Genomic DNA, 142,789 nt, shown 5'->3' with positions numbered 1-142,789 from the left:
CCACTGGAAGTAATGTCTGGAAACAAAACAGATAGCTTACCAGCTAACGTTACCTTTATGTCTGCTACATTTAGCGCCTGCTTCAACCATTTAACAACTTACTATGCTTCCATGCAGATCCATTTCTGGCTGTCCGAAACGTTATATATTTTCTTTATAGATCTTATAACTCCAATTAAATCAGATTAGTATAAAGACGCTGGCTCGTGCATGATGCACATTCACAACACATGGTAGAGGAAGGAACGGGGTAGGTCATGACACCGGAAGAAAATCACAAATGGAGGCGTGTCTGGTGTGACGTCATTCTTAAGCAACCAATTGACACACACACACACACACACACACACACACACACACACACACACACACACACACACACACACACACACACACACACACACACACACACACACACACACACACACACACACACACACACACACACACACACACACACACACACACACACACACACACACACACACACACACACACACGGCTGAAGGTTGCTTTTCGGAGAGACAGTCACAGGACAATGAAACAATGTAGAAAAACATAGCTTTATTGATTTTCATACTTTTTGGAGCTAGAAAAAAACAAATACAAAACAATTTTGCAGTGAAGGTGCTTACATTTTATGCTTAACACATTTTATATTTAGGATAAACCAATTCACTGGATTGAAGGTAATATGAAATCAATTAAACATCATTCAATGATTAACTAATTTTTCACTTTCAACCCCCCTTCCCCCACCAGTGTAATTTTAGGCTTAACCCTAGAGCACAAATGATTAAGGCTTAGTGAAAACATTCACAGAAACATTGGTGAGCAAAAGAACAAGTACAGTAAACATTTTAACACATTAAATACATGAATCCATCTTAATATAGTCCACAGAAAAAGTAACAAAACTGCATATGGTATGCATCTACCACAGAAAACTGATAAACATCAGGTTGACAATAAACACCATTAACCAGAGGTAACTGTTTTTTCATACATTCCAAGGCCTATTACTTGCCTCCTTAAAAGCCAGCTCTTCTTTTTTAAGGTCCCAAAACATTACTCGCTCAGAGTAAATTACAGTAAAAGTAATGAATATAACCATACACAAAAAAAGTGTGGATTGAAGGAAAAACACAATTATATAGTTTCATGTTCACTCATTACAGGAACATGCCTGAAAATGATCCCAGTTCCTGGCTAGAATTGAGGGTTTAATGAATGAATAAGAATGTTGGTGGGTATATTAAGTATCAGCAGGTCATAAGGCTACAGCGTAACATCCATGAGGAGGTACACCGCACCGGACCCCAGATGACCAAGAAAAACAATAGCATAAACCCAATAGCCTTATAATATAAATTCAAGGTTCAATTCAGTTTGTTTCTGCTCTGTTCTCTTTAAGGCATATTTGCACGTATATTTGTAAAATCTTCTTTAGGTAATGTAAAACACGTTGGTGACATGCTTTAATGTCTTTCATTCCAAATACTTGCATTCCTCTGAGCATGTTAGCGCTGTTTGCCATGGCAATTTTACTTGCTTTATTGTTTGCTTTACATTCAAGTGTAAAATTTTACTCTGGAAACTCTAAAACATATTATAATTGATCCATATAAAAGTATATCACGAATAATAGCATTTTTCTGTGAGGAACCTTAAAGTAAAGTGTCTGAATTGTATCAAGCATCACACATGTATAATCAAAAAGTATCTCCATACTTTTTTTACTCAGGTTCTATGACTGGAAGACAGCTTATGCTGTGTCATCTCCAGTCACATTTTGATGACACTGTTTGGCTTCTTTCCTGTCTTCCCACTCATGGAATCCCTGTAAAGCAAAAGCCTTTCTGTGGTGTGAGGGGGCAGATGGCTCTTCTTGGCCTTGACGATGCATGTGGCCATCGGGTAGAGCCGCTCAAAACCCCCCGAGGTCGCCGGTATGGCTAGCAGCCTCCTGGCCATGTCCTGAAGCTTGGGGAAACTGTGAGCGCAACTCCAATACAACAAGCTGGAGCTGTCATTGGCCAACTCTGGCTCTGCCAGATACTGCTCCAGTTCAGTCGAGGTCTTCATCATCTTGGCAGGTGGCTGGAGGCCAATTTGTAGCAAAAACATTGACTTGCGCTTGATGTCTTTGCTGTCGCAGGATTCATTGCCATTGCCTGAGCTGGTGCCAGGGGCTTTTTTGTTTTCCTGCTTGTTGTTCACAACGACAACCACCTGCTCCTTGATGGTCTCCACAGCCACCTGCTCCTTGATGGTCTCCACTACTGTCTGCTCCTTGATGGTCTCCACAACTGCCTGCTCCTCCATTGTCTCCACAACTGCCTGCTCCTCCATTGTCTCCACAACTGCCTGCTTGTCCATTGTCTCCACAACTGCCTGCTCCTCCATAGTCTCCACAACTGCCTGCTCCTCCATTGTCTCCACAACTGCCTGATCCTTGATGGTCTCCACAACTGCCTGCTCCTCCATAGTCTCCACAACAGCCTGCTCCTCGATAGCCTCCACAACAGCCTGCTCCTCGATAGCCTCCACAACTGCCTGGTTCTTGATGGTCTCCACAACTGTCTGCTCTTTGATGGTCTCCACCACTGCCTGCTTCTCCATTGTCTCCGCAACTGCCTGGTCCTTGATTGTCTCCACAACCACCTGCTCCTTGATGGTCTCCGCAACTGCCTGTGCCTCGATTGTCTCCCCAACTGCCTGCTCCTTGATGGTCTCCGCAACTGCCTGCTCCTCCATTGTCTTCACAACTGCCTGCTCCTTGATGGTCTCCACAATAGAAGCTGAGGCTCCCAGGCTTCTCAATGCGGCCTCCGCCATCGAGCGGGCCTGGAACTTGGATGGAGCTTTTAGGAATAATGTCTCTCCTTCCTCTTTGGCGTCAGAGAAAGGCTGAAAAGAAATTAAATCCCATATCATTAGTGTGTCTTTGCCATTTTCCCCAGATGGAAAAAGAAACAATTAAGAGGTTTTAAATATAATTCCCAGTTTAAAAGACCACAGAGAGTAAATGTCACAGTTACAAAAACTATTTTATTTAAGCCATCTCACATTTACACCACAGAAAAGGCATTCACGGATGAACAAAAAGTGGATTTAACCAACAGTGGGTAGTACCTGGAGTTTGATCCTGGGGTCAAGCAGAGTGGCTAGAATTAGATCCCTCTGGGTGATCAGGGCCTGGAAGTGGGTGTGGAGGCCTGTGCGCAGGGCCTTGGAGAAGTGGGTGTAGGTAGTGGTACGGTTCTCCAGGATCTTATCCAGGCCAATAAGAGAGGGAATGATGACGGAGAAGGTGACACCATTTCCTTGGAGGACCTGGGTCAAGAGGAAATGTACACAATGTTTCCACAGTGTACATATACAGGGCTCGAAATTGAGGCCGTTTTGGTCACAAATGCGCCTGAATTTGAATCTGTGCAACCTAAAAATATAATTGGGAGCACCTGTGCGACTGCAAATAATTGCTGTGGTGCGACCAAAACGGTCAAGTGAACCAAAACGGGCGACTACTTTCATAATTTTATGTTATTTGTAAACCGCACTATATTATTGTTATTGTTTTTATTAATTTCAAAAATCAACATATTGGTGCTCCTTAAATTATGGTGGGTGCTCCTAAATGTTTTACGGTGCTCCTTAATTTTTTAATTAGTAGCACCAGTGCTACCAAGTATAAAAAAGGTAAATTCGAGTAGAAATAGCACTGATACAAAAATGTTTACCTTGATTGCTTCTTCAAATGGAATTAGGAGACCCAGAATGTCGACCACCCGTTCGCGCTTGACCATCACCACGGGCGGGGCGGGGATTGAGTCCCTGGCCTCAATACGTGCCTGTGCCAGCAGGGTTATGATGGCTTTCCAGTTTGACTCCGGCGCCATCCGCCTCATGGACAACATCATGGAGTTCCAACGACAGTTTTGGGTAGGTGGGCACAGCGCCAAGCCGCACTCCTTCAGCAGTATCTGGATGACATAAAAAAGTTACAGTTAAGCTTGTAGTGCAAAGACTCGAAGCATTTATAATTGCAGAAAATTTGAAGACAATGTTTTGTCTTCAACACCAAAATAACCTCATGAACAAAAGATGGTCAACTCTCTTGCCTCTTCTTTAAATATGAAATCTATATTAATCTGTCAACAAGATTACATTTTGTTCAATGTCCCAAGTTTGGACGGCATGTCCTTTCTCACCTCACTCCAGTAAGCGCTATTCCTGAAGAAGGCCACTACATTGTGGACCTGAGAGAGCAAGTTCTCCACCACCCGAGAGTTCTTCAGTGCCTCGTTGATGACCAGCTGTAGCCTGTTCGCCACGCAGTGGGCGCTGGTACCGATCTGCAGCTCTGAGAATGGCGACAGCTCTGTCTGCTCATCGCCGGAGGCCTGCACCTGATCCTCCAAGAACGCCCCCATCTCCTCTCCGCCTGGGTCCCCCCTCTGAGACGAGGAGCACATGATCTTATAGTTGCAGAATATGTTGTTGGCCACCACGGCCTCCTTAGCCCAGCTTGTAAGAATGTAGCCTACGTTGTGTGGAAAGAGGCCGTAGCTCAGCAGTGCACCCTCCAGCTCCTGAGCCACGCCGGTGCTCAGGGTCTTGTGGGTGATGTGGCGGTATGCCACAGTGGGCCGGCGGATTTGCCACTTGTCATCCACAAAGTGGAGCTGCACGGAGACAATGGGGTCTTCCATCTTACGGGAGAGAACACCTGTGCTGCCCCCTGCCCAAAAGTCATAGGTGACGTGGATGACAGCCTGCCCTCTGTCTGTGGCTGCCAGACAGGCTTTGAGGTCACGGATGAGCTGGGGCTTGACGTTCTTCTCCACATCATCATAGAGACGTAGGCCCACAGTGCGCTGAGACAGCTTGTTGTACTGGGGGCAGATGGTGGACATGAAGGACCTGAAGCCCACACCTTCCACAATGCTGTGGACAACGAAATAAGTCGATTGGCATAGTTAGTCAGATTAGCATAGTCAGATGTAGTTCATCAAGTTTCCACTCTCCGTGTGCATTGTTGATGAAAGTTGAGTCTAATATATAGTTTTTGTTTTTGTTACAAAATGTGTGATTATGGTTGGCTTTGATGCAAACCTACTGTTTTGAAAACACCCCACCGTGTCTTGACAATTTGTGTAAGCCACAAGCACTATGCTACAACATATCTGATAATTCTGTATTCCCATTCAGTTTGGCATTGTGCCTTCATATCTGTCCCGATCGAATGAAGCATAATAAATTATACGTCGTTACCCAAAGTTTTAAGAAATATCAGAAAAAATCTTTTTGATATGAGTGTCCTTTTTAATTGAACTTTGCCCCCTGTTCTCTGCGTTTGGGGTGTTCTTTGTATTTCTTTCTGTTTTTTTCTGATCCTGTTTTTCTGGTATTCTGTTGTACTGTCCTTTTCTACTTAAATTTTGTGAAAATAAATAAAACTTTGATTAAAAAAACAAAACAAATATTATATACCTGTCCTGTATCTGAAATATCTTGTTTCAAAGGTCTTGCTCAGACATAAACTTGAGTTATACTCAGTTTAGCGCCATATCGTGCACCAAAAATATCAGATCTATGTATATTTGTTCCTTTTCAGTGCACAACACCATGTACACGCAAGTATAACTCAGGCTTAACTGTTACCTGAGGGGCATCATGTCCTCAGCTATCATTCTCAGGGCTGCATCAGTCAGCTTCATCTGGAGCTCTGTCTGAGTTCCCGGTGTAATAATGCCAGGGCTGGTGCTGGAGGTAGGACTGTGATAGGTGTTCTCTATCGTCGACGTCAAGGTCTGAGGATGAGTGATGGCCGCCTTCAGTTTGATTCTTTTCTGTGGCTCCTTTTTGCTCTTCTCCTTCTTGATCTATGGAAAATAAAATAAAAGCAGTAAGATCATGTTTGTTTTTGGCTGTGGGATGAGGGAGGTATGAGAGAGAGACAGAGCACCCGAGAGATATGCCTATTTTGATTTAATTAAATGGGATTTGAAAAAAGACTTGTCATTGTGTTATCTTACCACTAATGGAGATTCTGGCTTATTGTCAACAACAATATCACACCTGAAGTCCACCTGTAAAAACAGACCAGCTCAACAAAGCATTGTAAACATCACAATGCAACATTATGGTTGTGTCAAATAAATCCGGCAGAGTGGCACCACGTTGGCCTGGGCCGCGGTGTGCGGTCCAGGCACCCTAGGCTGCAATGCCAGCCTGACAGCGTGTTGCGGATTCGAAACCCGATCCCCACGACCTTTGCTGCGTGTCACTCCCCATCTCTCTTCCCATTTCCTGTCAGTGTACCATCCTATCATTAAAGGCATAAAAGCCCAAAAACAAATGTTTGAAGGCACTGTCAAAGCGATGTATTGATACCTAAGTCAAACAGCAGTTGTGGTGTAATTATAGTGTAGAGTGTAATTCCCATCACTTGTTGGAGGACTAGAATGGTGGAGCTTAAGATGTGTGCATTGAGTGTTGTCTCTAGTGAAAATGCTCCCAATACTGGACTGTTCTTGTGCTTTAACAATGTGTTTTTCTGGTTTACCTTTGGCTGCAGTGTTGTGGCTGTCCTCTCCATCACAGCTGAACCTTGGCTCTCAGTTGGACTTTTACTGTCGATGGTCCAAATGTGTGGTTATAATACATTAACATTAATATTCAAACATTAACATAAATGTTAGGATCTCAGAGGTGAAGTTTGCTTGGAGAGGTCCAAATGTATTTTGTTAAGTTCTATTATCAGTCTGTTGTCAAAAAGCCAATCGGCAAACCTTTCAAAGAGCCCAAAATTGTCTGATCCAATCGGCATCGTCCTCAGAAACATAGGCAGTTATGGGTAGGTATGACGACATGATGAACCAACAATGGAAAAGGTGAAGGAATTTTCTCATTCCTGGCAATTATCATCTCACCTCAATTATGTCAGACTAGTACTAAATATTTGTGTATAAACCGTCTATCTATCAGCACTTTGGATGACACCAAACCCTAATGCAGAGGACAGTGCTAGGTTTATTCATATATAATTTAGATTACAGACACTCATATTTGATGCTGTTAAAATGTTTGACTTAGCTCAAAAACACCAGACAATTTGTGTCCAGGCAAGAGGGGAGGTGACTTACGTGACACTTGAGACTGGAGAGCTGCCCGTACATATGTGTCTATGTGCTGTCCAGTCTTGGGTCTGACAGTGAACGGAGCAGTAGAAAGCATCCTTGCAGCGCACGCATCGTTTATTCGCTGTTGGATGACATTGACAGTAGATCAATGTCATTCTTTGGGAGTGTGCTCTCCCAAAGAGTTGTATGAAGCACAACATAACACCACACAGACAGACATGCAACTTTTAAAATGTACTGCTGTACAATACAATAATCTAGGTGTAGAGCCTTTACCTTTAGGTACTACAGTGAGGGGCAACTGGGTTGACTTTTTTGTTTGACGCGTGCAATTCATTCAATATCCAGAGAGTGCTTTTATCTTTGGATATGTCAATCCATTTATTAACACAATTAAATCCATAGCGATGACAAACTCAAACAGACATGAACGGCGGCCTGGTACGGTGCGAACACGGTAGAAAACTGTGTGGCTTCTCCCGTTGCACACCTGCCCACAATCACCCACTGACAGGTATATCATGGTTCCCATAGCAACCACGTAACCATGTCAATCACTGACTGTGATTGACATGACATCAAAGTCATTACCAAGGCCACACCATTCAATTAAATAAACAAAATACACAGAAATTGTATTTTGGCTCCAACACTAGGGGTTATTCTCGTTACATACAGATATTTTTATCCAATTCTGAGACTTGTCTATGCTATGGTGATATAAAGCTTATGTATTAGCATTCTGTAGCTAAAACTCATATGTTTGAACACATTTTAACCAAAAATTAATACTCTGCCATACAGATTGATTTAAATAATGTATTCATTCAAGTAAGTGGAGGATTGTAGTAGTAGTAGCACATACCTGGTAGAATTCAGTTTCACTAAAAAGATATTTGAAAATATATAGCTTCAGTGTCAAAAGCTTCTTTTGAAAGTATAGGCTTAAGCCATGTCATAACTTTGGGATGCCCGTACTTACCTTGCTGACTGCAATAGTTGCACAAAGATACCAAGGTCATTTCTGTAAGCTGTAAATGTGAGAGAATTCATAATAAGAATAATGATGTCAAGAAGAGACCACACCGATTAACCCATTAAGACCGGGAAAGCCTCCGTGTCATTTTAGATGTCTTTCTATCTATGTTGTAGATCTGTAAATCTTGAAAATGTGTGCTAATCTTTGAATATATATATTATTTTAAAGCAAACATTTGAACTCAAATGTTTGCTTCTGAGGGTCCCTCTCCCTCGAACAAAATATGGGTGGAGGGTGGTTGGTGGCCATATACATTTTGGGGGTCCTTGACATGAAAAAGTTTGAGAACCACTGATATAGCAACACAAGTTTTTCTGAAAACTGTTTAGGATTCAGAAGACATTTGTAGAATCGGCCTCAGGTCTAATGGGTTAAAGGGTAATTTCGGCCTACGTTATTCTTACCTTTATTATGACGTTATGATATCCTAGGACGAGTGGTACAGTACAGAAATTCCATAACTCCATAACGGATCCGCCACAGTTAAAAACATGGGTTCTTGCTTTAAATGGTGTATTTTAATAGCTTTTCTTTTTTGTTGCAGAGATCCGATGTTTACAGTGAGAGAACACTATGCAACTTGTTGTTATTGAACGCGCTCGACCGTAAGCCGAGCTTTCACAACGTCATAATAAAAGGTAAGAATAACGTGGGTCAAAATTCCCCTTTAAGGTGCGTTCACAGTTCACACCAGATGTGATGAAGACAATAGCGCCGTTGATTTAATTAAGGAGCCATGTCACTCTATTCAAGTGACATATTGTGAATTTGGTCACCAGTAGGGGTGCAACAGTTAATTGGACTAATCAGTTTAATGGATAATAAAACAAATACATTATAATAATCTATAATTGAATAAAACAATTGATTAATAATCAATCTCTATTTTGGGCATGTCAATATAGTCAATGTAAAAAAAAGATATATATAAAAAATGTAGCCCATCAAGCAAGCTCACTAGATGTGCTATTTTCACAGTTTTGAAACAACACCGTTGTGCGACGGAATATAAAATAGGGCTGAAAAAATAACTTATTTTCTATCAATTACACCACGTACCTTGCTCTGTCCCCTCGATGTCAAGGTCTGAGGATAAGCGATCGCCGCCTTCTGTTTGATTCTTTTCTGTGGCTCCTTTTTGCTCTTCTCCTTCTTGATCTATGGGAAATAAAATAAAAGCAGTTTGTTTTTGGCTGTGGGATGAGGGAGACAGAAAAATGGGAATGAGAGAGACAGAGAGACTGAATGATAGAGGGATATGCCTATTTTAATTTAATGAAATGTGATTTGAAAAAAGAATTGTCATTATGTTATCCTTACCACTACTGGAGCTTCTGGCTTATTGTCAACAACAATATCAACAACAAAGTCCACCTGAAAAAACAGACCAGCTCAACAAAGCATAATATAGCATCGTAAACATCACAATGCATGTTGTATTAAGGCACTGTCAAAGCGATTTATTGATATCTCTATTTTGGGCATGTCAATATAGTCAATGTAAAAAGAAAATATATATATAAAAAATCACACCCAGTGTGAAGTGGGCGGTGTGTGGTCGTCACAACATGACTCACTTAAAAAAAAGTGCCTTTTTTTTAAGTCCATACTGCTATTCATAGGGCTGCACAAGTGTCATGTGTTTCGCTAGCCAATCACAGTCCTGAATTTGCAAAGTCAGCCAATCACATTACAGCTAGTGGTGATGACACTAGCTGTAATGTGATTGGCTGACTTTGCAAAAGTATAGATTTGCATTGACTGTGGAAGGGTTAGGGGTGTAGACTGCGTTGTAGACTATTGGCCAATCACGGTGCAGGATTGGTCAGTGTCCAAAACTCACTTATAGGGGGCGGTTACACCGCCCCAAAAATCACACCCAGTGTGAAGTGGGCGGTGTGTGGTCATCACAACATGACTCACTTAAAAAAACATATATGTGTTTTTTTAAGTCCATACTGCTATTCATAGGGCTGCACATGTGTCATGTGTTTCGCTAGCCAATCACAGTCCTGAATTTGCAAAGTCAGCCAATCACATTACAGCTAGTGGTGATGACACTAGCTGTAATGTGATTGGCTGACAAAAGTATAGATTTGCATTGACTGTGGAAGAGTTAGGGTTGTAGACTGCGTTGTAGACTATTGGCCAATCACGGTGCAGGATTGGTCAGTGTCCAAACCTCACTTATAGGGGGCGGTTACACCGCCCCAAAAATGTAGCCAATCAAGCAAGCTAGCTTGTAGGTGTGCTATTTTCACTGTTTTTAAACAACACCGTTGTGCGACAAGATATAAAATAGGGCTTAAAGGAGTAGTTCACCCCAAAAAATGACTTATTTTCTATCAATTACACACTCCATGAAGCCTTGAATTAATGGAGATTGTTTTGTTTTTGTCACATTCCTAAGCCAATCATTTGATGACCGGTGGAGTCTCCGGTAGGAGACTCAATGGAGACTCTTTGAGTCTCCTACCGAAGACTCCACCGGTTATCTTAATGAATATATAAAGATTGTCCAAACTTTCTGGGATTCGGATCCACTCACATAACATATGCAATATGCATGCATCTCACTAATGTAGATTAAAATAAACCATAAAATGCTATTTATCCAAATCCAGAGAGCTAGCCAAAGCTAATCTTGGTTGTCTCTGGATAGCATACCTCTCCCTGCCCAGACTGATCAGGATCCAGAGACATTGCCTCGTCCTTGTAGGCTCCCAACTCAGCCTTACGTCTGATGGTACAGTTCCAGTGGTTCTTTATAGAATTATCTGACCTGCACAGGGGATTGAGAATGACCATTATTAGCAAATGTCTTCATATAAATCAAGCATCATCCTCGGTCACTTTTTCCTTCTCGGACCAACCCTGCCCTTTAAACGAGTGCAAATTGACCCGAGACCATGTTTTGCCCCGTCCGTCCGCCTGTGTGTGTAGGAGCAGAACCTCTGACCCAATCGGCCTGTTATAGCGCCAACAGTAGGCCGATCTTTCCTTAACACATTTTTTTTATATTACTCCAACAGATTTTGTTCAAACATCATGCAAATCGGTACACATTATCTCTATAGTCATGTGATCAAGACGGATCTGTCACCAGGTGGCCAATTTTTGCAAAACACACAACACACATAGCCCTCCTGATCCCTGCCTGACGAAAAACCTAATAACGTGTGTTATACACATAAAACAATATCTTCCAGGATAACAACTTATTTTCCAGGACATTTAAAATATTTTAACATTTTACATGACTTGAGAATTGCATAGGACCTCAATGGAAACAAGACCGCAAGGACTTTTTTGGACAGACCTTTTAGACAAAGTATTATAAATGTAATTGTGATGTTTTACATTTTTTTGCCTAATAAAAATGTCAATCAATCAAAGCATTAAAATCCCAGGTGTTGATTGTTTACCTGTGCAAACCAACCCACCTTCCAGGAAGCAGCTTGGCGATCTCAGCCCACCGGTTGCCCAGGATGGCATGGGCCTTGTAGATGATCAAATCTTCTTCCTCAGTCCAGGGTGCTTTTCTGAGGAGCGGATCTAGGTTGTTGTGCCAGCGTTCACGACATTGTTTCGCCGCCCTGCCCTTGAAGTGAGCTGCGATAATTTGCCATTGCTTGCCATATTTGCAAACCAGTTCAATCAACTGTGTAGCAAACATATGGACAGAAACACATAATATGTTAGAACAAAAAAGGGTTTTCAAAGAAGTACTGCTTGATTCCAAAAAGGTGTGGACTGCAGACTTGCAAAGAAATAATATATTAGATGAGATTTAATCATTTTCAAAAGTGCCTCTACTATGGGATGCTATGTCAAATGTTGCCTCTGTCACTATTTCTCCTGGTTGTGGAGCAGACCAGAGTCCAGAACTAATACTCATTGTTTATTTTAACCCATTTTGGGCGGGAACCCCTATTTGTAACTATACCTTTCTGGACGGGAAACCCTTTTGGGGTTCTTGTTGCTATGTATAGTATATAGCAACATACATTTGTTGTAATTTTTGAATAAATATTTGAAGTTTTTCAGAAAACTTATAGTAGGTCAGGATTTAGAAGGCGTTTTTAGAATCGGCCTCTGGTCTAAATGGGTTAATCTGCAATGGATACCAGGTGAGCACAGAAGTATGCCCAATTGAATCTCAATAGCTTTCCTCTGATAGTGGAATCTAGAGGTTCTTAACGCCAGGAGTACTGCTAGTACATCTGGCTAATTAGACACACACACACACACACACACACACACACACACACACACACACACACACACACACACACACACACACACACACACACACACACACACACACACACACACACACACACACACAGCTACTTCTACAATCACCTCCAGTCTTGCAACTGTTCTGTTGTGGCCACTATTACCAAATACAATACAAGTGCAATGCAGAATGCTACTGCGGTCTGTGTACACAATACAACAAGTGCAATGATTCATATTTATTGCACTTTTATTCATCATTATTAGCCTGTACAGTATAATGAACACATATTCTACTTTTTAACTTTACTTTTATCGATAATTTAAAACATTTACAGTATAAATATTTCATAACACAAGTCTGTCATTATTCAGTGTAATGCACCTGACCTCACCAAGATTTTTTTTTTTTTGTGCAAACATACCTTGCTAATTCTGATAATGTTTAAGACTATCACTAGGATATATTTGTAAATAGTATTTGTCCCTTCTTTCTATTTTTTCTCTCATTAGTTTGTTTCATGCTTCACCTCATCATCTTTCTCCTTCGTCCAGAACCACTTCACCATGTCATGGTCCAGATGCTTCTTCCATCGGTGTATACACTGCATGTTTGTTTTCCCCTGTAGCAGCAAAAACAATTAGTCATTGCAACATTATCTTTTGTCCATTTTTAATTGGTGTATTCCTCTCAAGATTAGATATTTGCTACTTTATTGCCCACTATATTTGCATGAAACAGAAATTATTCTTTAGTTAAATGCACTTTGCCCACTGCTGGTTCAAATAATTATGAATCAATGGACTAATCCATTTTAGTGGATAGTGTGCTGCAGTCTCCCCTCCTCTTCCAGTTTCTTTGGCCTCCCTTTTGAAGTTCCATCACTTTTTTATTTCTTCCTCAAAGCTAGACCAAAATATAAATTGGGCTGATATATCGGCCATTATTTGACTTTTTTTGGTATCTGCATTTATCCAGCCGATGTTTAACCGCTTTCAACCTGGCGTCTCTATTGGGGGCATTTCATTAAAGGCTAAAACTTTCAAACTTTTTCGAAAGAAACAAGAAATCGGTTCTACAACTCATCACAACGTGTCACAATACGACACATTGTGAGCTTGTAGATGTTTTTTGTTTTTTTTTCAATTTTTGGAAAACTTTAAATCACATCAAGTTTTTTATATTGATTAAAATTGATTTAGCACTTTTTGACATACGGTACCATCAGTCAAAACATCGGTAATCGGTGGGCTAGGACTCTCCAAAATCGGGATCGGCATCAGACCCAAAAATCTGGCATTGGTTGACTCAGGCTCTACCCTCTAAACGTAAATATATTTACGTTTAGAGGGTAGAGCCTGAGTCAACCGAGACTATGTTTTGCCCCCTGTCCGTCCATCCATTTTTTTATAATAAATTAATAATAATACATTTTATTTGTAACGCACTTTATATTTGAACCAAATCTCAAAGTGCTACATATTCAAATAATAATAATAATAAAAACAGTGAAATTAATACAATTCAGATCAAAGGTCAGCTATACACAGTTAAGGAAAAAAACACACATGGCATCACTGAGTCCATCTAGGCAAATGCCTTGTTAAAAAGAAAGGTTTTTAGTCCCCTTTTAAAAGCGTCAACGGACTGTGGTGCTCTCAGATGGTCAGGGAGGGCAATCCACAGCCGAGGAGCAGCTGAGCAGAAGGCCCGGTCCCCCATGGTGAAGAGCTTTGTCTTGTGGGGTTTGAGTGTGATAAATAAGTGTGATATTAGTCCTACAGATTCAAACATCACGCAAATCGGTACACATTATCTCTATAGTCATGTGATCAAGATGGATCTGTCTGATTTTTCATATTACATCCTGACTGTCTAAGATTGGCATCTAAAGTTTGCAGGAGTGATTCCACAAAACTATATCCTACACTCCCACAAATCAACATATTGTGTCTGACTGTGCAATAACATCATCAGCATTAATAATGCTGGCCCATAATAATAAATAACCTACTTGACCTGGCAGAGACCTTTTCCTAGTTCTTTTCCCAGCCATTGTCTTCAACATTTTACATACCGGTACATTATATGAACTTAGACATGGAAATGCATTGGGTATTGATGGGGTAAAATGTCACCATTTTACACTGAATGATCTGCCATGTTGTGATTTATGATGAAAAACTGGTGAACTGTTAGTAATTTTTCGTACATCTGACAAAAAACGTGTGTATCAAGAAATTCAGAACAATGTGTACACACGTCTATTTAGTGTAGAAGCTGTACAAACGTTCATACATACAGTATGGCCCCTGGTCTTCTCCTTCATACGTCACCAACAATACTCAGTTATGAGTATTTTGAGTTTTTTCCCCCCGTACTTGCATGGCAATCACAACACTACGTGTGAACATCATGAACATCATGTCATTAAAAACAACCATGCATTCAAAGTGTAGTAATGCCCACATATTGTATTGTCTAACCATGGATAACAAAAATCAAAGAAGAAATGCACACACAAACATAGTAAGAGATGTACAGTGTATGTACAGATGTACAGTACCCCCCCCCCCCCTCCTCAGTACTTACTGGTAGTGAGAAACTGGAAATAGTTTTCCAATCTTCGAATTTTCTTCCGAGTTGGTGGACCAAGATCTTGAGATTTTCATCCTGCAAATTGGAAGACAACAATAGCGCACAGTCTAATCATTAATAACACTATGTACTGATGGGTGTGAAGTGTCCAGGTCAAGTACATTTTAGGGGAGGGATAAGTATTTGTTAGTTTATGAGCCAACTCGAATTTCACAGCTAGTCTCGGGACTTAAATGAGCAATGCTACTTTGAGGCCGTAATATATTGTGATTATATCATGGCTACGGGCCAGGGGTTGTTGGTGTGATGCAAAGCAGACTGCCTTCAACACTAACATGATATATCATGTCCTCAGGTGTATTCATGCTTTTATGACGCAGTTAGCAGTGATTAGAAACAGGATCCAATCAAGTTTAACCAAAACCTCTGAGGTGTAGCATAGCAGTGGCTATACAACATAATGCTTTCCCATGGGGAGTTCCAATTTGACTGTTATGTAGCAACGTAGAACACACCGGTCCATTCGCTACTTCATAGCATTTATATTGATCATTTGTCCTAGTTCATTTCTCAAATCACTGAAATCAGCTTAAGGGTGAAGTAAGTGATACTTACAGTATTTTTTTGTTTTGTTTAAATAAGTGTTAACTAGCTCTACATTCTGTTAGCAATACTTGCTATAGTGTTTGTTCAGTAACAGGGGTCTCCCCGTATCTCCAGCTAGTACAGAAAATACAATTTCAGGTCAGGATACCAATTTCACCCAATCAGGAGACAGACCTTGTACAGGACACAGAATAAAGAAGTGAAATTGGAAGTCATGACTCATGACACGAAGAAATGAAAAGACACATTTTTAACTGGAACACTATAAATTGAAGCTCATAAATGAGTACTCTCTCATCATAGCACCACAAAGGCCTTAAAACCCAGACATCCCAAAACAAACTGGTAAGGCTACTTCTTGGCCTTACATCTACAGTACAACTCATTTAACCCCTGCTCACTTTGCTAGGGTCGGATGGCTCAGGGTAGAGGACAGAGTACAGCAACTTGCAATGGGCCTGGTCTACAAGATACGCTACACCACAAATACACCCATGTACCTGTCAAAGTACTTCACAAACGTCAATGAAGTCCACAATCACAACACCAGAGGGAGCACCACTAATCACGCTCAACACAGATTTGGCTCAAACAAGGGGTTAAATTTGTTCTCCGGCTCTGCCACAAAAATGTGGAACGCCCTACCAACAGTCGTAAAGGAGTGTAAATCCCTACTCTTCTTCAAAACCGCTCTAAAAGAGCACTTACAGGTGCCTGCAATTCGAAACTGGCCCCTGTAAAAGTCAAGGCCTAGCCCTAATAGTTTATATGATGTTTTGTATAGTAGTGTATATGTGTCTGTCATTAAATGTTTAAATGAATTGAGTACAAAGGACCCCAATGGAAACAATCCATAGGCTTTCTTGGGTTTAAAATCCTCTTAGCAGAAATTGTATTGAACTCTACTTTCTTGTGCTTTGTTTTGCTGCCGTGTTCGCAGCATTCGAAATAAAGTATTCAATCAATCAATCAATCTCCTGATTGGATGAAAGTGACAACCCACCTGACAATGTATTTTCTGTTTATTAAAGAACTGAAGGGACAGTGAGACCCCTGTTATTGCACAACACTCGATAGCAATGATTTACTGAATGTACTGTAGAGCTTTAAACATTTTTAATAAAAAAACGTTTGTCACCAGAAAATATCACTTACAATACAAACTTTAAAATGTAAATATCAATGTGTTGGTTATGTGGTAAAGATTCTAATTAGACCTCACCTCTTCTGGTGTCCATTTAACTTTCATGTCTGCTGAATCTGAATCTGCGTCACTGTCACTGTGCAGGTTGTCATCTCCATCCTCTTCCATACTGCAAACAGACAAAAGGGTGTAAGTTCAAACATGTTTTAATATATTGACTTATTAAACAAAGACAGAGCATAAAGAAGAAAACTGCAAAAGCAATACAAATTATAATTTCAGAATAGATTTATAAACGGTATAAACAATAACAACATCAACCAGCAACAATTATAATTTAGATGGTAGAGCAGTTGTATCAGTTGTCTCCACAAAACAATGAACGATACAGTAAAGGTATTTTTACTGTGTGTGTGTGTGTGTGTGTGTGTGTGTGTGTGTGTGTGTGTGTGTGTGTGTGTGTGTGTGTGTGTGTGTGTATGGGGGGGTCAACACTGAGTCCATAGTTTGCAGACTATGCTAGCTAACTAACTGCACAAAAGAGAGGCAAACAAAACAAAAACATTTGAGACATGAAAACTAACAGCACTATACAACGCTTAACATGTCTATCTAATAAAAACAGACAATATGACTTGTCTTACACAGTTACACATCATTTGTGGCTAGAAAGCTAAGCTAACTAGTCTGTGCTGTCAGCTCCACTCACTGACACGCTCTCAAGTGAAACGTTTTCTGACTGTTGTTGAATTGTTACAGCACCCCCTAGCGGTGGGTTTAAGCCAATGTCATCGAGTGAGCGCCCAACGTCCGATCACACAACCATTCTTCTTCCAACCTGCTTCTAATCTCCACCAACACGAAATGTAGAAGTATGTATCTCATCGTAATTGTAGAGTCCAAATGTACTTGTCCAGGCGTAGACTACTACAATAGCAACCACTCAGGAAAAGTACGGGTCAGGTGGTCAAGAAAGATGGAACGTCTGAAGTCCAGACTTTTTAACACATTTCTCAGGATACAGCGTGGTCAGCTCACTCTCTGACAAGAGAACGGCGCTGCTTTTAAATGGACAGTGGACAGACAGTGGTGTAAAGTAACTAAGTACATGTACTCAAGTACTGTACTTACATTGCACTATTGATACTTTTACTTAAGTAAAACATTTGAGTACTTTTTCCACCCCTGACAGTGGACACCATGGGGGGGGGGGGAATACTAACCGTTTTTACTCACATCCTCGTTCAATAGAAACATGCACCACGTAGGCTAGTGTGCTAGTGTAAGGTTGGTTATGGGATGGGAATGTAACTATTCATTGCATAATTCAGACATTTTGCACAGGTTGTAGGACTTGATACAGCAATGTGACGGTCCCTCTCCCTACTTACCCGCCCGACATCCTTCTTTCCTCTGCCAAGCAAATGGTTTAATATGAGAAACTGAGAAAGGCTCACGTGTCGTGAATGATATATTATGGACCCTCTCTTTATCTGGAATAAGCGCTTGTGTAAAGGGGTATGTTAACAACTTATAACGTTACATATCGATATGCAGAAGCGTTGGTGCTTTTACTGTGCTTAGCGCACGGTGGGAAGGTATCATAGAGTTAAAAAATAAGGGAAGGTATCCTACAGTTTGCATAACTGAGGTGTGTTCAAGAACACCCACTGTTGGAGAAGTTTCCCCGGAAATACCAGTATTTGCCACCGAAAAGTGTGACCTATCCATTGCTGTGATGCTAGATGTTCGTCCATTGGATCTGCCTACACGTGACCCGTGCAGTCACAGTATTCGATGGTTCAACAATGTCCGTGTAACGCATCTGAAAGCTCAAACGCTCGCCAACGGGTTCTATGAAGAATTGTCTCTCTATCCAGACAACTATTCCAAATTTAACTTAACAGCCTGTCGCGAGAGAAAGAAACTTGTTGTATACTGCAAAAATGTTCTGAAATAATGTATGTAGGCCTAAATGTAAAATCACTATAAATATCAGGAGGGGTGGTGAATTAAATTGTTTTCCATTTTCCTTTTCCTTTTTTTATAAGTATATATATATATATATATATATATATATATATATATATATATATGTGTGTGTGTGTGTGTGTGTGTGTGTGTGTGTGTTTCTTGAGCCACATCCACCAGCCAGTTAGTGCATAATCCTAACCACTAGATACATTTAGATTGGGTCACTCAGGGTTAATGGCTCAGGGGTTAAGGTTAGGGGGATAACCGTTAGCCAGACTGTCTGTCTGTCTGTCTGTCCTGGCACTGCATGCATGTGAGAGCCTCCACCTCTGTTAGAACGCAGGTCAAATGTGTTTTTGTGTGTGTGTGTGTGTGTGTGTGTGTGTGTGTGTGCGTGTGTGTGTGCCCAGAGGTCTCAGGTGCCCATGGTACCGATTAGCTACTACCCTCTGTTTTCTGCCCTCTCCTGGTCAACAATAAGATCTCTGGATCACTCTGTAGCAGTTGGGACTGGGAGCCACACCATTGAGCTAATATTACAGAATGATGACTGAGGCAGGAGTTATTTCTTTCTCACGGTGCTCATAGCCCTGTAGATTTAGTTACTGTAGAAATCTCACTTTTTATACATAATAAAAATAAATAGGTGTCATTTTACCTCACTTGCTGCACCTACTTGGTAGTTCTCATGTATTGTCTCTGCACATCTGACTGTAGCTGGAATAATCAGGCTACCATACACAGTTCTATTCCACCATTATCCTTTTGGGGCAGTTCCTACTCACTACAGTATTCACCACATTCATTTATAGCAAGTGGCTTCGTCCAGACATCCAAGCAGGCCAACAATCAGTCCCAGCCGAACCCTGCATACCCCACTTGGAACAGGTACTGAATCTACAGGAATAATTCTGATGGAGGTCAACTTTTACAAATTAATTGACCCATCGAGAGAGAGAGAGCTAGAGCTAGAGCGCGAGAGAGAGAGAGAGAGAGAGAGAGAGAGAGAGAGAGAGAAAAGGGGGAACAAAGGAAGACAAACAATACCAACTGAGATTTGGTGAAATGATTCATTCAGTCATCTATTAATCTGACCATGAGTACACAATTATTATTATCAAAACCTTTTTTGGGGGTTAAGTGATTATACTGTATTGATCCATCTTCTCTCTCTTATAGTATCTGAGGACAGGCATGAGAATGTTCCTGGTCTGCATTGTAATGTTGTTTATGTAATGTTGAACATGAAATTGTAAAATTAAGATGTAAAAAACAAGTAAACCATTAAGATGTAAAAAACAAGTACACTATTAAAATGTAAATTGCATTTAAACTCACATACTGAACACCAAGGGATGATGTAAATGTGCAAATGCAGTATGTAACACACACACACACACACACACACACACACACACACACACACACACACACACACACACACACACACACACACACACACACACACACACACACACACACACACACACACACACACACACACACACACACACACACACACACACATAGCTTTCCACTATGTTTTGTACATAGCTGGATGTGGCATTTAAGTATCATATTCCTAGTTTACATAAAAGCACAAGGCTTGACACTGAAGTATTTTACTGTTTGTTATTAGGTACAGTAATTCCATTACTGTAGCATTTTCTTTTTACACTGTTGTTGGATGAGTACAGCCCACTTTGTTGACACATTAAACATGGTTTCGCAATCAGGTCCTTATGACTCAGGAGCATAATGGTCTAGTGGTGATTTGTTGATAGTGCATTAAGTTCAGCAGTTCACAGTCACACTAATAGGTTAATTACAACACGTGTGTGAAAAAAACATTGTTTCTATTTCACACATAATTAACCTTTCATCAAAAAGAACATGTAAATGTTTTGAGAACTGTTTGATTTATTGACAAGTTTCCTATGTACACACAACCTTACATCTTTGCTTCAGTGGATGTCAGTGACCTGTGCCACTGTGCTGGCAGCGTGACTGTGTTTTTAATGTCACCCTCTCTCCCTTTACTGTAGGATTTCATCACACTCTAGACTGAGGACATTATTATTTTGTCGTGGAAATTTAATGGACCTGCACCATCTGTTTTATAGTGTTGCGTTTGTATTTACTTTAATGTACATACTTTCTTCTGCCTTCTTACAATGTTATCATCCATATTCACATAATCTATCATATCAGCATTTCATAACTGTTATTTAAAAAAAAGGCTACATTTTCATGCAAGCCAAGCCATGGGGGGAATTACAGCAAGGCAGGCATGCTTACAGGGCTATTATAGTGGTTGAACCTGAAGGATTATGCTTAATAGGCTTTACAATGGTGGGATTATATTTCACCAAAAGTTATATCCATAAATACTACTACACGATGCACAATCCACTTCTGTGGAGAGGCAGAAGGCGGCATAGATAACTTTCAGTTATAGAGAGTGTTATTTTATTGTTGTTTTTTATTGTTGCATCATTATTTTGTAAAGTCAATCTAGATGTGATTTTACTAATAGTCCTAGGGTTATTATAGTGCATTTATTTTCCTTTGCAGTAGTTTAGATGTTGTGACATACACTGTTGAAATGACCACACTTTAACATGGTGTGGTAGCTCCTATTGTAATAGAGCCCCATCCTTTTTTCCACTGATAAGAGAAACTGACATAATGTAACCTAATGATTATAGCATATTTTCTAAGACAAGAATAATGCATATACTGTAGACCTAACACTTCTTGACAGTTTTAACATAACAACCTAAACATGAAATGGGACTTGTTTAAGTAAGACAGACAATTGAGTTTCACATGCCCATTATACATGTTGTATTTCATACTCTGTATGTAGCTACAATGATCAGCTCCTAAACATACTGCTCTTGTAATCATAATTTCCCCAAAACTACATTACAATAAGGAAAAGTATCAAACACAGAAAGGCACTTTATTGTATACATGGATATTGTTACATCACTACATCATCTCAACCTCAAGTATTTACAGAACATACACGTTTCCTTTACAACTTTAGACGTTTGCTTTAGAATATTACAGTTAAATAAACAAAATTAACATTAGCCTATTGACTAATATCTATAGGCTAAAGAAATGTCAAGCTAAAGAGAGAACATTACTAGATTACTGATTATGGACACTGGCTGGAATGTGGATTTGGGTAAATTCTACTACCAATAACCCCCAAAAATGAACAAAGAAAAAGATAACTGTACTGTATGTAGGATGAGTGATAGCTGATACATACTGAGTCAAACTAATTACACTTTGTCTATGAATTGAATACCAAGGCCCTCATTGGAAACAAGTCCGCAAGGACTTTTATGAACGGACCTGTTAGACAAAGTATTTTAAATGTAAATGTGTTGTTTTACATTCTTTTGCCTAATAAAATATTCAATCAAAAAAACTCTGGCCAGGATGTGTCTACGCACCATATTGTTACGTCTGCTTTTCTCTCTACCATCTTATTTCTGTGTGATATTACTGTGAGATTGCATATATCTAATGCATGGCAAGCAACACCATGAAAATAAAGTGATTGAAATGGAAAAATCCTGCTGTCATCTGCTCCCCCCCTACTGTACTAAAGACAAGGACCACACAAAAAATCTGCCCAACAAAGAAAACAGCTTAAAACAAGTGTTACTACTATGCATGCACCTCGTGGTACTTTAGCACCTCAAAGGCATTAAAACCAAAACAGCAGACATCTAAAAAAAAACTGGTCACCCAGAACTCACCTAACCCCTGCTCATTAAGCTAGGGTGGGATGGCTCAGGGTATAGGACAGAGTAAAGCAACTTGCAATGGGCCTGGTCTTCAAGATACGCAAGAAAACAGGGATACCCATGTACCTGTCAGACTACTTCAATAGCGTAAAAGACACACAGAGGCACAACACCAGAAGGAGCTCCACTGATGTCACTGAACCCGGTTTCGGCAAAAAAATGGGGCCAATTTCGTTCCACTGCTATGCCACCATGGAATGTGGAATGCCCTACCAACAGTCATAAAAGGTGTGACTCTTTACCCTCCTTCAAAACCGCTCTAAAAGAGCCTGTAAAAAGTATAAGCTTATCACCGTTTTAACCAAAAAATATCAATTACCCCCTCCGTTTAAAGCTTTAATCTAAAACTTATTTTTGATAATAAATTGTTATATTACCCAATCAATCTGTTTGGCAGAATATGTTAATACACTGTAACTACTGCATTGGTTGGTTTGCGGTGCTCTACCTACTATGAAAAACCTGGGGAAACTCTGGTGCTGGGTAGGACACTTACTTGGGTTCCCACTTGGATGAGCCGTAGATATTTTGAGATCTTGGCTCAAATCACAGGTGTTAGAGTTGCACAGGAAGAGGACATAATAAAACCTATGAGTTGCAGCTTTACGGTAAATGGCACAGTTAAAGTTATTAGGGTTTAGATTTCACAAAGTTTCATAAGGCTAAGCCTAACCCAGGCAGGAAGGGAGACAATATTCAATCTAATTATGCTTGGCTTGACTACTCATGCTATTGACCATATTCACTCACCGGCCATGTTGCTCTTAAATTATACCAGTGTGAATAATACTGGTCTTTGGCTTTGTAGGGCAGATATTTAAGCAGTGTTTCTTTCATTCTGGGTCGGGATTCAAAGTGGGTCAAGCACCTGCTTATGGTGTGTCTCTACATTACCTGTGGACCCAGCATGTTAAAGCTGAATCCTAGAATGAAACCCCTTAATTTGAACCCAAATCAAGATTCTGCATGATTTTCCCAGGTGAAAAGATAAAGAAAAAACCCTGTGCCTTGAGACTGGTCCACTTAGTTTTGTTTTCTTATATATACAGTGTTGACAGTAACTTCCTGCTTCACAGGAAGCTGTCCTCGGTGGAGACATAGGAGAAACCGTTGAAAGCATTGTTAGAGCTGGTGCTGGCATTGAACTCGGGGGTACGGCTTACAGAGTTTGGAACCATCTCTCTGGTGAACTCTGGATCGATGTGCTGAGTGTCTGCTGGACCTTTCTGGAAGACAGGAGAGAGAGAGACAGAAAGAGAGATTGAGATTCGGGGGGCGGGGGGGGTTCTGAATATTTATGAAATAATTATGAATAAAAATGAGGACTTGTTGGAAATCAACAGTATTGAAAGAAAGACACAGACCAGTGTGTGTGCAGTAGATAGAATATAGAGTTCATGCATGCAGGGGTATTTACACAAGCAGATTAGGTTAGGTTAAAAGAGTGTTAGGAAAGAAAGTTCAATACTCAAGACGTTTATAAAAGGAGCAATCAGTCATTCAGGTAGACAGACAGGCAGATATGTTGATAGATAAAGACAGAGTCAAGTTGGGAATACACATACACAGAAAAGACAATATGAGGGATTCATTTAGGAGCAGTGATACAAACTGGTAGACAGTGGACACACTGAGACACCAGAAAAATCCAACTTACCACATTCGGGTTGTAAGGAGGAGTGACTCTTTTGTGATAAAGATCGTCCCAATTGATTGGAGAGAAAAAGACGTGGTTCTTTATTTCTAACTGAAAACAAAAGAGCAAAACATGATCATGTCTTATGCCACATCCACATCACATCCAGTTTCTATATTGTCTAGTTCCAGCCTGCAATAGAGCACCGAAGTCTGACATCACTGCCAGTAGAGGGCCAGTAGAGGGCGCTGTTCCAGGGTTCGTGGCTTTATTTTTTGTGTTGAAATCCCCATTTGGAAATCTTAGATCACGTCATATAAGAACTGTGTTCCAAACATAAACACACCACCCTGGCGTTTTTGTCAGGGGGGTGGCTCTGCATCGTTTATGATATTCATTCATATTTGATACAGCCTGTTTCTGCCGAAAAGGGAATTAATTCTGCCTTAAAAGTCTTAGGAACTACTACGTCTGGGTCTGAAATCACTGTCCCCACAGCAGCCTGGGCCATGGGAAATGTAGTCTTTGGGTTGTTTGACTCGTTTCTAGTGTTTATATTGTGTTACTCTTTGGGTAAATATGTACATTTACACCTTCAGTCGATGCTTCATATCCATATGAGTAAAAACGCCAGGGTGGTGTGTTTATTTTTGGAACACAATTCTTATATGAAGCGATCTAAGATTCCCCAATGAGGATATCAATACAAAAAGTAAAGCCATGAACCTGCGGAATGCGCTCTCTACTGGCGGTGACGTCAGGACTTCCGTGCTCTATACTATGACTATAATAAAAAATTCAGTAAAAATATAACAAATAGACATTGTGAGTGCAGTTATGACATTGTCACTGTTGGGCAGAAACTTTGCATCTTCATATGTCATCTTTTTGTTTTTTTCTTAAATTAATGCCCTATTTTAGGCGCATGAGATTGCTGTGCAAAAATAACTACATCTATAAGCTCACAACGCCATGTGACGCGTTGTGAGCGTGTAGATCTTGTGGATCCTTTTAGGGGGAGGAGGATTTTCGAAAATCTTTGCCAAAATAGAGACGCAAGATTGAAAGTGGTTAAGTCTTGTATGTGGGTTTTAAATATTTAACCAATGAAAAGCAATAAAAAGAGCTTGTGACTAAATAATAACTACATTGGATCCATGTAGTTATTTTTTCCTGGAAAGAAAAAGGGTTTGGACATAAAAGCTTTCCGTGCGACAGCAATAATATGCCATATATGAGACACTCACAAAGTCAGCGATGGCCCCGAGGCGTCTGTGCTGGTCCTTCTGAAGGAGGCCCACAAGAAGAGAACACACAGCATCAGACTTCCCAGGAGGAATCGGCAGAGGCTTGTGGAGGATGCCATCATACATTTCACCAACATCACGGCTGTAGAATGGAGGCTGGAGAAGGGAGGAGAAACCATATTATTTAACACCCTGAGGAAGGTGCAATGCATTACAACTTACGTACTTATTCCCCATATACAGAAGATCTACATTACATGTAAACGTTACAGAAGTAAAAGAGTCACAACAATATAGCCTACATATTGAATCTTATTTAATTTCTATAAGATATAACATACCAGACTGCATATCATTTCATAGAGCACAGCTCCCAGACACCACCAGTCTACTGTCCTGTCATACGGTTCCTTACGCAGGACCTCTGGAGCCAGGTACTATGGAGAAAGACAGAGAGAAAGAGAGAGGCAAACTTAATTACTGTTAAGTATTTCAGTACACACGGTTTCTCATAATGGAGACAGGTGCTACGAGTATCCTTAAATAGAATGAATATAAAAATCAAACTAGCAAAGTGCGCTCCGTGGAGCGCAAGTCTCCAACAGGCCGGGCTACCTACCCAGGGCCCGCACATTTTGGAAGTCAGTCATAGCCAATCGGAATGGAATATGAAAAATCTTGACACATCTGATACATCCTGATCACATGACTTCAACATTTTATTTAAATTTGTAGGAGTAGTAGCAAAAAGTGTGTTTATATATGGAGATCCATATGTCTCAATATGACTGGCCTCCAATTACTATGATAATGGGTACTGCACTAAGTACTCTGACAATAGGTATTATTAATATTAATACACTTTATTTGTATAAAACCCTAACCCTAACCTACAAAACATGCAGCTCAAAGTGCTTTACATTAAAGCGATAATGAAAAAGAAGAAAAAACTAAATAGAAAAACTGGAAACAAATGCCATGCCTCCCAGGTGTTATTCAGGGCACCTTCCTCCCTTGTGACCTTTTTCCATTCTTTCTTACTTATGCTTAATTTATACTCTGTCATACGACAAAGGGTATGGTCAGACATGCGCATATTGTATATTTGTGTCCTGTTCACTTCCATTCTATGCGAGCAAAGGGGGGGGAACTTCCACACACAATTGTGTGCCTCATGTGGAGTAAAAGTTTGGTGAACTTTGATGTGAATTTCACCTCGGCAGTCGTTGGCCTCTCCCCCGCATGTGTGACCGTATCCTCAATCAGACTTCAATCTCCAGGTGACCCTAGTGACCTACCACCCGACTGGCAATTAAATACATCATGAAATGGCTTTATTGCTTTCCTTTTTGCTAAGTTTAGCTCAGAAACAGGGGTGTGTTTTTGTGTAACGAATCACAGTGTCAGCCAACGGCCCCATACCCTCCGGGCTATGGGATCTCTGGACTCTACACACTGTACTGATCCGAGCGTACAGCGCAGCTGATATGAGGCAGGCAGAGAACGAGAGGGACAGGGGAGCAATTTCGCGCCACTTTTATGTAGTGCATTGCTTATTTCTCACCTCCAATGTTTTCAGATACATATTTTAATGTACTGTTTGAGTTTAAAACGAGTAATGCACTGTCTGGCCGTCATCTTGAGTTGGATAAAGAACGTAGCAGCCCAAGAGTGTCTCCCTAATTAAAATCAGGTGCGAGTGGTGGGACGTGAGCTATGGGAATCAAACAGGTGAATGAAATCAAGATTCATTTATATTTGTAAGAGTCTATGTATGTCATCACGCAGTACGTTTGCGTTTACAGCAAGGAAAATTTGACTTTTAGGGACTTTATCAAAAAAAAAGTTTTTTGGCATCTAATTGTGTCCTCATTATGACCGCAGCGGGTATGTGGTGTGAAAGTGTGAAAAACATATTTTTTATTTCACCACGTCTTTCTTAAGAAGCAGAGTCACCACTAAATATACATGTATATGTTTGGTGAAGCCAAAGAAATTATTATATTATGTTTGTGTTATGTGCAGTGTCATTTCCTCACCTCTGGGGTCCCACAGAAAGTTGAGGTTGTGGTCTCTGGTTCCACACCTTCTTTGCAAAGTCCAAAGTCTGTCAAAACAACATGGCCCTGCAAAATATATAAATTCAAGCGCTTTCACATATGCAGACATACACAACAGTATGCTCATGTTCCATATAAACAGATTTGTCCAAATTTGTTTTTAGCAAAATATTTTATCTCCCCTCAGCTATGGCAAACTTACTTGTGAGTCTAAGAGAATATTCTCTGGTTTCAGATCTCTGCAATAGACAAAATAAAATAATTATCAAGCCAGAAAAGTATCATTTTGTTTTACAATAACAATTGTGAAATCTTTGTTTCTTCTATTTGGTTGTATATTGCTCCAAATGTTGCTGGTAATGCATGCCAGCCCAGCATAGCATGTACTTTATGAGACGTGTGTCTGTGTGCATGTCTGACCTGTAAACGATGTTAAGCGAATGGAGGTAGCCGATGGCGCTGGCTACCTCAGCAGCGTAGAACCTCGCTCTGGGCTCTGAGAAACACCTCTCTCTTTGGAGGTGGAAGAACAACTGGAAGATATAAGGAGTGAGAGAGAGAAAGAAAGAGAGTAGATAGGAAGGAGGGAAAAAGAAGCCAGTGATGGAGAGACAGGGCAAAGTGACAGCATGATGATGACCAAAGAGACATTGAGAAGGAAAGAAGAGCAAGAGGGAATTAAAATAGTTATAGCACAAGGATGACATAGTTTTTAAGGCCAACCACAGATTTAAAATCGATGTCTTGCATTGGATTTTGGATAAATTAAGAAAAACTAAGGTTTGCATATATGATGTTGACACATTAGGTTCAACAAGATCATCTCCACAAATCAACACACTTTTTAGGAATTTGAACCACACAGGTAATTACTAAAGTTTAAAGATGCACTACTTCAGAATTCATGGTTGAAGTATTAGTGGGTGTAGAAAATGTTAAAATCTGGCAAGAGAACCCATTGCGGACTCATTACACACTGTAGTACTCTATTACTCCAAAGCTTCCTGTTACATACGGTTGAATGTAAGAGCCACATTAGGAAGATTATTTTTTTAAAGTATAAAATTAAACAATTCAAAGCCTTGGGTATGGTGGTGGGGCTAGAAGATTGTCATTAGCACACAGTAGTACAACAGGGCCTCTCTGGTTGGAAACAAGCCACTAGTGGGGCAATATTGGTAACAAGCCATTGCAGCTTGGCTGATTTGACATAAAGGATTACTTATTAGGAACATTGTTTCAGTCCAGCATGCTGTGTCCTACCATAGCCGAACCACAGGAAAGCACATTGCATGTGAATACATAACAGAAACCAACTGAGAGAGCCAAATCAGGACTCTGAGCCATAGTTCACTTCAAACTAGACCAGGATGAAACTACATTTGAATATGGTTTATGCAAATAATTTAAAGTACACTGCATGTCACAGTACACTGGCACACACTTCGAGAGACACACTGACAAGACATCTAAAATGAAGGCCTCTCCTGTACTATCAATTATCAGGTCTGATTAAATGTATTAACTCAGTTGGGGAAGTTACATAATCGAAGACAACTAAAAGAATCAATACATTTTAACAAAAATAACTATCTGATCTGGCTTCTCCTAATCAACTGCTTCCTTCTCTAACAGTGTGTGGCTGCTGTTTTCTGTCCCTACTGCTAAGCATTTGTTTTAATTTAGTTGAGGAATGAAATGGGGTGAGTGAATGTGTTTTGGGATTAAGATCATTTATTGCTTAGAGATTATCCCAGACGTGTTAGTTTTGGAAGGACACACTGTTCCACTCAGCAACAACTTAATTACCTTGATAGTATAGTAATATAAAAGTTAATAATTTAGATAGATCATAAGATTAATAAGTCCCCCCAAGGCCAACGTTCTAACCTTCAATGGACCCTTCAATATTACATGTTTTTCTATTCAATTCTGTTCTATTATATCTTGTTTGATCTGACAAAATCCAACTCTCCAAGTTTTGCGTGCGTGCGTGCGTGCGTGCGTGTGTGCGTGCACTTGCGCGCTTGTTCGGTGTTTGCTCAGATCTATTGAACTCTACTGCTATATTATCTTCCTGTGTCAGATTCAGGCACAGATGATGTGTGTGCAGTACCTCTCCCCCGTTAACGTAGTCGAGGACAAAGTAAAGCTTCTCTGGGGTCTGGAATGAGTAATGGAGTCCCACCAGGAACGGGTGCTTCAGACTCTTCAACAGCACGTTCCTCTCTGCCATTATGTTCTTTTGCTACAGGGGGAGAGAAGGAGTAGGTGATCAGCACAAAGTAATATTCAGAGTGCTAATTTAAATCTGAACGTGTAGGGTAATTCAACTAACCACTTTAAGACCTATTCAAAAATAGAAGATTTACAAGCTCACAACACAGCAGAGCTTGTAGGCCTGCTATTCTTGAAAATGTAAAGAAAAAAATGTTTTAACATTCTGAAATTGTTCTCCTATAAGCTTCAGAAAGATAGTAAGTCCTTCAGAAAGATAGTAAAAAAAAAAGAAAGAAAGATAGTAAGTCCTGTACTAGCAAAGGTGGGCGGGGGGGGGGAGGGGTGGCTGGGGTGTCAGTCATACAGTAGTTAATGAGATGAGCACAATTCTTTTTTCTGGAATCAAACCGATTAGATACACAAGTGAATTCTCCTAGACAGGTCATCCACTGCAGGAGCTTGTCCTCAATTCCTCTCTTTTCACTTTGAATGCCAAAGTAGAGAGGCAGCGGTAGTATGGCTTGGCCAGGCACCAAATCCCAAAGTCCACCGTTATCATAGAGTATACTCTTTGACCTTTAGAGAACTAATCACAGATGATGTAGAACCCGAAGAAAGAAAGGCAGGAAAAGAGTGAGAGGGAGGGTGTTACAGGGAGAAAGAGTCGTGTTAAGAGAAGGAGACAAGGAGGGAGGAGGAGTGCTACAGTATGATGAAGGTGCTGCAACAGGAGTCACAGCAGAGTAAGAACAGTGGAAAGACAAGACAAGGAGAACATTGAAGAGAATAAGGATCATAAGGGAGCTGAGGAGGAGAAGGGAGATTTGGGGGCATCACAAGGGTAGGGAGTACGATTGAGAGGACAGTGGGATGATGAAGAAGGAGCAGACAAAGCATTATTAAACCAGAGGATATATAGTACGGTGAAAGAAAAGGAACCACATCTGTTTCTCCCTGTGTCATCACATGATTACCAGCATCAGCTTAGGACGAGCAGACAAAGAACAATAACAAAGAGTAAAAGTAAAAGAACAGAGAGTGATGATAGTCAAATAACACTTCAACTTGAGTCGACCCATGATCCAACACCACCTCTCTCTCTCTACACTGTTGGCATACTGCCTCTCAAACAGGAGAAAGCACTTCCAATTAGATGCCTGATTTGACAGCAGATTAGAGGTTTTGGTTACAAGTGTTTGTGGTTCAGTCAGATACTCCACAATGGAAGGTGTTAAATGTATATTTTATGGAGATAAATTGCTGGTTTCTACATACAGTACATATGAATGTTGTAGCTTATTTTCATGGAGTTGTAAAGGCCAGTTTGAGTACAAAGGACAGAACAAGCTGTAGATTAGATAAGATTTAGATCATAACCATATCTGTCACTTTCTCTACAGACAGTGCTATTGCTTTACTGCAGTATTGACACAAAGGAATATTGTACACAAATCAAATGAGTTATTCATTTCAGTGTATTGTACTACTTAACTAGTCTAAACTAACTAAATCCACAGATTTACTGTCATTCATCTCTTACTTCGCCTAGAAGACTTGTCATATCCGTGCCATTTTTAATATCCACATAACTATTCTATAACATTTGAATTATTCAGCAACTTGAGTCTATGCACATCCAATGATGACCACATCCTGTTGCAGTAGTATTAACTTTGTGCTCATTAATTTATTCATTCCCATTCCCATTATTCAAGGAACCTAACCTTTCAAGACAAACACGTCTTGTGGACCTGAAAAGAACTTTGTATTTTGCACCTATGAGTGTTTTTTTAATGCACTCTATCAAGTTACTGACTCTATGAAGTTACTGACCCTAACCCTAACAGTTCACACAGAGTCAGTAACTTGATAGATTGCATAAAAAAGGTTCTCTATAGGGTTATGGTTATAATTAGGTGGGATTTATAATTGAAAGCCCTGTCTACAAGCATGATGAGTACACTTTGCTTAAAAAAGAAATGCTGATTGGAGAGAAGAGAAGAGAAGAGAAGAGAAGAGAAGAGAAGAGAAGAGAAGAGAAGAGAAGAGAAGAGAAGAGAAGAGAAGAGAAGAGAAGAGAAGAGAAGAGAAGAGAAGAGAAGAGAAGAGACGAGAAGAGAAGAGAAGAGAAGAGAAGAGAAGAGAAGAGAAGAGAAGAGAAGAGAAGAGAAGAGAAGAGAAGAGAAGAGAAGAGAAGAATGTTGAACTCATACCTAAATTGATTTGAATTTAAATTAATTACATTTTAAGGGGCGGAAATGGGATTGTATTTGAAAATGGAGCAGCATAACCCACCTCTTTTTTTTTCAGGATGACTTTCTTCTGCAGGACTTTCACGGCATAGAATGTTTTGTCTGCTTTATGTTTGGCAAGCAGGACCTGCATGGAAGCATGTTTGTTAGCCGTTTGTTTACTACACACTCAGAACCACCACTTTGCCACACCATTATCTAGATGTTACATCAAATCCCTGTGTGAACATGCACGCACGCACGCACGCACGCACGCACGCACGCACGCACGCACGCACACACACACACACACACACACACACACACACACACACACACACACACACACACACACACACAAACAGCTATGCGATCTGTGGAAAAGGATGATACTGAGAAATCTGAGAGGTTTGTTGATAGAAATAAATAAAAAAAAGCAGGCATCTCTTGATGCTAAATGACACTTCTTATTTAGAGATACAAATCTGCATAGTGGACCAAGTGATGTTATGGGAAGTTTAACATGAGTTGTCAGGATTGTCTTGGTGCCAGCCCACTGTTATTTCATTGCCTAATATTTTGCCATTGCATCCACTGACGTCAAGGTAACCCAAGCAGATCTGAGTAGACTCTAAAGTTAATGATTTATGAAGTAGCATGGCTCATTTGGACCAGACAGTCGTCAGCAGATGCTCTCTCCCTCTGACCCTGTCTACAGTGTCTACACTGTGCACCCTGTCCAGTGTTAAGCCTGATTTATACTTTGTCGTATGATGGTGTCATTCACCAGAAATAGGTGATCTACAAGCTTGTAGATTGGCTATTTTCAGCAAGTGACACCGTCGTAAAACAGAGTATAAATTAAGCATTAGCAACAGCTCGGCTATCGCTTTCCCTTTCTCCGCACATCCGTCCATTTGTGTTTCCATTTCTGACATAATCTACCTGCCACATCTGCACACACATAGCCGAAGAGGGTGAGGAGGAAGAGGATGAAGATGAGGAGGAGGAAGACGAAGAGGAGGAGCCTGCAGAAACTGGAGAAGAAGATCTCTTTTCTCTGTCTCTCTTTCCATTTGTCTATCTCGCTCTGCAATTCTGTCAGGATCTCTGTGACCCTGTAGACAACGTGAGCAACGCAGACTGCTCTTTCTCAGTCTGTCTGTGCCTGTCGTTCTCTCTGTCTGTTTCTCTCTCTCTGACCTGCTACCCCTTCACTTCAGGAGCAGCTCATTATCCCTTCTTCTTTCTCTAACATTTTGTCTTGTTCTCGTTCGAAATGTTCCTACATGCATGTACTGTATGTCTAGCTGTTATTTGTACTGTGTGTCTCTCTCCTTACCTTCCCAAATGTCCCTTTTCCAATGACAGCTAAGAAGTCAAAGTCAGTGGGCCTGGCACTGAAAAGAGAGATATGCGTTACACATCATTCCTCAACTAAATTAAACACTGGTAACGTTTCGAGCAACCAGGCTCTTCCTCAGACCTCATCAAGGTCCTCAAATGCATTGTTATCCCCATTGTTCCCTCCCCATGGAACCATCCCCCGTTAAGTGTGAACTAGTCTCGCGTAGCCAGACCCCACAGAAAATGAAAAACAGCGACCTCTGCTTTTCTGATATTCTGTGGAGTCTGGCAGGAGTATAATGTTAGACTAGAGCGCAGGGAAACACCGGTTTCATGTCTGCCTATAGCGCATCACTTCCGGTTGGTGCGACCATGTTTTCATTCCCACTAACAATATTTCTACACGGAACACTAACACCACTTCTCCCAGAGAGCATGGATGGTTTTGGTTATAAGCCCACTTGTTTCTATGATGAAAGAGTAATTTAAAATGTGAATATCTTTCCGTGGTTTTGTCCGCTCCGAGGACGCTATTGTTAAATTAGTTTCGGCTAGTTTCTAGGGGGGGAGGGTGGATCATGGTGGATGGACACGTGAATCCCGCCCACTACATTTGATTGGGTAAAGCGCGGCCCACTTCCTGATCTGAAGGCACGCCCACTTTTAGCCAATGCGCACTGGTTAGGACGAACCGCTCCGACAGATTCCACCGCAGGTCGGAATCTGTTCTTGAGAGATTAAGTGTGAACAAATCAACCTCTGGTTACGATTGGATACTAAAGTGATACGAGATACAGTATGTACAGTATTTGTTAAATAAACAGCAGAGTTACTGACTGTGGATTGGCTGAAGGTCCCAGGTTGACCTCATCACCAGAGGTAGAGGATGACGAACGCTGAAGCTGAGGATAAACATACAACTATCAACCACCGGTGAAACAAGGAAGCATTCATTCATTAAAGGACGACTTCACCCATTTTCAACGTATATTCATATAATTGGTCCTCACTAATAAAATGGTATGATGACACAGACCAAGTAGAAAAAATGGTACCATCTTATAATGAGCATTAGTGAGGACCAATTATATGAAGATAAGTTAAAAATGGGTGAAGTCATCCTTTAACTGAAACTGACATTAATAACATCATTAACATTGGGACATTATAACAATGACATATAAACAATATATTTTTTTTTTAACATGATGTATTCTGTATACTTTTAACTGTTCACATTAGAATCCTCAGTGCTAATGTAAGAGGTATCAGAGTTAAATTACGACAGAATATTTTACTTTGTATAACTGCATACAGCATATACTATTCTATGACTTTTATACTATGCATGCTTGTGATTATCCCATTTAGCATCCCCAGTTGAATTGAACAATGCCATTACTGTAGGAAAAAGATACAAATACTCAGCATTAATTTACCCTTTTGTAACAGACAGTGACAAATGTCACGAAATGGACACGTTGGGTCCATTTGCTTACATATTATTTTATGCACGCTCAGAGTTAGTTGAACACTCAGGATTTTTATTGTGTATAAGTAGGCCTCATATCATGGCACATAGACCAGGAATTACAGCCTGGAATTACGCTCTTATCCAGAACGACTTACAGGTGCGAGATCTGAGTAAGCAGGATAAGCATGAACCTTAGTCAACAAACACAAATATAAATGCACCAATTACCAAATACAAAAAAAATCTTAAGAGATGATAGTTTAAGAGATACTGTAGTTGTGCAGCCTGCCACTCACATTACTGTGTGCCATGGTTATGGTCCATACCGTGCCCACTACGAACACTACATCAGTGTCACCACAGATCTGTCAGAGAAGAGAAGAGAAAATCATCCACAATGTATCAACACAACAAAATGATTTCCCTCTGTGAGAACTAGTTAGAAAGAAAATGTAACACTACAACTGTTACTGTCTTTCTATCTGTGTGTGTGTGTGTGTGTGTGTGTGTGTGTGTGTGTGTGTGTGTGTGTGTGTGTGTGTGTGTGTGTGTGTGTGTGTGTGTGTGTGTGTGTGTGTGTGTGTGTGTGTGTGTGTGTGTGTGTGTGTGTGTGTGTGTGTGTGTGTGTGTGTGTGTGCGATTCAAAATATGCTGCTGGCCCCCCTATGTCAACATGATCTAGAGTAACTGGTACTTCTGGTTTGGAACACTTAACGGGAACATTAAAGGTGCAGTGAAGGACATTGTGTGTGTGTGTGTGTGTGCGTGTGCGTGTGCACATGCACGTGTGTGTGTGTGTGTTTTGGGGTGAGGGTCCTGTATCAGTGGACAGGTTTACATTGTAAATATTCTTTTGCCATTCTGCATCCGTCAACATGTGTGGGAAGTCACAAAACACACACACACACACACACACACACACACACACACACACACACACACACACACACACACACACACACACACACACACACACACACACACGCAAAAGAAGATCCGGTAACACTTTACTTAAAGGTCGGGTCTATAATGCATTATAATCACATTTATAATGCATTATAATACGCTTATAAGGCATTATAAGGCACTCGGCTGTCACTCTCTAAAGGTTTAATTATAAACCTTTATAACGAGTGTTATTATATTATGCATTATAATGCATTATGATGCATTATAAATGGGATTATAATGCATGATAGACCTGACCTTTAAATAAAGTGTTACCTGGTAGTTATAATGTGCTGTGCCAGTTTTTCTGTGACCAGCACTTATAAATGATATAATCATAAGTTATAATACTTCATAAACATTATAATAAGTTGTTATGCATAATTATAAACAGTTATAACAAGCGTTATAATGCACTTTTAAGTGCATTATAAATGTGGTTATAACGCATTATAGACCCAACCTTAATATAAAACCTTACCGAATATCCTTTTATTTTTAATTCAATCAAATTCTATTCTATTCTATTATGAATTAATAGTGTTTTCATCTACAAGGAGCCATTAGTTGTTGGGTATACATCATAAACAACAGTACACAACATGACACATATGTGGCAACACATGAGGGGTACAGCACAAGAGAGTGACACATGACATAAGGGTTACAGCACTAGAGAGTGACATTTGACATGAGGGTTACAGCACTAGAGAGTGACACTTGACATGAGGGTTACAGCACTAGAGAGTGACATATGACATGAGGGTTACAGCACTAGAGAGTGTCACATGAGGGTTACAGCACTAGAGAGTGACACATGACATGAGGGTTACAGCACTAGAGAGTGACACATGAGGGTTACAGCAGAAGAGAGTGACACATGACATGAGGGGTACAGCACTAGAGAGTGACACATGACATGAGGGTTACAGCACTAGAGAGTGACACATGAGGGTTACAGCAGAAGAGAGTGACACAATAGGGTTACAGCAGAAGAGACTAGGGTTATAGCAGCCTATTATGACATACAAATCAATTGCGTCCATTTCACAACCAATAGGCTTAATATTCCTGTCCAAAATTATGAACATACCAAACCATGGAATAATCCCCCTTCAAACTAAGATAGATAGATAGATAATTAGATAGATAGATAGATAGATAGATAGATAGATAGATAGATAGATAGATCGATAGATAGATAGATAGATAGATAGATAGATAGATAGATAGATAGATAGATAGATAGAACTTTATTGATTGATTCCACGAAGTGAATTAATTTGCCATATAGTACTGCAGTTAGAAACACAGGACAGCTACAGATGAAAGAGAAAGATGAGAGTAAAATAAAAATAAAAGGATACAAAAAGAGTTAACAGGTTTTACTCCAATTGCAAGCCTTTTTCACTCTACCAGCTATGATCTCTGTCATATGTGTTTTCATAAGTAGGCTGCACCCCCCACAATTTATGGTGTGCAACATCACTGCTTAGATTATACAAGGAAATATCTCCTTGACTTAATGAGTCTGGTTCACAGACAGACAGACAGACAGACAGACAGACAGACAGACAGACAGACAGACACACACGCACACAAGCACACAACACACACACACACACACACACACACACACACACACACACACACACACACACACACACACACACACACACACACACACACACACACACACACACACACACACACACACACACACACACACACACACACAAGTAGAGTATCTATAGGCCGATATACTGTATATGGGTACAGTATGTACAGGTACAGTAGACCGTAGTACCTGTACAGTAGGCTACCTGTACCATAGGTCGACAGGCACTCTGATTCATAACTAAATGATGTTGTTGTCACACAATGGATAATAACAATTATCAATTAAAATGTGTCTCAGCATCAGAATTTTGAGTCATAGACTCATGGTCATTGCCCGACTAAATTGGATTAATATTTAATCAATCAATCAATCAATCAATCAAACTTTATTTATATAGCACATTTTTTACACAAGGTTAGTTGACCAAAGTGCTGCACAGGTAAAAAGCAGAAAAAGAAGAAAAGCAACGATACATTTACATTTAATGGCACTCAGCAGCCCTGCATCAGTCTCTTTTGAAGATATTTTCACACCTTTTCACATCAAAATGAAATAAAGAACTGTCATTGGCAACTAGTGACAACTATGCCGATGAATCTAGCAAAACGTTGTATTAAACAGCTGTTCTGTCAGAGTGACGATTTACCAAGAACAAAAAAAACAGTCAAACTGCTACCTAGTCTCCAGTGACTAAACATGCATGCACTGTATCGGCACTTTTCCTCCTACCAATTTAGAAATACATTTTCTTTGGGTATAAAGCCAACACACGCATGCAGATCTTCTATTTCGCTCAACAAAACCAATAAAAGTCATCTCACCTGTCGCAAGTTCAATGGGTTCGAACAAACCGAACCCCTTTCAGTTCAAAGCAGCTCAGAGTTCATTCAATTCAGTATGAATGAGAATATATTCAATTGACTCTCCTGTATCGTAGTGAGTGGACGTCGCTGATTTGTGGTCAGTTACTATGAATGACACCACCAATCACTCTAGTTAGAAAAGTGTGAAGAGAAGGCTGACTCTGGCCGCTTGGACTCTATTGGTAGGAGGGTCTCCTACGTCAGGAGCGGTGAATCATTGATGACACATGTAACACCACAAGGGGCGGTGACGCAGCTTAATTAACACAAACATTTGCCAATCCTAATACTTCCGCTTGCCTTCACAATAAAAGTAAAGGTACATTTAATTTAAAACAAGAATCTATAACAATCTTATTTGATTTCAGCCTGAAAGTCCACTTGTCAGGAGACAAAAGGGGGAGGTAAATTATCACTTCTCTCTTAGAAAGGTGCTCACACCCCCTCCCCTCCCCTTTCCCTAATCTGTAAATATAGTGTTCTATATTAGTGATGATAAAGATTGTTGGTGTTATTTTTATATTATGATGATGAATTGAATACATAGGATAGGACCTCAATGGAAACAAGTCCATTAGGACTTTTTTTGTGTAAATCCTTTTAGACCCAAGTGTATGAATGTACTCGTGCCGTTTGCATTTCTGTCTAATAAAGTATTCAATCAATCAATCAAACCTGAAGTGTAGCCTCTATTTTTGGCAGCTTCTCAAGGGGATGAACAGGCAGAACCACTAAGCTGCTGCTTCCTGTTATTTCTTGTGTAAAAGTAAAACATTTACTAACTCCCATACCAAACAACCAAGAGGACACTTTAGTTTTCGATGGGCTTGGGGCTGGGTCTGTAGGTTATCAGTGGAGTGTGTTGCTACAGCGTGTGAAGTGGAATAACAAGATAAGCAGTCAATGGAGAAGGGCGTGCAGAAGTTGTCACCACTACAGTTAACTGTTGACGACAATATAGGCGATAGGGGGATGTGATATAAGCAGAGTAAACCAACGTGGTTTATAGTCAATATTACAATATACATCATGGGGTGATGCTGCACGTGCATGAACACGCCACACGCCCACGTACAGTACGCGCACGCACAGGCGCGCACACACACACACACACACACACACACACACACACACACACACACACACAAAAGAGGCCCTGAATCAGACAAAACATCTTTGGACATTTATTAATATGGATGAATGAAGTTTATGAGCAAAAATTATTCAGACACATTCTTACACACAAATCCCACCAGAGACACAAAAAAAGTGATAATCAAGATTCCAAGAGCCCTTAAAACATTCCATTAAAAACAGCTTTCATCTTTTATCAAACATGTACAATATTTCTGAACTTTGTAAACTTTCTGAAACTTTAAATATAGTTTTGAAACAGTATTTCTCTGACAATGTTTAACCAATGTTTATAGTGCTAAGATGTGGCCATTTGCACTCTAGTGACCATCTATGGGAAACTTTAGCGTGTAAAATCCACCTGGTTCTCACAATTGTGCTGAAACATTAATGCAACATGTTCTTTTCTCCTATTATGAATAACGAATTACAAAATAGTAATAATTTAAGAACATTTGCATTTAGAGACATATAAACTCAAAAGATTGTGTCACTTTAATGCTATTCTCTCACTTAGACTTAAACACAGGATAAGCCTTACCATTTCAGCTCCTCCATCTCTGCACTTGTAGTTTAATTACACAGTAACAAAATATAATATCTGGAAAACTATGGGTTGTTAGTTAGACCAAATTTCCAACAAATAATTCTGTACTGAACAAAAGAGGCTGGGTATTGGCTTTCTCTCCACTTCAGTGGTTTTCAACCAGTGGATAGAAAATAAATAAAAAATAATTCTGAACCAGTGTTCATATTATTTTTCAAGGTGTAGCCAGTTCCAACAATCTCACCAGTCAAAGGTGACTGTTAGGCCTGTTGGTATCAACAGAGCCAGCTGTATCAACGAATCTGATACATTGTATTGTGTTGCTGGGTAACAACTTACAGTACTTTGATAAGAAAAATAGGAGCTGTAACATAGTAACACGTGTTAAACAGAACCTCTTTTTCAACTTTTCTTATTGCACAAACTGTGAAGCTGTACTGAGCTCCACCAGCTGATTTATACTTGATTGTACGATCGTGTCGCTTGCCAAATAGCAGATATTAGTGAGCCACATAGTCGTACAACCAAGTATAAATTAGACCTAATCTCCTCCTAGTCTTTTTTCAAACACTTTTTTTTCTGTCCTCACATCTCTCCCCTCCATTTAATGCACATTTTCTCAAGCTCTTCCCTTTGAAACACCTCACTCACCCCCCCCCCCCCCCCCCCCCCGTCTATGCTCACATCTCTCCAGATATTCCTTTCCATAGTCACTTAAGCACTATATGCAAAAATAGTCGCTCTACAAACTCAACACGTTGCAATGCGACACATTGTGAGCTTGTACGCTGGCTATTTTCAAAAATAGGAATGCCAGGCTGAAAGTTAAAACTCTCCCTCTTGCTGTCTATCAAATTCCTTACCCGCCTACTCTGTCCAATATTTACCTGGTCCTAACACATAGCTCCATCTTTCATCATAATATCCCCATCTCTATCATCATCCCTTCTTCATGAAATTGATCATACCCTTAATTTCTCTCTACCTTTCTGTCTTGCCTTCACCTTTCTAGTCCCTCCCCCATCTCCCCCCTACACACCCTGTAACCTATCCACAACCCTCTCCCTCCCTCCTCCCCTTGATCTCTGATGAGTACAGGACATCAAAACACATGAAAAGGGTTGGCGAGGTTCCCGAACAGAATGGAATTTGGCACATGATGATTGGCCAGAGGGCCAGGTGAGTAGCTGACATCACTTGAGCCCCTCGTCGGTGCTCTTGAACATCAGAATGGCATTGGAGATCTTGAGGGCAGGACCTAGTTTGATGCTCATGATCTTTACAATGTCTGTCTGGGTTAGCAATAGGAAGGCCTCCCCGTCAATCATCTGGAGTGAAATCAGAACCCGAAAAACACTGCATTGACTTAATCGCCAAACATACTACAAGGACAAACAGGGTACAAATATCAGGTATCAGACATGCATTGTTTGTTCAGACAGTACAATAGACTATGCTTTTTTGTCAGTTTAGACACTGATGTGAAAGTAATTAGATTTTTACTTGGATTATAGTGTGCATTGTAATCTCACTTCTTCTTTGAAGAGACGTGCCTGATCTTCACAACCTGTTAGATTCAGGACAAACCCAAAGACCTGGAAAACACATGCACGCGCACACACACACACACACACACACACACACACACACACACACACACACACACACACACACACACACACACACACACACACACACACACACACACACACACACACACACACACACACACACACACACACACACACACCACCACCACCACCAACAGCACCAAATTAACCTCTAAATTAAATGAAATATAACGTACATGCCATATTAAAAACCTAGAGCTATAAAGATCCATCCAGAAGATTGTCTCACCTCCTCAATGCTCCACGCTGCCACCTGGCTGGCATGAATGCCCTGCACCCCGGGCAGAAGCTTACAGTGCTGTTCCCAGCATAGGGACAGAGTCCTTTCCGACTGACCGCTCAGAGCAGACATAAACAGTGATGGATACACACCTTCAGATGACATATCTGCAGGGGAAGATGTACAAACACACATATACCCATGCATACATATGTACACATACACACGCTCGCACGTAGACAGACAGACAGACAGACCGACAGACAGACAGACAGACAGACAGACAGACAGACAGACAGACAGACAGACAGACAGACAGACAGACAGACAGACAGACACACAAACACATACACACGTGTTAGTGCTTCTGTCGCGAGTATGGGAATGGCTGACATGATCATCATTGGCAGCAGATACACACCCTCAGAAGAAATACCTGTAGGGAGACACACACACACACACACACACACACACACACACACACACACACACACACACACACACACACACACACAGGGTCAGTGAAGGAACAGTTCTATGTCACAATATACACCAGGCCCTCAGTACTTATTTAGGATTAAACAATGGGTATTTATTATAGATTTATGGGAACTTTAAACTGTAGAAGCTTTGTGGACCCATGTTATTCCAGGGCCCTTTTTTCAGTTTCCAAGCAGTATGGTGTTCCTGTTCATATCCTACATCTTAATTTAGCCATTTATAACTGGCTAAATTAACATTTCTACAAGAGAGTGTAGAAATGTAACAAAATGTAATAATATAACTTGTGTACATTCAGAGTTACATTAACACTAAGGATTTTGCTATGTGACCCCTGCTTTATGTTGATACAATGGTAGTGCAGAGAAGTATTCTTACTCTGATAGCTTCTCTGCTGGTTCTTCCTGTGTTTGGGAGGACGGCCAATCCTGAAGAAAGAGGGATAAAAAATGACTGGAAAGCAAGGAAGAAGGGAAATGAGAAAGCAGAGGAAATGAGAAATGGGTGAATGAGGCTGAGCAATGAATCAAAGTATTCCCACACATACTGTAGTACCGTTAAAGATTGATTATCTTGCTGATTATCTATATCCTTACCAATAGCAATAGGAAGTGTGTAGAAAGGGTCTCCTAACTGGCAAATGTCTCTTAACTGCCCGTTACTGGCAGCATTTGTATATTGTTTATTGACGGGAACATTGGTATTCTGCTGCCATTATTTGTATAAATATGCCCTGTATATACATACATTTATTTATTCATTTATTAATGTATTTTTCTCCACCAGGCCGGACACTCAGTTTTAGCTCCTGACCGTCCGTCAGTGTGGCCGTCCATGTGTTTGTCTGTGAGCAGCGAATTTCCGGCACCGTTGGACCGATCGGCATGAAACTTTGCACGTACACTCCCGAGAGACCCAGGAAGAACCTCTGCCCCCTCCACACACACACACACACACACACACACACACACACACACACACACACACACACACACACACACACACACACACACACACACACACACACACACACACACACACACACACACACACACACACACACACACACACACACACACACACACACACACACACAAAAGTACAGCTGTACCTGCCACGGTAATGAGTCTTTTTAGTCCTCTGGCCAAAGAAGAGGCTTCTTTTGGACTCAGTGTCTGATAGGTCAGCTTTCAACCTTCCCTGGTTACGCTCAGCCAATGGACAGCCTGATAGGCAATGATGGGCAGTGAACCGACCAGTTACGTGGCCAGAACCGTCACATCCTGTGGTTGGACATTTCCTGTTAGAATGAGAGAGGTCAGCTACATAACCAAAGAGAAATGTGTACTCAACTCAGTGTTATCAAGAAATCAAGAAAGTATGCACTGATTGATGATTATGGTATGTAAGTACTGTACAGTACAAGGCTATATAATGGATGAATAATAACAATAAAAGGCAATTTCTGTCTGACCGACTTAAATTTGCACTAAAGGCTCCAGTGCTGACCTGTGATGGAAAGTGTACTTGTTGGTCCTGGAGTGGCTGATTGGTTTACAGGGAATAGATGAGGAGTAGTTGGACTGGCCTATGGTGAGAGGCTCTCTGGGACCTACACATCAACAATGATAAATAAAATAAGTGATGCATTTATATTGTGCATTTCTCCAAAGCGCTTTACATCCGCCATCCAAACACATTCAAACACCGCAGTTACTTCGTGACTTCTGTGGGGAGAAATATTGTTTTGCTCATTGATAGCATGACTTTCTTCGAGATCTCAACTCCCTGGAATCGCCACTCTTTGTTTAGAAATTATTTAGGATAAATGCCAAGTGTGTGATCCTGGTTTACTGAATCGTCTGACGTGTGCATTCTTATGACTAAAATATTTTTAAAAATCAGTTAAAACTGTGGTCTCCCACATTTTTTAAATAGGTAAAATTGTCAAAATCGTCTAGTGTACAGTACACCAAGCATAAGGGACAGCAAAATACATACAATACAATTAATATGAGAGTGTATGTTGACTGTTACCGTGTGGATGCAGTATTTTGCAGTCTTGAGGGGGAACTTTGAGGGGGTGGCCGGTAGCCTCACACCAGCCTACTGGGTGGATGTCAGGGTGGTCCGAATCCATCCATTCATCATAAACATTGCTCCAACCATCGTAATGTACCTGGAGGAGGCATATATATATATATATATATTTATTGATTCGTTGATCTTTATAAAAACAATATGATAATAAAAAAAATCACAATTATTCAATTAAAGCCTCACTATGTAACTTTTTTTTAATTAATACAATTTAATTTTGTCCAATCTGTATGGTAGAGTATGTTAATACATTATAACTTATACGATTGGGGTGGTTGTATTTTGTCTCCCTGCTCTTCTACTGAGACATTTAGATCCTGTCAAAGGTCATGTCTCACCTAGACACGGGATGTGACATGAATCATTAAATTTATCCTCTGAGCAAGCAGGCAGGCTCCATTAGCTCAATGGTAAAAATGTCAGCACTTGCGCAGGAAACCAGGTTAAAATCCAGGGTAGAAGAGGAAAGTTACGTAGTGCTGCTTTAATCACAAAAGTAAATATTTAAAAAAATAGAAAAATCATAATAATTTATAAGAAAATAATTGAGAGTTGCAGCTCTACACACATGCATATACAGACACACAGCACAGCCTTAAGGTGACTCTCCGCTAAACAGACAACTTCAGACCAGACCCACAGAGAGAGAGAGTTATGACACACTTTGATCTCACCGCAAAGTGGGCTGCTATGGGAGATAGTTCCAAACATTGGAACTTCTTCATTGAGATGAGCATTTACGCATTCCATTCTTATGATGGGAGTCAACGCTAGTGTCATCACTCTCATATTAGATCACGCTCTTCAGACTACAACAGACTACAACAGACAGGCAGTCAGTCTGTTGGCAAAAGTTGGCAAAAGTTCTGCACAAACTGTCGGCCGACGGCACATTGTTGTGCGCATGCGTTAGAGGAAATCAGATCACATAACTCTCCACACCAGGAGGCAGCAGGAGTCTGCAGCACTGGTCTGCAGTGGCCTGCCAGTGTTGCCAGGTCTGCTTCATAGTTGCTTTTGTTTGGGCTTGTTTCTGAAGTGTAGTTGCTTATTTGGGCATGCTTTCAAGATTCTTTTTGAAAATAGCTGAGGTAATAGGGCATCTACAACAATTTGTCGGCGTCAGATGCTATCCAACGCCTTCCGCGGTCGACGTTGGTGCGGTGGAGAGCTAGCTTACCTTAATTCGATGAGTCTCCACCTCTTCCACTGTAGCAACTCTGATCAGACCAGGACTCCTCTTATCCACCGCCTCCAGTTTCATCTGGGGCTGAAACCCATGTGGTGCACGCTGGAGCACAAGTTATAGGGGATGGTAGAAAACACAGAGGTATGGGTTAAGAGCATTTCCACTTCACTATATTTACCCTGGGTGAGGGGGTGACAAAAGGACTGAGACCAAGCCGTATCAGTCCAGCTGACCAGGTGCAGTCAGCTCAAAAAACGCTTTGTGTGGACACGATACTTTAAAGCAGGGGTCCTCCAGAAATGATTCCCCCTTGTTTAAAATTTGTTTCGTTTAGTAATATCGTTTTGTTTCTTTTGGTATAATAATCGTTTGGTATGTCCATCTTTTATTCTACCTCGTAGCGCGACTAGCGAGACTAAACTAATTGATTCGCATTATGTGGGGAACAAAAACAATGTGGCACGAGGCTTTCTCCGTGGTGGAAAGCCTGGTGACGCGAGGTTAGCTCAGACGTAATACGCCATTATGCTTGAAGCTGGTTACAAAGATACTATGGATTTGTCAGTGATGTTACTGTCATGTGACCGACTCAACATTTCTCTGCTGTGTGTGAAATCCTGGTGACGCAAGGTTATAGATTCAACGTTGCCTGCACAGATTTTTGTACAATCCATAAACTTGGAATTCCCGGCCACCTTCTCGCGGACCGGTGGTACATGTGTGCCAGTCCGCGGACCGGTGGTTGGGAACCTCTGCTTTAAAGTGAGTACTCTTACCACTTTGAAGGCTTCAGCAGCCACAGCAGTGGAACCGGTCTCATCCAGGTACCGAGACCAGGAGAATAGACCTGCCTCTGGGTAATCTAGTAGAACAAAACATATATACACATAAATCAGTATTCATAGATTTATATTTTAAAGATTATTTCATAGGCATTTCTTCTTTTTCAGACAGAGAGAGACAGCCTAGAGAAGAATATGCTCTGGCCCAGGAGGTAGGGCGGCCGCTTGGAAATCAGAATGTTCTCGGTTCGATCCCCGTCTCCCCCTGGGTTAGTATCAAAGTGTCCTTGAGCAAGACAGTGAACCTCTAATTGCTCCCGATAAATTGATAGGGTGCCTTGCATGGTTTCCTCTGCGTGTGAATATGTGTGTGAATGGGTGAATGTAATGCATATTGCAAAGCACTTCAGATAAATGTACCATTTACCTTTTACATACTGTACCATGACGACAATCTGCATTGTTTTTGTACCTTCCTTTTCCATTTGCTTTACTACAGTTTCACCTCAACCCCTTTCTGCATGGATGATGACCTGTTATACAGTATGTAAGTGCCCGATGGATAAGGAATCAAACCCATCACCTTGGGGTGGTGTAAGGGGGAGGTTCCTCTCCTGGCACCAGCCAATGGGGTGAATGTATGGACTGGTTGCATCACACCTGAATAGAATGGACAATTAATTTTGCATGAAGTATAGATGGTATTCTTAGAAACTAAACTAAACCAAACCAAACATCTACTTTAAAAAACTATGTGACGCCTGACCCCAAATGTGACCCCAATTCAATATTAAATAATATTATAATTTTTTTATTATAACTATCTACTTGAGCGTTTACTGTCACTGATTTTTTTTTCTCTCAAGTCTCTCTTGACTGTAGCTGCATTAAGCCTATCAGCAGCTGCATAAAACTATGTACAGCTATAAAACTGTAAAACATCCATCCTACTTATTTGTCTATACATTTTTCTCTTTTGTGATGACCATATAGTAACAACCACCCAGTGTCACCGCTCTCACCAGTAGTCATATGTGTCATCCCAGTTGTCAAAGTGAACTAGGAAGCGATTATCCACCACGTCGGTAACAGTTGCTACACAAATGAGGGAGGGGTTCATGCGGTCGACAGCCTCCAGCTTCATCCCAACCTCAAAGCCACACTGCATGTCTATCTAAGGAAACACACAGATTTGAAGAAGCATTTCTTAAATACACTCACAGAAACACACATACAGTACACACACATGCAAGGATGCAATCATCTAACCCACTGGTTCCCCTAACTGTATACCTTGTTGGCCAAATAAAATGTATTGTATAATCTTGAAAATGTTGTACAAAGAATAATTTTGTGACAATACAATTGAAGTTGAAGTTATGTTGTGGTGCTACAGTTCGTGAACAAAAATGTGTCTATTTACCGTGGTCAGTTTTATATATTGAGGATATTCTATATTTATAAGATCAGGTGATGTAATATAGTGCAATTGATTTGTGTACCATCAAAGAGAATGATGTGGGCGCTCCTTCCTGAAGTGCTAATCAGTACTGTAGTTGTATGGTGAGATGTTGTGCTGTGTTTATTGATAAGACTTACTCTTCCGGGGCTGGCAAACATCTCTTTAGGAGCCACTTGTGCTTTAGTCATTTTCAGATAGTTGGTCCAGGTAAATTCATCTTCTTTACAGCCTGAAGAACAGAAATACATACAGAGACAACATGTTGAGGCAAGCCAATGAGAGTCAAGTCAATACAATGTTCATCCACTTCTCTTGTTAGCACTCACCTCACCTATTTATTTTCCCTACATGTTTTTCATGCCAAAGACCTCTTAGCTGAGAGAGACACAAAGCAGGGACCCACTACATATATTGTATAAAATATTTCAAAGCTAGCTGATTGTGTCATCAATGTCTGTTGACTATTAAGAGATTTGAGACTAGCCTGGAAGTATACCACAGGTTTTTCTTGTAAGAAGAACCTAACCGATCTACAAGCTCACATAATCATGTAGAGCAGAAACCCCTGAAAGACCCCTGGGGGTCCCCATACCCCACTTTGAGAACCAGTGATGTACCTTTAGGAGTGTAGAGTTTGTGCCCTGTGCTCTCACACCAGCCTGCAGGATGAATATCAGAAGAGTTGGCATTCACCCAGAAGTCATGGCAATCAGAGTAGCCATCAAAATGGAGCCGCAGTCGGTAGCCACACACCTACAGTAAATTAGACATTATTTTATTTTTATTTTATCTTTATTTAAACAGGGAAACCTCATTGAAACCAAGGTCATCCAATCATACACACATAAAAACATAATCATTATCAATATAAACTATAAAACCATCATACATCAATACATTTTATGTACAACTAATAATGATTATGATAACGAACATTACATGGACAAATTATTTAAATTAAAACACAAAAAGGCCTAACCTTCAAATTCCTTTATCACATTTTTTTATTTACAGAAATGGATTAAGGCATCCAATTTCAAGTCTCTTAGAAACTCATTCCATGCTCTAGGAGCACAATAACTAAAAAGCAGTTTTTCCCAGTTTGGTGTTGACTTGAGGGACCTCAAGAATGAACCTAACCATGTAATGAGAGATGTCAGGTAGTTAGTTTGCATATTTATGATTGCTTTATAAAGATACAGGAGCCAGTGCTGCGTTCTCCTAGTGGCCAGAGACAGCCAGCCCACTGCCTGATACAGAGTACAATGATGTGTTCATCCCCAGTAATAAAACAAAGTGCTGAGTGATCGACCTTGTCAAGCTGTTTCAAGGTGGTACACATTATGCATACATGGACTACTTAGGTGAACAGAGTGCATCGAGTGTAGTCCCTGCTCCGTGGCCAGCAGCAGTAAACTCAGCACATGCGCAGTATGGCAGTGTTTGGCTCCAGATGATCATGCCATAGCTTGCGGTGTAACCATGGCGACAAAGATCCCATAGCCCGAACTGCAAATCTCCGGTGTTTACATTAAAACGCTAATAAACAGCTTACATTTTGGGAAAGTGAAAAACGTTGTAATTTTGTGCATATGCTAATGGTCAATGCCCGAGTGCAAATTCAGATCAATTGCTCCAGCCACTGAGGAGAACCGGGCAGAACAGACAGATTTTGATGACAGAGGTTTGCTATATATATATCCTACTATAAATGTGAAATTTCTGCAAGTCTGTGCGTCTGTAGTTCACATATCTCGAGAACCGTCCAACCGACCGACTTCAAACTTGGCGCACATCTATTAATTAAAAAAACCTGTGTCTGGCTGGGAGAAGGAAGTTGCAGAGAATGAAAGCGGTGCCGCTAAGCGATGCACGTGGAGCAGACAACGGGTACAACTAGTACATCAGATAACAGGAGTATTGCACAATGGATGGGGTGTGTATTCCTGACTTGCATCGTTCCCAACTTGCATGCCCCCTGAGCAGGCCGGTGCCTACTGTATATATTGCAATAATGTGTGGTGGTTACAAAATCCCTAGGCACACCTGGACTTGTCTCAAGGCACACCAGTGTGCCTCAGCACACTGTTTGGGAACCACAGGTTTAAAGGATTGGGAGCTGTGCACGCTTCTACTCTTTATCCAGTCTACAAGCAAGGCCTGTCTTACCTCAGCCACAGTGAGGACAAAGTACATGGAAGGATGCTGGGGGTCAATGCCTTCCAGCTTCATCCCCTGTTTGAAGGTACTCTTCACCATGGGCACTCTCTGGGACTGAACACATAAGTTCAAAATTTACTTGCTGATTGTTGTACTGTGGACAATAAAAATTACAATTATACATGCTTAATTATACAGCCCTAACACCTCAGTACAGCCTTAATTACTTGGTGCCAACTTGTAGATGATCAGTCATATTATTAAACAGTGCACAAACCTCTTGGAAGAGCTTAGTGAGAGCAGCTACAGCTTTCTGCTCGTCCAGATACTGGGCCCATGTCCACTGCTCTGTCTTACTGTCTGCACAATAACACACAGTAAAGCCTGATTTATACTATACTTACGCTGGTGTTGCACGCTGTCATTCCGCGCTGAAAATGGGCGATCTACAAGCTCACAATGCGTTGCATGCTTAACGACTTACAATGAAAACAGGAAGGAAGGAAAAAAGTAAGGAATGAAGGAAATGAAAGATAGCCAAATGCAAAGAAGCATGGAAGTTGCGAATGAAAATGATGGAGAGATGTGTAAAACATTAAATGTACAAAGAATGAAAGGAGATGAAAACAATTAAAGGAATGTTCTTACCTCCCCTGATATGTCTACTGTCTGTCTTACAGTCATCCATTTTCTCATCCTGAAACCATCAAATAAAAACCAACAATACTTCTATGTCAACTGCTGACACATTCAATCACATCACACTTTGACATTTGATTATCTCAGAGTTGTTTGCATGTGCATGTATTACTGGGGCTAAATCCCTTCCTTCTGCCGTCTGTCCTCACCATTCCATCCATGTCTGAGTCTTCCTCTGAGGGACTGAGGTACTCCTTCCTCTTCCTCTTCCTCATGGGTTTTAGGTGATCGGGGTTGAGGGTCGACACCCTGCCACCTGCTGGAATCTTCTCGACCCCAACACTCCTCCTGAGGTGAAGACAGGACAAGACAAGTGACCATGTATTAAATGCCCACTCCTTTTGAGATGTTAGTAACACGGAATTAAGTTCAATTGAGTTAATTCATGCATGAGCCAATGCTCCACCTCTCCTTCAGTGCGTGGGCGGGGTTTAGCAGTAGAGTTGTTGAGGTTTGTTTATGTTGCTTATCATCCTCTCTGCCTCAGAAGTGTGTCTGAATAAAAGGAAAACCACTCCCCAATTGGGGACCACAAGGTTCACAAACTCAGCATATGAGTAGTGCGGCTTGGGTAACTAAGTTGTGCGATAAGTACTGGGAGCTGAATGGTAGGTGTCAGCTGCACACCACCTCAGAAATCAATCTCCCAGGGGTGTAGCGCATTTAAAAGAGGATAGACACCCTCATTCTCGGCCGATACAGACTATAAGCCACTTCGACTTACTTATCGTCGCATAAGCATAAGCATAGAATATCCAATTTCCTGCTGCACATATCCCTAAATAAGTGTTTCAAATGACGGTCAACTGATAAATAACTTTTGCATAATCAGCGTACGTTGTCACCACCTCTTTTGTGAGCATACTTTTCAGTAATAGGCTCTCTGCGGAGCTCCTCCATGTAGGTCCTTTGAGCTCTGGGTTCATGGTTCTGTAGTCCCAGTCCCACCTGAACCGTCTGAACCGGCCTCTCTGGCTCCAAGTTCGAGCCCTTCACAGGGACTGCTGGAGCTGGCACATCTGGAATAAAGTGATTGTGAAGTTATACAGCATACCTAAGAGTTCATAAAGTGCTACACGAGAACGAAGAAGAAAACTTGGGCTACACGTGAACGAGGAAGAAATCTCAGGCCAAATCTATTAGGCTAATCTATCTATCTATTAGGCTAATTATATTTGTTGTACACACTTCCACCAGGGAAAGGACCCACATTTTTGTACAAGTTTAATTTTGTGTTTGTGGTCTTTTCATCAAGCAATTGAGTGTAAAATAAACGGGTAAGATACTGTATATTGAAGCTATTTTCTATTTGCTTTACCTGACTTATCTGGGAGTGTGGTTTCTGACTCAGCAGATTTACCAGAAGTCCCTGCAGCATTCTCAGCGGTGCTACTGCTTCCCGGTGTGATCAGTGTGCTCAGAGTTCCTACATCACTCACACAAAACTACACACACACACACACACACACACACACACACACACACACAGTGCAAGAACCTATATGCTTATTAATTTCTTATCAGTACAGTGAGCTCAGTAGTACACTAAAAGTTACAAGGGAATATCAAAATGGAAAATGATTGTGATGGACCTGCCGTCTTCCATTTCAGAGTTGTTTTACAGTCTGAAAAGATCCTGTGATATAATTGAAAACTTAACATGTTTATTATTGTGCTTTTCACCCTATGTTTGCTTTTTGGATCATGTTTAGTGATAATCCCCTGATGTGTACTGCGCTTCCTGTCACTGCCAACTTGTACGATTAGCTTTTGCACAGCTTTCATAACAGTCACTTACCTTGAGGTTGCTGCTGGGTAGAATGGCCATCCCCTCCTTCCACTCCAGCACATGGACGATGCTACAAGCCCCACCCACCTGTGCTGTTAGGGTGGGTGTGGCGGTCTCATTAGTCCCGCCTCCTTTACAGGGCTCTGCCACTGCAGCCCCTGCAGTCACCTCCACCTTATGGTGGCCGGGGAGTGGAGCTGAGGAGGGAGAAACTCTCCTTCAATTGTCCTTCTCATATTTAGTTGTACAAGTACAAGACAGAAATCTGACACAGAGACCAAGAAGGCAGTTGCATTGCATGAGCTTGTAGATCTGCTATTTTCAAAGCATCTTGAAAAAAGTTCAGACAATTTAGAATATTTTGGAAACACAAAATTCAATCAAATCTTGTATGGGGGTCCCTGGCACAAAATATTTTCAGATGGGGGTCAGCAGCCAAATACATATTTATTTGGGGGTACTTGACATGAAAAAGTTTGAGAAGCACAGAGACACAATTAATGGTGGAGGGATTAAGTGTACTACATCAGTGTAGTAGGATAAAATACCTATACCTAATAGTAAAATGGATCCAGTGAATTGTTATACTCTCTGAGTAAAATGAACACTGATGATTTCATTGTGCTTCGGCTTTGCTTATGGAAAAAAAACAGAGTATGAGCGCACGCACGCACGCACGCACGCACGCACGCACGCACACTTTCTCACCTGGTATAATGAGAGCTGTGGTAGCCTGAGGCTGGGTGAGCACCTTCTTAGCTATACTATCAGTAGTGCACACCAGGACAGCTTCACTGGGGGAGGAAGAGGAGGAGGATGCTGAAGGGTCCGAGGGAGTACGCTCTGGTTCTTTGGCTGGGCCTTCTATGTCCCCTTTGGCACTCATACTGGTGTCCCTGTCCCTCCCTCAGGAGTGCTGAAAAAGATTTAGATGCAATATACGGTAGGAAAGGGAAAAACATTTAACTTATTTACTTTTATGAAGCTCCGCCGCCTGGCTCCAAGTAATCTTCATAGGTGGGTCACAATACAGCTTTAGCCAATATCGCCCAGGCCAACTGTGGTCACTGCATTCTATGCCTATACAAATTCCTTGTATGAGCCTCATATTAGGGAAGCAAATGCTTCTGATTCTGAGGAGACAGTTACAGGTCAATCCTACCCGCTGACAGTAGCTCAAAATACCATACCACCTTTACAGTGGTGTAAAGTAACTAAGTACATTTGCTCAAGTACTGTACTTAAGTAAAATTTTGAGGTACTTTTACTTTACTGGAGTATTTCCAATTGTCTATACTTTAATTCTAGTACTCCACTATCTCTGAGGCAAATGTTGTACTTTCACTCCACCACAATTATTTGAAAACTTTAGTTACTAGTTACTTTGCAGATATAAATAATTACATTATAAAACATACATTAACCACATTAGCCCTATTTTATACCTAGGCTATTTGAGAATAGCCGATCTACAAGCTCACAACGCGTTGCATCGCAATGTTGTGAGCTTGTAGATCTGATATTTTCAAACATTTTAGTACTTTTACTTTTGGTACTTTAAGTACATTTTGATACCAATACTTTTGTACTTTACTCAAGTAAATTTTGAATTCCAGACTTTTACTTAACAGAGTACTTCTACATTGCAGTATTGATACTTTTACGTAAAACATTTACATTTTAAGTAAAACATTTGAGTACTTTTTCCACCACTGCACCGTTACAATCTATTGAACCAGACTTATATGTCTCAAAGACCCCCATGCTCCTGTGGTAGGCTACTTAATTGTCCCAACGCGTTTCTAAAACAAACATTGTTGTTGTCCTTTCAAGTTGGAAATATTGATTATTATTATATCAAACTCAAAATATGACACAAATATCAGTGTTATTCAATCAAGTAACCCAGGGGTCTTCAACAGGGGGTCCGGGACCCCTAGGGGGTCCTCAGAGTTACTACAGGGGGTCCTTCAAATGTTTGTGTGATATGATTTTTCTTTTTTACCTTATCCACTTGAACCCTAGCATCCCTTTTCTGAGGAGAACTTTAGCCAAAAAATAGCAGATCTACAAGCTCACAACGCCTCGTAGATCGGCTATTTTTTGGCAAAGAGGTGTTTGGTGTAGAGGGAAAAAAACAGCAGACCAAGTAAACAAAAAAAGTTAAATCTGAAACACAATTTTATACTATATAGAGGGGGTCCCTGCTTCATCTCTCTCAGCTAGGGGGTCCTTGGGCTGAAAACGTTGAAGACCCCTGAAGTAACCTATCATTAAAAGGGAAAACGGAATCCTACTGACTACTGACCCTGGGTGACTTTTCGAAAACCTTCGATGCTGTTTTTTAATAAATGGCTAGTGGTGACACAGCCTTTGCAATGCTTACATATGCTATCAATTCCACCAAAAGCCAACCAATTCCGTTAAAATGGCGGAGGATCAGAAAACCTTGAAGCAAAAATGAGTAAAAGCACAGGGTCTCAATTCCTGTGAAAATCCCATTTACCAAAAAAAAAAAGAGAAAAAAAGAACCCTGCAATCCATTCTGGCAACATCACGAATGAATGAACCCAAAACATCGCAGACATTCAGGGTATCATAATCAAACCGACGACGTAAGTCATTATTGTCAACTATTTATTAAACCATGTCAATTAAAAGCGCCAACATTTGATATTTATTAAACCGACATAGGGTAGCCTACTGCTGTTATCATATTCACAAGTGCATGCCATGCGCTATAGCCTAATTTGCGAACCAAAAGAAAAACTGTGACACCATACCATGGGAAATTCTCACACTTGACGGATGTCTGTACCGATAAGCGGATGATAATTATACAAAAGAAATACATGCATTATTGCTTATACTGATCAATTCAGGAACTGAATTTGGCTTACCAGCTCTGTCTCCTGCGGCTCCGGATCTCCAACAGCGCATGCGTCTACACACCACAGCCTATGCTCAAACAATATAACATTCAAAGACTTGCATTCGCACCACAATGGTCGATTAAGACCATAAAAATACAGAGGGTGTCGATTCATATTGCATACAGTCAAGGGGGTTCTTGGGAGTCTATATGCTAAAAATAAAAGCAATGTTTTCATTTGGAACCCCCCCCCCCCCCACACACACACACACACACACACACACTATATTGCTGCTGTTCATTTCTCCAGAAATGCCCAGCCCTTAATGTTAAACCATTTATTATATAATTAGAAAGATATAGGTCGCGGTGTTACTGCAGTCTAGAAGTGTCAATCGTTGAGTAAGGAAGGCAACACCACAAAGTTAATGTTTTCATTAAGAACTTTAATTAAATGTACAATAAAAATGGACACGTTTCTTTGACCACAGAAAGATCAAATTTATAGAGAAATCACGTAACACGGTGGTGGTTGTCATATTTGCCAATAATATCCTAACATGGCCACATACCTGGGCAACTATCATCGAGCTGGGAGGAGGCCAGGGGGCAGACCAAGGAACAGATGGGGTGGGGGGTTAGATCGACATGCTGGCCTTCAAACACCTCGGGATCCCCCAGTTAGAAGAGGTAATGTGGCCTGGGATTCTCTGCTTTAACTGTTACCTCAGTGACCCAAAAAGTGGATGAAGATGGATGGCAACTATTGAACAGCATCTGGGGTTCAAGTGTCTTGCTCAGGACACTAAGCCAGGAGGAGCAGAGGATCGATCTGGGAACCTTCGGCTTCCTTAGCAGCCACTCTATATACTGAGCCACTGTCGCACTTGGAACATAATTCTTTGCACATTATGCCTATTGATTTGAACATATTTCTGATTCACATGATTTATTAGCTGTACACCAAAAAATGAAAACAAAGAGGGGGGGGGGGGGGCTATGGATTGTCAAACCCTCGCTATCAGAAGATAATACACATCACTGAAAAATCAGACACTGAAGATAGTTTAAATGGCATGAAACGAGGCATCTCTAGAAAATTTAAATCCTGCAAGAAATTATGAAATAGTGGGGACATTTTTAAATAGACCACTCACTGCAGGCACCTGACAAAACAAGACTCAGGCGGAGCAAAGGAGGAAATGGACAAAGCCATCACGTAAGCTCTATGTACAAGATAAAAAAAAAGAAATTGGGATCTTTGCACCACTTGTTGACCAACGAAAATGAAGCTCCAACCTTCCTTGTGCCTTCTAGTATGCAGTTTAGTATGTTATTTAGCATTCAGGTTATGCAGTTTAGAGTGACAAGACGAATGGTACAACAGGAATGCACCCATTAAGGCATGGAGAAAAAAAGAAAAAAACTGGTAAAAACAAAACCCAATTCCATATCTATTTTTTCCTACAAGCATGCACTTGAGCCTGAATCAAAAACACAATGACTACAAATCCTAGGAAATACTAATGGACAGGAGAAAAATAAATGATAGCTAACCCATACATACTCGCTAGCATATTCCAATCATTGGTATTATATAATCTAGGAAATGCAAATCTTAACATGAAGCAAGTGCACACTTGTGGGAGGAACAGATAAGACAACTCAGGAAGCATGAGCAATTCATCAAAACACTGCCTGTTACAAATAAGCATAGTAATCAAGGAAAAACTAAACAATTATCAGCAGCTGAAACAGCCTAATCCTGAGAGGCTGATCTAGACCGTGAACGAGACCGGGAGCGGGACTTGGAGCGCGAGGCAGAACGTTTCTCAACAGATGTGGCGTGTTGGTCCTTAGCTTCCTGAGGGGAAGGGGAGCGGGAAGCGGACCTGGCTTCACGCTCGTCCTTGCCGTTCTCCACCGGAGACGGTGAGCGGCTACGTGACTTCTTTGGCGAGCGGCTACGTGACTTCTTTGGCGAGCGGCTACCTGACTTCTTTGGCGAGCGGCTACGTGACTTCTTATCAGCCGACTTCTCCTTGGAACGGCTGCGGGAATCACGCTCAGACTTCACCTTGGAGCGGCTGCGGGAATCACGCTCAGACTTCACCTTGGAGCGGCTCTTTGAGCGAGACTTTGACTTGCGCTCTCCAGAGCGGGAACGGGATTTGTGGCTGCGGGAACGAGAATGAGACTTGCGGTTGCGGGAGCGAGACTTGCTTTCGGGGGACTTGGAGTGAGACTTCCTTCCAGACCTGGAGCGGGAACGACGACTCCTCTTGTTGCTACGGGAACGAGATCTGCAAGGAATAGTTGTATAAATATGCAATTAAAACCATGGCTTTAGGAGAACAATGTTCAAATAATTCAACTTCAAACTTCTTTATTATTATGTATATTGACATTACTATGAACGTTTAAATAAACTGCACAACAAAGCCTGTAGGCTGACCAAACTCCCAGAGACTTATGAAATGTCTTACCTAAAAAGCCTCTAAAATTCAGTACTTTACTCAATTTCTTTTACTGTAACATTGTATTCCAAATTCCATATTGGAATATGGAATTATTTTCTCAAACTAAAATGATTCTTTACGTTTACTGCATATACAAATCAATCCTAATCTCACCTGGAGCGGGATCTGGAACGGCTCCTGGAGCTCCTGCTCCGACGGCTCCTGCTGCGGGAGTGACGGCGGCTTCGAGACCTGCGGAGGACAGATGGGGAAAAGGGAAACAATGAGCAAGGAAATTAATAAAAACATTTTCAGGTGTTTACTTTGCTGACAAGGGTTAAGAATAGAGCAGTATATGACTTTTGGAGGCCTTGAGCAATTATAAGTGTTCTTTATGTCTGTTATCTCAATTTTAAGTAGATTTATTTATCAGCCACCCACTGATTTTATACTACTCTTAAGGTTGTTACACACCGGGGCGATTTTTTTCGTGCGAATAATGCGTTTTTTTTTAAAAACCTTATAAAGTCAATGGCTCCGTACATGGAGCGAAAAAGCGAAGCGAAAAAGCGTCTTTTAATTATTCGGAACGAGTCCGAATTTTGCGTATATTCGCTATTTTCGTCGGTGTGTAAGGACCTTTACCGTTAGACTCGCATTATTGTTGCGTGTGTTCTTATATTTAGCTGTTTATGACCAGCACACAGAAACTATGTTTGTTTAACATGAAGAGGGGAATCTTCCACTGGAGGCCTTCAACTCACCTGGATCGGCTGCCGGAGTATGATCTCCGTCGGCGAGACCGGTCCTCCACCAGACGTATCTTTCTACCATTGATGTCTGTGCCGTCCAGCTTGTCAATGGCCCGCTTCAAGTCCGATTGGGAGCGGAACTCGATAACGCCCTCGTTGGTGCGCTCCTTGTGGGCGTCTGCGTAAGTCACCTCTCCTGCCTGGCGCATGAAGTCCTGGAATGGCACAAGATTTGGTTGGTTTACATGCCAACATGATCAAAATAAAAAATATGACCGCCCCGAAAACTAAATAAAGTTAAATATGATAACTCGGATTTGAAAACAAAAAACAATATCTACCACCTCTATTGTGTTCTCACCGTGGTGTAAATGGTCTGAATAAATAAAGAATAATGAAGAAAAGTACCTCTGCTAAACAATCTATCAGCAGATTAGTGTTGCTCAATTTACCACTTGCTACCCTATCTCTGGTACATACGACGTATCTGACACCATCCATAAATATACTGCCCCCGCCCCCCACACACACATTCCCGCAGTTCTAATTTACAAAGGTCATGGTGCAGCAAAGCGAGCAGCTACATTGGCACAAATTGACAATTCAGGCATGCAAACTGGGTAGGGATGAGAAAGGTGACAAGATTTTTCACATTTGAAATGACAAAATGGAAGACTAAATAAAAAAAACACTTTAGAGCAGAATTATTTTGTTCCGGCCATGGTAATGCATTAGATTAAACTTGAGGCAAAAGTTGCATCGGTGTCATTACACCAAATGCAAAAGTGAAAATATTGACACTCTAGTGAGTATTACTTTTGTAGAACACCAAATTGTATCCTTTAAGAATGTAACAATTCAAATGCATTCCTCCTTACTCTCAATTTATATACTAACATCTATTGGTGTAATGGCAGACCTGAATAGCGCTGTTAACCTATTAAAAACGGGAAAGCATCAGTTATTTTAGATTTTTGCATTGGCTATTCAAAAAATAGCGCGTCACTTCGTGCCACACTGCGAGCTTGTACATCTGCTATTTCTGAACATTTTTGAAAAATCTTGCGAGAACTACCGATTTAGAAAGCATTCGCAGAATCGGCCTCAGGTCTTAATGGGTAAAATGTCTTATCACATTATGCATATCTTCATTGTATCAAACAGTACAATAGACAGTTGTCTGTCTATTTGACAGTCTCATCGTACCATAATGTTGTAAAGTGTGTTCCCAACTTCCCATGTTACAGAATGTGGTTATGCACTGCACCTAACTCTCAGAGACTTATTATAATGGTGTCCAATCATGTGCATTGGAGCTAAGTATGCAGGTTTTCATTCCAGCCCAACACTACACCAGCCCATTTCATTAATTAGCCCCCCTTCTCTCTGGTTGAAGGTATGCCAATTAGTGAGGCAAGCTGTAGAGTTGATGGCTGAACGAAAACATACATCCAAGGCCCACCACTGCTGTATAAGCTACTGTACATGGTAATTCAAATGACTCTTGTCCAACATGCTCACCTTCAGGTCCTGCCAGCTGCAGCGGCTTGATAGGTTCTCCACAATGAGCCGGTACTCTGTACGAACCGGAGGCCCGTACTTATCCCTGCCAGTGCGGCTTCGGCTACTGTAACCACCGCTACCTTTAAACACAACAGGAAATGGAGACTGTCAGAGAGGAAACAAAGACAAAAATGCTGTTTCTCTCTCAAACTGACACAAAAAGATCAGCCTGATTGATTAATCGTGAGCCAGTGACTAGCCAGATAGAGTCCAAGTTGACCAATAAGATTGGATCTTGAGAAAAAAAAAAGACCTTTTGTTTCCAGTTTCAACAATAAGACAAACCTTCAGTAAAGTGATCTACCAAAGCTGCTGCTTGGGCTCTTAAAAGTTTGTACAGGTCAGCGTTTGGAAGTTGTTCACTGCTGCAAAGAACACCACTGCATCTGTTTCCAGCAACGCAAAGCCTTGTCTGACTCGAGCATAACACACCGGTGATGCTTTTAGCTGCATTAACAAATGGACAGTGATGTTCTTGCAAGACCTTTGAACCCTGAAAAACAGATGAAAAAGGTGGGGCATCCACATATGTTGCTGTCAACAACAACGTTCAGTCAAATTAAAGAAAAACGAGTCAACCGCAATAGATAAAATCTTTTGTACCATCTGTCCAGATGTCATTCAAGTTCAATTTCTTTTCCCCCCCATGTGTTCACTTACTTACAAAATCCACTAACATTTCTTGCGTGAGAAAAGATGTTTTACTATTGTTGCGGCACTTTTTTGCTGTCAACATAGAAACCAATGGCAATCCTCACCATCACCCCTGGTCTATTGGCAAAAGGCTGCTGTCATCATGGCTTCCGGTTAGGTCAGCCAAGGATCAAGAGGGGGCAAAGGTAGGTGACACACACATTGTAAGGTGAAAGCCAAGGCCAAACGGGACAGGCAGTCATCTTTAGCCAGTCATCTTTAGCCTCTATGGACTCTCAGCCTCAGCCCGCAACTGGACTCTTTCAAATTGAAACATCAAGGACTTTTGTTAATGTTGAATATATATAGATGTAAAATAATTATCATAACTTAAGTAAAACATGTACATTTGACAAAAAAATATTCTAGACTAGAAACTGCAAGCTACATGAGATGACAGAGTAGTGTTTGCAATAAACATACTCAAGGGCAAACACGCAAAGAGATGAGGCCATGAAAACTTAACCTTCCAAAAAAAAAGGAGGAAAAACAAAAAGGAAATGGATACAGCATTGACCAAGTATCGAATATCACATAAGGCTTTGTAGTCCATGACATAAAACAAAGTCTACTAGTGTTTAGGCCTGTCACAAGAATTACATAATCGCCTAGTGTAATTATTTGAGATATTCGCAATTATTTTGCATAAACGGCAGTTTCCATGTTGAAAGATTCTCATAAAATATTTTAATATTTTCCAGAAATAGCAGATCTACAAGTTTACAACGTGTCAATTTGAGACGTAAGCTTGTAGATCAGCTATTTATTTTTTTTGGATTAATATCATTTCCTACGTATACTATTATGGCAGTAATTTCTTTGTATATTTAAGTTATTTGTCATATCTGCCCTGTGGAATGTTTGATTACAAGGCCTAAAGGGCAAAGTGAAATAAAAAATGTATTCCTTTGTTCCAATGTTTAATGCCAAAAACACAATTAAATCGTTAATCGCAATCATTTGAATGACAACTAATCGGTGACAGTTCCACTAGAGTTCACTTATTATAGAGGCTGGACCTCAGACAAGGGCTTTTGTTAGGTCAGACCTAAAAAATTAAATAAATACAAAAGTCAAGTCTTGACTTTGCTAAACCACAGGTGAACTTCACTCTGTTAGAATCATTACATAACATAAAATATAGAGTACTGCCTGTACTAAAGGTTATTACGCAACGGGCCTTGCATAACTACTGATATTTGCATGCACTGCAGGTCTTGTCAAGTGAAAAAACTTGGCATGTTTTAAGAGCTAATCCACTACTGGCATAAAATTAACATTTGATGCCGTACCTGCGAATTTAAGAATCAACAGAATGGTTTCTCCACAGCGTCTCTAAAGAAATAATTGAGAGTTGTGTTGTGTGTCGAGAACGTATCTGTCTCCAATGGGAAGGGGGAGAGGGAGTGTGAAGGAATTGACTGCACTTACTGCGACCACCACCTCCTCCTCCTCCACCACCACCGTAGCCCCCACCGCCGCCGTCCCGTCCTCCACCACCACCACCACCACCTCCTCCTCCGTAGCTATCCCGGTCTCGTCGCGGTCCACGGGCATGCTCCACGATCACCCGCTCCCCGCACAGCTCCTTCCCGTTCAACTCATACACAGCGTCGTCGGCATCTCGGTTATCCTCGAACTCCACGAATCCGTACCTACAGATGAGCAGAAACAAATACAACTATTAGTGATTAACTAAAACTGGCGTTCGTAGTTTAACTACCAGGGAGGACAGGTTTGAAAGTGCTTAAAACCACCGTCGTGAGTTGTTGTTGCAGGTAGGCCTCACAATTATTTTGGCGTAATCGTTATAATTGTGTCCACGTTGAAAAATGTTAGTACATTTTCCCAAAACAGCAGATGAACGCGTCACGAGCTTGTAGATCAGCGATTTTTACATTTAAAAAAGTTATAAGATGATTAAATATTATGTATTTGTATAGTCAAGTTATTTGTCATATCTGCCGTGTGCATTTTTTTTATTACGAAGCCTAAAAGGCAAACATACATTAAGGATTTACTCATACGTTTCACTGTATTTTTTTTCTTTTTAAACACATTTAAATCGTTCATCGCAGTTACGTCTTTCACATAATTTGTCAACTTAAATTTGAGACAGCCCTAGGAAAGCTAGCAACAACTCCCCGTCGTGAGTTGTTGCAGGGAGCACAGTAATGTTATGTATGCCTGCATGGCTCAGCTCAACACGACGCCATTGGAACACAAAGCGCCATATTGGCCATGCACATTGTCCAGCCACACTGGCATGGGAAAGTTGATATCGCTATATATATCGCTGAATGATAATATAGTTCGTTTTCAACAATGATGGGTGTTCAAAAACTACAACATATATTCCGAGGTTCTGATGAACTAATAGTTTAACGCGTAGATACCGAGTCTTCCGGGGAGTTAGCACTGTTAGCATGCTAACAGCTAGCACTGTTAGCATGGCCGGGCTAACGTTAAGCTAACCCGCGTTTTCCAAAAATTGCACAAACGAAGAAAAACTCACCCATTTTTTAAATCAATTTCCGCGACCTTCCCATATCCGCCGAAAAATCTCTGGATGTCTTTTTCACGAACATGGTAGCTCAGTCGTCCGATGTAAATACGAGGCATGGTTATAATTAGTTGTCGTCTCCTCCAGCACAACTTGTTCGCACGAGCGACCTGCTGCTGCCTGTTGTAAAGAGTGTAGATGAAGAGGAAGTCAGTACCCCCACTCACTCGCTCACTGGCATCGTTGCCATGTCTGCTTATTATAAGCGACGTTGGGCTTGTTTCTAAAGTGTAGTTGCTTATTTTGGGCGTTGTTGTGTAATATAATATTGTTTAAAAGAGTGTTTTTTTTTTCACATTTCCTTCAATATTTCTAAATAGTCACCGTTTAAAGTGCTCATGTGACCTGAAGTCGCTTCTACTGGGCTTGTTTTCATATATATGGTTGCTTGTTTCTCTCGCAAAATCTGGCAACTCTGCTCACTGGCCCAGGGTGCACTTCCGCTCTCTTTAAAAAATAAAAGCGCATATTTTATGACAAAGGAATAAAATGTGACCTGCAATTTTTTTATGTGACTAAATAAATATAAATGTATTTAAATGTAAACATGTGTAACATATAATTATGTTAAAATGTATTTAAATACATTTAATAAAAAAAGTTCCACTACCAACCAGCTGTAATGAAAATGTTTCACTTCTATAAAATGAATTGTTGCATATTTACAGCTAACATGGTTGAGTACTGATGACACTACAATATCTTTAAAGGTAGTGTAATGTTTTGTTAAGATAAGTGTTAAATAGCTCTATATTCTGATTGTAATCATTGCTATAGAATCAATGTGTGTTCAATAACAGGGGTCTCCTTGTCTCTCTAGCTCTTTAGTAAACAACAAAAAACTAATTTTCAGGTCAGGATATTAATTTCATCCAATCTGGAGAGAGAACTCATCCAGGATTAAGGATAAACAAGTGGAACCCAAAAAAATTGTAGACAAAACAGGAATAGGAAAACTATAAAATATAGGTTGATAAATGGGTACTCTCTCCTGGCTGGGTGAAATTGGCAACCTACCTTTGCCTTAACAAAAAACTATTAGTTTCAACCAAAAATATATCACTTACACACCCTTTAATGGTACAACAGCTACCATGATGGAATACGCCAGGCTAGGCAGTGATCATGACAAGTCAGTCAAAAATATATTTGAATTACATTTTGAATACAAAAGCGTCATTATCAGTTAGTTTGAATCCAGCAATTGTTTTCATTTTGATCTTTCTTGGCCACCATAACAACATGTATGGGGCACTGACGCATAGGGGTATGGAGCCATGAAATTGTAAGCCGCCACACACAAAATGGATGACTGTCAATAACTGGGAATGAACACAAGCTGCTCCTATGTCAGATCCTTCCCTAAGTGGTAACATTTCAAGCTACCATGTTCATTACACATGAATGACACTGTACCACTGTACAACTCAATTAAAGGGTTTTGTTTTGCCATTACATACGAGGTAATAAATCTGAAACAAGGAAGCAGCTAGATGATGTTCTCATTCCCTCTCTATTTTAATCTCTCACGCCTAATACATTATTGCATCATTTATAACCAATTCAGAGTTGTACATAAATACATTTGAAATAAAGAGAACAGTGATAGGGAGCAAGTTGAGTATTTTATTTTTGTAAAAACCAGGTTTAAAATGATTTCTATCAAGATCTTTTCAACCATATGCATCACCAATTCAACAAGACCCAGTTAAATTTAGAGTTCCACTCAAACAAATATGCATCCATTTCAGATTAGAAAAGGTCTTAGGATATTTTCAATAGTACACAACAGTGTTATTTTCATGATAGTAATGAATTTTTGGCAAAGTATTCAATTTATTCAAATTATGGATATTTAATTTCAAAATGTAACTCTTCATTTCCTGCCTTGCTTGTGGTGTATCTTTTCTGGATCCCAGTTGACATAAATGACCCAATACGGACATCTGCTTTGAGGTGCCAGTTCACAATAAGGTGATATCTAAGGGCAGCGTGTCGCTTAAGATGTGTATTTCAGTGAGAGAATTCCCAGTCAACGTTAGCTAGGCAACCTGTTTCACATGACAAAACCTTGTATTGGGCACTTGATTTTCAGTCTCGCATCCGAATCTCTCCACCTAGGTAGAATGTGTTGATCTAAACTGCAGGAACCAAAGAAAAAGAACAATTGCTCATCAATGCCATTAAAGAACTCTTAACACGCAGCAGATTTCCTATCTATTTCTCACACACAAGCTCACTGTCAGAGTCCATGTTTGGATAGTTCTTATTCTTAATCAGTTAGATGAAAATAAACCCCTTGTAAAGACTCTCTTGGGCAACTAGCAACAGTTGACAACTCTCCCCACCATGTACACTGTAACCTTGTGTCTTTCTGATGTATCTCGTTATGAGCTAGGGTAGAGGGCCGCTTCATGGGACCTAGGGTCATTAACCTACCAGAGAACAGGCAGCATGGATTCATTATCAGGAGAAAACAGTGATAATGACACATGACTCATTAAAGCCTAAGGTATACAGAGTTGCCCACTGTGTCTCGCCTCGAAAATAGCACATCTACAAGCTCACCACGTGTGCGACACATTGCGAGCTTGTAGATAGGCAATTTTCGGTGTGAGATATCAGTGCGCAACACAGTATATATCAGGCGTTTAAGGCCAAGATGTTATGGAGCAAATAAACTCTCTGGTTGTAGTTCACCTGAGCAAGAGTACACTTTTGTTTTCAGAGGGTTCTCCTTTTAAAGCTACAATCCGCAAATTATTTTAATGAACAAAATAGGATTTTAACCAATCTATATGGTATAGCATGTTAATACAATATAACTAGCACATCTGCAGTGGTTGTTATTTTAACCAATTCAAATCCTGGTGTTACAGTTGCAATTACATCTCTCTGTTGGGATGACAAAACTTACAGATTGCGGCTTTAAATTACTTATTCAAAACACATCCAAATGGTTTGATATGTGGTGCTTGTACAACAGAGAGGGGGGAAATGAAGGAATCAAGTAATGTTAATTCAGGATTCCCAGGTGGGAGAATAAAGGATAACAGCAAATGGAAAAAAAAAAAGAAAAAAAAAAAACCTAGCGACTGGGAGAGAGCTGGGTTTGTAAGCGAGACCACAGAATGCACCAATGTGAATTGTACATAAAACACATCATCTGTTTGTGGGCCTGCCTGTGAACACCCCTAACCCCTTCATATATTCTCCAAACCACTCAACTTTAGCCTCTCTCACACTCCTTTGCATGGTTGGGCTGAATCATAGCCTATCAACAGCCAAACCTCCACCTGTCCAATACAGAAAGTCCAGTTATAAATCACAAGGGGGCGTCTAGCCACCCCGCCCCAAGTCATCCTCCCCAAGCAGAGAGAGAGGGGGGAGCCAGAGAGGGAGGGCAGCCCCGGGTAGGTGACCTCTTAGTTGGCTTTGGCGCGGAGCTGTGCCCTCTTGCCCGTGACAGCCTGGAATCCGGTCTTGATGCTAGCGACCGAGCAGCGGGAGTGGCAGGTCTCACATTGTAGGAAGTAAAGACGAGTGTCCTTTTGGAGGATGGTGTCTGGAGAGCGGCAAGTGTGACACGTCACATATTCCTCTGTTGGGGGGTGTGATGGGAAAATTAATGTCAGAATAAGATCAATGGAAATCTTCTTTCTTATCCACATGTGGAAACTTGTCTTTTATTTCACAGTAGTAGTTATAAGTTGAGACCGTACACAATACATTTGAGAACAAACACTGCAAGATATATACGGGCAACAAGCTTCCGCTACATATTACTTGAATTTACAACTCCACTTAAAAACTCAATTTATTATTTCTGGCCGAGACAACATATTACAAAGAATTATATACCAAAATGTGAAAATGTAATAAACTAGAACTGAGAAACCCGATTTGTTTTTGACACCTAACGTCTTTGAATAAATGGTGAAAAATAGGTCTCACTTACTGATATATCTTCTCAATACATTTTCTATCTGTTTCTGCTGAAATCTGCCTTTAATCACAAGCTGGTTATTTCCATCTATGGAACCACTGGTGAAGGGAAAAAAATGTTAAGCAAACTTATCAACAGTTAAAAAAGAAAATCATTGGCAAAGTCAAAGAACTTAAACCAGATATCAATTTGAACTTGTATTGGTACGATTAATAGATTTATAAGTTCCACACACAAAGAAACATGATTAAAGAACATGTGGCAAGACAAATGAGTAGAAATACATTTTATCTGATCTATATTGTTACAAAAAGATGGTCAAAAGTGCTGAAGAGCAATAGAATAAAAGTGAACAGATGTTCATTTCCTGTTCCTCCCAGCACTGTAAATATGAATTGACTTTACTATATAGTTAAATGGATAAATTATCCTATTAAATTAAAGATAGATGGTAAATAACATGTATTACCTTGTACCCAACTCAGCCAAGAGGAAAGCCAGGAGATGCTTTGGCTGACGATGCAAACTGTAATAAACCACACAAAATGCCAGTTTTTAAAATGACAACCAGGAGGATATTTCATTTATGTTTTCCAAGAAGTCAATCTATGAAAAAGCTTTCTTATAAAAAAAAAAGATGGTGTAACGTTTGAGAGCCATCACTGGATTGGAGACGGATTTGGTTGGCAGCATATATATATATTTATATTGAAATGGTTATGATCAGAATGCCATATTGGCTCTTTCCCAGTAACCACCCAGTACGCAACTGTTATTTGTTTTAGTAGTGTACATATATTTACTTGAATAGGCTATTTACAGTACACTTTCCACTCAATATTCACCAACTACAGGAGATAATCTACTGTAGCAGGGTACTTTTACAATACAGATTTTTTTCCCTTTTTCGTAATAGATTAGACATCATAGGCAAGTTTGAAAACTAAAAAGTTATTAATAAATAAACACCAAATATATGCAGATACAGAAGCTGAAGCTCAATGGCTTTACAGGAGAAGGGGGGTGACTTACAGTTTGCAGATGTCTGTGAAGTTTACAAAGGACGTTTTCTTGGTACCCACTCGCACCACCTGAGGAGGCTTCATCACAAACTTCCTCTTCTCTCCAGCCACCATGTCTGGGTTCTTCTCCCTCATGATGTTGAAGACTCGGTTGAGCAGCTGAGTGGAGGAATAGCAGAGTCATCATCATAATAAATATAGATTCACAATTCAGTAGTTTATTGACATATTGATCAGGATAGCTACAGTATGTATTGCCTCAGTGTACTCTCAATGAAAACAAGAGAGGACATTAGACACTTGAAGGTGAGAGCTTGTGTGTTTGTGCAGGTGTGTACGTTTATGTTATGTCTCCTACCTCATCATACGAGTAGTCTCTCTCTGTACCAGCCCAGGCTGGGCCTGTGGAGGAGCTAAATGAGATTCCATCATTGTTTTTCCCCTCGTCATCCTCAAGAGCTGCCAACACAGAGTACAACACATCCTTACACACATGTTTTCAGGGAGCACGCCACAACACACGCACAAGTACACTAAAACGTGTATTGGCCACTCGATGGCTTCATTGTGGTAAAATTAAAAACATAATATTAGTACTAACAATAATAAACTTTATGTATATTGCACTTTTCAAAACATTACAAAGTGTTTTACAAAATAAAATAAAATGACTGAGATACATAACTACATAAAAGTACAACAAAGAATACAGATGACACAAAAAACGAACAATAAAATCAATGCAACTAAACCGCAAAAGACAAGAGGGACAGCATTCACAGAGCCTCCTGTCTACATCCTGGTTCATATTTATAAAAACATATTTATAAGACTGGACTTACAGTACAACATACAGTATTATCCACAAGTTTTCTAGGGCATTGTGGGCATCACTTCCTGTCAATTTGATTAGGTATCAAATCGACAGGAAGTGATGCCCACAATGCCCTAGGAAACTTGTGGATACAGTAATATATATATTATTTTTTTTCAGTCATTGGTCCTCACCGTCATCCTTCAACTCCAACTCTCCCTCCTCAAAGTCTACTTTTTTTGGCTTCTTCTTCTTGGCTGGAAGCATGAGATCAAGATCGTCCTCCTCCATAACCTCTATCTGCTCACTTTCAATCTTCAGCTCCTGTGTTCATATGGAACAAAAGATATGTTCAATGTGGGAGAACAATCAGAGAGGGTAATTACTCTAAGCCGACCCAGTAACATCAGATTTCAACCTGCACAGTAAAAACCTCAGATTATTTAATTCTTAAGAGAATTTGAAACAGAGTTACAAATTTGGATTTAACACTGAGGATTTTAAAGGTGTACCAATTTGGCCGGTGAAGCAGAAAAGAGACCACAACTGAACTGACCTTAATTCCCTCCTCAACTTCATTATCAAACACTTTCTTCGGTTTCTTCTTTTTCTTCTTCTGGTTGAAGAAGTTCAGGTCATCCAGATCGTCAGATTGTTCTACGGAGAGATGAACCAATAAAGCATTTCACTTGCTTGATTCATTAACAGTTTTTCGGATTGACATCATACATCTAAACTTCGAGTGCCTTGCCCCAGTTTCAGATAGTGCAACTTTTCCATCATGTCGATAATGCCACATCTAGCAGGAGTCAAAGCTCTAACTTTATTTTAATGGTTGTTTATGCATGGTGAGAACTCAACCTTCACATGAACACCCATCTGCTCCAATTCCCCTAAAGATTCTTTCGAAAATAGGCAATTTAAAGCTCACACAGTGTTAATTTAATTTTGGAAAACTTTTGGCTATAATCACATCCCCAAAATAGGTATGCCAGGTTGTGGTTAAAGACAATGGCATATAACTGTATATCGGCCAGATGGCCAAACCGATATTGATCGGGCTGTTGTTCAAATCCCTCCCATGACCTGCGTTGCATGTCATGTCCTCACACACTGCAAGGTATTTTATAAAAAAGGTTAAGACATCTACATCTTTTTCTCTGTCCAGCAATTCCAGCTGGCAGATTCGTCGCACTGGGTGGCAAACTGCAGCCGGAAGTTTGATGGAATGCATTGTAGTCAATGAGAGCCAGATGGATCAGCTTATGAACAAACTGAACGACTGTGACCTTTGTAAAATACTCGGTCTAGGAGAAAATAAGCACACAGTGTAATTGTATTGAGGAATCTAAAGAGCATAAAGTATGTTTCTGACAGTGCCAAAGTATGTGCTGTTATTGCGAGACTGTCCATCATCACTACCTAGGTACCGTACTAAACGATACCTGCCGTTGTTTAGGTACCTCAATAAAATTACGTAGTGTGCACATCGAAAAACCAGTGAACATAAAACAACCCGTGATGTATCTTATTTTATATTCCTGAACCGATTATATGACCACGGTCATAATACTTCAGAAATAGTGTTTGTTCCTAAGCTGGTCCAGCTGGCTCTCATTGACTGCAATGCATTCCATCGAACGTCCGGTTCCAGTTTGCCATCCATGCCTTCCATTCCTTCTTTAAATTAAGTTCCTTGACTCATTGGCCCCCTCTCTCCACTGACAAATACCCAGAAGTCATCCCTTTACCTTTCTTCTTTCCTTCATCCTCATCTAGATCAAACTCCTTGTCTTCTCCTCCTTCTGGCTCCACCTCCTTCGCCTCCATCTCCTTGGACTCCTCTCCCCCGACTCCCTCTCCTCCAACCCCCTCTCCACCTTCCTCGTCCATCATGAAGGGCTTCTTCTTCTTCTTCTTCTTCTTGGTCATGTTGGGGTCGAAAATCATCTAAAAGTAAAGAAGGAGAGGAGGAAGAGGAATGCAACTGGTTAATATCGAGGTTGTCATGTTAATAGAGCACCTCAGTATGTCACAAATTTAGCAAGGTAACTTCAGCTCAAAAACATATGTCAGTAAATTAAAGCTTTAGGACAGTTTATGTGGTTCATATCTTGGCTTAAAGGGGAATACCACTCATTTTATTGGAAAATTACTGGATAATTGATTGAGGTCATGTGATCAGTGACATACGCAAGGTGTACTTTTGGCTACACCTTGCGTATGTCACTGATCACATGACCTCAATCAATTATCCAGCTCTAGGCAACATAGAAGGGGGAGACTTTTCTAATTTCTACACAACACCTCTAAGGTGAATTAAAGACATAGTTCAATGTTGAAAATTAGTGGTATTACCCTTTAGCCTCGGATCAAAACTATCATAGATGCATTTAATCGAGTCTGACTCTTACTTCCGTATCTATGAATGTCAAAATCAATCACATACATCCATGATAGTCTTCATCCAAGGCTAATCTTGGCTGCACATTAAAAAATAACTTCAGTCACTACTAGAACGTTGACAGAGGACCCGTCAACGTTCTTTACAAACACTCTGAACAATGAAACACTACGAGACAACATTTCTGAACACATTGACTGCTGCCAGTGGAGCACATCATCGACAGGCCGGGCAGCTAACAGTTAGCTTTAAATTAGCCTGATATGGTTTCTTTCAATAATCATTGTCGGTGACACAGAAGATTGACGTGTCATACCGAATACAAATCAACAAAATGATTTAGCAGTGAAGCGAGCGAGTGAAATATGTGTAAGTTTTCTACAGTCTACGGTTTTCGGCCGCCGTTCGAGGTAGACGGTCCATTGTAACCATGTGGAGAACACGGCACCAGGGAGTGGAGCAATGGAGAGGCAGGAGGCCCAAAGTCATTCTATCAACGATCATGTCTTATATTTCATCTTATTGCCAGCGACTAAGGTAGGGATCGATAGGCAGGAATTAGCGGATACGATCCGATCGCTCACCTCGTCTCCTGACATGTTTGCGGACTGGAAATGGCCTGGAATCTGTTCGGTTTTATCCTTCCCACAGAACGGTCTCTCACACTCACTGCAGCCGAAAGATGTCTTGCATCAGCGTTGGACGAGCAGTGCGCACGCGTGAAAATGGCAACTCATTACGTCAGTACCACGCGACGCTGGCAGCGTTGCCGGATTCTGCGAAAGAAATAAGCAACCAGGTCTACGAAAACAAGCGCAAAAGAAGCAACTATGTAGCAACATGAACACTTTAAACCTCGGCTATTTGGCTATATATTTGAAAATAGCAGATCTGTAGATCTGCTATTTTCAAAAAGTCTTGCAATGAAATTAAACACACACATGCTCCTCTGGGCACAAAACATTTTCATGAAAATATTTGAGAACCACTGGTTTAAATAATATTTTTGGAAGCAAGCCTAAATGACCGCATTCACCAATATTTTATTTACAAGCAACTTTACAGAAAAATAAGTCGCTTATAATAAGACTACATGGCAACACAGGACGCCGGGCCGCATTCAAGTCCCCACTCCCAGTGTTGTTCATGCAACATTTTTTGCAGATATTGATCTCTTTGCCAGTGACCAACTGTGTGTTGCTTTGAATATGAAAACATAACATGGAAACTGACTGTCATAGTTGAGTAATGGCAGAGAGGAAGAGGCACAAGACAATGATCGCTGTCCTGCCAACATATCAGATATGGACGCATGTCACCCATCCTGGTTACACAGTGGACACACATAAAGCCATTTTAATGGGTATCCACATGATAGATGATAGATATTCATATGAGCCAGGGTACTGGGTGATAAGGCTATATGGAAAAATTATAGTAATCATTGTGCTTAACTGACAGTCTATCACATTAGGGCTATGGGCAAGTTACTAAGATCCCAAACAATTTCCAACACGGGGCCTAGGAAGTAGGAAATACTATTGTATGCAATGCAATTTTGGGCATTTTAATCCATAGTCTACACATTCATTATATCACATGATGAAAATACAAGAAGAAAATCGCCTCCACCACTGTAAAAGAATTGAGAGCTTTAATGATTTTTCCAAATAATATTCTCATCTGGATAAATAAAACATAGAAATGCAAACATGCTTGCCCATCCTTGTGTTACATGTTTTTCTATGTAAAAAATGTACAACATGTTTCTGAAAAAGTAAAAGTCAATTCCTCAAATCCAAAACTCTGATATTGTAGACTATCTTCATCTTATATAAACCACCGCCAACTTCGATGAAATTAATGTGTGACACGTTTGTTTTTTTACAATTTTAAATTGAAAAATAAAAATCCATATGAAACAAAACAAAAGACCCAGACAGACAACAGGATGCAGGGGTTGGGTTAATATAGTCTCTCTTTTACTAGCCGTGCGGTGTGTGAGAACTGTGTTATGATGTCCTGTTGTTGCATGCGTCACACAACATGAACAAAACCCTTCAATGTCAGCAAAAATAGAAAATAAAAAGAACATTTGGGGTATATTTACACCAAATAACAACCACTGGTGAGGATGTTTGTTGGGGTTTGGGGATAGAGGCTGACAAAAGTAGCACAGGAGGCAGGGGAACGAGGATGAAGCCTGTAAAAAAAACAGTATGATAAATTTGGGGAAACTCTGTATTACATCTTAAGTGTTTATAGCTTCTTATCCACCTTGTGCATGCTCAGTTGGCATCCCATTTTCAGGAAAAATTAACAAAACAGAGAGTGAGGAGTAGTATCATAATTAGTATTATTATTATTGAAACATCCAGCTAGTTCAGTGCCAACAAAGACAAGTAAATATACCGTATATGTCAGATACAGGCCCTTCAGGGCTTCAATTCCCATGAAATTCTTCTGGCATTCGGTGATGTGAGCCAACAACATGTCTATAGCCAACCTAGACAATAGTCTAGCCGTATTTCAATTGTCAAACCATGGAAACCACAATATTATGTTCATCAATCATATATAAATATGATTTCTGTGGCTAGCACGATAGCTGATGTCTGACGCCTGGGCCATGGAGTGTTACTGTTGTATTGTAATCAAGGGTACAAACTTTAAGTGATTTTATCAAGCTACATTTATAGCTTTGAAAAATAACCATGACATACTCTCATGAGCACTGGGTGTGTCTGTTCTCTGGATTTGGGTTGCCAAGGGGAGGGAAAGGTATAACTCTACAGCAATTTTGCCACTTTTTGTAGTGTTACAAGATGATCAGCTCTCCTCAGACACACAAAACAACCACACTCAATATCCCATAAGTCCATTCATTCCCACAATGTCTTCTCTCTCTGTATGTGATGTACGCGTCTACATGGCCTCCATTGCCCAGCGCTGTAGATCCTCCATGTCGTCCTCTTCCTCGTCTTTCTCTTTCTTGGCTGTGGGGCAACAAAATGCACAATGTTTGTGAGCTATTTCAATACATTTTCAGATTGCATAATATGCCTAATACCTACTCCGCCATATGATGATGTCACTTGCCACAAAGAAGACATCTTCAAGCTCTCAATGCAATGCTACATACACATTGTTAGCTTGAAGATATGTCCTCACCTTCGTGCAATTGGGTATAAATTGAGCCAAATGCGTAATGTGAGCGATTTCAGTACATTGTTGTCAGATTGCATATTAATTCCATTCGTAATGTTGGATCCTGATGAATTGGACATTTTGACTCTCGAGAGTCAATATCCATAGTGTTCAGTCTGAACTACTTGTATGTTATGGTGCAATGCAATCCATATAACAAGAAACACAAAGTGATAATAAAATGAAGCACTTCAACATTTCTCTATTTATACTCATTAAAAAACAACCAATTGATGGACCCTCCAAAACTAACGCTTTACCCACCCTCATAAGGACAAAAACCTGGAGGTGCTTATTAGTTAATTTGGGGACGAGAACATGAGGCAGGGTGTGAACAATACAGGGAGTGTTAATGACACATTATAGAATAAATCCATCTTGTGGATAAATAGCAAGTACATGTGGCTGTACTAATTATCATAGTTAAATTACAAACACAAATCTAGTTCATAAATATAATAAAAACATAAAAATGTGACAGATAGTGACAGCATCAATTCAATCAGCCAAAGCCTCTTATTTTTGAACTTGAACACATAATAGTAAGTAGCAGGGAAGAGCGGCTTATAATTGGCATCAGCAGAGAGCGATGGTGTCTATTCCGTTTTCAATGCGCTAGACCCCTGGGAGATGGATTGCTGAGGTGGAGCGCAACACCTACCATCAGCTCCCAGTACTTGCCGCAATACTTTTTATTTAACCTTTATTTATACTGGTGAAATCCCATTGAGATACCAGATCTCTTTTACGAGGGAGCCCTGTTAAGTGCCATGCTACTCATACGCTGAGTTGGCAGTGCACAGGATCAAACCTTGGACCTTTCGTTCCAAAGGCGAGTTCTCTACCGACTGAGCAACTCAGAAACAAAATACATAAATAAATAGATTTCTGGTGGTCATTTTGGCACGTGTGTCAGGGGCAGATGCTCATGAATAAAGATTGTGCTTAGATAAGTTTCTTCAAAGTTGTGTGAAGAATATACCAGTGAAAGATGCCATCAAAAATAACTTTGTTTAATTAAAAAAGTTACACAGTATGAATTGAATAAAATGTTAAATAATAATAATGTTTCTCACCAGGTCTGGCGGGTAAGGAGGTGGAAGGCACATTGGGCAGCGGAACATTCTCCGTCCCACCAATCTCCAGCAGGTTCTTGTCCAGCTCTTCCTGTTCCAACTCATCCAACTCAGCCAACAGCTCATCCTGAGGACCACACAGCACACCACTTATAAATCATTCCCTATCAGTACCTTTAGTATGCTTTTATGCTGTTTGCCACTAATAGTAAAGAGAAGAAAGAAAGACAGGATGAAATGTGACATACTAAGTCATGACTCCTTCATCCACATCTCTGGCTCACTTTGTTTTATTGTTTTTTATCTTACCATTTGATTTAAATTGACTGTTTTATCTTGTTATTGTTAAGCACTTTGTAACCATGTTTTGAAAAGCACTTTCTAAATAAGGGTATTATTATTATCATTATGATGATCAGTCACTAGGTCTGAACCTACAGTATGTATACCAACTGGGTGAGACACCAGCACACCCTATGATGCCAATGTTTTGTTGTCCTGGTCTAATTAATAGCTATAAGCCATCTACAGTAATTAATCAAACTTTTATTCAACTTTTCACCCAACATGCTCAATTTCTTTCATTGCATTGTGTTCATACAAATGTTAAAATACAATACAAATTTCTATCTATACAGTGTATGTAAGGAGTGGTAAGAAACCCAACTAGGGCGTTAATACTGTACCACACTACAATTTACAAAAGGTGGTGAGGTACATTGTGGTACAGAGGTTGAACTGTGAGTAACCACGGACTACAGTAAACATGGTAAGCTGACTCACCTGCTAAACAGGTGAATCCTTATACCCTCTTTTGAATTGCATTCACTGATCACATGACACTTGGGGGCGAAGTTAGATATAGCCTCACTAGCTTTAATCTGGTCCAAATATTTCAGCAGTAGCCATTGGGAACTACCCATTCAAGACTACTACTACATACTTCTACCTACTTTATTGACTGGCAACTTATCCTAGTATCTGTTATTGCAATATCCAGGGATGCCTGCATGCCATCGTTCACTGTGGCTCTCTGAATGAGCGCATTCAAAACTGAGGTTGATGCGGTGGCTAGGAGGTCACCCTCATCCAAGGACAATATTTAGACAGATATTCAAAGTGGGAGTAGGAATGAGGTGTGGGATTATGTTAATTCCATTGAAGTGAGATTTGTTTCACTTTCTTAGCTTTCTAAACTATTTCAAGTGGCACCTCCAACTTTCGTTGTAATAACTATGGAAGTTATGACTGTAAAAACTGAAACACAGCCCTGAAAAGCTTTTCCTACCTCGTCGAATTCCTCTCCGAAGCCCACGGGTTTTGAGATGGCATCAGAGATTTCTTGAGCCAACTCCTGTTGCTCGGTTATGTCCTGCATGAGGTCATCGACCTTGTCAATGTCCCTGAAACGAACACCAGCATGGGAGGTTAAAGACTAATTTATACTAACAAACCAAGGAGAACAGATCAAGTCGTGGATGCGACATATTGTTAGCTTGAAGATCAGTTCTTGTTGGCAAACGACACCGCCATGTGACAGGAGAATAAATTAAGCTTAATGTTACTGTACATTAAAGCACTTCTATAGTGAAGCAATCTAGGAGAGTGGTAGACATGCAACACAGGTCCTGAGCTGGACTCAGATACAGGAACTTGCGGTATACGTACAACGAGGTGGAAAAAAAGTGATCAGAAAGGTTAACCAAATAACACGCTATTTGTATAGGATTGATTGTCTTGTCAGTAAGAATACTCTGAAGATTCTTGCAGGGGGCCTCATTCAAGGTTATTATGATTATGCATGCACTTCATGGTATCACAACACCTCCAAGGCCTTAAAAACAAGGCTACAAACATCCCAAAACAAACTAGTAAGGCTACTTCTTGGCCTCAATCACAAAACCCATCTAACCCCTGCTCATTTTGCTAGGATTGGATGGCTTAGGGTTGAGGACAGAGTACAGCAACTTGCTATGGGCCTGGTCTTCAAGATACACCACAACATTGGGATCCCCCTGTATTTGTCTAAATACTTCCTAAATGTTAATGAAGTCCATGATCATAACACCAGAGGCAGCTCCACAAATCATGTGCAACCCAGATTTGGCTCAACAAAGGGAATGAACTCGTTCTCATGCTATTCATCAAAAATGTGGAACGCCCTACCAAAAGGAGTAAAGGAGTGCAAAACCCTACTCACTTTCAAAACTGCCCTAAAGATACACCTTCAGGAGGCTGCAATTCGAAAATGGCCCCTGTCTAAGTCTTAACATACCCCCCCCCATTTCTTTTCTTCCCTTGTACATTTTTTTTCCACTCTTCATACCAGTAACCTGTAAGCTGATTGTATGACATTCTGTATAGTAGTTGTGTATATCTGTCTGTCTCTTATATGTCATCATGATTTGTGTGCATGGGGATCTCATCTTAAACAAGCTCAGTGCTTAATGAGTCTCCCAGTTTAGTAGACCTTGTATTGTGATTTTTTTGTACTTCCATTTACTGATGTTCTCATGTCTTACTAAATAAAGTACATCAATCAATCAATCAATCAATGAAATATACGAGTAATTAGCGCCTAAAGGAGTAACAGACCAAAGAAGCAACATGTAGAGGAACTATTCACTCAGTGTCTATAGCTGAGGGACAGATAAAAAAGAAATCCAATACAGAATTTCAGAATAAATCACTTGGCCAACAAATTAATCGATCATTCATACAAGCAACCGCATCCATGATAAAGATGGGCAACTCTCTTTTCCCTCTTACATGTTTTCATGGGCAGACTTCATGGCCTTGGCAGCAAAGCCCATATTTTTAAGCACTTCAGTGTTGGTGTTGGCATTCTCCAGTGCCTCCCTCTGGAACTCGATGGTGGACAGTGTTCCATCGATCTGGCTCAGCTGCTTCTCATACCTCTTCTTTCTTTTCAAGGCCTGCAGAGCCGCTGCAGGGGAACAACACCAGACACACAACAAGATTAACGGATGGATGGGTGAATAGTAGGGCTGGGAAATTAACCAAAACTATATAGAAACCAATATTTAGAACCAATAACCGACTTATAAACGAATAATCGAGAAGAACGTTTTTTTTTTTCCTTTTACAATCAACAAATTGACAAGGAAAATTCTAATAGATTGTTTAAATTTGACTAAATCTATTTGTCTGATTAACCACCTAACCCTGTGTTATACTTCCTTGTACAATGGTGGTGTACAAAAAAAAGAGCGAAATAGCCGAAGAAAATCATTAATCATAATCTAGGCAAAAGTTTTAAATAATCGAGCTATTGAGTCATATCGCCTAGACCTAGAATAGACACATGGAGAGAGCCAGCCAGATACTGTAGCTGGTTAAAGGGAGACAGACATACAAGTAGCTAGACAGATAGATTGACTATTAGATTAACAATTTGATTGAATGTTGAGGAGAGATGCAAATGACTGCCGGTAGTAAGCTAATAAAGATGGAGTGACAGGGATTTAGCCTTCAGTGTGGGTGAAATAACTCACAGCAAAGGACAAGTCAGAGCTAAGACATTTTCTGAGACAGGAGAGGCCAGTGTGTTGTCATGACAACCTGAGCTGGTCGACCATTCTGTGTGATGCAAAATACTTTATTTTGACACCAGAGTGATAATGATTCTGGCCTAACTTTTATCCGTCCAGTTTGGAAAAAGGGAACTTCCTAGTTCCATGTCACCGTCATTATAACAGGAAAGTGGGTTTTGTTTTGTTTGTTCGTTCAGAGACAGTTCAGAGCCACCAGGTGGATTTGTTGCTAGGCCAGCTACGAGGAGGGCTACATTGGAGTCAGCAGGTGGAGGTTTTACCTGCTCAACGCGTTCAGAATAAAAATTAGGGGAATTTAATTGTATTCCAACAATTGTGGAGTGACATAACATGAACACATGACATGTAGTAATAAATATATAATTGATGAACTGATAACAACATCAGGAAATAGAAACTTGCCAGCCCATGATCAGGTGACCATGACATAGTTAAAGGGCTATCATGGAAAATGTGTGGCTGTCTACTAGTGAGACTATGAGTCATTCTGTTGAACTTTGTAAGGCTTAGGAAGGAAATACCTAGTCCTAGGGCAATGTACACAAGATGGGTTAGGACGGTATACACACTACCAAAGCCACATGTTGTACAAAATACAAGATAAAAAGGGGTGGGGAAGTCTTTTAATTCCTAACTGATGGCCTTTTCTCTGTGTTTTACTTCTTGCAATGAAAGTTATTATCGATAAATAATGCTAACTAATGTAAGGGCAACATGTTGTTGTTTGTAAATCAGTGGGTCATTTATCATGCCCAATGTCCATGAACTAGCACATGCTTTTATAATTAAACTTCCCAGGTTAAGTCAGAACGTTACACTGGTCTCATTATTGTGTCATCACCCCGTGACAACAACTTCTCAATTAACGTCTAACAGCTGACTATATAAAAACAGTCGAACAAGCCTTGTTTTAATGTTACAATAATAACCTGTGCGGTTAAATCCGCGTGGCTACATGATTTAACAGCATCACGTTTCTGTATTCACATCGCAAAGTTATCAAACACGATCACTTATAACAGTGCAGTGTAATTTGAGCTGAACACCGACGACCACAGTCACCGGGGTCTCGGGTGCTTCAACAGCCGGTAAACAACGAGCCTCAGACGGGATACAGTCTCACGGTCGCTCGATGTGAAAGTTAGCAGCTAGCTAGCATGTTGATGCTAAATGACAGATCGAGTTTAGAGTTGTCCAGTGGCTTACTTGTGTTCCACCGGGTGCTTTAATAGCCGATTGTTGGGCGAAGTATTGGATGTTTGACATGTATATCTCACCTCGCTTGTTTTTCGTGCCGTTCTTCTTTGCGGTGAGCAGTTCCTGGTCTATCTTTTTCTCTAGAAATTCCTGTTTCTTGGTTAGCATCTCCTCTGTCTCCCGGAGTTTCTGGATCGCTTCTTGTGGACTCGGTCCCTTTCCTCCCTTTCCCCCTCCGCCAAACATCTTAGCGAACAAAGACATCTCTGAGGCAACAACACAAAACCTACAAAACCTAGGAAATAGTCGAAATACGCGTGGAAAATTGATCTAGCTACTAAGCTACTCTGACACTTCGCTCTGGCCCCGAATTTGTTGTTTTTTCTACTTCCTGGATAAGGCCTGATGACGCAATATTGTTTGTCGGGTGGGCGTTGTTCGTCGCTGGTCTGTCGCCCCCTGTTGGATAAATAACCATGGTCTGACTCTGATCACTTTCAGCAATTGAGGCCGATTCTACAAATGTCTTCTAAATCCTAACAGTTTTCTGAAAAACATATATTGCTACATCAGTGGTTCTCAAACTTTTTCATGTCAAGGACCACCCAAAATATGTATTTGGCCACGGACCCCCCCCCCCCCCCCCCATCTCAAAATATTTTGTTCCAGGGACCCCCAGAAGCAAAGACTTAATTGAGTTACAAATGTTCGCTTTAAAATAATATTTATTCAAAGATTTGCACAAATCTTCGATTTGATTTTTCAAAAATAGCAGATATATAAGCTCATATATCTGAGCTTGTGTATCTGCTATTTTTGAATAGCCAAATAAATCTAAAATGACACAGATGCTTAATGGGTTATGCGCTATCAGATACCAAAGGACATAATATTGCAATTTTAGTGGATTCAACTGAAAAATAATTTCTAAGGACTGCTGAAACCATCCCCTTCCATGGGTAGAATTCCCATTAAAATTGAAAAGAAAAAGAACAAGTAAACTTTCCACAACAAGTAGTTGGGGGTTTATGTATTTTAATTCATTATGATGCTACAGGATCCATAATGGTTGCTTTATCTTCTTTTGACTACATTTTGTTAATAACGTTGCTCGTTATGTTTTGAATTCCATTTTTATTTTTATGTACATACAAAACAGTATCCAATTAATTTGTGGTTACATTGTGACTGTGTGTGCCTGCATGTGTTCTGAAGCTGCTTTTTTTTTTTTTACGTAGTGTATATTCACAAGTCAGTCCTCCTCCTTGCCACCCACATCTCCAATCCCCCATGCTCCCTCAGGCAACAAAACAAAATACTTCATAACAGTTGGTTGCTCAGATGACCATTTCATAGCCAAGGCGGCAACACACTACTATACCGTCTTTGCTCTAAAATAACCAAGCCCAAAAAAGAAAGGAAAACAAATTTAATAAAATAAAACAAAGAGGGAGAACACACTGATAAACCAGACACAAGATGGTCCCTTTTTCAGAAGACGGTAATCTTTTTTGTTTTGCTTATATAAGTTTCAAAACACAACAAATGAGAGCAGAATAAATCCAGATCATTTCATGCAGTAAGCTCAGTGGACATTTGAATATAGTGCATTTGTATATTATGAACAACAAAAATATAGTGGATATGTAAAAAACAAAAACTGCTATAATGCACTGGAACACAAACAGTATAATACTCTATGGGCAGAAATAAACGAGGTGGCCAAAGCTAGTGTCCTATACACTGTAAAGTCATATACTGTTAAATGTTCAAGTTGGTTTTGCATAAAAAGTCCACTGTTTTAAGATGAGGGGCTAAGAACATATGTTCTTTTTTTTACTGGTGCCATTTCTTTAGTCAACCTGAGGAAGTAAATATCAACAGTCTGAAAATTCAAACGTTAAAATGAGAAAATCAGACACCTTGAAAAATCCACTGTCGCTTAATATTAATCTAATTTAAACTAGTTCACTGTGCAGCACACAAGTAAAAATTTCAATGACTGAATTAAACAGAAAAACTAAATCAACAAACAAATGACTTTTTCTAATCAGGGCTGATCTTTACAGAGATTGTATTTTTAGGTTAACACCCCATTTTCTTCTGTTGTGTACAGGAAATCTGTTTGGTGATTTACGTTAACCATTCCCTTACTTCTCTATCTGCAACAGCAGCCTGTAAATTCACCATCTCTCTGGTTTCCTCTCCTTAAATGAAAGAAACCAAAACAACAAAAAATAGACAGTTAAAACTGTATATTTGCACCCAGGTATTCCTAGTAATGCATGCAGTATGCAGCTGGGTGCAGAACTCCAACTATTTATATCCCAGCGCACATTGTATGTGTGCAAACCCTAAAGGGTGATTTATACTTAGTTGCACGCCGGTGTCGCGCACTAAAAATAGCAGATTTACAAGCTCACAACACACCACGCTGCAAACAAGTGTAAATCAGGCATAACTCTCTTAACCCTCAAATGCCTGAAACTGACCATTCACAATTAGACTTTCAGGTGCAAATTACTGCACTGTGTTGAGAAAGCTATTTACACCTGGGTACAAATAGACACTCCGGTTAAAATATTCACACACACACACACACACACACACACACACACACACACCGACAGAGACACTTGTGTAGAAGCTCAAATGAAGAAAAACGAACACAACCATGGCTTTTACTGGCTCACACCGTTTTTATCAGATACATTATAGAACACATTTTTTTAATAGATAATATGTCTGTCTTTCGTGGATTCCCTGCATTTCCTGTCTCTTTACGCATCATCAGAACTACGTGGAAGATAAACACTCAGGAGAGAAACACTGGAACGCCTCTCCTGATGTCTTCTGAAACAGGAAATGTGAAGACTTAAAGAGGTTTAGATAAGGAATCAAGGAAAGACTGAGTGAGACATTCAACCGGAGGGAGCATAGCCGCTCCCCTTACTCACTCCATTATCTACTGTCTCTGTCTTTGCAAACTTGGGACAGATGGAAATCGAGGAGGGATGGATGGACGGAAGAAAAGACGAAAGCAGAGATGGTGATAATTTCAAAGAAAAAGAAAAAAGAAAACATTTAATGACCAAGACCTGTAATCCTGTAATGAAACTGTTCCTACTCGCGATTCACTTGAATCTTTCTTATGTATTGTTTTGACATTTGTTTCCTTTTAAACATTAAATACTTTCCACACTACTCAAACAAACCCTTGTGATATTGCCATAAATGCTAAAAAATAAAACAAAGATAAAATAAACAAACATAAACCGAGAAGACATCATCATCGCCGCCATCACCATTATCATCTCTTGTCCTCTCGAGCATGCCATCTGTCTGTCTGTCCATCCGTCTAACTTTACAGGGCTAGCTTGCCGATGATGACTCCGATGACAAAGAAGAGCACGCAGAGAGCCAGTATACGGGTGCTTAGACCTTCCTCCCTCATGCTGGATGTCGCCATGGAGCTGGAGTGAGGAGTGGCCATTGATGTCACCTTTCTCTTCCGCAGTCCATCGTCCTCCTACCGGACACAGAGGAAAGAGCAGAGGTCAGGGGGGTGCATCTCTCTTTTTCTACTAGTAGCAAAATAAAAAACAGTTGCTTAGAGGACGTACTGGTCAAGGATCTAGTTGTTTCTAACAAACAGCTAAAAACTTTAAAAATTACATATAATACTGAACAGCTTACCGTATGTTACTAATAATGAAAAGTTAATAATGATCAATGCCTGCTTAATTAACGGCAATTTGTTATCTGAAAATAAACATCGCAAATTGACTGACTTAACTGAATCTGTTTGGTCTGGTGTCATACTTTATGCATTTTATTTTGATATGAAGTTCCAAAGAAAAGCTGAAAAAACATTAACTGTGTCACAGGTTTTACATCCAATCTATTTAATGGTTGGGATGTCCAGTGTACATTATTAAAAAAAGAAGAGGTGAAATGGGGTAAAGCATGGATAAGCACGCTGTCCCTCCCTGATCCATTTGCCCTCTTCTGGTAGCCTGGTTCAGTTTTTAATACAAGGATACAGAGGATACAAGGATCCCAAAGGATTTTGTATCCACACCAGATTCCCATTGACCTTTATGTAAAACAAAATGTATTATATAGTCAGTAGATACAAGTTTCAGACTTCATGGGTTGATGAGGTGCAACTGGACACACCACAATTTCAGGATTCTGACTGGCGCATGCCTCAGTCATATGTACAGCTTTGGGTGTGGGTATGAGAAGGAGCCATTGAAGGATAGAGTGCACTAACTTGTATATGGGAATGAATAAGGGAGGTAAGTGAGGGTGAGTGAGTAAGCATGTGAGGGTGAGTGAGGGAATGAGTGAGGGATTGATTGCACCAGCCTGTCTGTGTGTCTCACCCTGATCTGTTTGTTTTCTTCCCGTAGCCGCTGCACCTCCATCTGCAACCTCTTGCACTCCTCCATGATCTTCTTCACCTCTCCGTCATCCAGAGAGGCACTGGCTGACTTGGGCAAAGGCGAGTGCTCCGTCTTAATGGGGAAGGAGGACACAGGTTGGATGCCTTCACTCTCTGATTTCACTTGCTGCAGAGAGCGGGGGGAGGACGGATAGTGGAGGAGGGGGGACAGGTGGAGAATAGGTGCAAGAGGAAGAGGAGGGATATGGGAGGAGGAGGGAGAAGACAAAGACATGCATGTGGCAGTGGAGATGAGAGTGAGAAACAATGAAGATAAAATCATAATGAATGGGAAAAACTGCACAAAAGAAACCATGTAACTCAACAATGCTGATATGAGTGGGACATCTACTGAGAGGATTTGCTGATGAATTTTGAATGACAAGCCTGCTTGCACTAAACACTAGGAAAGTAAAACTGAAGAAAAAAACAAAACAAATAAAAAAATATAACATAAGGGGTAAGAAATGACAGTGAAGCATCATGCGGAATGTACACAGTATGGATGCATAAGGGATAGTCCATCTACTTACAGTTTTGTCATTTTCTAGCGGCATCTCAAATGCGCATCTCAACTTTGAGTCCATCAGCTCCTCGGGTTTAGCCTCCTTCCACTGTGGAAAAGAATGAAGACTTGGTTGTCAAGAACACTCACACTCAACACAAAATCTCAGAAGCTAAACATGAAATAAAACAGACGTGTTTCTTTCTTTCACTTGATTGTTGATACAACAGTCTTGCAGAAAGACTTGCAAAAAAGTCTGTAAAAAAGTATTCAAATTTAGAATACTGGTAATGGTTAATTTTTCAGATTGATGAATATAAAATGAGGAAACTGTTCTGTCCTTCTTTCCTTCTGATCCATTTTTCTCCTCAGTGCGTTCACCAATCAATCTGAACTTGCACACGGGTGACAATTGGCATATGAGGGGAGTGAGGACGCCAATTATTCACTTTCCCCAAAATTAATTTGTTAATTAGCATTTTTGTGAACTCTCACTCAATTAAGACTGCCGAGGGTGGAGCCAGGGGGAGTGAATCAGAGAGCAGTGCTAGGGTCAATTGATCAGCAGGTATTTCCAATTGTCAAATTGTGCTCGCCTCTTTATATTTGCATGTTGTACCTGGGCTCAGGGCCACACACACAGATTGTTTTTACCATTTTAAGCTGTTGATGTTAGCATGAGCAGTCAATTCCAGTTTCCAATTTGTAAATGCTGCTTTAAAAAAAGGGTTAAACGTTATGTTAATTATAACTGAATGTCTGTGCAGTTACTCACCACTCCCTCCATGTCAGTCATGTCATATGGGGCCAGCAGGGACTGCACCATGAATTTGTGTTTACTCTTTTCATTGGGATCATAGTCAAACGGCTGTAGCATAACTGTGAACGATAACAACAGAGGAACAGGAAAAGCAGGACATTAAAGCCCCAGTGTTAACTTCCTGTATTGCCCAATAAGAAAGGTATTACATAACCTGTAAAGGGAAGGGTCAGTCTATGGTTTAGACTGTAATGTAGATCACATCTTAACCTGCTAACTAAGAATAGAAAACTAGTCAAACTGCATTTTTATTCAGCTGCATGGATTCAGATAATTATCATTGAACCAGTGCAAAGGTTGGGGTTATAAAGGCTCGGTAATAATTCTGTTGTTTTCCATGACAATAATGCTGAGGTGTAGCGAATTAGGTTACTACATTTTCATTTATTCATTTGTTTACCTAAGAACAGAAAGAAATCATGACAAATAATGTGAGTTGATTACAAAGTTCCATTTTAGAGTGCTAGAACCACATTGTGCCAGGAAATGTCTAATTCCAGGGTGTTTTGGAATGTATAACAGGTGACTAACATTGAGGAAAGGAATCTGATTCGTCAACCTGGACTTCCACCTATAAAGTACTTTGGCCCAACCCTGTATTATACTGTTGTTGTACTACTACTATATACTAAAAATGTGTAAAAAACGTAACATTAAAAGGGAATCAGAGCTATATTACCATTATAATTTATTTTTGTATTCATAAGTCTTACAAGAGTAATTCATTACAAACCAGAAACATTGATGGAGGTTCCAGCGTCAATGATGCCACTGTTGGGGCGCACACAGTATCTGCGAGGTGCAGTTGTCTTGACTTTGAAACACACATTTCTATCTGTGGGGTTACCGAGCTTCAGGGTGGCAGTGACAACATCTGTAAAGGGGCCTGCAGAGTACAGACAATAATATAACAGTGTTAGGGACTATGAGGGTAACAATGTGTAAAAGCAAAGTTAGAAACTTGTTTAGTTGCTGACAGGCAAAATGTGTTTGTCATTTCAATCATTTCAAAACTTTGATAAGAAATGTAAATATTTTTTCATTTACACTTTTCTTATGTCATTAGTGATTGTGGGTTTAACTTTTTGTGACTGCAAACTCCCCCCCCTGTTTTGTGGTTGCATTTGTACATCCAGTGCATGGCTCAGTTTACAAGATATAGATCAAAGCAGTGATTGGAAAGCGCTGTGTGCCAGGATTGGTTTGAGAGAAAGGGATGGAGCCTAGGCAGGGAGCAGGGCTTATTATGCATCTATTAGGATGAATATGTGCAGGCAGGCAGGTGTTTATAGTAAGAGGAGAATAGAATATGTGTGGCTTCTGTACCTCTTTATTACACGAGAAACATAACTGCACATAATTACTTCATACTGCACAGTGCAAACTTCTTATTACGGTCTTGTCCTGACCGTAACAACTGAAACTAAATATTGTGGTGAGTTTGACTAAATATAGTCTTCAATAGCATGTATTGTGCAACATTGATGTGCTAAGATCTCCTTTTTGCTGAATACCATGACTGAGGGCATACAGTATTTAATATACTGTCCTTTCACGGACCAAAGCTTGAGAATACTTCAACATAAAATTATTCTAATCCATTTAAATAATAATACAATTTATCTTTAGTTCCAATTAGTTAATACTGAAAAAATGTGCCATGCCCATGTATGTCTGAGTAACTCAGTGGATGGATGCACCCGTTTGCCTTATATTTTAGATACAAGAATAGGCATCAATCTTCTGTAAACATACCTCTATTGAGTTGAGGGCAACACTACAGACTACACCTGCCTCATTTCAACACAATCACACCCTAAACAATTATTTCACAACCACAAATAGTTTTAATTATTCCTGACACACCCGGGCGTTCAGACACGGTTTTTGTACCCATTTAGGCCTGATGGGTGTAACATATATAACTGGCGTAGAATTTAGGATGCCAGCACAGCTAAATAATAACTGTTAAGACTTCAAACATAGCTCGTCAGCTGATAAATGTGAAATATATGATTGTTAACAGCCCACTTGGTAATAGTCAGAAAATGCTGGTATAAAGCTAGGTTGCTTGCTACAACACAACACACTATCTTACTAAGTAGTTCAAGTGGAGATGTTTTCTTTCTGACACAGGCATGTGGAATATCATATGCACGGTTAAATGATATTATAGTTAAATGGCTGGATTAAAGAAATGGGGCGGGCGGGCCTGCCTGCCTTGAACGGTGCAATGACAGCTAGCTTAATGAGTTAGCTCTTTTTAGCTCAATGCTACGTGTAGCTCGTTAGCACCAACGCATATATATGCGTTGGTGCTAACGAGCTAGGTGTAGCATCGAGCTAAAAAAGACCATAGCGTCGTTTCACCTGTCATCGCCACTTAGTCACCAAAACCAACGCCTACGACACGCACACAGTGGCCATTGTCGTTATGTTCACCCACAGGCTAAAGAACTAACGTTGAACATGTGCCAAACAACATGCCGTCATTGACACTTGTCTTGTAGAAGCTATAGCCTTTGGAGCTACTTGGCACTTGGTTCAGTTCAGTTGGGAGAGGAGAGGCAACGCTACACAGTGGGAGCAGAGGCAGCAGCAGGGCCCTGCCTGCCTGCCCTCCTCCTCCCCCTGGTTCTTCTTACCTCTGAATTTCAGCTCGTGTTGTGGCTCTAGCACCAGGACCTGTTCTGTTCTGGCCATGTCCCAGAGCTTAGTTAGTTCGGTCGGTCGGGAGGGACTCTGCTGCGGGGAGAACAACAACAATCGGGAACCGCCTCTCTCTGTGTTTAAGTTTAGCTCCCGAAGATTACAACCCGTCCTCGGCTCGCTGGGGGGAAGGAGGAGGAGGAGGGGTGTGATTACAAACGCACCACTGACTGACTGGACTGCCAACGACAGCTGGGGCTGGGGGGCTAGGCTGCTAATGCTAACACTCTGTACTCGAGAGTCAAGATGCCAAGGTTTGGTTGGTGACGTCACACAATTTACAGGACGCGTGGCTGAGATCCAGCCTGGAGCGGAGACAGAAACTTTGTGTGTGTAAGTCGATATTATAACTATGATGTAACTCAAGTACATTTACTCAAGTACTGTACTTAATTACAATGTTGAGGTATTTTTATTTTAGTGGAGGATAGGCAAATATTGTACTTTTACTCCACTACAATTATTTGAAAACTTTAGTTTTGATTGTAGATTTTGATTATTATTACAAAACATACATTAACCACTTCAGCCCTATATACATTTCGGCCATTTGAAAATAGCTGATCTACAAAGTCACAATGCGTTGGGCATTGTGAGCTTGTAGATCTGCTATTTTCAAAAGATTTTTATACATTTGAAAACTTGTGAAATGGGACATTCTGCATAATGAGCACTTTCTGCTTTTGGTACTTTAAGTACATATTGACACCAATACATTTGTACTTTTACTCAAGTATTTTTTTTTATTCTGGACTTTTACTTGTAATAGAGTATTTCTCCATTGCAGTATTGATACTTTTAAGTTAAAAAATTGAGTACTTTTATGACCACAGCAACTTATGGGATACGTAGGTGCCTAGTCGGGCTCTAGAACGGATCAGTCTCAGCCAGAGCAGCACTGAGCATTAAATAGAACCAGGCTTTGCACAGGTACCTCAGAAAGCCTGGTGAGGCAAGGAGGTAACTAATCACTGTATCCTTATTTAATGTAATCTCACACAAACCCACCAAATGATTGCTCGACAGACAAATGCGTTATTTTTGTCAGCAAACGCGGTCATGCAACTAAATTAGCCCGAGTCTGACAGTTATGACATCACTGTTGAATCCTTGGTATCTTTATTCCAGCTAGTAAGCAGAGAGAACGGGAAGGAGCCAGGGTTACGTCACATGAGGGGCGGGTGTCGTGTCGTTTGGGATGTCAATCAGCTGATTACTTGTTTGGCAGTTGTATCAATGAAACCAGTTAAACCCCATGCTACTTCACTACCAAAGTGAAATGTTTTGACAGGTAATTAGCAGTGGCGTAAAGTAACTCAGTACATTTACTCAAGTACTCTACTTTAGTTAAAATGAGGTATTTTTACTTTTACTGGAGTGTTTCCAATTTTCAATACTTTTACTTCTACTCCACTACATCTCAGAGGCAAATATTGTACTTTTTTTTACTAAAGTAACATTTTGAACACAGGCCTTTTACTTGTAACAGTGTATTTTTATATTGTGGTATTGCTACTTTTACTTAAGTAAAATATCTGAGTACTTCTTTTTTTCTTCTTTTCTAAACTGTTTTTAGGATGTTCTGCATAGTAGTGTGTATCTGTCTGTCGTTAATGTCACTATGAATTGAGTACAAAGGACCCCAATGGAAACAAGCCAATGGCTTTCTTGTTTTTTTTTAAAATTCCTATTAGCTGACCTTGTGTTGAACTGTACCATCATGTGCTTTTTTCTGCAAGCTTCTAATAAAGTATTCAATCAATCAATCAAACACTGGTAGTTAGTGCTACCATATGAAACAACAAACGGGAAGAATATTAGTTCACTGATCATTAGTAGGGGTAGGGTTGAGATGTCTCAGCAACAGAATCAGGCATCTTGCATCTCTTGTCAAATCATAGGATTTGTACGTGATTTGAGAAACCCTGCTTGGATTCACAACTCTACCTGTAACTTTTTGTAGGGCTAGAGTTAATGTCCTATATATATATATATATATATATATATATATATATATAACCATCAAAATGACCAACAATGACTCAATAGGGGCAGTTAAGAAGTGGTATTGTTTAATGAGTCAGAGAGACCTGAAGAAATATTGCTAATATGTAATTCAAATGAACTGATTGGTTTTAATTCAGGATTTGGAGACAGGGGCTATTCTCAATATTTTAGGTTTGTGCAGTAGTAGTCAAGTGATCATTCACCATGTCATAATGCCCTGCCTGAGGTTATATCAGGGGTTTTCTATGGGGCGTTAAATTGCTGTGGATCGTTAAAATCAGATCCTTATTTGTAATATTTTAGACTGTTACATATGTGCCATAGCTTAGGGCTATGGCACACATGTAACAGTGAGACCACGTGAGCCAATGTTAAGATTTATAACCTACAGTAGCTTGGTTCATTCCTCCATGTCCACTCTGCCATCCACATTTCCCTTGCGTCTGTTGAATGAATAATATGTTTTTTTTAATCGCATCAATGGTCCCGTTTCATTGTATTGTCAGTGCATACCATGTTTATGGTACCAATGTCTTTGCTTTATCAGATTCCTCATATTTATTGTGCTATATGGTTAAAAAGATTTAACAGAAAACTTGTTATTCTACAGAAACCAATTCACCTTACTGAAATTGCAAAATGAAGACTATATAAGTGCACAATTACAATTATGATGGAAAATGCTGAATATAAGAAGTGCCTTTGACTTAATGGTTATGAATGCCTACCTGGGTGTGTATGGTTTGAGAGGGGGTGTATCACACCATGTCCAGTCATAAAATATTGCTGGCAGAGGTGTGTGTGTTGTGTGCACGTGTGTAATGACAGACCTGTTACTGTCTGCACCAAAAAAAACACCTTTATTTCTCAGAGCTCCCATTCAGAAAGTAGAGACCCATATTTGATGTACACAGTAAATGAAGACTAGGGCACTGAAGTGAGAGAGTTGCTAAGTGTCGCACGACCGTGTCGTTCAATGAAGATCAGTACTTTCATGAGCAACAAGGTTATAAGACAAAGTATAAATTAGGCTTAATACTGTACAGGCCGCCTCAGTTGTGCAAAGCTAGGAAGGAGGATTCCCCCTCCACCCCAAATTGAAAATAAATGAAACTGCATTTCTGTCTTTTCTTATCGTAGTCGTTTTGTCTTCCTTTAGCAAAAGAAAAAATAAAGATCATTGTAGAAACAAGCAATGTTTAGCATTTGGACTATTTCTCATCACCTTTACTTTAAAGCTAAAAGAAAAAAAGAATGAAATAATAAATGGTGAATAAACACTTATCTCCCATTTAACCCATCAAAATGTCTTTTGCGGATGGTACGGGATCAGAACAGAAGAAACCCGAACACAACTTCAGTTGAAAGGATTTAAGTTATAGCAATAGGCACACTATCAAGTGTACAATTTGTCAAGATTCATTTGATTCTAATAAAATACTTTTTTTTTCTTAAAACCCATATACATTTCATATATTTATCTTTTTGGGGTATATGGATCCAAAAATAGACATTTAAATCATAAAGAGAAGAGAGGGGGTGAGGGTGGGGCTGCAGGGTGAAGGGACAGAAATATAGGCTAATTATGTTTTGGTGAAGAAATGTCATGCAACATGTCGCTTGACAAAAATAAATGTCATTCTTATCGAGCGACACATTGTTCAGCTGCAATTCCACCAAAGCATAAACTATGCTTAAAGCTTAATTTTTGCTTCATCGCATGACGGTGTCACTTGCCGCCAATAACTGATTTTCAAGCAGCACGACGTTAACTTGAGACAGTTCTTGCCACGCAAGCGACAACGGCGTACGACCGATGTATAAATTATGCTTAAGACTTCAATAGCTACGAAATGTTGCTCCCCCTCCCACTACGTGGAGGGAGAACAGGAAGGAGATAGGTAAGGGGGGGGGGGGAGTTGGCCAAGCTATACAGCGCAGTATGACACCCACTTTTAGCTCATTACACACATACAGTCGTAATCAAGGCACAGGGATCTTCTAAAAGTTTTTTTTTCAACAAAGTTGTACAAAATAATACATTTTACAGTCTGTACAAGAATAATCAATCAGCAGTAAAGTAAAGACAGACATACACAGGAGCCAAGAAGGAAGTGAGGAGGAGGAGGAGAGGTGGTGGGAAGAAGGGAGGGAGGAAAGCAGGGAGGTTGGAAGGAGAGATGGAAAGTGAGTAAATATTAGTGTCCGATTTCGTGTTGCTGTTGTCATATTTATTTATTTTTAATTTAATGTTTATTATTATTTTCTCTAAAATAAAAGACTGTTTCCAGTAAAGCAAGGATGCAGGGAAGGAATGGGTTGTGTTGAGGGACAGTGTAAAAAGACAGCAGGGACCGCGAGAGAGGAACATCAGCAGAGGAAAATAATGAAAGAATAGAGGGGGTGTTGGGGGGGGGATTGTGGTAGGAGTAGATGAGCGAGAGACAAAGAGTCAGCGAAAGAAAGAAAAGCGCACAGGGCACAATGGCACAAAAGTCTACACAGACAGAAACAGCTGTGGAGACAGTAAAACAAGGTCAATCAGGACAGGATGAGAATTCTCTTTAACTTATATGGTACTGTACTGTAGAAGGATGCTTTTTGCACTCCGTTACTTGAGTTCCGTAAAAGTTGGCGTTTTCTCTTTTATTTTAATATATCCCTCTTCACTTTTTTTGCTGCACCACCAACAAGGCAAAGTCAGGTGGTAAAACAATCCCGTTGGAGAAGTCAGGGGAGCAACGATTATCATCGCCCCATTGAAAATGATGTCCAAACTCCACCAGAAAAAATAAACCAGAAAAAAAGAAAGAAATTCACATCAGCGTTGGCCCTGTTCCACTTCCTGAAACGCCCGTGGCTTACTGTTCACAACACACCCCTCTATGGTCCTTTGTCAGTCTCCGTGTTAACACGGCTTCTTCCCGGGGCTTGGCTGTAGAAGTCTAGTCGATCTCAATGCACTGTGCTATGTGCAGACAGCCAGACAGCCAGTCTCTCAATGGCTGCTGCAGGAGGACTCACAGGCAGCCAATGGTGGGGCCAACGGCCATGCGGTCCAGTAAAAAGCATTGTGTCCATCATTTTTATGTGTGCAGATGCGGTGGATGAGTGCACGACTCTTGTGTGTGTTTGTGTGCAAGTGAAGTGAATGTGTCATAGGTAGGGATCTGTGTGTTCAAACTGCATGTGTGTGTGTGTGTGTGTGTGTGTGTGTGTGTTTGTGTGTGTGTGTGCGTGCGCGTGTGTGTGTGTGTGTGCGCCATGAAATCAGTTCAAGTCCTGAGCACAGTGCTTGTTTTAAATACAGTGGAGTTTAGTTCATTTGCTGTGATGTATAATTCTCTATATGCAGTATTTCAACAGTAATCTCTTTCCAGGTTGCAATGTAGAAGTAGTAGCTCTTTTAAAATTAATCTCCACCTAAACAGTCTTCGCACACATCTCCCCTCCATTTAAATCTAAGCCATCATGGTATTTAGGGATTAGATGAAATAACTGAGGATTAGAAACCTTCCGGGATTGCAGGAGGGATGCGCGCAGGGGTCAAATCAGCATACATCAGTCAGAGGAGTTTGGCCTGAGGGGTCATTGGTGGAGATGAGAATCCATTTGTGTACCCCCCCCACCCCAACACACAAATCCACACTCCCATCATGATATCTCTTCTTGCTATAGGTAGGGAGGCTGCATCAGAGTTGAGGTGAGAGCCACGGTAGGTTCCAGGATCCAGAGAATTAAAGTTCAGAGTCTGTGTGTGTGTGTGTGTGGGGGGGGGGGGGCGCGTGTGTGTGTGAGTGTGTGTGTATTTCCGCTCCCCCTCAACAAAAGAGCATGTACTGTTACTGCCACAGAAGAGGGGAGTTCAGGATTCAGGGTTCAAAGTTCAATCGGTTTCATTTGTTGTCGTTTTCCTTTTGGCCACACACCCTCTCCTCTCCCCATCACAAGAGCTCGTATTGCCGGAGGTGCATCCTCTGAATGATGTCTCGACAGTCGTTGAAGACGCGACGAATGTTTTCCGTGTCGACAGCGCATGTGAAGTGGGGGTAGCAGTAATGCCTCCCGTCTCCGCTGGCTGTGCTAATCCTCTGTACAAAAAAACACATTGAGACAATTTATTAAACTACCAGCAGACTGATATTGTAATTGGCCACATTCACATTTTGCCCATACTTCATGCTGGAGGGGCGGAGCCCAATATATTTTGCCTGTATAGTTGCACTCAGTGTGTAAGCTGTGGCAAGCCTGTAAAGCCATTTTAATTAGCATGTTGCAGACTTCATGTGACAGGATGCATTTGCAGTAGTGTTTTTATGAAGTACCCCATGAAGAGCAAAAAGATGTGAAACTAGAAAAAGTGCTCCTCGGAGCACAGGTCTCCGCCAGGTCAGGTTGGTTAATGTGGGCCATCAATGTTCGGAATTCACCAATCAGGACGGAATATGAAAAATCGGACTGATCCGTCTTGATCACATGACTATAGAGATAATGTGTATTGATTTGGAAAAAAAATGTATGGGAGTAATATTATTATTATTTTCAATCGGCCTCCTGGTGGGTGGCATTCCTTCCTTGGCCTTGTGGGAATGTGCGTGCAAAGTTTCACGGCAATCACACGCTGCGTTCATGATTTTTGTTCAAAACAGACCACTCCTGCAAACTTTAGAAGCCAATGTTAGCCAATCAGGATGGAATATGAAAAATCGGACAGATTCGTATTGATCACATAACATGACAATAGAGATACTGTGTACCGATTTGCGTGATGTTTGGACAAAATCTGTAGGATTAATATCAAAAACATTGTACAGCAAAACCCGGCCTCCTGGTGGCGCTATAACAGGCCGATGTGAAAAATTTGGGGCAGAGGTTCTGCTCTGGGATGCAGGGAGTGTGTGTGCACAGTTTCACGGCTATCAGGCCAACGGTGCCGGAGATCAGCTGTTCACAGACGGAAGGACGGACACAGACGGACAGGGGGCAAAATATAGTCTCGGCCACGCCTTCGGCCTGGCGGAGACAAAAAGGTGTCAATGTTGAATTTGTCGCTAATTGTTTAGATTTAACTCGATTCATTTGACTGAAACATTGTATTGCAATACGTTGCTTTGTAAGTGAAGACAGTGTGCTGGACTACTACTTTTTTCAACGATGCCTGTTCCTCTCCTACACACCTGTCCTTTGTAGGTGTGCAGACTATCTACAATGTTTAGACTCTTCCACACGCTAAACACTCACATCTGCTTGTGTTCAATTAGGCACAATTAGGCAATTGTCACAAAGTAAATTCACACATGCTCTCAAAAGCAAATGATACAGATTTCCTCGGAACCTACCAGGAACTCATCTCGGATGAAGTACTTTGCTCTTGTGACCCGTGCATCTTCGCCTGGCTCTGGTGTTGCTGCAGGAGAGGAGTGACAGGATGATCAGAGAGCCTTTGTATACAATGATCATAGAGACTGATATTCAAAACATCAGTGAAATCAAACTTATAATTAACACAAAAAGCAAGCAATAAACAAGTCATATGCAAAAAACACAAACACAAAGGCAAAGCGGTTTTAACCCTTGCATCCATATTTTGAGAAATGTTTCAGATGTACAAGCTCACAACACGCTGTGATGTACAAGCTCACAACACGGCGTGATGTGAAGTGTTGTGAGCTTGTAAATCGTCTATTTTAGATATTATACGACAAAGTAGTTCAAGTGGTTAAAACAGCTTCAAAAGTCTCTTGAGACTTGTTGTAGAGATTGAGAGTGGCCAGAGTGACCTCTTGTGGCTGGCAGCACTAACTGCATGCTACTTCAGGAATTGGGTTAGCATGTTAATCTATGTTAATCTGTCTGTCTGTCTATGGTTTCTCTATCCATATGATGTTCAGGTACAGTAGATGTTAAAATCTCAGAACCATAAAAGGCTGTCAAACATTAGCACAGATGACTGTACAACACATGCACAGATTTACACACAAGTCTTAAATGTCACACAGCAAAAAAGATATGAGGTAAATATTTGCATATTCCAACCAACTGTTACAGACCTGTACTTCTATATATCAATGGGATTAAGATTAAGGGGTAATAACAGGACATTCTTTCAAACTGGGTCATATTTGGAACAGGTGGTGAAAACGGGTCATATTAATATTTATAAAAACTTTGTCGGGACTGGAGTTACAAACTGGGACTTTCCTGGACAATCTGGGACATCTGGCCACCCTACTTTACAAATAAGAGTTACATTATTTCCCAGAAACATTCTTCTCCCCCCCAGAAAACAACACTTGACACATTGAATTGAAGCTAAACAATACTCTGGGTGGGCATTCTATGCCATCTGTTAGAACTTCTGTTATATTTTCTATCAATCCTTTCTGCTCTCCAGTCCTGTCGCCTCTCACCATCGTCCGGTGTGGTGTAGCGAGAGAACTCTGGAAAGTATTCTTCAATTTTGGACTTTCCCGCCAGCACCTTATCTGCCAACAGGTCCTGCTTATTGAGGAACAAGATGACAGAAATTGTCCTCAGCCATCTGCAAAGCATAGGATACAGAAGTTAAAACAATTAAATAGGGACATTGAGCTTCTGTCCTCAACGAAAAAGTGTAATTTCATTACCTGTAGAAAGTGAGTCCATTACAAATTTGACACAAAGATTTGACTCTAAGTTCACCTGTTGTTCCAAATGTTCTTGAAGAGGTTGAGGGCCTCCTGTAGACGGTTGGTCTGATTGTCCTCTCTGATCACCATGTTGTAACTGCTACTGGCCACCACAAAAATAATGGCTGTTACATCTGTAGGAGTAGACGGTGAGAGACAGAGAGAAAGGTAGAATCAGTGATAGAAAAGAATGTATATATATACGTTTTTTTTTTAAACAGAAAGATTAGAACAAATTAAACAGATGAAGAGACATTTAACCACTTGAACCCTAGCATTCCTATTCTGGGGGAAACCTCGCAGAAAATCGTCAATCTACAACGCATCGCAACGTTATGCATTGTGAGCTTGTAAACCAAGGGTTTAAGTGGTTAAAAACAAAGTTAAAGGGTTACTAGACAGCATTCATCCACTATATGTTGCATTTTGTAACACCTCTGTTACATAAGGCTCATTACGTTATTTCAGCTAAGCTATTTGTGCTAATAACGCAGATGACAGGAAGTTTGAGCACAGTAACGAACATGAACATGGCGGGCATCAATAAACGCTGCCTGCGAGCACTCTGGACAGGATATCCAAAGCACTCCTCCGCTCAAAAAACGCATCATGGCAGCAATCATGTAGCCTGGAACATCCTAAAAAAAGATGGCTGACTTACAAGAATTTATTTGGTAAAAAGTGCTTGAAACGGATGGATAATGGCTGCCGTAACCTTACGGCTCACAGAGGACAAACCAATAATTACGTATAATTTGACGTCCCCCAAATGTATTTAATACATTTTTTCACTTAATTTTCCATTGCGAAAGTCAATGCTTTTAAAAAGCCTTCGCAAATACAAAAAGCTCTGTGGTTACATCATTTTATTATTATTAGTTGTTTTCATAAAAATAAAAAGTGTATATACCCTTTGAGAGAGAAAAAAACTGAAATATGAGAGGGGTGGAGGGGATAGAGAGAGAGTTCTCAGAGAGTGGGATAGAAGGGAAGAATCAGAGAAAGAAGTTGGGTTTAAAAGGGGGGGGGGGGAATTTAGACATAGAAAGAAAGTGAGATGAAGAAGGAGTGAGTGGAGAGGATGTCACTAAATGAATCAATCAACCAATCAATCAAATGTACCGTTGAAGCACTGGATCCATTTCCGGCGTTCATCCCTTTGGCCGCCAACATCAAACATGCTATGAAGAGAACAGAGAAAACATCACAATGTGGATCAAATAAATTACTTGTGAATCCTTGTCAGGTGTCTACTTGCATAAATGCTTATGAAAGCTTAAATAAATAGACAAATAAAGATAGTAACTATTTTATTTCAAAATTCAGATGCCAGTGTGTCTTATTTCAGTTGAGAACCATTGATTCAATAGGGTTTTAAAGACAAACATTTTGATTTATGTGTCACTCATTTTTCTGAGAGTTTTTATTTACTCACTGGAAGTTGACTTTGTCCACTTGGAATCTTGTCTCAAAGATACCTGAAGTCAATACTCTGCACCTCAAAAGGTCCTGGTAAAACAAAAGGAGAAAAAAGGGTACATAAGTGCGTAATATGAATCTTCAAGTCCTCGGGGTTGGCTTCCAATTAACAGTTTCTTCACATTTAGTTAAAAGGAGACAATGTGGGAAAAATACTGAAGTTTAACTATTGTATTTATGCTGTATATCTTTATTTTCAATTTGGAGTGAAAGGTGTTTTACACAGCATCCGAATGAAAAAGTATTGTTGAGAAGAATCCCTTGCTAACAAATGAAGTTACAATAAAAGATAAAAATATGATAAACATTTGATATGATAAGTATATTTGCAAAACACAGTATATCCATATTTGATGTTTAGTACATTATCATCAGTTTAATTTAGCACTCACTTGATCTGTGGGAGTATAGTCATTCTGTTTCACTATGTCAATCTTGTCCAGAAAGCTGCAGAGATAAAGGAAAAAGGATGGTAAGTACTGGACATAAACACACTCCTTACAAACTCCATTCTTTCTTACACATATTCACTGCTATGCTAGCTTCATTTGAGGTTAAAAAAAAATGAATGTAATTAATTTTTTAAGCAGTGGCCCAGCCGCTTCTACAACTGACTCTGTGTATGTATGCAACTACGTCTGTCTCCATGAGCACGAACACCTGCAACTGCTTAGCAAGTGATTACCACACAAACAGGACCACAGAGCCACTTAAAAATACACACTGGTCGGCCGCCACTTCTAAACGCCATCCTACCAAACGGGAACGCACGTGCATGCATGACGCACGCACACACACAGAAAGACACAGCGCGCACGGACACACAGGAAGAAGCCAAAGCACGAATGCACATACTTGCATGATGCACTACGCACACACACACAGAGACACGGCGCGCATGCACACATGAGAAGGCAAAGCGCCAATGCACATGCACACACAACGCACACAGACACGGAGAGACACCAGCAGCGTTTTGACCTTTAATTAGCAGTATTTGCAACACCTGTGATTTGCTTCAAGTCCTATACTGTATACACTGTAGCTCAATGAAATACACTAATCAAAGGCACTGCTTAATTCACACGGGGGATTGATTTTATATCACCATATCTAGTATTCCTTTAGCAACTTAAGATCTAGTATTCTTTTTGACAGATGAGGGAATCCAGGCACAGGAGAAAAAGCCCTGACAGGATTTGATCAGTGGCCAACAAGGGTACATGAGGCAGGGATGTAACCACAACACCATCTCATAGTGCTTAAAAATGTTAATCTCTCCGGAGCAACTCCAGATACACTTTAACATCCCAAGTGTTAATCTACCCACCCTATTTAATAGTTCCAAAAAAAGAGAAAATAGCCTACAAGCCTATCTACAAGCTCACCACGCATCACATCTGTGTTGTTACCTTATAGATTGGCAATTTTTGGTTATTAGAGTCGCTATCAAGAGTATACAAATGACCTGTAACTTAAAGGGACTACACCATGAATTTTAACCTTTTCTTCTTTTTTGTGTGTTTTTGGTCTCCCCTACCTCTCTTCTATCCCCAAAAAATACCCCAGTTTGAACACTCACGCTTTCACAGCAAATCTGGGGTTTTCTGTAAATTGGTCTCAAAACAGGCCAAACTGATTTGCACCCTGACGTGACGTCACGTCAGGGTACAATCCCTCCCGTTTTTCAGTTCCAACCCCAAAAATAGCGCCCCGTGCCAAACAGGACAATGTGGTATTGCAGGTGAAAGTGCTTTATAAGCCAGAGAGAAGTTAGTTGGAATGAGTATATCTGAGGCTTGATTTAGGCGTTTGAGGGACATAAACAATATGATATTAAATATTATTATTATTTTTAAAATTCATGGTGTAGATCCTTTAAGGGTCCATTTGGTTATTGTACATTCTGAGTACAAAAATATTAACACTGAGGATTTTACTTTGTACAACGAAGGAGGGCTGCAATGCCTGTGCTGTGGGAGAATAGAAACAGAGAATTACAGAGGGAATGGAGAGGTAAGGAGGTAATGGAAAGAGTGTGTGTGTGTGTGTGTGTGTGTGTGTGTGTGTGTGTGTGTGTGTGTGTGTGTGTGTGTGTGTGTGTGTGTGTGTGTGTGTGTGTGTGAGAGAGAAAGAGAGAATGTGTGTGTGTGTGTGTCTGTCTGACTATGTTCCCGTACATGCATCACTGCTGGCACACACGCCAACCTCAACACACACGTGCGCATATGTTAAGGTGGACTTATTTGTTATGGCAACAGAAATGGCGTGTGCCAGAGTGGATATGCTAATGCAATGGAGATTATACCATGTTAGCTTGTAGCTTCCGTTTAACATGAACACTACAACATACAATAGGTTTTAGCATTGGTGCACACATAGTGGACTAAATGAATGCTGAACACACAAGGGAAGGTCAGTCACAGTGCTTATTTGACCCCAAAGTCAGTGTAATCGTAAAAGAGAATGTAAATTATTAAATGTAATTATCATTAATTTATTTTGTTTTAATATTTATTAAAATGGGGAAAGAGAAGTTTGAGATAACAAGGAATAAGAAATAGCAAGGAAGAAGAGAGGCAGGACAAAAAAGAAGGACAGAAACTAGGGAGAGATGGAGAAAGCAGGAAAGAGAAAATGCTTGTGTGTGTGTGTGTGTGTGTGTGTGTGTGTGTGTGTGTGTGTGTGTGTGTGTGTGTGTGTGTGTGTGTGTGTGTGTGTGTGTGTGTGTGTGTGTGTGTGTGTGTGTGTGTGTGTGTGTGTGTGTGTGTGTGTATGAGTGAGAGAGAGAAGTTTAAAAAGAAAGCACACAGGAACATGGACAAAAACAGCAGTAGTAAGAGAGAGAGAGAAAGAGGGGGGGAGAATGATAGAGTACTGGTGTCTATCTGACATTACAGAGCAGATTTCAAAAATAGCTCCTCAGCACGGTTACCATGGAGACCCAACCATAGCTACTATTAATAGCCCGATCAGCTCCCAATCTACTGTGTAGTCTGCTGGACTAGAGCCAGAAAAAGGAGAAAGAGAGAGAGAGAGAGAGAGAGAGAGAGAGAAGAATGAAGAGATTCAGCAAGAAACTGAAAGTGAGCGAAAGACATGGATTGAGGCTGGGTTAAGAGGAGGGAGAGAAAGATAGAGAAGAGAAATGTCAGAAGGGGAAAAAAGCAAGGGAGGGCTGGGTTTGAGCTTGTGTGTTAAAGATAGATGGAGGGAACAACCTCCTGGATTGTACCAATTACATCACCTGGGGGTTACCGTCTCCCTACGCTGTTCAAAATACAACACAAAGCACTAATTCAAAGCTCATGAGAACAGTACGGTAGTTCAACACTGCTCAAATGCTAGACAGTTTGAATTTTAGCAGTGTACCCCCCCCCCATCCCTCCCTTCTGTCCCTCTGTCTTCAGAGGGGACAGGTCATGTTTGGGGTTCCTGCAACAGTGCACAGTCACTGCTGGTTCATGAAAACTTTGTTAACTCCAACTCTGGTGTTTTTGTCCTTGTTTTTCCCCAATCGAAGATGACAGCGTTGATTGTTATCTATGTTGTGTGGAGGATTCATGACTCATTAGGCAACAAAACCCTTTCAAAGTACATGCGCACATTCTGTAATTTGAAAAAACAAAACAAAATCAAACACAGCACAGGCTTCAGAATATGAAATGTAGACAGAGGAAGTGAGAGAGGGCAAAAGACAGGTGGCAGTGTTGACACATACGTAGTCAGATGCTGTGGCATGTTGTCAGTGTACATATAAGCTATTGTGTGTGTGTGTGTGTGTGTGTGTGTGTGTGTGTGTGTGTGTGTGTGTGTGTGTGTGTTTTGCGGTGTGTGGGATGACACAAAACTATACTTCAGGTTATGCTGCCCCTTTATCAGGTTTACTGTAATTCAATCAGTGTATTGTAAAATAAGTTGTGTGTGAGAGCATTTAACCTCAGTGAGAGGTTATGATTATATGTAGATGTTATAGATTATACAGTATGTATATAGATAGATGGTATAGGACTACATCCTCACAATCTACAGTTGTGCAGATGTGATTTCATTTATATTGAATTTGTTTAATTGAATTTTCTTCACTCCAAAACCCTTGCTATTGTATTTGTTATTTTGTCACACTGTTGAGGAGGCTCTAAGAAGAAGAACTTCACTTTCCTGAATGTTGCCACAGCTGTATTATAAGCGCGTAAACAAAACCTTGATCCAAGGGCAAATTGAAATATGTTTAAGAAATTGTTTTCTTGCAATCGCTATTAATGTCCTAAATTAAACTAGTATCCACACCTACATGATGACTACATCTAGTCTAGGGTACAGAGTGGTACTCTTGACACTTTGAGTGAGCTAGGTCAATCTCCCTCAGAAAATGTGCTTTACATTGCTTGGTTTTATAAATATCTTATATTTAGTGTATGTATGTGTTATGTATTTTGTGGTGAAAACAAAGGCAAATTTCCAGATGGTGGACAATAAAAGTTTCACAACTTTGTAACTTAAGTTCCTAACTGTCTGTCCTTGCATGCCCATAATCATTTGGTGTATTAACACATCGGGTGGCAGCATTTTTTCATAACAACTTACCGTGGGTGCCAGCATTCTCCCCATTGACTGCGCTTTGCTGTTTAAAGCTTCCGCGTGCGTTACAAGCAAATCCACGCAAAAAAAGCATCGATTCATGTTGTGCCATGAGCCTGGCTACAGGCTGGAACCATAACATTCCCTGGCGAGTTACAACGGGGGGGGGATCGCGCATTGCGCATGACCGGTTTTCCCCACAGGAAACAGATTCGGAGATATAGGCGTTTCAAAGTAGGAAATAGACAGGAAGCGGATGGAAAAAGAAAATGTGTTTCCGGTGAGCGATCTGGCACTTCCTTCGCAGGATTACAATGGGTGCTCCCAGAGCTGCTCTAGCCCCGCCCGCGCGGAGAAAAACGAAAAAAACAAAAAGACTAAACTCACGGTTCAGACCGTGTTCGGCACCGAAGCAGCGGAAGCGCTACTATGTAAACACACGGTTCAGACCGTGTTCGGCATCCGATGTGTTAATTAATTAAAAAATTCCAAGACTGTCACTCAATGCATACTAGGGAATAGGGATGTGTGAGCTTTTGATGGCACAATCATAGTCTGAGGAAATACCTTTGTTTCACAGATTAATTATGATATTATCGATCTATTTATTATCAGTAATGTATTATGCATGAGCAGGGAATAGCCATAACAAATTGTGTTAAATGATTTTATTCTATTCTTACTTCTGGTCCTGTTAATTTAACATGCACTGCAGCTGCCTTTTGAATCCAAAATAATAATACAGTATCAACCAGTGGTTCTCAAAGTGGGGTCCAGGGTTCCTTGAGGTGGTTCCAAATGACCCTTACAGCCAGGTCTGTAACTCTCAGAGTTATGGGGTCCTTGAAATTAAAACGTTTGAGAACCACTGAATTAGACAAAGGCTGCAGGACCTCTTTTCCAAATTACTTGTTGGACTACATAATGTAACTACATATGTGAGCACATTTTCAGTGCAGTAACATAACATTCTACTATAAATGCACAAAATGTCTGTCAGTGTGTGTGTGTGTGTGTGTGTGTGTGTGTGTGTGTGTGTGTGTGTGTGTGTGTGTGTGTGTGTGTGTAGTTCATGTATCTCGAGATCCAACCGACGTAGCTCATACAAGTTCGTCCACTATTGCGATTACTGAATTGCAGATTGGCTCAAATTACAGCTGTTTAACACGCTATGTCCATTAAGTGGTTCGTCAATGCTATCAATCTGTTTTATATATTCTCTAAACATCCCGTTTAGCAAGTTGTGAAAGTCAAACAACTTCCATTGTGGTCATCTCTTAAATAGTCGGACCAAATAGGTACCGTATTCGTTTTCCGAAATGAGGAAATATTCTAAATCTGCACAGATTTATTGCCTTAAATATTCTCTGAAGTAAATTTTATGACAAAGTAAAGGCTCTGGTATGAGAAAGTACATTTGTAAGCTGTCTTTCCTCCGCCTTTGGTTCATTGCAGTGTTGTGTGTTGCTTGAGTGTCTAGTTGCAGTGTCGTTATCTCAGCTTGACCAATCCAAAACCACAATACTGCTTGCTCCTCCCATGTGTTCTCAGAACTCAGGTTAGTACTACCTTTTGAGCAGAGCTGAAAGTAGGTTCTGAGAACATTATCTGAAATCGAGCCACAGCGTATGGAAAAAAATCCAGAATCCATGAATGCATGGCTGAATATACTATATACATAAATACAATTCTTACCGTTTGGAAACCATGACATTTTTAACCATATGGTTAATAATGAACCAGTTCATCTCACCATCCCTGATGTATGATATATTTCAATGAAGCTGACTGACTGATGCTACCAAATAATAACTTGCCTTCTAAGAAAGTTACTAAAGAAGTTGTCATACTACCATAAAACTGGCTAGCACGTATTAATCACTTTTAAAAAACAATACTATTATAGCCACGCCCATAAGTATTTGTCATACTGCATATGTTACAGACACTCCTATCAACAGTGACTCACAATAACTGAGCAGCAGGTAGGGGTCCAGTATCTTGCTAAAAGGACACTTCAACAGGAAACTTAACTGTTGATTAGCTTTGAAGTTGTGACCTTCAAGTAATATTACAGTGCTGCAGTGCCTGCAAGTGCTCAGATACCCTGCAACCACAAGACTAGTAGGAAGCTTGTCTTAGCCACGATGCTGGGCAGTAAAAACAGTGTCCACCAGCGATTTGTTATAAAAAAATAAAACCTGCCAACCTGTTGTCAAGTTTAGACATTAGCATTAAGTTGTTCCATTTTTTTGCTTCTGCTTCACTTCTATAGAGCCTTTTTTTCTCCGGTGGACACGTGGCCTCAGGTGATTTTCCATAGAAAATAAGTGGTCATATGAGTAGTGTTTCCCTATCCCTTCCATGATTTAGAGGAACAAGAACAAACTGAACAAACTATGGGTGTTAACAATGAATCAAACAAATCAAATTAATTGATTATAAAAAATAACTTATAATCAATATTTAATGATTGATTTATAATCAAGCCGAAATATTCGATGTGAGCTTGTAGATCAGTGATTTTCACTATTTTTAAGTATAAAATATCACTTAAGTGGCAAATCATTTCAACTATTTTACAAATCTATATAAAAAAGATTATTCAAGGAATCTAAAACCTGATCAATAGAAAAATCACTACGAAAATAATTGATAGTTGCAGTCCTAGAACAAACATATCTGCTGGCCTGGAATCAAATCAAATAGTCTCTTCAGCCTGCTGTGCTTCCCTTTCATCATCAGTCTTGGACTAAGCTTTTTAAACCAGTTGCTCAACTAGTGGTATGGGATCTGACAGTGGGCCACCCACAAGATGCTCTGACAGGGTTGTCAATGAATCAAGGAAGGTGGGAGAAAGAGGGGAGGTCTAATCATGAAGCCAAATTAATAAAATGAATATGAAATAACAGAGATGTGTTGGATGAACACTGAGGGGACAGTCAAATGCCACAGCCAGGTGTCTTCTGGGACGTAATAGTGCTGTGCGTAAAAAAAAGGTGATTAATCAAGGCCGTTTCCCAACATAAGCATCCACAAAATAGTAAATACACCTGTTTTTTAGATCTAGGTGTTCATTCCTCTAGTTAAAAGCCATTATACATAAATGAGTTTTTAAAAGTGGACACTGAGGTAGCCGGTCTAATTTCCAGTGGTAGTTTATTCCACAAATGTGGAGCCCTTGCGGTAAAAGCCCTATTGCCTTCCGTTACAAGCCTTGTCCTGGGGAGTAACAATTTGTCTGATCTGAGATTACAGGAATGGGTAGAAGGGATCAGAATGTCAGAGATGTAAGCAGGTGCATGGCTGTTTAGTGATTTTAAAACAAACAATTAAAAACACACAAACACAAACTCCGGTGGCCACAACATGTTGTCATTTATGCTCATCTCCGTAGTAGTCATCTCGGCAAGATAAAATGCACAGAAACTAAAGTGCTGCAACCTGCCAGACAAGGGGTCACATACTGTACACACTTCCACGCGAGAGACCAATACACAGATTAGGGAAAATTACATGAAAACAATGTAACCATTACGATGTGCAATATCCAGCCATCCATTAGCTGCATGTACGCGCTCCTTATATGTATGCGTCATTTATTATCCTACACCACATCAGCGCCCCAAACTCCCAGGCGTTGGGAAGCAATCAACGCCTCCCAGGCGATGGAAAGCAATCAACGCCTCCCAGGCGATGGGAGGTGATTTCCATTGGATAGAGGTTCAGGTTTTGTTTGTCCACGCATGCACAGTAGTGCGTCATTACAACATTACTACACAATTTGTACACTACAGACAAATATCACATCTCACAATGTTTCCACGAGTCTGCTGATTCCTCTGATATCATTATATGAGCTCTGTCATGAAAGGATTTACAGTGGTTTGGATGTGCGCCCACATCGGAACGTCAATTATTCAATAGTAAATACCTGGTGTCACACTCTCTAGTTCTCCTCTAGGTCTCTAGTTCAGTTGGTAGTAACTCACCCACACCGAATTGGATTTTGGGATTAGGTTACTGACTCATAGAATATTGAGACACTCAATCATGTGTCATAGGACTTTGAGGCAGGCCAGCACAGGTGCTTTCAATTATCAGGTCTGAATGCAACATCACCAATATCAGCTGGATAGCTCCCCAAGTTGGGTATAGTACCTTGAAAAATAAATAATAAAATGGATAACCTGTTTTTTTTATGTAGTTGTAATAATATTTAAATTTGTTTAAAAAAAATAATTTTACATTCATCAATCCGACTAACGCCTGGAACAATAATATTTCTAACACGATCCTCCATTGCAGAGTGATCGCCGATCGAAAACGGCTCGCTTCCACCACGTTAAAAAGAAATGGAGATATTAAGCTTTTAGTCAAGGAGTTAACATTGGAGAGGCCGACCGGAAGGATTTTTGACATGGATCTACATCCGGCCTCTCCTTCTCAGAGACTCCTTGGATGATCCCAAAGTTTCGTTAGAGCGCCCCACGTGGGCCCCACGTATAAAAATAAAATTGGGTCAAAAACGGTCCGGACCGTTTTCCGCACTCAATGTGTTAATGCCCACGATAGCCATTTAACGAGTTGTAGTTCCAGTCAGTGAGGATAGTGAGCAAAGACGCCTACTGTTTTTTATGTTGCATTGTAGGAATTCTCTAAGGAGATACTGTACAAGTTCTAGTCCATTAATTATTTTGGCATTGGGACATGACTCCCTGGGAATGGGAGTACACTGCCTAATGAGCTAGGGACTGGTTTGAGACACACCTTTAGACCTGTCCACCTGACTAAATTGCTAGAATGAATACTAAACCAACACTTGTCTAAGAACGTAGTTCTAGAGAACTTCCACAAGATGTCTTGTGGGTGTCGATGTCATGCAGCGGCAAGGGTTACTTACTACTGCGCACAGTCGATGAGCTGGTACTCATTGGACCTCTCATAGCATGCCTTGACCCCCTCATCCTGCCACAGTGTCTTCGCATGGTCATAGAACTCCTGGGAAGGAGGGACGGAGAGAGGGAGTGAGATGAGTGAAAGAGAGGTACATAGGGAAGAAGGCATGGGTGTGGGTAAGCGATAGAGGCACACAGAGTGAGAGAGGTGGCAGAGAAGGTGTATAACATTTAGGTATAAATATTTGTGACTGTTGCTTACTTCAATGACAGTGACTTACAGTACATTAGCCGCATCAAAGGAGTAAAAAAAGTAGAGAATGTGTGCAGTGCACGCCTGCAAATTTACTATGTTTGTGTGCACATAATTATTAATAGTTAGGATATATGATTGCATTGACTATGCACGCAGCACTTTCCAAGCCTTCTAGATGTACATTCAAAATAATGTTGCTCTGTGTATATATAGTATATACAGTATGCAGACATAATTTGCCATAGCAAATTCCCTTCTTATGGGTGATTATAAGAAAGCAGCATATGGAGTTTGTCTGTCGTCCGTAGAATGTGACTGAGGGCCTAGTGGTCTAGTACTGCAGCTTTGTTGACACCACATGCAGTGTGCGTTGTGCCTGGTCGGGGCCTGTGTACATGTCTGAGAAGGTAAATAGTGGTGGAGGGAGACAGAGACACATACCAGTAGGGCAGAGGAAACTCACTGGAACAGCTCACTTTAAACCAACTGGGCTGCACCATTATTTGTACGCTTAATACCAAATTTGACAAATTTAGCTCATAATCGCATCCAGAGTGATTTATACAACAAGCGAGCAGATGGGGGATGAGTATGGCTCAGAATGGCTTAAAAGGTAATCCCCGATTAATTTGCTGGTAGGTGTGATAACAACTATTAATCACAATTATTAGTCCTGATGAAAATAATTGACTACGATTTCTATTCAACAGAGTCCGAGAGCGATACAAAGAATTAACAACTTCTCAAGTCCATGCACAGCTCATAGTCATAGCAGTAGTGTTTTTTGCTCTTATCCCATTTCCGGTTCAAGTCAGTGGTCCTATACCAATTCATGGTTTACTGAAATAAAAAAGGTACTACATTCTCTCATGAGTGTCTGTCTATTATATGCTGCCTGTTTCAGTTAAGCAACAGGAACTTTGTGGTAGTAATGGCCATACACAGGGTCTAATCCAGGCCAGACAAGATACTTCCTGGTTTCAGAGTGGATATATCTATTTGCATTTCAGTGTTACTCTCACCCTCTTTCTTTCTCATTCCCTCTCTGTACACTGATTTATGACACACAAAGTCTGTAGAATGTAGAATATGAATGAGATACATAGCTTGGTCAACAAAAAAGGCAACCACATAATTGAAATAATGTTACACATGATCTGACTGGAAGTGAGGATAAAGTGAGGAGGATCTTGTTAAAAAACACACACACACACACACACACACACACACACACACACACACACACACACACACACACACACACACACACACACACACACACACACGCACACACACGCCCAGATGCTTACTACTGATGCTCTGCCTCATACTATCAAGCTTCCTTTTCCTAGCAAAAAGGACAAATGCCAATCTCCATCCTCCTGATTTACAACGGGGCCTTGCATTTGACAAACAAGTCAACCAAACAAACAAATGCTTCCAAATAAAACAATCAAACCAGTAATGGTTTCCCAACAACTAGGCATATGTGGAATGTTCTGGGGCAGCAGGGAGACTTAGCGGTAGTGAAAAGACACAGGTTTGATGCTCACCACAGATATGTGTCTTGAGCAAGACGCTGAATGCTTTGCTCGTTGTACTGTAAAAAGCTGTGGTGTCAGCAGCATGACTTGATGTATAAATAAATTAATTAAGATGCTTAAAGTGTAAGATCACAGACAACTCATACATACGTGTATGCCTGCCTCTAGATCATCCCATACCCTTACATATCACCTGCTTGCCTAGGCTCAAATTCTATGTGCCTTTTTTAAATGGATAAAATATTTTATAAATAACTTATAATGAACACTTAGACTTGACCCCCCAGCGAACCCATCATGTTTTACAGTCTTTCTTTATCATAGGTCAAGCGCTTTAGGGAGTAAACATTCCTTCTTTGTCCTCCTAAAGATCAGTATTTATAGTAAAATGAAGTATCTGATTTCAATCAATCAACTTTTATGTGTTCAAGTGGACAGGGCTGTGTTTAGCTCACTTTCAGCAAAACATTATAAAAAATGTAAACAAAACATTAGTTAATAAAAGAAAAAAATTCTATTGTACGCTACTAGAGGTCTGGGGCGCTACGTGGCCCTCACTTCTAGTAGCCTGGCCCGCACATCCGAGAAAGATACAGTAGAGATGCGCGGATGGGCTTTTTCGTCAGCCTAATCCGCGTGTACACGTTTATTATCCATCTGTCATCCAGCCGCATTAATCATATCATCCTATTTATAGATCCGCATTGACCTCATTTGTGCCTGATGGAAAATGACGTAATATTAAAATACTAAAAACACGCGCACACCGATATTTCGTGCTTTTTAAAAACTATAATAGGCCTATAGATAGATTAATTTATCATTAATTTATTTCCCGCATTATTTCACCCGCAGTTTATCCAATATTAATTAATAATCATATTTGATTTGCGTTATACTCCTGACCTGTGGGAGGCAGCAAAGTGCCATAAGGCATCCAGTGTGGCGGAAACTACATGAAGAAGGATAGAGTGGTGCGCTACTGAGGCAAAATATGGCCCAAACAACTAGTACAAATGTATCCTGAACAATGAAAAGTACACAAGGCAAATCTATTTTTCGGCTAAATGTGTAAGGATAATATAGCAAACTCCGCCAGCCCCTTTAAGGCGTTTGTATTATTAGAGATAAACAACTTCTATGTAAAGTAGGAAATGAGTGAGGATTCAAGCCAGCCAAAGGTAACTGTAAATGAACAGCAGCACTCTGACCTCACAATTTGTTAAGTCAATTATTAGATTAATGGGAACACTCCACAGGGAGCCAAATCCCTCAGCCTAACCCTAGAGCTAGAATATAGCAGGTCATTAGTATACCTCAAACCTCACCTCTACCATTGTCATGGGGTTAAGACCTGGGATGATGGGAGTTTCTGCTACAGTGCATTGAAAGGATAGTGCACATCCAAGTTCCCAGGTGTAGGACAAACAACAAATGCTGCTTCAAATACTATTGGTGACAAACCTACTGCTGCTGCTACTACTACTATAATTTAAATACATTTTTGCTGAGTCAGTTTTTGTTTACATCAGTAGGATAGTAGACAGACAGGACACTGACGGGAGAATGAGATGGGGAAGGTCATGCACTAAAAGGTCTCCCCCCGAAATCAAACTGAGGACGTTGTGATTATGTGGTTGATGCGCAATCCGGTCAGCTACTGGATATTATTATTGGTAATAATGATAATACTATACCAAATACTATGATAGTACTAATTATACTTAACTTATAAACATAATATGCATAGCACATTTCAAAGACTACTACTACTGCTGCTGTGCTGCTATTTTTACTACTTGCGCCATAGCACTACTATTCTTACATCTATTACTATTACTACTTAAGCTACTACTGTTGCTATTACTGTTACTACTACTAGTATGATTTGCTGCTGCTGCTACAACTTCAACAAGTACTACACATGCAACTACTACAGTCAGATACCACCACTATTGTTATTACTTGCTGTTGCTTCGACTAAATTCCTTTTGTTGCTAATACTAGTGTGTGTGTGTGTGTGTGTGTGTGTGTGTGTGTGTGTGTGTGTGTGTGTGTGTGTGTGTGTGTGTGTGTGTGTGTGTGTGTGTGTGTGTGTGTGTGTGTGTGTGTGTGTGTGTGTGTGTGTGTGTGTGTGTGTGTGTGTGTGTACACTCACCGATGGGAACTCAAAGTCTTTCTGGTTGACAAGGTTGAGGACATATTCAATCCGATACTGGTTGTCAGGGCAGGCCAACCGCACTGGTGGGGTGAGTGTACTCATAGCCGTTACGATGGTCTGAACACACACACAAATTCATATAAGAGACACACACAAACATTGGTGGGCACACCTATTTATAGGTGCATATCGGTGCCGTCGGGCAGAAGCCTTCATCTCCATATTTCAACTTTTTATGTTTTTCCATAAATGAATGCCGTGCTTTGTCATGCATGAGTATCACACAAAAGTAGTGAAAATAGCCGATACCTTATGAGCTTATAGATCTGCTAGTTTCACTATTCTAATTTAATATAAAAAAATGAAAAAGGAAAGGTTTTGACATACAAGTTTTCAATCTGACACCAACTATATACTCTATTAATGAACCCTTTCAAACTTTTTACTGACTAAAGTGGTATCCATGCTTGCATACCTTTTTGCCAGTCACTCACCTCTATGGCCTCTTTAATATTATTCTTGATGTCTTGAATTTTTTGCTTCTTCTCCCTGACAAAGAGAGACACAAACAGATGCTCAGTTCAAAATATGGCATTAATACAGCAGAACCAGAGTGGTGACAACAACTCCGTTCACTCCAAAGAACCAACATTTTCACAGCAATTTCCGGATCATGGCGCTTCCGTTCAGTTCCCGGAAGTTAGAAGTACCATAAACGCTACCGCAGTAGATTTAGATCAGCTTCAGAACAGACCATTTGTGGTGCACTTTTAAAAGGTAAGACGTTTAAAGCAATAAAAAACTGCAATATGCTCATTAGCCAAATTAAAAAAGTAATGTTGGGTTAAAATATGTCAACCATTCAGGTAACAGTACCTGTTAACATTCAAATATTATCCAATTTATTTTTATGACATATCGATGTTAATACACATATGCGTCGGTGTGATATACTGTATACCGGTAAATATTCTATATCAATGCATTTACTGACACTGACTCACAGTTCTGCCTTTCTGTATAATGCATTCAAATAGCCCACCAGCTATTACTATTTCTGGGAAATGATTGAGTGGAATTCCGCCACTCTCTCTATACACCACTAGTCTCATCAGAACCCAACAACCAGGTTCTTCAACAAGCGCCTCGTTTCTCATGCCACCAGGGAGAAGTTGATTGTATTCACCCATGTCATGTTAGCTGTCTAATTAGGGACCTAGTAGGCCAGGGGAATGCAATTAACTTCCCGGTAGGATACAAAACCATCAGTACAAGGGGTCTCCTGGGAACCAGGGTTGAAGAACTCTGCCTGAAATTGAATCAGTACCAAAGCACAAACAGCTTTAATGGCCAAGACAAGTACAGATGCACACATTGCATACAGAGTTCTGTGTCTGTCAGAACACAGCAACATAAGAAGCTTAACACAGCTTGGAGAAAAATTAACAGGTACAAAATACACAACTTTATAACCGAGAGAGAGAGTTAAGTACATTAAGATTGACATTGACATATTGTTGTAGAAGATACTTGAATATTTTTAGCATATTACAATCTATAGGTTCAACTACCGGTAAAATGCACCCTCAGAACTCAGTCCAAAACCAGGAGAAGGTTTATGGGGTCTTAACCACATGGTCAGAGCACTGGTCTTTCTACACAGTAATTAATCTATCCATTTGTAACTCCAAGACCGCACAAATGTATGGTTCCATTTGCTTGCATTTATACTTAATTAGCACTCCCAATTTTACAGTGTACCAGAGAATTATTGTATTTTATACTCTTGCTAAACTGCAGCTGCACCAGTAACCACAAATAGGCAAGTTTCCACGTGTGGACGATAAGCTATATATTGTATCATATCCTAAAGAAGTATTGCTTAGGAGAGCTATGTAAAGTTAGGAGATAGAGTAGTTTATCTCATGTTTAAAGTGCTGAGATTGTTTTATATGTTGCAATATTCTACTTCTCTTTTCTGCTTTACCTACTTTTTGGCCAATAAAATGGCCAAATTGACACATTTGCTCTTACCTCATCTTATAATGGACTTGTACATTTCTGTTTTTGTGTTCAGTCTTGTACAGGAATTGAGTTCCGTGTGTTGATGGCACGTGACAGTAAACTACAGCACAATACATAGAATTCGTTTTTGATTTGGGAAGTGTAAACAGACCTTCACCGCCATGCCATGTGCGGTAATTATCTCTCAACTAAATGGTAGGCGTTTATAAAACATATTTGGTGTCTTTGTGGCAGAAACATGTCTAAAGAAAGCAAGCAGTAATAGCAGTTAATATATCATTTTACATTGAGCTGAGGAGTGAGGATAGACCATCATGCACGGTTTTTAGGTTTTGTTGTAATGAAGATGGGATTTGTCATAATGTCTTTATGTATCACCTATACGAGTAGTTCACATTTTGACTGAGGGTCTGAAGTTTGCCATGTCAGAACACAATGTATTAAATAACAGTATTCCTCTAGTAAACCATGGTTTCTTTTTTGTCCCCTGGTAGGGCTTATGTTTAAATCTGGTATTGCACAGCAAGCATGTACAGCACTTTCAGATTGTTTTTTACAATATAAAGTGCATTAGAATCTGAACACAATTCTGAAACCCCAAACCCCCAAAATCAAAGCCAAATCACCTCGCTACCTACTTTTGTGTACTCCTGAGCCACTGGTTTAGACTGGGAAACACTGCAGTAAACTATACTGCTGATAGAATGTGGTCCTAATTTTTGAACACACAATAGAGCTAGACAACTGATGTAGTCTTTGCTTACGAATGCTAAAATGATAGTTAAGTTATACTAAAGTACAACATGTGCATGTGGCACTGAGTGCACACACACACACACACACACACACACACACACCTCTGACTGCTATACTGGTGCGGTGATTGGCCAATACTGGTCTTTCACATATATACTGTCTCAGCAATCAGACCAACAATAATGTATTGATAAGATCAGCACAAATATGAGATTTCAACACAATGGATTATATTTCTATGATTTTCATATTTACTGTCGAGTAGATTACCGACTACTGACAAGAACTAGTCTAAAAACAAAATCCCCCAAATTAACTGTCTGAATGTTTAAAACGTGATTCAAATTTAGCCATGGAAAAGGGTTTTGCTCCCAGATTACAATAAAAAATCAGCAGCAGTGTCAATGGTGTACTGGTTAAGATGGTTCGTCCGGCATCTTGCTGCCCTGTTTCAATCCGGAAAAGCTTCCTACCTCTTGGCCTTACTAATGTCCAATTAAAAGAAAAAAAATCAGAAAGTGGATCGTGGGGATCCACATAGGACTGGCATGGCATGAGGATTTTGGACTTCATGTGGCCAGCCTGTGACTATCACACTTAAGTCCAAATTTAGGCAAGGTCTCAGCCTGATCCGAGCCCCATTCACCTCCATAATAAAATGAAAGTTAAATATCTCATGCGGTAAAAAAAAAAGGTATAAAACATAAAAGAAAAACAAATGTGGAGGTGCTTCTTTGGCCTACTGGTAGTGTGCACAAGAAATGTGACACAGTTTGTGAGATTAGCTCCGGACACACACAGACAGAACATTAGGGATGAGTACAGAAACTTCCAGTACCTACTGAACCGAATCACAACGGAGATTTCGGTGATTCGTTTTGGTGCCACTTAATGTCTGAGCTGTCAATTCGCCCCTTAGTGCTCTAAAGCAGACATTACAGGCAACCAACGTGTGACTACTAGTAAGCAAGCTTGTAGATCTCCTTAATCTCCAACTGTTAACAGTTTAAATACAGTAGAATGCCACAATCAAATTTGCCTTGGCAATAGAAATTTAAAAAACATATCATCGCTTCCCCCCCCTTTTTGGGTTGTTTTTTGTTATTAATTGAACAGTATCAGTATACTGTAGGCACCAGCATCAATTTCAAAGTACCGGTTTAGCAACGATTAGAACCAAACGATAGCCAGCCCTACCGACCTAATTACCGACAGCTAGCCTACTGCAAAGCCATGCCATAAAAATATGAAAAGGAGAGGACACACCTTCACCATCCACATTGGTCCGGGATCTAAAACTCCCTCCATTGGACCAGCCCTAAAATACTCACAAATTCACATTCAGTGTAACAACCTTCAACAACGACAAGCTGAAGGAAACAGCAAGCACACTAGATAGAGCCTGCAAGAAAGATATGGTTTGAGAGTGAGTGAGAGAGAAAGAGAAAAAGTCCATACCGGAGGACGGAGAATAGCCCCCACTAGAGAGACAAGGAGAAAAGGAGAGACCCAGACACGGAGAAAGAAAAAGAGAGAGGTCCAGCATTGGCCAGTCAGATTCACCCTCTTGTTTATTGTGTTAGGAGGGAGAATGAGAAGGCCCTGTTTACATTTTCAACCTGATAGTCATTAAAAATCACATGGGTCATTACAAAGTTGTGTGTGTGCCTTCTCAGTGCATCTTGGTCCTGTTAGAATGACAGCACAATGTTCATGGGCTTAACATCGACACACAATTCATCTCAGTATTGTTTCATAGGGTGGGAAATATAACGTGTGTATAAGTGTATTTGTATTTATCTATTTATGGACATCAATATTATATATGTCACTCTGGATATACTGTTCACAGTGGAGAAGGTGTGCACATCTTGTACCTATATTTAGGCCAGGTGCTGGACATCAAGGCAAGAATCAAGGAGAAGCAGGTAAAATATTCACATACTGGTTTAAAGCTCCCAAAACATACTTTATTTAATGGCGCAACATTTCAACCTTATAGGTCTTCATCAGGCAGCAAATATTTCAGTGACAATTTAAAGATATATATACATATATATATTTCAGTGACAATTTAAAGATTATATATATATATATACACATATATATATGCGCGCGCACACACACACACACACACACAGTGTGGATGAATCATACTGTAGTACGACGCGGTTCGTCTTAAATTCCATGTTACGGGGCACCGATGGGCTAGTGTTTAAGGCGCATACCACATAAAGGCTCTAATGCAGCCTGACAGCAAGTCGTGGGTTCGATTCCCAAGCCCGATGACCTTTACTGCGTGCCTCTCATCCCATTTCCTGTCACTATACACTGGAATATCCAAATAAGGCAGAAAATCCCCAAAAATTATATTAAAAAAATTCTGTTTGAATATGGTTGATATATAATTCAACAGGTTATGTGTAAATTATGTTAGTGTATGATGTTTTAAAATATTGTTCCACTTGTGTGTCCCCTTTGAATTTTAAGCACCTGTCCCTCTAATGGTCTCTGCACGGTCCTGGCTTAGGCTAACAATTGAAGGGCTCAAACACCATCTTAGAGGGCACACATAGTAGCACACACTCCCATATAATATAAGCATACACTTGTCTTGCATTGGACCTACCGTAACTTACATTACACGGGAATAATCATTTTACTACACTTAACATGCAGGAATTATGCTTAGCTTGGTAATGTTACAAATCTAACTGGAAGTGATGATAGTTGTGTGTTTGTGTGTCTTGTTAATGAACAAACACTCGACACACAAGCATTGTGAAGTCACGAGCTGTGTCACACACCGTTGTATGCCTTAGGTGCCGATTTCTAGTCTAACCAAGATGCTTCCGTTTTAATCACATCCACTAAACACAAACAGACAAAGAAGCACACAGATGCAGACACAAAGAAGTGCATAGACAGACAGACACAAACACAGCACCAACACCCACACAAGAGCCATAAACAATTATGTCCATTATTAATTATGTCAGTAAACAACGTATAGGCACAGACTAGTTGCAGATTAATGAAAGATATTGGACTACCGGCCCAGACCCCAGGTTGGGAAACCTGCGGTCTGCTTAAACAATGACTACTTAAACAATGACTACATGTAGCATCCTACAGTTAAATATTTGTAAAATGTTTGGTGTACATTTGAATCTTCCTGGAGATGGATGGGTGGGGGTTGCTTGCTACACAGGGATACTGTAAAACATGGCAAAAAGATTTTGAAACCCAGTTGAAACTTTTTTCCACTGAGCAGTTACACTGGAACAAGTGGAGATAAATGCCTTGAGATTTCGGCCTATCGATACGTCTGGTCGGTGACATTTAAATTCAATGTATTGGCTCAAACAGTGGAGAAAGTGGCCGCAGACAAACTACCAAAAATAATCTTCTAAAACCTTATTGTGACTGTTTACAAAAACTATTTGGCCCAGCACTTGTCCCAAGTCAATGTCACAAGTCAAATCTGCATGATTTTTTTTTTACCAAATTCTTGGGTTTAGTGGTGGAGAGAGGGCAACAGCATGACATTATTCTTAATATCTGAATACAATACATCTTGAATTGAATACACAGGATCCCAATGGAAACACGCCATAGTGCTTTCTTCGGTTAACCTTTTAGCATCCTTTTGTATGAACTGTACCTCTGTGATTTTTTTGCAAATCGTTAATAAAGTATTCAATCAATCAATCTTTACCATATCAGGTAGGTAGTGAAGATCAGAGAGAGAAAAAGAGAGAGAGAGAGACAGAAAGACAGACAGACAGCTAAAGAGAGCAAAAGAGTAGAGGAGATATGAAAGATACAGGACAATGAACCAGTACAGCATGGGTTGTGAAAATAGGCCAGGATAGCATTGCAAAATCCCTAAATTCTACACAACCATCTTGGTAACTCCCTGGTATTAATTGACCAGCTCAGTGGCCTACTGGCCTTGTGGTTAGAGTATCCGCTCTAAGATTGTGAGGTTGGAGTTCGATTCTGGGTCACACCAAGACTATAAAAATGAGACCCAATGCCTCCCTGCTTGGCACTCAGCATCAAGGGTGGGATTGGGGTATGTCACTGCGACATACTAGCATCATGTCAAGGGGTGTACTTGTACATCATGGCTGAGGGATGTTTCTCACACTAACCAGAAACAGGAGATTTAGGGCCAGGTTCAAGTTGCTAAAGCCACTAATATCGGATTTAGGACTAGGCAAGGGGCGTTACCCCGCAAAAGTTGCTATTCTGGGACACCTCCCTTACCGCTAAACACCTGCGCTACCCGTTACATTATGCATAGGTGTGGTTTGGGCGTTACAATGATAAAACCAATCGCAGTCTGACTGTGCTAGCCATTATCCCCAATCCAATCCTAATAGAGAGAGGTGCGCGCTGTGCTTCCTGGCCATCTCCACGAACCCATATGCGCTCTTGCGGGTGGTTTTAGAATCCGCTGTGCGCTTTCCCAAAGCTGCACCCGTGTGTGTGTGGGCAGAATAGCAATTTTGGGGATATAGCAATAACACGCCCACGGGCACGGCTCCACCCGCAAATAACGGTGTCGTGCATAATGGAGAACGGGTACTCACCTGTTTCCTAGGCTGTGTGCTTTCCACTTCCTGTCGATTTCATTGGATATCATTGGTCATCTGACCAGTTTCATTGGATCAAATCGACAGGAAGTGGAAAACCCATAGCCTAGGAAACAGGTGAATAGCAGGTGCAGAATAGCGTTTAGGGACAGCGCCAGCTCCCTTATCCGTATTTAACGGGTAATGGATAGAAAATCGCGGGTAAAGGTTAACGGGTAGGGGTATAGTGTGCCACATAATAGAGCCCATAGGCTGCCGCACGGCAAGGCTTACTGGTGTTAATTGGTGGGAGACACACCTGATGCAAATTGATCATACTTACTCTGCATTGAATCCGTTGACATGCAGAATCCTCATCTGTTTGACAATGGTGCTCTTTCCTGACTCTCCAGCTCCTGAGAGAGAGAGAGAGAGAGAGAGAGAGAGGCAGAGAGAGAGAGCGAATGAGATGACAGAACTACTCGACTTCCTGGTTGAGGTTATATGGTGCCCATTCGTCTGATTTACAGTAACATAACCAAAGTAATGTTAAATTATTTCACATAGTTTGTGTCTGTAGGACACAGGAACAGACACATAAAGATGTGAGGAGTCATTGGCAATGTGGAACAAGACCACATACAAAGGCTTGTTGGGATAAGGTAAGATGCCTGCATCTAAAATATCAGAGAATAGGATGATGCCTGCTGATACAACTATAGACAGTCTAAGTTTAGCTAAGCTCAATAATACACTAAGGTCTAAGACAGTGATATCTGCGATACAATTCCTTGTTTCTGACAAGTCACCTGGGTGAGTGTACCCAGGTCTGTGTGTATATATCCATCTCTCTCTGTACACACTATGGAACATAATGGATACATGAAGAACAGAAAGTCATTTGTGTGTTGATAGAGGACACAGTAAGTGGGGACACAGAAGGTTGACACTCAGCTGTGATTAGAATAGATCCTACTAGGCTAGTTGAAAGTCCACGCAGGTCCAGTGGTGGAAGGCTTGGTACTATCAAACCTTACTTAAAAAACAATTCCACAGGAAAGTTTCACAAAAGCCCTACGCAGAGCACTCTTCAAAACACAAAAATGTAAGTACCACTGCACTTAAAGTCGTGGTGAAATGGCCTTTTCTGTTATTTTATTTCAAAATTTCACTCTGAAATATCGTCTCAATCTGGTCTCAACCAATCAGAAGGTTGCATCCCTTCAGGCTATGTAGCAATGGAATCTCACTCGCAGCTGTGTGCAGCAGAGGGCTAGCATTTGTAGCCTGCCGCTCATGCTGCCCAAGGGAGAGAGAGACGGCCAGTGTGAAGCGTGTTTATTACTACGTTGCTTATTTCTAACCTAAATTGTTTTCAGATACATATTTTAGTGTGCTGATTATGTTTGAAATGAGTAATACACCGTAATACATCTGGACGTCATCTTGAATGAGATTCAAAATGCAGTAGCTCTGTAAAATCAGACAGATTTTACAGAGCTCTGTCAGTTCTGACTCTGTGTTTGGAGGAACGTGAGCTATGAGAATCAAACAGGTGAATGAAATCAAGATTAATTTATATTCATAACAGTTAATCTACGCATGTCATCACGCAGTACGGTTTCGTTTGACAGGAAGTAATTAAGATTGGCTTTTTAGGGACTTTTGATATTTATGACAGGCCCGCACTACGGAGATCATCTCATTACACGCATGGGGGTCCAGTAGAATTGGGGGGGGGGGTCCGCCAGTCGCGATCCTCTATTCCGGAGCTATGGCCAGTTCAATGTGGCTTGTTTTGGCCAAAAACAACAGAAAACCGAGAGAAAAATGACTTTTATAAATCCTTTAGCATGAATGGAAACTAGCTTTTTTTGTTGCGATCATGTGATTTCTGGGTGTACTCTTCTTTGGTGGTGCTTGGATCATTCACAGGCTGCGGAGCAGAGTCCTGCACAGGTCCAATTTTGAGAACCCACGCCCGCCCCGTCCGTCAATAATTAGATCCGTAGACCGCCCCGTCAGCCGTGATCATTTCAAAATACGAACCAGAACCGCCCGTCAAATAATGGACCTGTTGTCCGCCCGTTTACCCATGATTACATGCAGAGTAAAATTTAAATAGTCGTTGTGCTGTGTTACACAAGTGACTTTGTTTGGGCGGAAACAGTGCTCTCTGATTTTCACAATAAAATGTTACCCACCGTGTTTAGTTCAGTACCGCCCGGCCCGGCCCGTACCCGTGAACTTATAAAAGTATATTTTTCACCCGTCAAACGCGGGTACCCGTCGAGTATCCGACGGTGGGTTTGTAGATCCGATTCTTTTTGTGGCTTCTATGCCCAAGATGAGTGCCCAGACTCTCCTCGCTATTCCTACTAAGAGTTAAGAGTTAATAGCCTAATTATTCAAATTAAATAAAAATCTAATATCGAATCGAATCCCGAGCTTAAAATCGAAAGTCGAATCGAATATTAGGCGTATCGTGACACCTCTAGCTAAAAAACTTAAAAGAAAAAAAACACCAAACCAAATGTCGGTCCCTCTTCTCCATCTCTCTGTTCCATTGCGATTGTCTGCCTGGTTATTTTGTCTTTCTCTCTCTCTTTCTCAGATGTGATACAATGTCTGTATTTTTGTTTTTACTGAATGAGTCCACAGACACAAGTAACAGTAAAGCAACTCATTACTTATGTACTCTTTTCCCCCCCACAAAGTTGTTAAGTGGAGAGACATGAAGCAGAAGAGAGTACAAGAATAGAGCAAGAAGACAAGAGACAAGAGCGACTTGAGCTACTGTACCATAATCTATTCTATAAATGCACAGAATCTGTGTGTGTCCGTCTCTGCTTCCCCCGCATACTGTATCTTGAGAACCATCCGACCAATCGACTTCAGACTTGGCGTATGTATCGAAAAGAACCGAAGGGAGTGCAGTAGAGTTGGGAAATAAATATTCTAATCTCAAATATCCGTTTGAATGTGGGGGAAAAAAATGCACATTCGAATGTGAACATTTATATTCTATTAGTGGGCATGGCTACCGCCAAATGTTTTATATTGTCAATTATGTGCACCCTGACGGTCTTCAGTACCAGACTAAAGAGGCCGGGGATTAAGTGGTTAATGCCTCCACGAGACTTGAAACACTTCCACATGACAGTGATTTTTTTGTGTTTTTTGAAAATGTGTCGCTGAACAGGACATTGCATTTGCTTTCCATGTATACGTTACGATGGGGAGGCTACTGGCCAATCACAGCAGGCCTTTGCTTTAGGCTTTCAAAAGAACATTTTCTCCAATCCGCAATTAATTAATTTATTATTATTATTTGGTCTCCTCTTCACTCATCCTCTTACTGAAACATATAGCCTCGGTTGAGATCCAATCCGCCATCTTGTTTTTCTTGAAAATGTGTTTATTTAATGTACATGACTGTCGGACATGTATTGTTGTGTGTAAGAGGAGCACAATTGGAATTATCCTCATGAAGTTTTAACTATGTTGATTATTTTTTAACTAAACTAAACTAAATCTCACTAACATCTTTGACCATAAACTAATCTTTTTATTAGTTTATCTGTGTGTCAAAAAGTTCATATTTACACCAGTGTCTGTGAAGCAGTTAGTTTGTTCTTAATACTGAAAATAAGAAAGCAAAAGATGTCCAGAGTGACTAACGTGGAGGCTAATCTCCAGTTGTCTGGTAGATGCTGTTCCCCTCTAGAGTGGATATGGAAACTGTCTCTGTGTATGTGTATGTGTATGTGTATGTGTATGTGTATGTGTATGTGTGTATGTGTATGTGTATGTGTATGTGTGTGTGTGTGTGTGTGTGTGTGTGTGTGTGTGTGTGTGAGAAACTGGAAATCACCGGATATAGTAGGCGGGCTTTAGACTGGATCTGAGCACTGAACAGTAAATAAAAAACGTTCAACAGATAGCATTATAAATAACCCGCTGGCCCAAATGTACTTTTTAAACCGCTCGGGCCGGCAGAACACACCTTGCATTCTCCAAACACAGACGTTATCAAATGTAACTCAATATCATAAACGACAGAGTCACATACCTGACAAAATGGCCGGGTGGTTTCTTTATTTTTGGAACAGAGTTCTTATTATGATCTAAGATTCCCCTATGGGATATCCAATACAAAAAATAACCCTGTGACACTAACTCTGGGGGAGCCCGAGATCGAACCTGGATCCTCACGGTTGCCATCCGCATGATATGGAATAGACCCAGTGATGAGTTTTTTGTAAATTGATTTCGTATCCTTATTATGGGGGTCAATTCTTGATTCCTGGGCCAGTGATTAGAGTGGTGGGGCCAGTGATCTTAAAAAGTCAAAGTGACTAACTTGCCCTAATCCGGTTCTCTCCTCCTGATCAGCGCTAAGTAGCACAGGTCTACTCGGTTCGCTTGGGTATTACACATAAATAAATTGAGCCTTTGTCAAGTCCCGCCCGTGGAGCTGGTGCTTGGTGGCGGCCATAGCTGAATGGTTAGAAAGCCCGCCTGGGAAGCCAAAGGTCCTAGGTTCGATTCCAGGCCTCAGCAACGTGTTCAAGTGCCCCACTTAACCCCTAACTGCTCCTCGAGTGCTGCCCTCAAGTGCTCACTGCTCCTAGGATGAGTAAAATGCAGAGGAGAAATTTCACAGTATATGAAAATATACAGTGGGGGACCAAATTATTATTATTATTGCTTGGTCAAAAATCCTCTCTCTCCATCCACTATCGTTGAAATGTGTTTTTCAGTTGCCAAAAAAGGGTTCCAAATGTTCTTCCTTAAATAGTGCAGTGTTTCATATCCAGCTTGGCTAGTGGTAGAATTGGCCACCTTTAAATGAAACCAAATAAATAGCATACTTCCTGATTGCACAAGTGATAGTTTTATCTTGTGAGACAATGCAAAAAAAACTAGGACACTCAAATCACCTAGAAAAACGTACCATTTTGATATAGACACCGACCTGAATGGTCGTAGAATTTGCACAATATGTCACGGAATATTAAGAGTAAAGTCATGGAATCTGATTAGCAACATGTTCATGAGTGTGAGATACCAAAGGCATGACACTTATTCCGCTTTGGATTTCAGTGCAGCTTTTATAAGAGGTATGATTGAAGCTTTTACTGTTTGAAGCCAATTTCATTGTTCAAAGTGTTTGTCAAAAGACAATACAAGTACAGTGGAAAAATACAGTTTTATAATATAGACTATAAGGCTAAGTTTAGTAACTATAGTGTACAACAAAACATTAACATCTTTAAAGCTACACTTTGTAACTTTCATGTCAACCATTACCCATCTGTCCGGTACAATTTAGGAATTTAGCAGATGCTCTTATCCAGAGCAACTTACAATAACAAGCAGGTAATCACATACATAGAATGGAGAGAGACAGTGTAGCGCCTCAGGAAACTAGGATCACAGATAAACCAAGAGCCTAGCATCAGTTTAAACACAATACTATCAAAATAATAATCTGTACATTGAGACAATAGGATACCAGCAGGTCAAATTTGACATGCCATCCAAATTACATTCTTAACATTGTAGTCAAGAAAAACAAGCCTAAGTAACAAAACATGAGAACGACCACAGAATGACCACTGTATGTCTGCATGGTAGTCATATCTTGGTCAGTCACTAGCATCAACCAAGCAGGAGCTGGCAGGAAGGGGTACAGGGAGAGTGAAATGCTGGGGGGTGAGGTGGAGTCTGAAGAGGTGAGTCTTCAGATTACTGCGGAAAAATGTCATACGTATGTCAAATGTCATACCCAAGATTCGAACCTGGGTCGCCGTGCAAGAGCTGATTTTTTCTTTTTCTTTTTTTTAACTACTGAGCTCAAGAGAGAAATAGAATTTTGACATTCAGGCAGTACCACTTGTGAACCAATAGTGGTCAAACCAGACCAGAGGATATAAATGTCTCAACAGAAGCGCATGGGGGCATATATATTAATAAATAACATATATATTAATTCATTAATAATATTTTGATTTAAAAAGTTACATAGTGTAGCTTTAATACTATTGCTCTCTAGATAGTAGGCCTACATCAGGTGTGTGTCGTGTGTGTCTCTGAAATGTTCTTTGTGTGTCTCTGAAATCCAAAGTTATGCTTAAAGGTTTACCCTGGTGATGTAACTGGGGTACAATCCATGAATGTGAAAACTGCAACCCTTACTTCGTGGTTTTTGGCCATTACCATCAGTGGCTGTGACATTGGCCTTGTATGCTGTGTTTACAGCAAAATAGTGATCTTGACTTAATAAACCATGAATCAGCCCGGACCGCTGGCGTAGCGGTCCCGGCACCTAGGCTCCAAAGTAGCCTGACAGCACGTCGCGGGTCCCATCGGTTGCTCCCCATCTCTCTCCCCATTTCCTGACAACCTATTATCCTATCAATAAAAGGCACTAAAAAATAAATAAATAAATAAATAAAGGGCAATTGTCTCGGTCAATATGGGTTGTATCATAAACATTGTTTTTAAAGACGTTGTAAGATAATTGTCAACAACGAACTGGAATGAACATCAGTAGTATGAGTATCTAGTCCAGTTGTTCTTAACCAGTTCTCAACTGGGACAGAAGTGGGGCCCCACTTCCCCAGTATATTAAATAACACATTATACTTCTACTAAAGTTGTCTGTGAGTGATCCTGTCAGATCATACTGTAGTGACCCCACATGTGTGCAGTGATATAATCCTGTGGGTCTACACACACTGTCTCAGTGAGGAATTAACCACTAATTAATTGTAAGAGTTTATTTCCTAACTCTACATCATTTCCATCCATTTTGGACACATAATTATCCAAGTTCAATATTCAATACATCTGAAAATATACTGAAATATAGAGGGATTTTAGAAGTGTGAAATGCTATAATTAACTAGGGACTCACTTATCATGCTTGCTTACTAACCATAAAAAAAGTCTAATTATTTGATTCATTGTACTATTTGATTCATTGTACTATATTACACTACTTGACAGGCATCAATGTCAACAGGACCATCACTGACATTAAACTGATAATAAGATGGTTGAGTATCAACATTAGGCCGTCCATAGAAAGTATAGGAATTTGAGTAGGTTACTAGTGATCCTTCTGTGCTTGTTGTGGTATTGTTCGTCAAAATATACAAAATCACAAATAGCTAGTTCCAAAGTTGAATGACAAAGTTAAAACTGTCAAATTATATAACAGAAAGCTTAACTTTATGGCAGACATCTTTGTTTTTTGTTTTCAGGCAAGTTTTGTCCTTCTGCTTTCCTAAAGTCATCACAACTTCCTGCCAAGCATAAATACTGGCATGTCATTCAATAGGCCAGGTCTCAGGCATTTCTCTAATCAAATATTATGATTTTCAGAAAGTACATTGTGACTTCTTGGGCATGATAACCCAGGGCAAAATGAGGGCAGTATTGTCCATAATAGAAGACAGTGAGTAAAGTTTAACTATCATACTCTTTCTTAAGGCCAACGGTGTCTCTCATTCACACACACACACACACACACACCCACACCCACACCCACACACACACACACACACACACACACACACACACACACACACACACACACACACACACACACAAACATACTGTAAACCAACGCAACCACATGTTGAGTCTTATAGACATTTAATGTTTAATTAATGTTTAATGGGTTAAGAGAGATAGAGGTGTGTGTGTGTGTGTGTGTGTGTGTGTGTGTGTGTGTGTGTGTGTGTGTGTGTGTGTGTGTGTGTGTGTAGTGTTGTGGAATAAAAGCAAATGTGGAAAACCCATTAAACAAATGAAAATTACGCAACATTATTTCTATTTAGACGGAATTTGCCATGTCTTCTAGCATGTTTTGGTGGTGTGCAGTTGACTGTCAGTTCACAGCAACATGTCAGAAATCAGGATAGTGGTGCCACCTTGTAGCCTTTAGCATTGGCCAATGTTACAATGTTGCACGTAACAACATCACTGAACTGAATGTAGTGCAGCCAGGAGAACGGAGCGGTGGTGTGGAGCTGTGGTTCTCAACCGTGACCCCCCAAAATAATCATTTTTGAATTGGGGACCCCCCCCCCACACACACACACACACACACACCCTGACAAGCACTTGGAATTGTAAGAGGTGAGGCATTACATTTTCGATTCCACAGATAAAAAAAATTGAAAATAGCAGATGCACAAGCTCACAACGCGTTATGAGCTTGAAGATCGGCTATTTTCACATTTCTTGCTGTCTTATATTATTTGACAATTTGACCAGTGTTTCACCAGCTTTTATAGTATGGTTTGTTGATTACTTTTGATGCAGTTATGGTCTTTTTCTTTTCGAGGTATTAAGAGGGTCTTAAAAGTCCTTAAATTGTCACTTCACTATCATCTGGGGACCACCCCAAAATCATGTGGGGACTCCCCTGGGGGTCCAGACCCACAGGTTGAGAACCACTGGTGTGTGGAGAGTGAGAGGCCTTCATGCCTGCAAAAAAAAGAAAGAAAAAACTCTTAACTTACCTAAAAGTAGTAGCCTGTGCGTTGCTCTGTATATCTGTTTGTCCTTTTGGAGTTGCTTCTCTATCTTTTTGTTTGCTTCTCGTTGTGCTTTCTCCTCATTTCTCTGGTCTTCGGTCTTGCTGTTGCCCAAACAACCCATCTTCCCGCAAGAAAAAAAGGGGTCCAGCAGGGGAGGAGGGGGGGGGACGTGGAAAAAAATAAATAAATAAACAAAAACTATTCTAGATCCCTCGTTTGGCCCGCGAATTCGGGAGCAATATCAACGACATCTACACGGTTTGACGTTTGTCGTCTGATCGAAACGTTGTCCGATCTCGTAAGACTGTCTCCGGCGTTATAAATTATGTGAACATAACGCGTATTTTTCAGCAGATCTTTGCTGTCAGAAAAAAAGGGCAGGATACTGCTGATGACGACACCGAGGCCGCCTTCTCAGTTTAGCTGAATTTCTGTTCGGCTTTTTCCTTCTTCCATGCAGTATCTGTGATATAGACACGAATTGTAACCAACGATTTAATGACTAAAAGAGGATTTTACCTCTTTGACTTCCAATCGGAGGGAGCATAAACAGCCTATTTTGCATCTCCAGCGCGCGGCCCGGGTCTTGCGTCTCACTGTTGCCCGTGACAGGGACCCGAACTCGGCATGTCAGAAAAACTCGCCTGTACAATAATGGCACGGATCTTTTTGGCACGTTTTGTAACAAGCATTTCCACGATAACGCTTCTGTTTTCTACGTATTTCCCCTGGAAGTCTGTCTTTTGTTCGCGCAAAAGACGGGCAGCAGAAGGAAAAGTGTTTGCACTTAAAAAAACAACTACATGTGTAATATTTTCATCGCTTCCGTCTTCATTCAACTCCTTTTTTCTATACATCAAACAACCCCAAAGATCTCTTAATTTGCCTATGGGGCTTTAGTATGGTTCCCAAAATAATTCCGTTTTCCGATTTTCCTCCTTATTTGAGATGGCTGTTCCTGTGCCTTTTCCCCCTTTCCAAAAAGGCCTTCTTCTCTCTGCCCTCGCTTTTTGTTGCTGAATGTGTATCCTCTCTTCACATCACCGATAGTCCCCCACTCATTCCTGGGTCGGTTCCTGGATCCTTCTAAAACACGACAGCGACGCGAAAATCCTTCGAATTTCCCCACGTTTCTTGCAAGTAAAGCACCGCTATCAGGCTGCAGTTTTATATTCCTTTTGAATCCGAATGGCAGCAGCAGCAGGCTGTGACTATAGTACATGTGCATTTACATTCACAAATAATAGGACACAGGTTGTAACTAACAGCACATTCCACCGCGAAGGCCGCCGCTTCCTCCCGGGGCTGGTTGGTTGGTCGTGGAAGAAGGTTCAAGATAGGAATCATCAATTCTTCAAGGTATTATTTGTTCCCCCTTTTCTTTCTCTCTCCGGGAATAGTATATTGAGACAGACAGCGTTGAAGAGACGGGGTGGGGCATAGCATAGCCTACAACGCTTCATGGGAAGGACCGAGAGAGAGAGAGAGAGAGAGAGAGCGTTTCATCACATGATTACACAGAACGTCAGCATGGCCATATTTTGCGGAGAAAACGGCGCCCTCTTCAAAGAAAACGACAGATTATTTGGGGACCCTCAACTCAGTCGACTATTTGGGAGGGGGTACAACACCCAGTGGTGGAAAAAGTACCAACATGTTTTACTTAAGTAAAAGTATCTATGCATGCAGTGGACATATACTCTGTTACAAGTAAAAGTACGGAATTAAAATTGAGTAAAAGTACCAAAGTATTGGCATCAAAATATACTTAAGTACTAAAAGTAAAAGTACTCATTATGCACAATGTCCCATTTCACAAGTTTCCAAATGTATACAATCTTTTGAAAATAGCAGATCTATAAGCTCAAATGCTAGCTGTGAGCTTGCATGTAGAGCTTAAGTATTGGTCTGAAGTAATGTTTTACAGTAACTACAAGTAGGCCGGCCTAACTATTAACTAAAGTCATCATCAGTAGTTTTTATTATTTCACGAGGATTTACCCTAATAGGATAACAAAGTGAATGTTACTGCTATGGCTAAGTTCTAGCCACCATATTGATAATCATTTCAAGATCTATAATCAGGCCTTATTATCAATCTCATGAAAGAAATTCCACGCCATGGCCAGGGTTTTTGACTTGACTAGGCCATTCAATGTTTCTGTCCCTCTATAGACCCGAATGTGAAAATATGTTAGAGTTTTTATTAAAATATGAAATGTTATAACTGTAGCCTACATGAGAAATAGATCATGGTAAAATTGATTGAATAGTCATTGCCACTGGTATGTTTTTGTATTGTAATATCAAGTAAACGTAATTATAAAAAATATTATCAAACTTGAACTTAAATAGTACTTAAATAGTACCCTGGCTGGGCCTGGGGACCTCATGGACCCCCCACCCCAAGGGTCTCTCCAGAACCACATTGGGGTCTTCATTGTTTGAGTTTCTTAATTCAAGTTTCCTCTGCAGTTTATGTACGGTAGTATTTCTCTCTTCTATTATTTCATTATTACTTTAATTAGACAAAGCTTTTCCGTTATATTCTATGATTCAAATAGTCGTTTGTTATCATCTTAAATAATGTAAACACTCTTTCTTAAAATGATAATGTATCTAAATCTATAGGTTCTAGAGCTTCTTCTACACATCTTCTACTAATATGGGGTCATATATTCCATGGAGGTTCTCTATTTTATACAATCATTTGTTATTACCATTTGACTGTATAAAAATACACAGAAGAGATAGGCCCATCTCTTTTGCTGTTAGGTCTGTCAGACACTAGAGGGCAGCAATCTCATAGTTGTGAACTGCAGGCTTGTAAGCATTTGGCATTCAGTTGAATCAGTTAAAGTAACTGCACTTTAAATACTAAGGGAAGAACACCCATGCTCAATTACTTAGCCAAATACAAGCACAGCCCACTGCACATACATAGATTATGACTAAAATCCATTTATGGAGGTGAACATGGTTGTAGAAATGTATACTGAATTGAGTGAATTGGTAGTGTCTTCCTGACTCTCACCCACTGCATGCTGGGAGAGGCTTCAGCCCCCTGCAAGATCATATATACAATTAATTAATTTGAACTCCTTTCCCACCCTCTGCCACTGCTGAAGAGCGCATCTCACAGTATCTCACAGTAGATGTCTTCCCACCACCTCAAGCTCAACACAGACAAGACTGAGCTTCTCTTCTCTCCCAGGTAAGTCCTGCCCCCAGCAGGATCTAACCATTTCCATTCCCCTGGGCTGGTGGCTTCCGTTCTACCCCACCTGCCAATCAGTCGCTGGATTGGACCAGGAAGTGGGGGGACATTAACAGGAAGGTTAGAGAAGTGAAGTGGGCCTGCCTGGCCTGCAGGAGAAATGGGCTGTTTTGTGAATCATTATGTTTAATTCATTATATATTATGTAAAAAAAAAAAAAATTGTGAATACTTTAACATTTTGTCCAATCTGTATGGTATAGTATGATAATACAATATAACGTTTGGTCTCCCTACACCAGTGGTTCTCAAACAATTTTTGCTCAGGGCAGGGCACCCTTGTAAATAACTTTTTCATCCACGGCACGGTACATTGTTACTTTTTCGCACCGTACATATATGTCATGTTATGGTATGTAAATATATAACTTTTTCCCCTAAGATATAGTATGTCACGTGGAAAGCTCCTTATTAGGACAGATTGAAAATAACATTACTTGACATTTAACCACTTGAACCCCAGCATCCCTATTCAGGGGGAATATTTGCCCAAAACAGCAGATCTACAAGCTCACAAATGTGTTGTGAGCTTGTAGATCTGCTATTTTTGGCAAAGAGATTTGGTGTTGATCGAAAAAGAACGCACCAAGTGCAATGTAACCCAGGTCCATTTTAGTGGTATAGACTCAAAGTGGTTAAACTCAAGTGATATTGATTATACTAGCAAAGTATTCTGTGGCACCCCTTGACTTGCGTCACAGCACCCACTTTGAAAAACCCTGCCCTACACAACCTTTGACACAATCCTGTTTATGTGTTGACATGAATTTAGACCTGAAGTTCAAAATCCAATTTCTCCCCAGAGCAAGCAGGCAGGCTCTATTAACTCTGTGGTCAGCACTTGCGCAGGAGACCCGGATTCAAATCCGGGGTAGAACAGAAAAGTTACATAGTGCAGCTTTAAGTATCCTTAATTATAATTGTAGCCTATCTTTATTAAAGTATTACATTTAATGACACTCAAGGTGTGTGTATTTGTCTTGCATACACACTCAGGTCGGTGAGAGCAGCCAATACAAACAAACAATGTGCACAATACGGGGGAGGGCCAAACTAAAAAGTGGGGGTGACAAAATCTCTCAGTGCACCCCCATTCTGGCACAAGTGACATCTGTCCTTCAAAACACACATTGCAGCAATCACTCGATCGTACAGGTTAACACTTTACAACATCTGAAGGATCAGACCTTTCCTCACGCAGGAGTCTGCCCAGCTTCTTGCTGTCCACACCTAAAACACTGGTGTTGCCCTACAAGGCAACTAAAGGCACGGCACCCAATACCTTCAAGACACAATCCAACTATAACCCCTACGCTCAAATCAGGTAACACAGGGATGCTATTTGAGCCTTAGACCCAGGACAATGCTCCACACATCTTAGATTCTTCTCCCTCCTGGCTCCCAAACATGAAATAAACTCCCCATTGCAGTCAAAACTGCAGACTCACTCCCAATTTCTTTTTTTTCTAAATATATTTTTGGGGCTTTTTCTGCTTTTATTGATAGTATACAGTAGACTGGCAGGAAATGGGGAGAGAGAGATGGGTAGTGACACGCAGCAAAGGTCATCAGCTGCGCCAGCCGTCCGGGCCACTCCCGATTTTCCACCATAGTCTGAAGACTCACCTCTTCAGACTCCACCTCACCCTAACACTCATCCCTCCTTGTATCCCTTCTTGTCACCTAATCCTTTTTTCGATAGTTTACTATGCAGTTACATCTTTGCCACTTATCGTGTTTCGACAAATGTTGTGTTTTTTCTTCACCACAAATATTAAGAATGTTATTTAGATTTAGTTATTTAGTTTTTTGAACGTTTTCAATAGCATAACGTCCTGCTGCCTCCTGCATTATGTGCAATTTCGAAACAGGTAGCTCATAACATGTCTACAGTGGATTTTTAGGAAACAAAAACTAGAAAGGGGATGATCCAAGTTTTCCGTACAGCTGCAATGTTGGTGAGTTTAATGTTGTGTAATGCAATCAGATAGGACTTTTCTGTTTGGATGTATGGGCTGTCAAGGGTTGGTATTGCAACTCTAGATTCCAGATATTCAAAATAGAATCTAGGAGTTGCTTGCGGCTATGTGTAGCCCAGCCTTGCATGGGTCTGCTGCTTTGCCATGCGTTCTTTATAACTTTGCACCATTGAGTTAGCTCTCTCTCAACGGAGAGAGACAGCTCTCTGCTGGCATTCTCTCTTGTGTCGTGCCCTGAGATCAGGTACAACATGCTACTATAAAGAGGGAAGTACAATTATAGCCTGGAAACCAGACAAATCTGCCAGTGAAAAATAATAATTTGCCCTCGGCAGATTTGGTCTGGCCCGCTCGGTTGTGATTGGAATTCCCTGCCCCCCAAGTTGTGAGGCACCAATCAGGGCCCAGTATGCAAAATGGGGCAGCTTTTTCACCAGAGGCATTTTTTTAATTCACCCCTTGGAAATGCAGGCTCCACACAGAGATTCCAACTAATATCTACGCACTGTACACAGTGATATTAATCTGGCCATGATAGGCTAGCACAATAAGACAATTGGAAACACATGCCGATCAATTAAACCTGGCACTGCTACCATGAGTCACTCCCTCCGTCAACAACCGGGACTCCCTATCCTTGGTGTTTTGCCTTGATTGAGCTTAAGTCCTAACATTTAACTTCACCAAAACTATGCCTAAACCTAACCCTAACCCTAACCACACAAACACTATGCCTAACCCTAACCTTAACCCTAACCTCACAGAAATAATGTCTAAACCTAACCTCAAATTAAGAATCACTTTCCTCACTGCCAGTGGTCAATGCCTGTATGAGATTTCAGATCAATTGGTCAACCCACTGAGGATAAAAATGGATGAGGACAGACAAACAACAAAGGACAGAGGTTTCCTCACTTTATAGTAGGATAATAGGATAGGATAGTAGGATTTTATAGTAGGATAGTAGGATGTTGCGGAAATTGAGTGTTGGCTAAAGATCAATCCGCAGTTAAGAAGTCATGGATGTAAATAAATCTTTTATTCAGAGACTAGAAAGAATTTGATTGCAATGAATTTAGGCCTATTGTGCCTTAGTGCCTTTGTAAAGGCACAACAAAGTTCAGCGTTGGATTACCTATCTCAAGCAAGTTTCAGGTCTCTGATTTTCACACTATACTGAAATTAATTAAATTCAATGGCTTCCTCGAAAATCAAGCATATTACACTGTATGCTTTGTAAAATGATTGGCAATAAGTATAGCGTGCATTGTAGCTTATAGTTGGCTAAACATGCCAGACCACCGGTAGCCTACTGTCCTTTAACCTTCAGTTTAATTAACATGTGAGCATACATGAGCATTTTGCTGATGCTCTATCCAGGGTGAACTTAAGATTTCAGTACCTTGCTAAAGGAAGGAAAGACTGTGACATGTTTGTGGTTTACTGTCAATTGTTTTCTGTAGTAGTTTGGGTAAAACCATTCTCAGAAGGTACTATATGATCAATGAAAATACAAGACTCTATTTTAAAAAAAAAGCCCCCCTAGGCCATAGTAGCTGAGAGGCTGTGCTGCTACTTACACTCAACTGGAAATGTTGGAGGAAGGGAGGCGCTACAGGAAAGGCTTAGTATTCATCCTTCAATCTGCCTATTAGATGATGAGATATATTGTGTACAAGGTAGACACTTTGGCCTGAGGGTGGTGCTAGAGGAAAGGACATGGCACTCAAATAGGAATCCTCTTCCAGGGATTGTGAATGCAGTAAGCACATTTCATGACAATCTGCTCAGTAGATTTTGAGATTGTGTGTGCAATCAGAACATTTCGCCTAAGACTCTCGCTGGAGAAAAGGTCATTCAAAGTGTCAAAAGTGTATAAATGCAGCATGTGGTATTTGTTCCAAATGTCTTAATGTCTTACCTGTTCCAAAAAGTATCCTCTGAGATTGGGGAGACACTCTCTTAGAGGTAATTAAAGGTGTAATCTGTATTCTTACGCAGACCATTTACTGTTCAGCTAGACCATTATCTGCCTTCAGTTACTGCCCCATGGCAAAGCGAACTGTTATGAGTCCCACCTGACCCATAGGGCCTGTTGTTTAGTATGGCCTGCACACACACACACACACACACACACACACACACACACACACACACACACACACACACACACACACACACACACACACACACACACACACACACACACACACACACACACACACACACACACACACACACACACACACGCACGCATGCACATGCAATTTTCTGTCCCCTAGGCTATATACACTCCCTTTACAGTACGTAAAATGCGCTTGCAGCGTTTTGTAACTGCACTGTCAATGAAATATCATCTGCCTACTCAGCACTCATCATAATCAATTTAGACTTTCTTCTGAGGAGTAATTGAGTGGGTGTTCTCTCTCTCTCTCTCTCTCTCTCTCTCTCTCTCATTGAGACAGAGGGTTTATTCAGCCACAGAGGTGTTTTTGTCCATAATTATCCATGCAGAGAGTCTTCTATTAACTTTGCTTGGTGTATTTAACATGATTAGGAACTACTGTATGGTTTGTCGCTTAGCTAGGGGTTGAAGGGAGTTCAATAACTGTCTGCTCTTAAGAATGGTTCAGAAATGTTATTAGATATTTGGCTATCCATTGAGTTGTTCAAGGAGTAGCTATTAAGTTTAATAGATTTAATTTATTCTCATATTACCACAACCAATTATTACAGGTTGTTTAATTATTATTATTATTAGTAGGAGTAGTAGTAGAAGTAGTAGTAGTAGTAGTAGTAGGAGGAGTAGTAGTAGTAGTAGTAGTAGGAGGAGGAGGAGGAGGAGGAGGAAGAGGAAGAGGAAGAGGAAGAAGAAGAGTAGTCATAGTAGTAATAGTAATTGTATCTCTTGGCTTATCATTGGTTGTATTGATTAGTGAACATGTATTTATTTGTGCAGCATTGCTTTTTAGTTTATTGTGAATACACCACCTTTAGAGTTACTGGGTTTAGTACTGTAATGCTAAATGATCAGTGTTTACAACACTGTATAGTTTACACAGTGAATCATTATAAAACAAGAAACCCTGACTTTCATTGTATGTTGTACCCTGTTAACATGATAGTGTTATTGTAGGAGTCATTGACTATGACCATGGACAGTGGTAGGATCAACAATAACTGAGGGACTGAGGTTTCCCATTCATGCTTACGCAATCAACAGGTTAAAACAAATGTATGCTTTGTCAAGTGTTGTACAACACAATAAAAAAAAGAATCTTGACAGACAAATGTGACACTTTTTTTTGTTGAGAATCTGTATTTTCAGCACTGCAGCCAGTGTATATCATCACTAGCTTGATCTGTTACTGGGTCAGAATATAGCATTATAAAATATGTTAAAAAACGATTAGAATAAAGATTAACAGACTAGAATATCTGAGAAAGCAATTTTATTGATCACTATTGTCTATTACGGTCTGTTGCTAGATTTGATTTCTAATGGCTGATTGTCTCCGCCAGGATGGATGGCTGAAGGCCCAACGGCCTAAGGCCGGAGACTTTCGCCCATGTCCGTCCATCCGTCTGTGAGTGTGTTGTGTGACTGTGAGCAGCTAATCTCTGGCGCCGTTGGACCAGGCACATCACATGAAAGAGACATACGTTTAGGATAAATCTTCTGCAAATTAGGTACACATAATCTTGGGAATCGTGTGACAATGACTGCGTGCACGCCACAGGACAGAGAGAGAAAGAGAGACGCAGTTTGAGTAAGTATTATTGGGGCGTGCCTCCTGGTACTTGATCATGCTGTGAAGGTCATTATTGTTACAAGCAATAATACAATTTTCTGCATCCAATACTGCTACGACAAACAGGCATTTATTCCACCACTCTATCTCTTTGTGCTCCATTACTCAATGTTGCTGTCATAGGCTTACAGTTTTACACTCCAATATTACAACACCTAATCTAAAAACAAGATCAACACATCGCCTATACAGTTGACGCAATCCCTGCAATGTCACATTCTGCCTCTTTACACAGCCCTGGGTAGGCCACCTTGCTTGCCGGAGATACTGTATGCACTCTGCTGGTGCACACCTTTGTCGTTGCCACTATTCTGCATACAGTAACCCATAATGTAAAAGTGAATTGTTTTCAGAGACGAGTTAGTGTCTGCGAGCTGATCTCGCAAACTGCTGGACCGAACAGTAGAAAAGTGTTGTGCACACTGCCAGTAGGCCACAGAAGTACCATCACTAATCTTCCACTTTTCCCACACATTTTAACCGTTGGGTAAAATTTTTGGCTCTGTGTTGGGCCAACACTTTGCTTAAATGTGGAGTCATACGCCATAGATAAGTCATAGATAGACCTAGATGACTGGCCACACAAAGTCCGAGATACACATTGGAGTGGTGCCGTTCCCATGTGGATCTCAAGATCCACATGATTTGATTTTGTTCCTGTAGAAATGAATCAAAAACAAAAAGCTCAAATTAATTTGAGATGTAAAATACCACTTAAATACATTATACTGACCTGATAAAATATTTGTGTAGTGATAAAACATTATTTATTTATTTTTCTTTATGCACATCCTCTATCAGCTAGTAGGCTCAACAACAAAAATAAATAAATGAAAGTCTTGTTTGATTGTTTTTATCTTTATTATATGATAAAATATTCAATGGCATATTTTTCTTTAAAAAGGGTCTTGATATCTTTTTTTATGCTTGTAGGTTCATTCTGTATTGATCAATCCTCTATAGTCACACCAGCTCTTAATGGCTTCACAGCCATGAATATTAGATAAACTTTCCCTTCACCCCACAGCGCAAATATGATGAGCCAGCCTGACCTGTCTGGAAGCAGACAAACACAGGGCTGGGGATTGCAATAATGAGATATAATGAAAGATATGACCAGATAGAAAGAAATGTGATATGAGACTGGTGTGTCACAAATACCTTTACATGTCTACATGCACACACGTGCACGCACGCACGCAAGCACACACATGCACACGCACACGCGCACGCGCACGCACACGCACACGCACACGCACACGCACACGCACACGCACACACACACACACACACACACACACACACACACACACACACACACACACACACACACACTAAAAAATATATATGCCCAAAGATATATTTACATCTATTAATGTGAACACAATCAAAACTGCCATCAGATGTTTTAAACAGAATATAAACAGTCGCTCTTGTCAGAACCTTCTATTATCCAAAATTGTTTTATTATTTTTCCAGCCATATAAAGATGCCAGATAGTCTCCTGAGGAAGATTAGCCTCAATATCAGCATAGTAACAATGATGCTGGAATGATACAACCCATTATGCCAAAGAGAGAGAGAGAGAGAGAGAGGAGAGAGAGAGAGAGGAGAGGAGACAGGAGAGAGGGGAGAGAAGGTGAAGGAGGGCGTGACAGAGGCTGGAGGAAAGACAGGACATCAGCATCACATGTTTTTGTTTTGTACTCAGAACCAAGACAGTAAAGATTCTTCTCTACTCATTTTCATTCACTTGGCTGTTCATCTGTCAAAGACGTTCGCCATTTTACTTTTTTTATATTCTTTAGTTAATCTCGAGATTGTCTGAGAGTGTTTGGCTCTATCTGTCTGCATGCTCGAGGATGCTACAGAGTCAGACTGCTCAGAATCCTCTCTGAGCGATGTGTGAGTGGGTTGTAGTTCTAGTCCCCCACCAGAGCACTACTACATGTAACGCTATTTGTTGTTGCTCAAATTCCTCCGGGCTCCCAGAGACGGACAGTGTGCATTTGGAGGAGGTGTCTCTCTGACAGAGAAGGAGCCATGGCTGGGGAGATCGTAGTGGCGATACTCTTTAACTTACTACTACCTGTGCTGCTACTTGCTGGTGAGTTGGTTTGTCCACCTCTAATACTACGATGACTACTATTATTAACTACTATACTGTACTGTATATTACTGATGTGAAATTAGGTTTCTTTTGGTGTTCTTCTGAGGAGGTGAAAGGAATGTGTCTAGTTTAATATTACTACTTGTCTTCCTGGCTGATGCATACTGTCTCTAATCAGTGGCTTAATCAGACTTTGTGTGATGATAATTCAGCAATTTCATTTTAGATTTAGCAAAAGGTCGAAAATATCTTTATTTCATTCTTTCTCTGTTTCTTCCATATTTTTGTTTTTGAAACTATTTAGCCTTGGAACCCCGCACGATTCTCATTGTGAGGACTCAACTAACAAGGAAACAACTGATTTTGTGTGAGAGAGAAATGGAAAGGGAGACCTTTTTAGTCCTGTGGGGGAAATTGAGTTTCAGCTTAATCCAGCTGGCCTGGGGGTTAAGTGTCTTGCTCAGTGACACTTTAACACAAAGCCAGGGCAGGAACCGGGGCCCTTCTGTTTCAGCTACCCATTCAGCTACGGCCGTATGGTGTATTTATTGTGGATATGTAGAGCTTTGCGTTAGGTTTAGTTGTGTTGAAACAGTGAAGGTACTGGATGCTAAGCTTAATTTGTTGGATATGTTGATAATATGATTACTTTATGAGGCTTAAATGAAGGGCAAAGTTGCACCAGATTTGTATTATAAAATATTGCTCTGCTTGCACTAACTCATAAAATCCAGCTTACATTGTGCAAAATGAATTACTGGGGATTACTTGCTAAAACACATTTCTGTCCACTCTCTCTAGCTGTCATAATGTTTAGTAGTGCTTATACATCACACATGATCATTCGAGGGACACTATTGTCTGGTCAGTGTGCGTCGACACTCCTTGTACTGGTAATGTAAGAAATGATTGAAACATATAATACTGTTATACTTACTGTAGTTGTGCCAGATATACTGTAACACCAGCTAAATTCCTGAAATACAAATTAACTCCTGTGAGCTACCAGTGGATCCCAGGAATGTTGAGGCATACTGTACACCTGGGTTTCTAATGTTGATGGATGCAAGTGTAAGTCTGGGTGATAGGTAAACATTCCTGGGATAAATGTTATATCACACTGTGTTGATGTTGTTGGTAGAAATCTATCCATTAATGTACAGTACATCTCATCTCCCATCCTATTATCTATTATCAAACATGTAAAGCATGACATAAATCATTGACAACCATAGCCATATGGTATGTCAGTATATCAGTCAGTATCATACCTCAATCTGATGCACCAAATAATTGAGAATTATTTAAGTCATTATAATTATTACTGATGTGTGATTTATTATTTGATTTATATAAGAACAAAATACTAATTATACTATATGTCAATTTTAATATTATATTGTTGCATTTGCTTTTATTGTTATTTTTAGCTTGTTATTATACATTAAAATACAGTGCATTTACACCTTTTTAGCTTCTATGAAACAACTGCTTTCAGTTATACATTTTTGTCTGTATTTTGCCCAACATATTAGGGACTCATGTTCAGGCTTAGGATGTAAAAACTGGTAATCTGGTAATCAGTCTGGCTCTGTATTTGTCTACACTATGTGTATGAGGGGGTATGTGTATTTGAGTTCATGTATGTATGTGTGTGTGATGGTGTAGGACTGTAGGTGCTTTTCCAATGAACAGCATTTGCTACACCGCAGCAGGAAAGTGCCTAGATGTATGAAGAAGAAAAGTCATTTTCTTTCTTCTTTCTCTTTTACGTCTACAGTACACAGTAAAACCCAGAGTGTTAATTTAGCTCTGAGAGTTTGCCTAAATTCTCAAATAAATCAACACAGTATTTTACTGTACTTTAATGGAACATTTAAATAACTTGAAGTTGGGGGTATGGCTCTACCAAGTTTGTATGTATTTACTGGGCCTACTCCAGTACTGTACTGGTTGTGTGCAGATAGCATGTCACAGTTTAGTTGAGATTGGAAGCATCTTCACTGGCTACTTTGGTTTACAACCCTAGTGGGGCAGCTTATTCTGAATACTGTAAAAACATTTGAGTCAAGACGACTATCACAATTTTGAATCAATTAGACACCATTTTAGATTTTTTTGCTATGGGCTCATATACTTAAAAAACATGCTTTCCATCCCTCTATAGGAGATGCGCTTTTTCCACCTAGTCTAATCTTGGCATAAAATCATTTAATGAGTTATATTGAGGGCACCTTTGCATCCTTAAAACAGATCTCAGCTAAATTGAGAACGCAAAAAAGTCATTTGGATGGTAGCTTTGTCCAGGACACAACGTCCCAATTTCATTTCCCGCCTATAAAGCCCCCACATGAATGCTTTTTCATTACAAGAGGTTCAGGCCGCCACGCGGTCCTCACACCTACGTCGCACCACCGAGCCGACCGATATGCCCATATATGGAGATCTCTATATCTGTCAGTCCTTGTCCCTTTTATGCCCATATATGGAGATCCCTGATTTGTTTGCATCTGATACCATGATTGAGGTCGACAACTACTCCATATTTGGGCATAGCTGCATTGGGAACTCCTTATGGTTATGGCTGAGTCAAAGTGACATGAGCGTGATGACAAGGTCCGCCTGTCCTCCATTAGCCAATTTTAATATAGGATCAACCCCTACGTAAAAATTTCTCATCACACGTGATGAGAAAAAAATCTCTCTTCAGAGTTCCTCATTGTTAGCTGTCAAATGGGGGCAGGATATAGGCAAAGAAATGAATGATGATTGATGAAAAATCCTACACCCCACTCAATAGACATTTCTCAAATTTATCCTGATATTAACCCTGTATGCGACAGATGTTGACAAGCTCCTGCATCATTTTGCCCATCTCTTCATAACTATTGGTCCAATATTTTGGAAACATTATCAGGGGTATTTCAGTTGCAATTTGATCCAGTTGCATCATCAGCACTCTGTGGGGTAGTACCGGATACAGTGGTCCTGCCAAAACTTAAAGCTGACCTTGCGGCCTTCTTGACCCTAATGGCTACAGC

At 40.4% G+C, this 142,789-nt stretch overlaps 10 protein-coding genes across 14 annotated transcripts in view; 1 reads left to right on the top strand and 9 right to left on the bottom strand.

Moving 5' to 3' along the window:
- The window catches only part of nsun5 (NOP2/Sun RNA methyltransferase 5), a 4,911-nt gene extending 4,660 nt beyond the window's left edge, over positions 1-251 (bottom strand). The window contains exon 1 of the mRNA XM_084069753.1: positions 1-251. This exon is cut by the window's left edge and continues 963 nt beyond it. The gene's annotated coding sequence lies outside the window, so the exon portion shown is untranslated.
- A 298-nt stretch (positions 252-549) lies between these two features.
- mybl2a (v-myb avian myeloblastosis viral oncogene homolog-like 2a) lies at positions 550-18,370 on the bottom strand. Of its 2 annotated transcripts, none has more exons than XM_084069749.1 (17): positions 18,167-18,370; positions 16,854-16,944; positions 15,020-15,100; positions 12,957-13,049; positions 11,631-11,848; positions 10,855-10,969; positions 9,508-9,561; positions 9,247-9,345; positions 8,131-8,179; positions 7,152-7,269; positions 6,572-6,638; positions 6,042-6,095; positions 5,668-5,888; positions 4,215-4,950; positions 3,744-3,986; positions 3,136-3,336; positions 550-2,910 (listed from the first exon to the last, which is right to left on the bottom strand). In XM_084069749.1, exons 1-17 carry the CDS (start codon positions 18,175-18,177, stop codon positions 1,786-1,788), a joined length of 3,576 nt encoding a protein of 1,191 aa, XP_083925875.1. In that variant the 5' UTR covers positions 18,178-18,370; the 3' UTR covers positions 550-1,785. The 2 variants fall into 2 exon arrangements, with proteins under 2 accessions (XP_083925875.1, XP_083925876.1); XM_084069750.1 differs by lacking the exon at positions 18,167-18,370 and adding an exon at positions 17,420-17,478.
- A 3,328-nt stretch (positions 18,371-21,698) lies between these two features.
- On the bottom strand, positions 21,699-38,400 carry sgk2a (serum/glucocorticoid regulated kinase 2a). The gene is made up of 13 exons (XM_084069758.1): positions 38,182-38,400; positions 35,088-35,156; positions 34,155-34,219; positions 33,313-33,370; positions 32,035-32,118; positions 29,636-29,767; positions 27,940-28,052; positions 27,722-27,758; positions 27,499-27,585; positions 25,801-25,896; positions 25,460-25,615; positions 24,234-24,323; positions 21,699-23,802 (listed from the first exon to the last, which is right to left on the bottom strand). Exons 2-13 carry the CDS (start codon positions 35,100-35,102, stop codon positions 23,647-23,649), a joined length of 1,089 nt encoding a protein of 362 aa, XP_083925884.1. The 5' UTR covers positions 35,103-35,156; positions 38,182-38,400; the 3' UTR covers positions 21,699-23,646.
- A 2,653-nt stretch (positions 38,401-41,053) lies between these two features.
- l3mbtl1 (L3MBTL histone methyl-lysine binding protein 1) lies at positions 41,054-53,323 on the bottom strand (the record flags this gene model as incomplete). Its single annotated transcript, XM_084070054.1, has 21 exons — positions 41,054-41,232; positions 41,437-41,499; positions 41,765-41,922; positions 42,635-42,684; positions 43,368-43,556; positions 43,766-43,868; positions 44,294-44,435; positions 45,537-45,647; positions 46,322-46,407; positions 46,911-46,987; positions 47,350-47,501; positions 47,927-48,018; positions 48,407-48,542; positions 49,959-50,063; positions 50,227-50,333; positions 50,598-50,646; positions 50,798-50,936; positions 51,514-51,667; positions 51,967-52,093; positions 52,447-52,634; positions 53,146-53,323. 21 exons carry the CDS (start codon positions 53,321-53,323, stop codon positions 41,098-41,100), a joined length of 2,541 nt encoding a protein of 846 aa, XP_083926180.1. The 3' UTR covers positions 41,054-41,097.
- Positions 53,324-55,738: 2,415 nt separating this feature from the next.
- Positions 55,739-63,471, bottom strand: LOC311053945 (uncharacterized protein). 3 transcript variants are annotated; one of them, XM_084069754.1, is made up of 6 exons: positions 63,292-63,471; positions 62,199-62,431; positions 60,042-60,163; positions 58,533-58,735; positions 57,943-58,020; positions 55,739-57,612 (listed from the first exon to the last, which is right to left on the bottom strand). In XM_084069754.1, the coding sequence occupies exons 1-6, from the start codon at positions 63,396-63,398 to the stop codon at positions 57,069-57,071; spliced, it is 1,287 nt and encodes a 428-aa protein (XP_083925880.1). In that variant the 5' UTR covers positions 63,399-63,471; the 3' UTR covers positions 55,739-57,068. The 3 variants fall into 3 exon arrangements, with proteins under 3 accessions (XP_083925880.1, XP_083925881.1, XP_083925882.1); XM_084069755.1 differs by having other exon boundaries at positions 62,208-62,431; XM_084069756.1 differs by having other exon boundaries at positions 62,214-62,431.
- A 1,474-nt stretch (positions 63,472-64,945) lies between these two features.
- LOC311053949 (eukaryotic translation initiation factor 2 subunit 2-like) lies at positions 64,946-72,254 on the bottom strand. Its single transcript, XM_084069761.1, has 9 exons — positions 72,110-72,254; positions 70,873-71,071; positions 69,678-69,778; positions 69,316-69,445; positions 68,666-68,766; positions 68,318-68,466; positions 67,755-67,811; positions 67,298-67,383; positions 64,946-66,940 (listed from the first exon to the last, which is right to left on the bottom strand). The coding sequence occupies exons 1-9, from the start codon at positions 72,122-72,124 to the stop codon at positions 66,765-66,767; spliced, it is 1,014 nt and encodes a 337-aa protein (XP_083925887.1). The 5' UTR covers positions 72,125-72,254; the 3' UTR covers positions 64,946-66,764.
- A 903-nt stretch (positions 72,255-73,157) lies between these two features.
- Positions 73,158-80,969, bottom strand: LOC311053951 (charged multivesicular body protein 4b). Its single transcript, XM_084069764.1, has 5 exons — positions 80,661-80,969; positions 78,578-78,755; positions 77,097-77,211; positions 75,809-75,935; positions 73,158-74,521 (listed from the first exon to the last, which is right to left on the bottom strand). Exons 1-5 carry the CDS (start codon positions 80,842-80,844, stop codon positions 74,451-74,453), a joined length of 675 nt encoding a protein of 224 aa, XP_083925890.1. The 5' UTR covers positions 80,845-80,969; the 3' UTR covers positions 73,158-74,450.
- A 1,025-nt stretch (positions 80,970-81,994) lies between these two features.
- LOC311053950 (vesicle-associated membrane protein-associated protein B/C-like) lies at positions 81,995-89,278 on the bottom strand. Of its 2 annotated transcripts, none has more exons than XM_084069763.1 (6): positions 88,998-89,278; positions 87,086-87,238; positions 86,308-86,411; positions 85,561-85,641; positions 84,969-85,154; positions 81,995-84,109 (listed from the first exon to the last, which is right to left on the bottom strand). In XM_084069763.1, the coding sequence occupies exons 1-6, from the start codon at positions 89,053-89,055 to the stop codon at positions 83,945-83,947; spliced, it is 747 nt and encodes a 248-aa protein (XP_083925889.1). In that variant the 5' UTR covers positions 89,056-89,278; the 3' UTR covers positions 81,995-83,944. The 2 variants fall into 2 exon arrangements, with proteins under 2 accessions (XP_083925889.1, XP_083925888.1); XM_084069762.1 differs by having other exon boundaries at positions 84,969-85,100; positions 88,998-89,187.
- A 3,146-nt stretch (positions 89,279-92,424) lies between these two features.
- Positions 92,425-130,050, bottom strand: LOC311053946 (guanine nucleotide-binding protein G(s) subunit alpha). The gene is made up of 12 exons (XM_084069757.1): positions 128,554-130,050; positions 120,360-120,432; positions 113,150-113,204; positions 112,653-112,772; positions 108,700-108,797; positions 99,608-99,662; positions 99,172-99,245; positions 98,859-98,917; positions 97,750-97,870; positions 97,479-97,609; positions 96,408-96,475; positions 92,425-95,159 (listed from the first exon to the last, which is right to left on the bottom strand). Exons 1-12 carry the CDS (start codon positions 128,690-128,692, stop codon positions 95,013-95,015), a joined length of 1,140 nt encoding a protein of 379 aa, XP_083925883.1. The 5' UTR covers positions 128,693-130,050; the 3' UTR covers positions 92,425-95,012.
- Positions 130,051-139,681: 9,631 nt separating this feature from the next.
- The window catches only part of LOC311054175 (piezo-type mechanosensitive ion channel component 2), a gene marked incomplete at its 5' end in the record, with an annotated part of 45,498 nt that continues 42,390 nt past the window's right edge, over positions 139,682-142,789 (top strand). The window contains one exon of the mRNA XM_084070053.1: positions 139,682-139,745. Within this exon, the coding sequence (XP_083926179.1) occupies positions 139,682-139,745 (64 nt within the window). The remainder of the gene's footprint in view (positions 139,746-142,789) is intronic.

The sequence above is a fragment of the Gymnoscopelus microlampas genome (genome assembly GCF_963454915.1).
Source record: "Gymnoscopelus microlampas genome assembly, chromosome: 10".
Lineage (NCBI taxonomy): Eukaryota > Metazoa > Chordata > Actinopteri > Myctophiformes > Myctophidae > Gymnoscopelus > Gymnoscopelus microlampas.
This window is presented reverse-complemented; position numbering and strand designations above follow the sequence as displayed.

What these genes read in the sequence shown, in the direction of transcription:
- LOC311053949 (XM_084069761.1), bottom strand. An exon ending in AAGTTGAGGAGGGAATTAAG is followed by an intron (nt 69,446 to 69,677) that starts GTCAGTTCAGTT and finishes ATATGAACACAG; the next exon opens with GAGCTGAAGATTGAAAGTGA. An exon ending in TTGGCTGAGTTGGGTACAAG is followed by an intron (nt 67,384 to 67,754) that starts GTAATACATGTT and finishes TCCCTTCACCAG; the next exon opens with TGGTTCCATAGATGGAAATA.
- mybl2a (XM_084069749.1), bottom strand. An exon ending in CAACTATTGCAGTCAGCAAG is followed by an intron (nt 7,270 to 8,130) that starts GTAAGTACGGGC and finishes GTCATCCAACAG; the next exon opens with CGAATAAACGATGCGTGCGC. An exon ending in ATAGCGCTTACTGGAGTGAG is followed by an intron (nt 3,987 to 4,214) that starts GTGAGAAAGGAC and finishes TATGTCATCCAG; the next exon opens with ATACTGCTGAAGGAGTGCGG.
- LOC311053946 (XM_084069757.1), bottom strand. Translation starts at nt 128,692, where the DNA reads ATGGGTTGTTTGGGCAACAGCAAGACCGAAGACCAGAGAAATGAGGAG. An exon ending in GTCAACGGATTCAATGCAGA is followed by an intron (nt 113,205 to 120,359) that starts GTAAGTATGATC and finishes TCTCTTTGTCAG; the next exon opens with GGAGAAGAAGCAAAAAATTC. An exon ending in GTGGACAAAGTCAACTTCCA is followed by an intron (nt 98,918 to 99,171) that starts GTGAGTAAATAA and finishes TTCTCTTCATAG; the next exon opens with CATGTTTGATGTTGGCGGCC.
- LOC311053951 (XM_084069764.1), bottom strand. Translation starts at nt 80,844, where the DNA reads ATGTCTTTGTTCGCTAAGATGTTTGGCGGAGGGGGAAAGGGAGGAAAG. An exon ending in AAGTCTGCCCATGAAAACAT is followed by an intron (nt 77,212 to 78,577) that starts GTAAGAGGGAAA and finishes TGTTCGTTTCAG; the next exon opens with GGACATTGACAAGGTCGATG. An exon ending in CTCCTTACCCGCCAGACCTG is followed by an intron (nt 74,522 to 75,808) that starts GTGAGAAACATT and finishes GTTGCCCCACAG; the next exon opens with CCAAGAAAGAGAAAGACGAG.
- sgk2a (XM_084069758.1), bottom strand. An exon ending in TCATCCTGAAAAAAAAAGAG is followed by an intron (nt 29,768 to 32,034) that starts GTGGGTTATGCT and finishes CTCCCCCTGTAG; the next exon opens with CAAAAGAACATAATGGCAGA. An exon ending in TCGCTTAACATCGTTTACAG is followed by an intron (nt 27,759 to 27,939) that starts GTCAGACATGCA and finishes TGTCTATTGCAG; the next exon opens with AGATCTGAAACCAGAGAATA.
- LOC311053945 (XM_084069754.1), bottom strand. Translation starts at nt 63,398, where the DNA reads ATGCCTCGTATTTACATCGGACGACTGAGCTACCATGTTCGTGAAAAA. An exon ending in TGGTGGTCGCAGTAAGTGCA is followed by an intron (nt 60,164 to 62,198) that starts GTCAATTCCTTC and finishes TTGTGTTTAAAG; the next exon opens with GTAGCGGTGGTTACAGTAGC. An exon ending in TACTCCGGCAGCCGATCCAG is followed by an intron (nt 58,021 to 58,532) that starts GTGAGTTGAAGG and finishes TGTCCTCCGCAG; the next exon opens with GTCTCGAAGCCGCCGTCACT.
- LOC311053950 (XM_084069763.1), bottom strand. Translation starts at nt 89,055, where the DNA reads ATGGCCAGAACAGAACAGGTCCTGGTGCTAGAGCCACAACACGAGCTG. An exon ending in AACCTCCATCAATGTTTCTG is followed by an intron (nt 86,412 to 87,085) that starts GTTTGTAATGAA and finishes TATCGTTCACAG; the next exon opens with TTATGCTACAGCCGTTTGAC. An exon ending in TGACTGACATGGAGGGAGTG is followed by an intron (nt 85,642 to 86,307) that starts GTGAGTAACTGC and finishes TCTTTTCCACAG; the next exon opens with TGGAAGGAGGCTAAACCCGA.